General features: G+C 44.1%; 1 protein-coding gene, 1 long non-coding RNA gene and 1 pseudogene across 26 annotated transcripts; 1 reads left to right on the top strand and 2 right to left on the bottom strand.

The window, feature by feature from the left end:
* Nucleotides 1-25895: 25895 nt before the first annotated feature.
* Nucleotides 25896-54822, bottom strand: TPM1 (tropomyosin 1). Of its 25 annotated transcripts, none has more exons than XM_061157303.1 (10): nt 54602-54805; nt 53726-53851; nt 53400-53525; nt 40232-40365; nt 37892-38009; nt 36650-36720; nt 35792-35867; nt 35260-35322; nt 34915-34984; nt 25896-26754 (listed from the first exon to the last, which is right to left on the bottom strand). In XM_061157303.1, the coding sequence occupies exons 1-10, from the start codon at nt 54713-54715 to the stop codon at nt 26672-26674; spliced, it is 981 nt and encodes a 326-aa protein (XP_061013286.1). In that variant the 5' UTR covers nt 54716-54805; the 3' UTR covers nt 25896-26671. The 25 variants fall into 25 exon arrangements, with proteins under 25 accessions (XP_061013286.1, XP_061013278.1, XP_061013277.1 ...); XM_061157298.1 differs by lacking the exon at nt 53400-53525 and adding an exon at nt 33393-33471 and having other exon boundaries at nt 26675-31874; nt 54602-54809; XM_061157304.1 differs by lacking the exons at nt 25896-26754; nt 35792-35867 and adding exons at nt 31674-33471; nt 36316-36391 and having other exon boundaries at nt 54602-54821.
* Nucleotides 40372-47450, bottom strand: LOC133066331 (cytochrome b-c1 complex subunit 7-like; annotated as a pseudogene).
* Nucleotides 53863-107801, top strand: LOC133066333 (uncharacterized). The gene is made up of 3 exons (XR_009695121.1): nt 53863-54407; nt 94261-94360; nt 107015-107801. It is a non-coding gene; the product is annotated as an uncharacterized LOC133066333 (long non-coding RNA).
* The last annotated feature ends 36378 nt before the right edge of the window (nt 107802-144179 follow it).

Below are 144179 nucleotides of genomic sequence, written 5' to 3'. Positions count from 1 at the left end.
CTGAACTGAATTGTAGGCCACTCGGCCGGTGCCAATCAGCTTGTGGTAGTGAAGAATCCACTCATCTGGTGTCAGAAGTGTTGTGAGTGTGGTAACTGCTTGGATTTTATGATTATGGGCAAAGGCAAAATTTCTTTACCCAAAGAAAAGATTGGGAATTCTTTGTTTAAAGGTGTGTGCATGCTCAGTCACTCAGTTGTGTCCAACCCTTTGTGACCCCATGGACTGTAGCCTGCCAGGCTCCTCCGTCCATGGGATGTCCCAGGCAAGAATACTGCAGTGGGTTGCCATTTCCTTCTCCACGGGATCTTCCTGACCCAGGGATTGAACCTGCATCTCCTGCATCTCCAGCATTGCAGGCAGATTCTTCACCCTCTGAGCCATCGGGGAAGCATGACACTACAAAAATGGGAGATGGAAAAATTCAATGGAAAAGGCAGAGTGAAAGGCTTGGAGCCTTCTATTAACTTTCCTCAATTCAAACCCTGAAGTTGCTCACCAACAATCCAGAGCCTGGCTAGAAGGCTCCCGTGCTGCTAGTGGCCTGCGAATTCTCATAGGGCACTGAGATGAGAAGGGAAAATGGAGCTTTAAGACTCACACTGCTGAGAGCAACACAATCCCCAACGCAAATCCAGGAACAGGTAGGATTCCCGAGAGCCTGGGGAGATCACGGCTTTCAGGCTGGGATCAGGCTTCATCACCTTTCCCGATTGGGAGGTGATGTCACACTTGAAAATCCCATTGCTACCAACTCAGCCCAAGTTCACATTCCTTCAGGCGACCAGCTGCAAAACTGTAAGTTTGTGGAGAGAGTCCGTGTGAGGATGTGGGGCCAGTACGACCACCTCATACTGATTGCTAACCTGGAGGGTGGGGTGGGGGGTAGGGGACAAGGGACACCAATTCTGGAATTCCTATCCTTGCCTGTTCCTGCCCACCCTGCTCTTTGCAGTTATGGAAACCATTTCATTGCAGACAGGTGATTTCTCAGGCATGTTGTTGGCAGTAAATGGAATAAATCACTTCCTCCTCCACCCTGAGAAAAATTGTCCCTCTCCTGTAGGATCATAATTCAAGCAGTCTGCCTCCAGGGAGCTGAGAGGTGGGCAACCAGTGCCGATGGCCTGAGCTCCAAGAATTATGAGCAGAGAAAAGACACGATGAAGAGGAAGTGCCTCAGCGGTAAGGCAGTGCCTGCATCAGACCAACCTAACACTGAAACTCGGACACAGAACATTTTCTTCTCTCTACACCTAAATAACCATTTAAAGTAGAAGTATAAAACACACTTAAACCAGGCTTCCTTGGTGGTTCAGGGGTAAAGAATCTACCTGCCAATGCAGGAGACAAGGGCATCCCTAACCCCGGAAGATCGCACATGTGGTGGAGCAACTAAGCCCATGTACCACAACTATTGAGTCTGTGCTCTGAGCTCACGAGCTGCAACTACTGATCCCACGTGCCGCAACTGCTGAAGCCCACGCTCCCTGGAGCCTGTGCTCTGCAACAAGAGAAGCCACAACAATGGGAAGCCACAATTAGAGAGTAGCCCTTGCTCATCACAACCAGAGAAAAGTCCACGCAGCCAAAAGGACTCAGCACAGCCAAAAACAAATAAATAAAAAGTATTATTATTAAATTTTTTTTTAAATTAAAAAAAATTTAAACCATGAGTCTATTTATAAGATTTCTACTTACACATAACTTTTTGGTAATCTGTGTAGCTTCTAAAATGAGTGTTGGTTCCTCACTAAAATTAGATTATATCTAATGATATCGATTTATTTGTATATTTATATATTTTGTAAAAAAAATACTGGAACAAGCTGATAGGATTAAGTGTAGGAGTAGAAACAGCCTCCTTTGAGAGTACGGAGTCAACAAACTTCTTCTACATAGTAAATAGTTTAGACTTTGTGGACCGGTAAGTCTCTGTCACAGCCATTCCGCTCCATCACTGTAGCACAAAACAGTCACAAGATGTCACAGAACTTAATGAACGTGGTTGTGTCCCAGGAAACCTTTACTTAAAACTGCTGACATTTGAATTTTACATAATTTTCATATGTCATGAACTTTTATTCTTCTTTCAAGCTTTTTTCAAGCATTTAAAAATTTAAAAGGCATTCTTAGCTCTCAGGCTGTATAAAAACAGGCTGTGATTTGAAGAGTGCCCACAGGAGATAGTCTGCCTGATTTATAAAAATTCCCAAAGCAAAAATGTAATGAAGGCAAAGTTTTGTTTTTGGCTGATTTAATCCTTTCCCTTCCCTATGACCCTACTATTTTAAAGTAAGATGGGAAAAAAAAAAAAAAAAAAAACTAAGACAATGGCGGGGGTGGGGGTGGGGTGGAGTTTAGGAGTTTGGGATTAGCATATACAAACTACCATATATAAAATAAGCTAAACAACAAGGCCCTACTGTATAACTCAAGGAACTACATTCAGTAGCCTGTAATAAACCACAATGGAAAAGAATATGAAAAAAAAAAATATATATATGCATGTATAACTGAATCACTTTGCTGTACAGTAGAAACGAACACAACATTGTAAATAAGCTATACCTCAATTTTTAAAAATTCCATTCAGGGAAAACAGAACCACTCAGGGCTGCCTCTGGTGGTGAAGGTACCCCTGTAGCCCCACCCTTCATGCATGCATGCGCGCTCAGCTGTGTCCTACTCTTTGCAGCCCCCTGGACTATATAGCTCACCAGACTTCTCTGTACATGGAATTTTCCAGGCAAGAATACTGGAGTGCGTTGCCATTTCCTACTCCAGGGGATCTTCCCGACCCAGGGATCAAAACTATGTCTCTTTTGTCTCTTGCATTGGCAGGTGGATTCTTTACCACTGTGTCACTTGGAAAGCCCATCCCCACCCTAAACAAAACCAAATCTTCCTGAGACTTCCTTGATGGTCCAATGGCTAAGACTCTGCTCCCAGTGCATGGGGCTTGGGTTCAGTCCCTGGTGGGGGAACTAAAGACACGGCAACTAAGACCCGGCACAGCCAAAAAAATAAAAATAAATAAATATTAAAACAAAACAAAAAAAACCCCAAACCTTCCTGCCTCCTCAACAGCTGAAATGCCTTTAACAGAGGATAAGTTCTGGAATTTGACATATTAAATTAATAGCCACAATAAGGATAAAAATAAAAATAAAGTAAGATAGGTGGATAAGGAAAAGGTAAGTCAAAGGAACACATCATCAACACCGGAATTTGAAAAAGAGCAAGGGAAATATTTTGAAGAAGGTCCCTCTTTTGCCACCTTGTAAACAATTACTGACTTTACCTTCAAGGGGAATGAATTTCGCTTTTAGCAAAATCAACAGACTTCTATTGACCTCCATTATATTCTAGGAACACACAGAGTGCAAAAATGAGGAAAACAGCCTCTGCTTTCTAATAGAAAAGAACTGCAATTAGATATATAAAAGGTCCTTTCCACTGAGTGATAAGAGTCAGATTCATTGAACAAAACATTTACTGAGCACAAAAAGGCAAAATGGTTGTCTGAGGAGGCCTTACAAATATCTGAGGAAAGAAGAGAAGCTAAAGGCAAAGGAGAAAAGGAAAGATATATCCACCTGAATGCAGAGTTTCAAAAAAAAAAAGCAAGGAGAGATAAGAAAGCCTTCCTAAGGGGAGGAGTTAAGATGGCGGAGGAATACGACGGGGAGACCACTGTCTCCCCTACAAATTCATCAAAAGAACATTTGAACGCTGAGCAAACTTCACAAAACAACTTCTGACCGCTAGCAGAAGACATCAGGCGCCCAGAAAAGCAGCCCATCGTCTTCAAAAGGCTGTAGGACAAAATATATAAGATAAAAAGAGAGACAAAAGAGCTAGGGACGGAGACCCGTTCCGGGAAGGGACTTGTAATAGAGGAAGTTTCCAAATACCAGGAAACCCTCTCACTGGGGGGTCTTGGGGAAGTTTTCGAATCTCGGAGGGCAACCTAACTGGGAGGAAAAATAAATGAAACCCACAGATTACATGCCTAAAAGCAACTCCCAGCAGAAAAGTACCCCCAGACGCCCACATCCGCCACCAGCAAGTGGGGGTGGAATGGAGAGGAGCGGCAGCATTGCTTAGGGTAAGGACCGGGCCTGAATGCCCTGAGGGCAATCGGAGGGAGATAACGTGAGATAGCAACTTAAACTGTGGGATAGCAAGAGAGAGAGAGAGAGAGAAAATTAACCGGCCTGAACACACTGCGGCCGTTGGCAGAACAAAGGGACTGAGCAATTCCAGAGAAGAGCTAGCCTGCGGACCGGCCCATCCCCACTGGAGGCAGGAGGCAGGGGGGAGGAGGGGAAAGGGGCAAACTCGGCCCCAGAGACAGCACCCCTGCCAAACTGTAAACAGGCCTCCAGTTTCTAACCAAAGACTTCCTGAGATTCTGGATGGTTGACATCCTCCGGGAGGGTCGCAGCTAGAGGCCAGCTCCCGAGAACAGACACAAGTCGCACTCATGCGACTGGTGCACGCAGAAACTGAGGCAGGGACCACGGAGGGGAGAAGGCGCACCGCACCCGGGGAGAGTGCGCCTGGCAAGCTCCCTGCTGCCTCAGCTGCTCGCGCAGGGAAGGCACAAAACGCAGGCCCAACCCAGTCCGCGCTTTTGTGGAGAACCCGAAAACTGGAACTGCACGCAATGCAGGGCCCGCTCCGTATAGAGCAGCCTGGAGCCTGAGCAGTGTAGATGGGGAGAGCACACACCCATGAGCAGGGGCAAACCCAGTGTGGCCGGAACACTGCGAGTGCTCCCCACACACGCCAGTGACATTTGTCTGCAGCGCCCCTCCCTCTCTGCAGCACGGCTGAACAAGCGAACCTGAACAAGAGACCACCTCTGCCCGCCTGTGTCAAGGCGGAAATTAGACACTGAAGAGACCGGCAAACAGAAACCAAATAAACAAGGGGAACCGCTTCAGAAGTGACCGGTGCAACAGATTAAAATCCCTGTAGGTAAAACCGACTACACCGGAAGGGGCCTATAGATATCAAGAAGTGTAAGCTGGAATGAGGAGCTATTTGAAACTGAACCGAACCCACACTGACCGCAACAGCTCCAGAGAAATTCCTAGATATATTTTTACTTTTTTTTTTTTAATTAAAAAATTTTTTTCTTTTTCTTTTTTCTCTTTTATTTTCTTTTATTTATTTATTTTTTCCATTTATTTTTATTAGTTGGAGGCTAATTACTTTACAATATTGTAGTGGTTTTTACCATACCTATTTTCTTTTAAAATTCCCTTTTACTCCTCCATTACTCCTTAACTTTCATTTTCACATATTTTTACTATTTTTTTATTAGAAAAAAAATTTTTTTTTAAATTTTTTTTCTCTTATTTTCTTTCAAAGTCCTCTTTACTTCTTAATTTTCGTTTTCACTTCACTATAACCTTGCAAAAAAAAAAAGAAGAGGCCCCATTTTTAAACAGAACTTCATATATATTTCTAAAATTTTGTGTGTTTTTGTTTTTAATATTGTATTTTTAACAGTCTAACCTCTACTCTAGATTTTTAATCTTTGTTTTTCAGTATTTGATATCAATTTTGGACATTTAACAATCCAATATTCAGTACCCATTTTTACTCAGGAGTGTGTTGATTACTCTCTCCCACTTTTGACTCTCTGTTTTCTCCCTCAGATCACCTCTATTTCCTCCTTTCCCCTTCTCTTCCCAATCCAATTCTGTGAATCTCTGTGGGTGTCTGGGCTACGGAGAACACTCTGGGAACACACAACTGTGTAGATCTGTCTCTCTCCACTTGAGTCCCCCTTTTTCTGCTCCTGCTCATCTCTATCTCCCTCCTCCCTCTCCTCTTCTTCATGTAACTCTGAACCTCTCTGGGTGTCCCTCACGGTGGAGAATCTTTTCACCATTAACCTAGAAGTTTTATTATCAGTGCTGTATAGTTGGAGAAGTCTTGAGACTACTGGAAGAATAAGACTGAAATCCAGAGGCAGGAGACTTAAGCCCAAAACCTGAGAACATCGGAAAACTCCTGACTACAGGGAACATTAAGTAATAAGAGAACATCCAAAAGCCTCCATACCTACACTGAAACCAACCACCACCCAAGAGCCAATAAGTTCCAGAGCAAGACATACCATGCAAATTCTCCAGCCACGCAGGAACATAGCCCTGAGCGTCAACATACAGGCTGCCCAAAGTCACACCTAACACATAGACCCATCTCAAAACTCACTACTGGACACTCCATTGCACTCCAGAGGGAAGAAATCCAGTTCCATGCACCAGAACACCAACGCAAGCTTCCCTAACCAGGAAACCCTGACAAGGCAATCATCCAACCCCACCCACTGGGTGAAACCTCCACAATAAAAAGGAACCACAGACCACCAGAATACAGAAGGCCCACTCCAGACACAGCAATCTAAACAAGATGAAAAGGCACAGAAATAACCAACAGGTAAAGGAACATGAAAAATGCCCACCAAGTCAAACAAAAGAGGAGGAGATAGGGAATCTACCTGAAAAAGAATTTAGAATAATGATAATAAAAATGATCCAAAATCTTGAAAACAAAATTGAGTTACAGATAAATAGCCTGGAGACAAAGGTTGAGAAGATGCAAGAAATGTTTAATAAGGACCTAGAAGAAATAAAAAAGAGTCAATTAAGAACGAATACTGCAATAAATGAGATCAAAAACACTCTGGAGGGAACCAACAGTAGAATAACAGAGACAGAAGATAGGATAAGTGAGGTAGAAGATAAAATGGTGGAAATAAATGAAGCAGAGAGGAAAAAGAAAAAAGAATCAAAAGAAATGAGGACAACCTCAGGGACCTCTGGGACAATGTGAAACACCCCAACATTCAAATCATAGGAGTCCCAGAAGAAGAAGACAAAAAGTAAGGCCATGAGAAAATACTCGAGGAAATAATAGCTGAAAACTTCCCTAAAATGGGGAAGGAAATAGTTACACAGGTCCAAGAAACCCAGAGAGTCCCAAACAGGATAAACCCAAGGTGAAACACCCCAAGACACATATTAATCAAATTAACAAAGATCAAACACAAAGAACAAATATTAAAAGCAGTAAGGGAGAAACAACAAATAACACACAAAGGGATTCCCATAAGGATAACAGCTGATCTATCAATAGAAACCCTCCAGGCCAGAAGGGAATGGCAGGACATACTTCAAGTAATGAAAGAGAATAACCTACAACCTAGATTACTGTACCCAGCAAGGATCTCATTCAGATATGAAGGAGAATTCAAAAGCTTTACAGACAAGCAAAAGCTGAGAGAATTCAGCACCACCAAACCAGCTCTTCAACAAATGCTAAAGGATCTTCTCTAGACAGGAAACACAGAAAGGTTGTATAAACGTGAACCCAAAACAACAAAGTAAATGGCAATGGGACCATACCTATCAATAATTATCTTAAATGTAAATGGGTTGAATGCCCCAACCAAAAAACAAAGACTGGCTAAATGGATACAAAAACAAGACCCCTAAATATGCTGTCTACAAGAGACCCACCTCAAAACAAGGGACACATACAGATTAAAAGTGAAGGGCTGGAAAAAAATATTTCATGCAAATGGAGACCAAAAGAAAGCAGGAGTCGCAATACTCATATCAGATAAAATAGACTTTAAAATAAAGGCTATGAAAAGAGACAAAGAAGGACACTACATAATGATCAAAGGATCAATCCAAGAAGAAGATAGAACAATTATAGATATATACGCACCCAACATAGGAGCACTGCAATATGTAAGGCAAATGCTAACGAGTATGAAAGAGGAAATTAATAGTAACACAATAATAGTGGGAGACTTTAATACCCCACTCACAACTATGGATAGATCAACTAAACAGAAAATTAACAAGGAAACACAAACTTTAAATGACACAATGGACCAGCTAGACCTAATTGATATCTATAGGACATTTCACCCCAAAACAACCAATGTCACCTTTTTCTCAAGTGCACACGGAACCTTCTCCAGAATAGATCACATCCTGGGCCATAAATCTAGCCTTGGGAAATTCAAAAAAATTGAAATCATTCCAGTCATCTTTTCTGACCACAGTGCAGTAATATTAGATCTCAATTACAGGAAAAAATTATTAAAAATTCAAACATATGGAGGCTAAATAAGACACTTCTGAATAACCAACAAATCATAGAAGAAATCAAAAAAGAAATCAAAATATGCATAGAAACGAATGAAAATGAAAACACAACAACCCAAAACCTATGGGACACTGTAAAAGCAGTGCTAAGGGGAAGGTGCATAGCATTATGGGCTCACCTCAAGAAACAAGAAAAAAGTCAAATAAATAACCTAACTCTACACCTAAAGCAACTAGAGAAGGAAGAAATGAAGAAACTCAGGGTTAGTAGAAGGAAAGAAATCTTAAAAATTAGGGCAGAAATAAATGCAAAAAACCTAAAGAGACCATAGCAAAAACCAACTAAGCTAAAAGCTGTTTTTTTGAAAAAATAAACAAAATTGACAAACCGTTACCAAGACTCATTAAGAAACAAAGGGAGAAGAACCAAATTAACAAAATTAGAAATGAAAATGGAGAGATCACAACAGACAACACTGAAATACAAAGGATCATGAGAGACTACTACCAGCAGCTCTGTGCCAATGAAATGGACAACTTGGAAGAAATGGACAAATTCTTAGAAAAGTATAACTTTCCAAAACTGAACCAGAAAGAAATAGAAGATCTTAACAGACCCATCACAAGCAAGGAAATTGAAACTATAATCAGAAATCTTCCAGCAAACAAAAGCCCAGGACCAGATGGCTTCACAGCTGAATTCTACCAAAAATTTAGAGAAGAGCTAACACCTATCTTACTCAAACTCTTCCAGAAAATTGCAGAAGAAGGTAAACTTCCAAACTCATTCTATGAGGCCATCATCACCCTAATTCCAAAACCAGACAAAGATGCCACAAAAAAAGAAAACTACAGGCCAATATCACTGACGAACATAGATGCAAAAATCCTTAACAAAATTCTAGCAAACAGAATCCAACAACATATTAAAAAAATCATACATCATGACCAAGTGGGCTTTATCCCAGGAATGCAAGGATTCTTTAATATCCACAAATTAATCAATGTAATACACCACATTAACAAATTGAAAAATAAAAACCATATGATTATCTCAATAGATGCAGAAAAAGCCTTTGACAAAATTCAACTTCCATTTATGATTAAAACTCTCCAGAAAGCAGGAATAGAAGGAACATACCTCAACATAATAAAAGCTAAATATGACAAACCCATAGCAAGCATTACCCTCAATGGTGAAAAATTGAAAGCATTTCCCCTAAAATCAGGAACAAGACAAGGGTGCCCACTCTCGCCACCATTATTCAACATAGTTTTGGAAGTTATGGCCACAGCAATCAGAGCAGAAAAAGAAGTAAAAGGAATCCAGATGGAAAAAGAAGAAGTGAAACTCTCACTGTTTGCAGATGACATGATCCTCTACATAGAAAACCCTAAAGACTCTACCAGAAAATTACTAGAGCTAATCAACGAATATAGTAAAGTTGCAGGATATAAAATTAACACACAGAAATCCCTTGCATTCCTATACACTAACAATGAGAAAACAGAAAGAGAAATTAAGGAAACAATACCATTCACCATTGCAACAAAAAGAATAAAATACTTAGCAGTATATCTAACTAAAGAAACAAAAGACCTATACATAGAAAACTATAAAACACTGGTGAAAGAAATCAAAGAGGACACAAACAAATGGAGAAATATACTGTGTTCATCGATTGGAAGAATCAATATTGTCGAAATGACTATACTACCCAAAGCAATCTATAGATTCAATGCAATCCCTATCAAGCTACCAACGGTATTTTTCACACAACTAGAACAAATAATTTCACAATTTGTATGGAAATACAAAAAACCTCAAATAGCCAAAGTAATCTTGCAAAAGAAGAATGGAACTGGAGGAATCAACCTGCCTGACTTCAGACTCTATTACAAAGCCACAGTCATCAAGACAGTATGGTACTGGCACAAAGACAGAAATATAGATCAATGGAACAGAATAGAAAGCCCAGAGATAAATCCATGAACCTATGGACACCTTATCTTTGACAAAGGAGGCAAGAATATACAATGGAAAAAAGACAATCTCTTTAACAAGTGGTGCTGGGAAAACTGGTCAACCACTTGTAGAAGAATGAAACTAGAACACTTTCTAACACCATACACAAAAATAAACTCAAAATGGATTAAAGATCTAAATGTAAGACCAGAAACTATAAAACTCCTAGAGGAAAACATAGGCAAAACACTCTCTGACATGAATCTCAGCAGGATCCTCTATGACCCACCTCCCAGAATATTGGAAATAAAAGCCAAAATAAACAAATGGGACCTAATGAAACTTAAAAGCTTTTGCACAACAAAGGAAACTATAAGCAAGGTGAAAAGGCAGCCCTCAGATTGGGAGAAAATAATAGCAAACGAAGCAACAGACAAAGGATTAATCTCAAAAATATACAAGCGACTCCTGCAGCTCAACTCCAGAAAAATAAATGACCCAATCAAAAAATGGGCCAAAGAACTAAACAGACATTTCTCCAAAGAAGACATACAGATGGCTAACAAACACATGAAAAGATGCTCCACATCACTCATTATCAGAGAAATGCAAATCAAAACCACAATGAGGTACCATTACACGCCAGTCAGGATGGCTGCTATCCAAAAGTCTACAAGCAATAAATGCTGGAGAGGGTGTGGAGAAAAGGGAACCCTCTTACACTGTTGGTGGGAATGCAAAGTAATACAGCCACTATGGAAAACAGTGTGGAGATTTCTTAAAAAACTGGAAATAGAACTGCCATATGACCCAGCAATCCCACTTCTGGGCATACACACCGAGGAAACCAGATCTGAAAGAGACACGTGCACCCCAATGTTCATCGCAGCACTGTTTATAATAGCCAGGACATGGAAGCAACCTAGATGTCCATCAGCAGACGAATGGATAAGGAAGCTGTGGTACATATACACCATGGAATATTACTCAGCCATTAAAAATAATTCATTTGAATCAGTTCTAATGAGATGGATGAAACTGGAGCCCATTATACAGAGTGAAGTAATCCAGAAAGATAAAGACCAATACAGTATACTAACACATATATATGGAATTTAGAAAGATGGTAACGATAACCCTATATGCAAAACAGAAAAAGAGACACAGACGTACAGAACAGACTGTACTGTACTGTGGACTCTGTGGGAGAAGGCAAGGGGGGCATGTTTCAAGAGAACAGCATCGAAACACGTATATTATCAATAGTGAAACAGATCACCAGCCCAGGTTGGATGCATGAGACAAGTGCTCAGGGCTGGTGCACTGGGAAGACTCAGAGGGATCAGGTGGAGAGGGAGGTGGGAGGGGGGATCGGGATGGGGAATACGTGTAACTCCATGGCTGATTCATGTCAATGTATGGCAAAAACCACTACAATATTGTAAAGTAATTCGCCTCCAACTAATAAAAAATAGAATAAGTTAAAAAAAACAAACTTAAAAAAAAAAAAAGAAAGTCTTCCTAAGTAATCAATGCAAAGAAAGAGAGGTTAACAATAGAAGGGGGAAGACTAGAGATCTCTTCAAGAAAATCAGAGATACCAAGGGAACATTTCATTCAAAGATGAGCACAATATAGGACAGAAACGGTATGGACCTAACAGAAGCAGAAGATATTAACAGGTGGCAAGAATACACAGAAGAACCATACGAAAAAGACCTTAATTACCCAGACAATCACGATGGTGTGATCACTCGCCTAGAGCCAGACATTCTGGCCGTGAAGTCAAGTGGGCCTTAGGAAGCCTCACTACGAACAAAGCTAGTGGAGGCGGAATTCCAGCTGAGCTATTTCAAACCCTAAAATATAATGCTATGAAAGTGCTGCACTCAATATGCCAGCAAATTTGGAAAACTCAGCTGTGGCCACAGGCCTGGAAAAGGTTAGTTCCAATCCCAAAGAAAGGCAATGCCAAAAATGTTCAAACTACTGCACAATTACACTCATTTCACATGCTAGCAAAGTAATGCTCAAAATCCTCCACAAACTAGGCTTCAACAGTACGTGAACTGAGAAATTTCACATGTTCAAGCTGGATTTAGAAAAGGCAGAGGAACCAGAGATCAAAATGCCAACATCCATTGGATCATGGAAAAAGCAAGAGAATTCCATAAAAACACCTACTTTTCCTTCATTGACTATGCTAAAGCCTTTGACTGTGTGGATCACAACAAACTGGAAAATTCTGAAAGAGATGGGAATACCAGACCACCTGACCTGCTTCCTAAGAAATCTGTATGCAGGTCAAGAAGCAACAGTTAGAACTGGACATGGAACAACAGAGTGGTTCCAAATTGGGAAAGGAGTACATCAAGGCTGTATGTTGTCACCCTGCTTATTTAATTTGTATGTAGAGTACATTATTCGAAATGCCAGGCTAGATGAAGACAAGCTGGAATCAAGATTGTAGGGAGAAATATCAATAATCTCAGATATGCAGATGACACCACCCTTATGGCAGAAAGTGAAGAGGAACTAACGAGCCTCTTGATGGAGGTGAAGGAAGAGAGTGAAAAAGTTGGCTTAAAACTCAATATTAAAAAAACTAAGATCATGGCATCTGGTCCCATCACTTCATGGTAAATAGACGGGGAAACAATGGAAACAGTGACAGACTTTTTTTGGGGGGGCTCCAAAATCTGCTGCAGATGGTGCCTTCAGCCAAGAAATTAAAAGATGCTTGCTCCTTGAAGAAAAGCTATGACAAACCTGGACAGCATATTAAAAAGCAGAGACATTACTTTGCCAACAAAGGTCCATCTAGCCAAAGCTATGGCTTTTCCAGTAGTCATGTATGGATGCGAGAGTTGGACCATAAAGAAAGTTGAGCACCAAAGAATTGATGCTTTTGAACTATGGTGTTGAAGAAGACTCTTGAGAGTCCCTTGGACAGCAAGAAGGTCCAACCCATCAATCCTAAAGGAAGTCAGTCCTGAATATTCATTGGAAGGACTGATGCTGAAGCTGAAGCTCTGATACTTTGGCCACCTGATGCGAAGAACTGACTCATTAGAAAAGAGCCTGATACAGGGGAAAGATTGAAGGCAGGAGGAGAAGGGTACAACAGAGGATGAGATGGTTGAATGGCATCACTGACTTCATGAACATGAGTTTGAGCAAGCTCCAGGAATTGGTGATGGACAGGGAAGCCTGCAGTGCTGCAGTTCCTGGGGTCACAAAGAGTTAGACACTCTGTTTCAGCGAGTGAACTGAAGAAGAATTACTACATTCCAGGTCCTGGGTTGGTCTTACTTGTTTTCATTTGGTTATCTGCTTTTCTTAGTGCACAAAAGTGTCAAGCTGGCAGTCCCAGATAGAACATCAAAGAGGGAAACCACAGAGTGACTGGTCTCTGCCTTAGCAGGGCTGGACTAGGGAGAGGTAAGCGAGAACTCCAGGATGCAAATGCCAAGGAAGTCTTCATGTGTATGTGCTTGCATTACCTGGAGAGTGGGCACCTCCTTGAATTTTGTACCCTAGCGCCCCACCTGGATGTACTGGCAGAGCCTGCTGTGAGCCTGGGAGGGCTGGAGTTGGCATTTTGGGGTTTGGGTTACCTAAGACACCCCAAGTCCCTGGTGAGGAATTATGTCTTTCTCACTGTACCCAGCCCTGTGAAACTCTCCCGAGGCCTTAATTCCCCAGAGACTAGGCTGGTGTGGGCATCATATGCTCCCTTCTGGGCTGTGACTCCTGGGCGTAATGAGGTGGTTTCTGTTTCTTCCTACCATCTACAGCCTCCCTAAGTCACACCTCACAGCCTGCTACTCCAAGTGTGGTCCGTGGACTTGCATCGCCTGGTGCTGATGAGAAATGCAGACCCTCAGGCCTGTCCCAGACCACTGTCAGAATCTGCATTTTGACATGGTCCCCCACTCCTCCCACCATGGCATGGCCCTTGCTGCTGCCCTTGAGGTTCACAACAGAGGGCCTGGCAAAGGGGCTTTGCTGAAAATGCACCACTTGTTCCACTGCAGGGGCATGGGTTTGATCCCTGGTCAGGGAACTAAGATCCCACATGCTGTAGGGTCAAAAAAAGAAAAGAAGAAATGGAGGCCAGGGGGCCACGGGGCTCTTAATGTTGTTCAGGGATACTTGCCTCTTACAGATCCAGTCTCAATGTTTTTCTGACATCCTGGTGATAGCAGGGCCTGCACAAAGCTGATATCAGAGTTAATACTGTGAGGAGACAAAATAATGAGAATAGTTTTACCAAAGACAATGAAACATTATATAATGCCTGCATTTCACCATTGACTTGAGTGCACGTAACAAAAACCCAGGACATTTTTGGAAATTGTATGCTCTAGCAACTCTTTGTGGAGTTTTATCAAAGCACTGTTTTATGAGTTATATAAAATGTTATAAATATAGAAAAAAAAATGCACCACTTGCTGAAACTCAAGGAGGCTCAGGGCTGGCCCTGCCCTTCCCAGTTGGGCCTCCCTCCCTGAGAAGTCCTCAGACACACTCACCTGCTGCTTTGTTAACGGCTGACTCTAAAATAAAAGAAAAAAAATAGGTATTAATTTCATAAAATGATGCCAGCACCACCTTTTGAACAAGCCTCTTTCCAGAGATGCCCCTTCTTTTTAAAGTGGAGGTGGGAGACTCAGGAGGCTACTTCAAAGTGTAAAGGTACCCTGCAAGGCCCCTCTCAATCTTGAGCTAATACTCAACAGTGTATTAGAGACAGTGGTGGTTCCCTTTTAGAGACAGACCTCTGGTCTTTCTTCCTTTTAGAATAGGCCAGGAGAATAGAGAAGAGGTATCAACTCTAACACTTACTGATAGCCTACCACACACCAGACCCTGCATATATATTTTTTATTCTTTAATGCTGTCATAAAGGACAGGCTTAGACAGAGGATGAAACAAATTCAGAGAGGCCAAAAGAACTTGCCTCAAATCATCCAGTGTCTACATGGGAAGAACCAGACACTGAACCCAGGTTCTATGTGTTGCTGACTCACAAGAACATATGAAACCTAACACACAACTGCGGCCAGCCTTTGTCCCATGTGAGGGTAGTGGTGGGGGGGATGATGGCTCTGGGTGTGCATGTCTGTGAACATGTGTTTGGGGATGGTGGGTTGGGGTGCTCAGGAGAGTCAAAGGCAAGTGTACAGTGAGAGGCTTGCAGACGGGCCCAACTCCTCGTGGGGGCAGGCCCTGGCATCAAGTGAGATATGCAGTCAGCTTAAGATTTCACACATTTGTAATTTAAAATGAGTGAACTAACAAAGACCTACTGTATAGCACAGGGAACTATATTCAATATTTTTTTAAAATTAAGCATTTTTGGGGGGTCCATGTGGCATGTAGGATCTTAGTTCCCCAATCAGGTATTTAACCGAGGCCCCCTGTGTTGGAAGTGCAAAGTCTTAACCACTAAACTGCCAGGAAAGTCCTATACTCAGTATAATAACCTATAAAGGAAAAGAATCTGAAGAAAAAAATATGTATGTATAACTGAATCACTTTGCTGTTACACCTGAAACTATTACAGCATTGTAAATCAACTATACTTCAAGTGAAAATAAAAAATATAAGTGGAAATAAGGATATTTAGATTTTTTTTCAATGGTGATTTCATCAACGCTTTTTTGGGGAAATGTGAAAACCTAAATTCTATCATGTTTTCTAGTTCTTTTGGGTCCCCTGCTTTTGCTGATACACTCAGTACACAGCCCTGTAAGACCCACCTTAATACCAGTTCTGAGGTCGAGGGGACCTGACCCAGCTATGTGGAAGGGGTGGTGATAGCTTCTACCTGCGAGACCAGCAGTGCAAGGTGTGGTTGGGGAGGCGAGGAGGCAGAAAACTTTAGAATGAGTTACTGCTCTAAGAATTTCTGGAGTGCCTGTTTTCCCCATTCCTGGGCTCTGAGTCAAGAATGTAATTGAAGCCAGGGGACAATAGAGTGTGAAAGGAAAGCTGTCCCCTGGTGTCAGATACCCTGGCCAACCAGACCCAGACACACACAGCAGGTGCCTGGCTTTTGCTCCTGGTGCTGGCTGGGTCCCTGCACCCTGCCCCACACTCTGTGATCAAAGTCACAGCTCCCGCCTCCTCTGTACCTCCAGGACGAGCTCTGACTGAGAAGAGCCTGCTTCCTCCTCCTGACCCCTCGTTTCCAGGCTAGAGATACAGAGGCAGGAGCCATATCTCAACAGAGGAAACCATGAAGCAGGACCTCAGATGCTAAGGACTTCACCAGAGGAGGAGGAAGATTTTGTTATTGTCTGAAGAAAAAGTCACCCCAGGTAACATTCTGGTGTGTGGGAGGAGGGTCAATAGCCAGGTGAGCTGGGTTTGCACAGCGTCACTGAGGAGCCCCATCGTGCCCTGGTGGAGACACAGGACCTACATGCTGTCTTCTGGATGGCATGGGGGAGGTGGCTCCCGGAGGGCTGGTGATGGTTGGCCTTTCTGTCTTGCGGGGTCTACTTAAGCCTTGCCTCTCCCACTGGAGAGGGGCTGTTCTTACTGTTCATCAGTTTTGGATTTTAGAGGTTTTTTTGGCCACAATGTGTAGTTTGCAGGATCTTAGTTCTCCAACCAGGGATTGAACTGCCATTGTTGGTAGTGAAAGCGCAGTGTTAACCACTGGACCGCTGGGGAATTCCCTGGATTTTAGTTCTGCAGGGCAATGAAATCTCATCTCCTTGTGATTTCAGGGGGAAAATCCAAGTGGGCTATCTGGCTCTGAACCATCCTGATGACAACCAGAGGCAGTCTTGAAGGTGCAGGGGCAGCACCATATGGCAGCCTCCCAGGTGAGTATGGAAGAGACAAGAGGCAGCTTTTTCCTTGAAGCCAGGGAGGGTGGCTGCAATGGCTGATGGCAGACACAAGACTCAGGTGTGTTTAAATAACACATAAAAGTGAAGCTATTCCTCTCTGAGAGCTTGTTGTGTCAGACACTGTACTAAAAACTTTACTCGTAGCATCTTAATCATGCCCTGGATGCAGGTACTATTATTATCACCCCATCATGCAGACAGAGACATTAAATAGCTTTCTCAAAGTCATACAACCAGTAAGTGGCAGAGTGACTTCAAAAATCTGGTCTTACTTCAAAGTCTGGCTTTTTTATTTTTGTTTTTATAGTTGTATGCTTTTATTTTTGTCATACAAAGAGGGAGAGAGGAGGCAAAGGGGCAGAGCCCAGCAACATCCCTGGAACAGACTCTGAGGCATATGTTCTGAGGCATATATTCATCCAGGTTTGTTCTGAAATGGCAATTTCAGTCCATGTTTCAGGAAACTCTCCAGCCTGTCAATCTCAGAGCAAAAAACTTACAATAAAAACCTCCCATCTGTTCACCACACAGGGACACAACACAAAATGCAAAACAAACCTGTTTGGAAAATGTCCTTAAACACGAACGGGCAAAGCCTGGGATTTTGACCTCTATTCTAGACCACGTCCATCATAGTGCAGTTTAAGTTTCTTCTATTGCTGCTTCATCCCTCTATCACCATTCACTACCAGTAGTAAAGGATCTTACTAAAACGGAGGCAAGAGTGACCATGAGCACTGCCTTGGAGACCACACCCCAGTTCAGTTCAGTTGCTCAGTCATGTCTGACTCTTTGTGACCCCATGGACTGCAGCATGCCAGGCTTCCCTGTCCATCACCAACTCCTGGAGCTTGCTCAAACTCATGTCCATTGAGTCGGTGATGCCATCCAACCATCTCATCCTCTATCGTTCCCTTCTCCTCCTCCTGCCTTCAATCTGTCCCAGCATCAAGGTCTTTTTCAGTGAGTCAGTTCTTCACATCAGGTGGCTGAAGTATTGGAGTTTCAGCTTCAGCATCAGTCCTTCCAATGAGTATTCAGGACTGATTTCCTTTAGGATGGACTGGCTGGATCTCCTTACAGTCCAAATGACTCTCAAGAGTCTTCTCCAACACCACAGTTCAAAAGCATCAATTCTTCGGCACTCAGCTTTCTTTATGGTCCAATTCTCACATCTATACATGACTACTGGAAAACCCGTAACTTTGACTAGATGGACATCCTTGTTGGCAAACACCCATTATTCACTTTTATCAACTTTGGGTCTAAACATGGGTTATAGGAAAGAGTGGCTGCCATGAAAGCATCTGTTATAGTTCAAGTCTGTGTGTTTATGTTGGTGGGAGGAGGTGGGGGAGAAACAGAGATAACATGGAACTGGATTTCTTAAAGCCCTCTATTTCAACCAGCTTGGGGAAACTGTGGTGTTTTGTTTTTTTTTTTTTTTTAAGAACCCAAAGGCTGGAAATCAAACAGATTGTCCAGTCCAGGCTGGAGCAGGAATCACTGCATATTGATAGTTAAACAGTTTAACACTATATTTAGGGAATGCCTGCACTTAAATAGTTTTTTTCCCCCAAAGTGTATGTTTTCATTTCCTATGAGTCAGAAAATATACAAATTACAAAGAATTTCATATCAGTTCTAGTTATAAGAACAAAAAAATCAGAAAGACTCCAAATGTTCAAAAACAGGAGAATAACAAACTATGGCATATTAACCATTTCATATAATGATACCTTGAAGACTAGGTTAGCAACATAGGAAGGTGCTCATGCAAAGTTTTTAAATAAAAAAATAAAGTTTTAAATAGAAAGTCCTCTGCATACACATAGGCAAAACACATGGAAAATAATTTTTTTAAGTGATGGTGAGACTTCTAGTGACCTTTTTCTGTATAGATTTTCTCTTATTTTTATAATCTTTTGTGACAAATAAACTGAGAAATGTTTACAATTATATGGTGCCTTGTACTTTAGATGTACATTTGGCTTATTTACCTTGCAGTCCTATGTCCATATATGGCAAATAGGTTTTCATTTGAATTTCTAAATCTCTACATGAAATTTACATATTCCTTTAAATATGTAACACCTATTTATTGCTGTTATACAAGCTGGAATTAATTCTCCTGGTTAGTCTTTTTCATCCAAATTTCATTATTCCATGTTAATCAGTAATACTTTATCTTTCTTGGGTCGGAATCCAAACTAGTAAAGTGAAAGGGAGCTGCCACCACCAAGCAATTCCTATGGATACAGCAGTGAGGGACTTCCCTGGTGGCCTAGGGGTTAAGAGTCTGTGCTTCTCATGGATGGGATAAGGATGTGATCTGGTCAAGAAATACGATACCACATGCTGTGCCAAAAAAGTAAAAATTAAAAACAAACAAACAAAAAAAAAAACCCACCGTAGTGAAAGCCCATGTACATTACCTTGCTTGCTGTCTTTCATGGAAGGCTGGAAGAAAGATTACCTAGAGACCCGCAGGGCTCCTATCCCATTAAGAAAGTTGAAGTCTGGCAACTTAGGAGGTCAGGTGACTCTTCTCTAAGGGCCTCAGGAAAAGCACGGGAGAGTCTTCCCACAGAATAAATGAGTTCATGGTGATGCTCATCCATCTGCTTTCCTGGGAAGCAAAGGCTGGCTCCCTGCAGACCTCCCTCGTGGAATAGAAAGCTGATTTTGTAATCTCAAAGAGCCTACGTAATTATTTAGGTATATACTACTCTTTGCTCTGAAGATTGGGAGATGCTCTAAGAGAAAAGCAAAAGTATAGTAAGATCCCAATGTCTTTGTTTTTTGGAAAGTCAACGGCATAAAACAAGAAACGAGGGGAGGGTAAGAGGGGAAAAGTTGTAAATTAAGTTCAATGAAAGAAACCTACAATAATGAGCAAAAAACTTGGTGGTGAGAGTAAATAGTGAGATCAAAGCAGATCTAAACTAACAGAGCTCTTGTTTCTAAGGTTTGAGAGGTAAGGGTGAGTCGTGCATGACTGTGGCTGGAATACTCGAGAAAATTATACAGCATGCCCAGAAAAGCCTTTCCCATTGGTTTTAGGTGCTTAAAAATCTTCCAGGAAGGGGGAACAATGCCTGTTTTCCATGCACTTCTGTATAATTTACTCTCATTTTGCCAGACAATCATATCCTATTATTATTATTTCTTAACATGTCTGCATTGCCTCCTGTAGATTACAGACTCTTTGCGGCCAAAAATTCTATACTTTTCCCTCCAACCTCCAACCTATAGTCCCTAAAATAATAGGAGTGCTTCTTAAGTGGAAATGGAAATTCTTAGTCCTGTAAGCCAAATTACTGATGTATTTTTTTGTAAGTTTCTTTTTGATTTGGACCATTTAAAAAAAGTTTTTAATGAATTCGTTACAACATTGCTTCTGTTTTATGTTTTGGTTTTTTGGCCATGAGGCATGTGAGATCTTGGCTCCTTGACTAGGGATCCAACCCACACACCCTGCACGGGTAGGCCAAGTCCTAACTATTGGACTACCAGGAAAATTCCTACTTACAATTTTAATCTCCACATACTCTCTAGCCACTAGAAGATGACAGAGAAACCCTTTCTATGTTTGAGAGTGAGCAGAATAAGAGATTATAATGAAATACTACAGCTGGAGGGGAAAGAGAGAACATAAGCCAGAAACAGGAGAAGATCCAGATAGGAGTTTTCAAGCAGAGGATCAGGGATGAAGAGATGTCAACAATTCTGCCAGGATTTGAGATCAGAGACACTTCACTGAGTCACATTTTCTTTACATTGATTACATCTCTATTTCTAGGCCAATTACCCGCCACATTCCTTTTTAATTTCTTGGGAAGGTGCTAAGGCAGACAGTCCTGGAGTATCCTGGATAAAAAGAGTATTTATGAGAAAAGAACAGGAAGACACATGATGGAAATGGTGGTCATTAGGCTCAAGGAAGCCGCTGATGAATCACTTTCCAGCTGTGTTCTGAGACGCAGATAAGCCAGTCATCTCCATGAAGCTAGCACTTACCTTAAGAAGGAAAATGAAAAACCCTATTGCCTGGGTGCTGGGTCACACTTCTGATATGCTGATTGCTGGACTTTCAGCAACAATGCCAAACCCTTTTGGGATAGCAGTGGTGCTCACTTGGGATAATGGTGTCTGTGACCACAGCATGACTCAAGGACTTACCTGTGAAACATGCTTTTCAGAGGAAGTGGGCTTGGGACAGGGTGGGTGAGTGGAGGTCCTAAAGCAGGTTGTGGCCAGCACATCAAAACCTGGTTCATTAGAAGGCCATAGGGTTATAGGATCCCATTGCATCTACTGGGGAATTTAATTTTCCATTTATGAGTCCAAGCAATGAGTTCCACTGGAAAGGCAGCATTTCAAACCCTGAGTTGACAGCAGGTCAGGACTCACTATCATCAATTGTACTCCCCTCTTACTTCCATCCCTAGACAGCATCTATCCAGGGGAGCCCACTCCTTTGTGCTTCTGGCCGAGGCATGTCCAGTTGGCCCCTTGGGAACAGAACAGTATTCTGTGTGTTCCTGGGCCACATACAGAAGGGCTTTTCACCTTTCTCTCATCACGAGCTTTCCTCTGGAGATAGGGATCTACTGCAGTTCCTCAAGAACGAACGAGGACTGATCTGTCTTCACTTACATTTGCTGCAAGGCCAACCATCAGGATCCGATGTTCTGTTCCCTTTCACTCAGCAACACGTCCAAATGCAATTCAAGAAATGGAGCAAAAGAAATTTTCAAGAGCCAGTATTTTGCTTAAAAATGAGATATGACTCTTGCTACTCTGAAACATTCTTCACCTTCTATGCACAGGTGATTACGCTGAAATTGTTATCTGAGCATTTGTGTCTGGGTCAATCAACAACTATATTGTGAATGCCTTTTATGTGGGAGTACCACTGCAAAGCCATGAACAGTCTACTGGAGATTGGTGCTCAGGATTTTCATTTCAAAAGGAAAAAGTTATTTCAGTTTCCCCAAGGACCCAGTGCAAGAGGAAGAAAAGGCTTGGGGTCAAGGACCAGAACTGGAGGCAGAGGCAGGGTGGGGGTGGGGAGTCCACACACATCACCTCGTTTAGTTCTTGGCCTTATGAGGAAGTGCACAGGCAAAGCATCTTTAAGGTTGGAGAAATTGCTGCACAAATGGTTAAGATTAACCAGGGGTCGATCAGTAAGTGGTGGAGGACTTGAAGCAGGTCTCCCTGGTTTCCAAGCCCCACCCTCTGCTGCCTAGCCTGGAGGGGAACTGGGGTTGAACTCAAGCGGTGGTGACCTTGAGCAAGCCACCGAGCTCTCCAGCCTTGAGGATGATAAGCCTCCTTCCGGCTTCACATCAGCATTTCAGTTATGGCACTAGCCTTGGCAGGCCCTGATAAGGCCTTGACTCCCCTCTTTGTTCCCCATGGCCTTGGTAACAGCCGGAAAGCAAGGACACAGGCAGCAGGAACCAGTCTTATCTTCTAGGTCGATGCCTATTCGTCAAGAAATTGGCAAAAGTTGCAATCACATTAGTAAGCCCTCAACATATCTTCATTCATCGTTTGACACAAAATTTTATGACATCTGTCAGAGGAATGTAGCCCTGAAAACCCTCAATGTCAAAAAGTGTATATAATGGAAGGAACACTTCTTGCATTGCCTGCCATTCCTAGCAATTTCTTTCCAAATCCGTCTCCAATTTTCGACATGATGGCTCCCTGAACACCTCAGCATTTTGTTTTGATTGAAGAATTCAGAGGGCTTTTTTGGTATGTACATCTGAGGGCATTTTTTTTTTTTTTAAATCACATTTACGAATAGTGTTGAAAAGGTAAAAAAATGGTTAACATAGATTCAAGCAGTTTTTTGAAGTGAAAAAGACTTTTCTTGGAGAAAAAAAAAATCAGGCCCAAGGTTTTAAACTCTGGAGGATACATAACAGTATATACAAAAGTTAGATTTTGTTTCTGCTAATGATATCTCTAAAAGCAGTAAGTACTGTTCTTGTCAATGCCAGCCTCAAAAGTTTCAGAATGTACTCACAAAGTGCTTTTCTTTTTTCCTTAATAAGACATCATAGAATTCCCAGCACAAAATTAAGTATTTTTGGAAGATGCTTATATGCTTACCTTGTAACCTTTCTCTGTGGGGTTCCACACTGTTTTACACTGAACAAAGTAACATCTCTGGCTGTGCATTCTGAAATCTGGGCCTGCTAAGTCTTGACAATGGAATTCAGAGTATGAATCTTGAATTCTTTGTCTGCGCTACATGGTTTTCTAAATGGTGACTGTATCAGCGTCCAGCCTTGGTGTTGGCACTCTGAAGACCTGTCACTGCTCTCCCCTGACCTCACAGAACAGCACGTTCAGAGATAATCACGCTGGGTCTGACCTAAGACGTGTGCCTCGTGGGGACAGGGCGTTCTTCCTTTTCTACATATCGGAACCATCAGCTAATAACAATTCTATGAACTGGCATGAGGCCACAGTAATCCACTGATTTCATCTGGTCCCTGGAACCCAGGGAGGAAGTCAGGCCCTAAACCACCCACGGGGGTCAGGGCAGCTGCAGGCTGACTCAGCCTCTGACCTCATCCTCCCACAACTGTACCTGCCTCCTCATCTGGTTCTATCCATGTCCAGGAGCTGCTTTTCTTCTGCTGCAAAACATCTGAAACAAGCGGAAGAAGAGCCCAAACAGGGCTTTGGAGTCGCACAGGCCTGAATTTGACGTCTGACCACACTGCTTGCGAGCTCTGGACCCGAGAGCAGGTTCGCTCAGCCTCCCTGAGCCTGTTGTGTTAGTGAAATGGGGCCGAGGTGAAGCTGAAAGGACAGCTGTAAGGCGCTCACGACAGGTTGTGGCCCAAGGTATCTAAGAGTGTCCTCATAGCTACCATGGCCACGTCGGGCAGTTAGTGTCCCAGCATCTGCCAGTCCTCTGTGGTGGTCTCTGGGCACAAGGGGCAGCAGCAGGAGTGGTCATTGAGTCCGCCTGAGGTACTGTGATGCATTCCCATCACCTGACTCACACATTCCAGTCCCACGATAGTAACCTGTGCGCTAGGTACCCATCACATAGATGAAGAATCTGATTTAGGGACCTGACAGGCTAGGCAGCTAGGAAATGTGAAGTCAGATCTGGCTCCCCAGGTGAAAAGATGCTGGCATAGGAAAGCTTTTGAGTGGAGGCAGGGGTATCTGTGTCTAGCTGGGAGTGGGCAGGGGAGTGCTCAGGGCTGGTTAAGATGCAAGAAGGCTGAGACACAGAGAGTTCATATTTGCTTTTAGCAAGAGGACAGCTTTTTATTTAAATACCAAAAACATTTTGTATCGGGGTATAGATGATTAACAATGTTGTGACAGTTTCAGGTGAACAGTGAAGGGACTCAGCCATCCATACACATGCATCCATTCTCCCCAAACCCCCCTCCCATCCAGGCTGGCACAGAACATTTGAGCAGAGTTCCATGTGCTATACAATAGGTTTTTGTTGGTTATCATTTTAAATATAGCAGTGTGTACATGACCTTCCCAAAGTCCTAACTATCCCTTTCCCTGGCAATCACAAGTTCAGTTTTCTAAGCCTGTGAGTCTTTGTTTTATAAGTTCATTTGCATTTCTTTTTAGAGTCCACATATAAGGGATGTCATATGATATTTCTCCTTCTCTGACTTCACTCAGTATGACACTCTCTAGGTCCGTCCATGTTGCTGCAAATGGCCTTATTTCGTTCTTTTTAATGGATGAGTAATTTTCCATTGTATATATCCACTGCATCTTTTTTATCCATTAAAAGGACAACTTTTTAGAGGTGGGAACTGTAACTCAGATGCCAGCCTTCTCTTTCGGCCTCTGCAGAGAATACCTGAGCAGAGTGTGGAAGAACGGCTAGAGATACTGGATCCTTTTCGATGAAAACATCTGTGCATCCAAATGAATTTGTTTCCATTTTACTGTGTTTGCTTTATATGAGAATGTCCTCTTTGTCCCCCTGTAGTACAAGTTTGGCCAATTAACAGTGTAATCTGTTTTTCTTTCTTTAATGTCTTCAAGACTGGCCAGTGATGTTTTCAGTTTCTAAGTCCAATAAAAAGAGGTACTGGAATTCAGAACTCAAACACGAGTTAGAAAGCAGAAAATCACCGAGATCCTTTACTTCTACTTTAAAAAAAAAAAAGATTTATTTGGCTGTGCCAAGTCTTAGTTATGGCATGTGAGATCTTAGTTCTCCAACCAGGGGTCAAACACAGGGCCCCTGCATTGGAAGCCCACAGTCTTAGCCACTGAACCTCCAGGGAAGTTTTTTTAAACACTTCTACTTTTAAATACAATTACACTGCTGGGGAACAACACATTTGATGCATTAACTTGCAATTTTTTGTTGTGTATGATCGCCACTGCTAAAGACTTAGCTAAGAGTTGAGGAAAACTCCCCAACTGGTAGAACCACAGCAAAAGGCCTATATGTATGTATGTGCAGATATAACCCATAATCTGGAGAAAGGCTGGGACTGGGAAGGGTCTTCTGTTACTTGTTTTTGCTTAGTCGTTCAGTTGTGTCTGACTCTTTGTGACCCTATGGACTGTAGCCTGCCAGGCTCCTCTGTCAGTGGAATTTCCCAGGCTGTCATTTCCTCCTCCAGGGAATCTTTCTGACCTCGGGATCAAAACCATGCCTCCTGCATTGGCAGGTGGATTCTTTACTACTGAGCTACTGGGGAAGCCCCTTTGCTGCTTGCTGTAACAGACCAAAGGGATCCTGCTTTGAGTGCTTCTGGGAAGATGACACAAGAAACCCACTCCCTCCCAGACACTGGGGTATTAATAAGCTTTAAGGAACATGCGTGAGGGAAGGTAGGTCAATTACACGATCTGAAGTTCACAAAGTAAAAACATACAAACGACAGGACCACCCTGTTTAGAAAATGTCCTACAATGTGCATTTATTCCATATCATTGTACAAGGTTTCCATACAGTTATAACTCTTAAGACAATGTGTTTTCTTCACCATTGTATGTGGTGCCCACATCTTTCACTTGAACATGCTGGAAATCCATATCACATGCTATCCCACAAGTTGTAACGAGCTGCAAATGTGCCAATTTAGAAGAGCACGGTGGCTTACAAAGCTTCGGCTTTAGTGAATTCTGGCAGACAGGATCCACAGTCTCACCTCATTGTAAAACTCACGACAAAATAAATTAGTGTTGGACAGACTTCTAAATCGTACAATATTTAAGGAGAGACCACAGTGGGACCTTTTGTTTAAAGTAGCACCAATCCACACCCGATTGTGTTTCCAACCTGGTCCCTCCCTTCCCCAGGTTACCCTTCCTGGTCATACATCATTGGCACTTTGAGTGGAAATCTTTCTGCTTCCTCAAGGATTCCTGGACTGACTAAGCATACTGTGTCACTAAACTCTCTATGGCGTGGCAATGTCAACTTGGGAAATGGCACATTTAAATCATTGTCACCTTGAACACGGGCTTGCCTGTGTGTGTGTGTGTGTGTGTGTGTGTGTCTTCCCCACCCCCAATCTAGCTGGTATCTTGTGGATGTTTCTGTGACAGTGGTCAAAGTAAATAAAAAATGCATTAAGGGGTTTCATGGTAAGCATGGTGTTTAAAAACAAAACGAAACGAAAAAACAAAAACAACATGAAAGAATGTGGTCGCAGCTAAGGAGGTTTTCACATGTTGTTTAACTCCAGTAAAGTCTGATCCAGCATCTGGTGCATACTAAGGTTTTCTTCTTTGGCATGAGCCACTTTCTCTGTGGTGGGATTAGAAAATTAAGTCATGAATAGCTGAGCTTTGGACACAGCAGTGGTTTGTACACTTAGGCAGGCAAACATCAATCACAAACACAGGATGAGATGATTAGGACCAGGCATGCTCGTAAGACATGACTCATTTCCAGACAGGGACCTACAAAGGGGAAGCTGTCTTGGACCTGAAGAAACCACAGGCACAGCAGGCTCTCACAGAGTGGCCAGGTGAATCTCCACCAGCAAACCACGGGGAGCAAAATACAGGTGGGGCTGGTGGATGTTCACTGGTCATGCGCTGTGGGAACTGGGAGAGGTGCTCGCAGCACTCAAGTTATAACAGCAGCAGACATTTCTGAGTTACAGGCAGTTAAGGTCTGAGAGTTGCATTGTAACACAATCTCAGAGAAAACAAAGATGACATTACTAGGCCTTCTGACAACGTTTCAAGGATTTATTTCTGTTGCTCGTTAAAAAAAAAAATAACCAACATGTTTCATGCACACTCCAGTAGGACATTCTCTTATTATTCTCACAGTGTTCTATTTATTATTAGCATGACATTCTCACCAGATTCCAACAACACTGTTAAGACTAAATAAAAGCATACCTTTCAGACAATCGGGGACTTCTGACATGAACTCCTGTTTTCAAAAGCTATTTTGCCCAAGCATAGGTACATTTAATCATATTTCAAACACTATACCAGATACTTAGAAGTTAGAAATATGAATATGCAATAGGAATATATATTATATATATCACATCCTATATATAATATATATATATATATATATATGCTGATACACACTCCTCTGCTTTGACTCTCTAATTTTAAGCAAGACTCAGTTCTCTGTAGGAAATAGAAAACATTTTTTTGGTTCTCATTATGCATCAGTCCAAATAAGAGGACCTGCTATTGCAAAGATGAATGCTGAACTGATTATAAACATTGACCCATATACACAGATGTAATTTTACCATAAAAGCGGTTTGGGGATTAAAGAGAACTTAATTATTCCAGATATAAGAGGAAAATGCAGGCAAGGCCAACCTTTCAACTGATTCATGTTCAATTCTGCAGAATTCTGCAGAAAGCAATCATTTTCAATCCTACTATCTGAAGGTATGGCAGTCTTATACTTCCTGACACGGGCTGCATTCCTAGAATTCAGCCCAGGTTCTTCCCCACTTAAGTTTAATCCTCATTCAGGGCCAGCTTTAGTTGGTTAGTTAGGCGGCGGTTTTGCTCAAGTTGCTGGTAGAGTTGATCTGTACAGGTCAGCAAGCAGGTTAGCAGAAGAGAAGAGGCAGAAGGAAGAGAGGTTAGCTGGAGTTGGTGAGAGGGAGTAAACAGAACACAGAGATACCTCAGGTGCTGGTCACTTGCTGAGCAGGTTCCCCTCACCCCATGAGAAGCTGTCCTGTGCCCAGGGAAGGCCTGGCTGACCAAGGAAGAGACAGGACTCCTCTCTTGGCAGGAGGAAAGGGAAACAAGAGGAGGAAAGGGATCCTCCTCCTCGGCAGGATCCGAGGAGGAGAGAGGGGGCATGTTCCTTATGTATCTCACTAAAACCACCATGTGAACCGGGCCCAATGAAGCTTCTGGCAACAGCCTCAGGAACTGGGGCAGGGCTGGAGGTGAGCCTAGTACGCCATCCACTCCTTGTAGGGCTCAGTGACTGAGAGCTTCCTGCAAAACCTTAACCTACCGTTTCTGCTCATCCCTTCCTGGAACCCTTTCATCTCCACTCCTAGGGCTGGCTTTCCTCTCAGGTGGCCCCTCGAGGGGCCACTGCCACTGTATTAACAGTTTTGGAAATGCAGAACTAAGCTCCATGTCTCTACCATAGTCACTGTGCTACACAGCGTAAACTCTCATCCAGCTTAGAGATAGGGTGTGTTACTCTACACACACAGCAAAAGAATAAGCACTTACTCCGCTCAAAACTGATTTAACTGCTGACTTTCTAAAAAGGATGGCATTCTCTGGTGCTAAATGGACATGTGCAAAATCCCAAATGTCCACATGGAGACTGGTGTGAAGTACGTTTGGCAAAGAAGGCAGCTGCTGGTCAGCTTTTATCTGATGGGGATACCAGAGGATGCCCAAACAAGGATAAGAAACTGGCCCTTATCACGGAAAGCTGGAGGTTACAGAACTGTCTTGCATGCCAGTGACAACCTAAACCCACAATCTCTATCTTAATGATCCTGAAGAGCTGACAATCCTACACCTGGGGAGAATAAAAATGTTCAGTTTCTAGTTCCCAGGTCTGTTGGGAAATCAATCAATTCTCATTTTAATATTCTCTCATGTATAAAGAATCTGCTTACAATGCAGAACTGGGTTTGATCCCTGGGTAAGGAAGATCCCCTGGAGTAGGAAATGGCAACCCACTCCAGTGTTCTTGCCTGGAGAATTCCATGGACGGAGGAGCTGGGAAGGCTACAGTCCGTGGTCACAAAGAGTCGGACACGACTAGACGGCTAACACTTTCACTTTCACATATGGTAGGAGATGAGGAATACCTTATATTCATTGTGTTTTTTTAGCTTGGAATATCTCCACCTTGTCTTCTTTGCTGATCCAAATGTTCTGAATATGCAAAACCCCAGTCAAATGTCATCTTCTCCAGGTAGCTCCCAGTCAGAATTACTGTCTCTATTCCTCATGGACTCTAAATGTACACCATCTGCTTCACAGGTCAGACCTGCTTCACTCATCTATCTTCCCACAAGATGGCCAGCTCACTGAGAACAAAGAACATTTCCAGTTCATCTCCTGACCACATCCTCCCTACCTTTCACAATGTCCTGCATGCTTGGGGGTTGCAAAATTTAACCCCACTAGCAGCACATTCACACTCTCACATGTGAGACATCACCATGGGCATGTAGATGTCTTAGCTTCCTGAACCAATGTACAGTCAAGCTGGGATGAAAGAACTCTGCAGAAACCCCAGAGAACCCAGAGGGTCGATGTGAATGCAGTTTAAATGACAGTATCCTTACAATGTCCTCGTTTGGACGTGCTCTACTTTGGCTGCCATAGAACTGGTATGCTTGGGGGGCCTGGGAGTATTATATGTTTGAAAATATTTTTCCCTCCTGTTCTACCTCCCCAATATCTGGGGTGTCAACTGCCAAGCAATGTTTTTGGGGTTTGGTCCAACCAAGGCTATTGCAGCCGCCGCCTCTATGATGGCATGATCCGCTGAGCTAGAAGCCTGGGCCCCAACGATTTCTTGATAAAATCAACTAGCTATTTATCCTCTTGTGTGCCCATACCTTCTTGGGCTGTTTCAGATTTTTTTTTTAAATTTGGCTAAACCCTGTGGCATGTGTGATATTAGCTTCCCGACCAGGGACTGAACCTGGGCTCCCTGCACTGGAAGACAGAGTCCTAATCACTGGAGTGCCAGGGAAGTCCTTGGGCTATTCCAGATTGCCTTTGCAGTCCATCAGTTTCCCATTTCTCCCTCTAGAATATACCTAGAGAAAGTGTGAGAGTCTCTGGAATGGTTCCCTCAAAACTGGTGTGCCTCCAGAATTAACTAAACATCTGCTCTGTACAACTTTCAGACCTGTCATTTTTTTCTATGGCAGGAAGCAGGGTTACTCAGAAAAGGGCCCACTTTTATTACTCTGAATTTTAAAAGAACAAAGTAGGAATCATAGTCAAAAGCAGGCCCAAGGAGCCTTAGGAAAAGAAAAGTAAGGAATTACAGGGAGAGAGACTGTCTAGATTATAAATTTTAAAAAGTCTATTATACCACTACTAAATTCACAGCCCTCTTAAAAAGAGTATTTTTACTCTGTTCTGAAGTCTTTGTAAAGTGACTGACATTTTCAGTTTGCTCAAATTTATTAGAACATAGGGATATATAAGTACTTAGGCTCAGAAAAACTATACACAGATAACAATCACTCACATTTAAAACACAGGAGAAATATAGCCAGATTGTTGAGGATGTGAAGTGTTGGGCATTGAGAGAGAAAACTCCACATCATTTTAAAGTTCTAATTTTGTGATGTGTTTTTAAAAAAATCACTTACATGCTATTCTTTAATTTATAAATATAACCAATAAAATAAACTATAACTGAACAATTTCTATTATTTTTAGGGGGTAAAAAAAAGAACCAACTTTAATAGCTATGCTTTAAAAATATTCACAAATAAAAAAAAGTTATCACAAAGATTATGTAAGTATAAATCCCTCCTAAGAATACATGATGTGCTTAAGAGCAAAAAAATAAATCTTGACTTGAACATACTCATATGTTCGTAAAACCTAAGAATGTCATCTCATGATCAAAATGAAGGTGGCTGAGGAATGAATATACTTTGTGCTGTAAAAGAATGATCAATAATGATCTCAACTTACATTGTTTTTGTATCCACATCCTGTTCATCTTTTAGGATATGTGTGGGCTGGCAGCCTTTCCTTAGTTAGCTCCCCACTCTCAAGCAGGAGAGTGCTTTTACATTTAGATGTAAATACCAACACAGCAGGCTCACCACATCCCAAACTCAATATTGCACACGAAGGCCCTGCTCAAGGCAGACCTTCTGGCTTCAACAAGCAAAATCCCCTGTGTGGAGGTTCTCAACCCATTTCACACACCAGTACCATTCCAATCCCTAAAAAGCACAGCTGCCTGGACCTAACTCTAACCTTTGCAAACCAAAACCCAGAGAATGACCCAGGCATGTGTATTTTGAAAAAGTTCCACAAGAAACTACAGCTTTAGAGACTGTTGATATTAATGAATGATGTTCAGAATAGGAAAAAAAAAAAAAAAAAAAGCAAAGCAGCAGCCAAAAATTAACCCTCCTGTGTGTGAAGCAGATTTGTGGTTTTATTCAGCGTTGAAACTAAAATATCAATAAATAAGAAGTAAAAAGAATAGCAAACAGAAACAGCTTACATAGTGTTTATTTTACACTGAAACGAGGAGCTTCTGTACAAGAGGAAGCACAGTGTGAACCTGGCCCTAAGGCAGGATGTGAAAAGAAAGAATCAGGGTCAGCTGGAGAACAGACAAACTGCAGAGCTCAGAGAGGTGGGACATCCAGCTCGATGAAGGGGTCTTGGGAGAAGTGAAGCAAAGATACTTATCTGCATGAAGAGAAAAGGTGGGAGAAACAGAAAAAAAAAAGTGGCACAATGGAAAACGGAAGCCAAACGAACAAATGAGAGCAGCTCTCGAAACAAAGGTGAGAAGCAGACATGCAAAACCTGCGGGAGGATGTAAATCCTTGCCCACCAGGGTCTGGGCCCCAGGCCAGCACCAGCCTCTTCTGCGGGAGGGATCACAGTAAGACGACCCATGAGCAGAACTCAGAAACAGATTTTAAGCTAAGCCCACCTTTCAGAGTACATAACCAAACATGATGCTGCAAGTTTTCCTCATAGAATCACCACATTTTAGCAATCAGAGACAGATGATCTGATTTACCCCCTCATTTATAAATGAGCGGAGAGAAGTTGGAATTTTCTCCAGTTTCCATGGTAACAGTCACGTCTCCAGGGGTAGCATGATGATTCTATAATGTGTAAGGCAGCAGACACATGCCAACACTCTTCAGGCTACCATTTTTCTGCATGGGTAAACGAATGACAGGTGGGCCTGGAAAGCGAAATTCCCAGCTTATGTGGAATTCAGTGCCATCTTGTGAGATTAAAAGGCAGCCTCTGTGAAACACTCCAAGTTAGAATTTAGTGGGGCAGAACCGGTTCAGTGTTCAGGCTTGGTTAGTAACATGAAAGTTAGTTGTGTATGCTCCAGGTTCTCGTGAGATTAAGACTATCTACTCCACCCTTACTGCCCAGCAGTAGTAAAAGCCGGGCCATTAACCCTAAACTCATATCACACAATCTGTGCTTTATGTCCCATTTCTTTGACACAGGTTGTGGTGTTTGTATATTACTTTTTATATAAACAGAAAATTAAATCCCTCCTAAAGAATACATGATGTGCTTAAGAGCACACAACCTATGCTTTATGTCCCATTTCTTTGACATAGGTTGTGGTATTTGTATGTTAATTCTTTTTATATAAACAGAAAATTAAAGGCTTGGATACTCAGCAGAAGGTTCATTTTTGTCTAAAATTCTTAAAAGAAAGATGTGATGTTTTACAGCAACATCCTTTATGCTGTTCTGGATCAATTTCCCTCCTCTCAGAGCCTCAGTCATTAAATTTGTATTTTTTTAATAAAAAAAAGTTCACGTTATATTTAATTGAATCACAGGAAACTGACTTTTGCTATTTCTTGGGCAATTCTTGCACAACTGCATGGCTTACTGATTTTACTTGAGCCTAGTTTACGTTCCTAAAAGTATAGTGCCCGAGTCACTTCTATGCGAGCTCACTGCATGGTGGGAACGATCTAGCTGAGACAATGTGAAATGAATGGATTCTGAGAGGAAGACAGTTTGTAAAGACAAGCTACTTGGCCTGTATACTAGTAGAATGTGAAAAAAAACAAACAATGACTATCCTAGATTGTGCAAAGAGAGTGAGTAGAAACGTGTAAAGGCGGAGATTCTGGAGATACAAGAGGGAGTGGTGGCGAATTGCTCATCCTAGCGTGTGGGCACAGATGTGAGCAGGCAGGGTGGATGAACATTTACATGGAAGTCATGTCGTTGAGAGCGTGGTCCAGCTCCTCGCTGATGGCTTTGTACTTCAGTTTCTGAGCGTACAGCTCGTCTATGACCAGGAAGTGGAAGGCAGAGGTGCAAGGACATGGAGAGTGATCAAGAGATGGAAGGTGAATGAGGGTGGCAGGGACACCATCCCGACACAGCAGCAAGAAAAGGGCAATGCATGAAGGAAGTGATGCCGCAGCAGGTGGCCAATGCAGGAGACGTGCGTTTTGTTTTGTTTTGTTTTGTTAATAAAATTGAAACAAAAACAGAAAGAACAAAACCCATTAGAAAATAAAAATAAGAAACTCAATATGAAAATTGTAACAAATATGGTAGTAAACCATGTTAAAACCCTAAACAAAACCACAGAAGGCTGTCTCCCGGTTGGGGGAGGAGCAACAGGACAGCTTTTCTTTTATAGAGCTATAATTTAACTACACTGGAGTAGTCAGCCACCTGCAACTATAAACAGTGGAAAAAACAGCCACAGGCATTGTTTTGGAGGAACAATTTGTGACTACAGTAATCCTTATCTGGCTGTAATCCTTATCTGGCTCCACCTTCAAACCACTGACTTCCTGACCAAGCTAGACCACTGGGAAATGGATTTCTTGGTGCTATCCAGGCTATTCCTTGTGGCCTTCCCACTCAAGCTTCCTTCACTGGTCCAGGAGGCTTGAAAACTGAGGAGAGCCACGCTCCTCACAGTGTCACTGTGCCAAGTTTGTACTTCGGCTTTTCTAAAGATGGTGTCATACCTTGCTGCACTTTGGAGCCTGTTTTGCCCCCAAGTGTCATTTTCTCTTTTCCACCAGCGTGGTTATCATCTGAACCAACACCCAATCCCTTCTCTAGCCCCACCTTCACCTTTGATGTATATATTTCACATATTTTTTTTTCTTTTTTCACAGCCTTGGGGCTCAACATTTGGAATTTCTGAGAGACAGAGAGGGTGTTACCAAAATAAAACCTAAATATGAGGGAAGAAATGCTTACGTATAATGTCCAAGTACAATAATGCCCTGTTACCCGCCATCCCCCCATTTCAGGGCACAGAGCATATGCCAAGATGATTAGTAACTTAGAAAAATAAATTCAAACCCTTACATCGAATTCACACTTGGGGAAAGATTAAGTTGTGCCTAAAAACCAAATCCTTACCATTCTGACAATAAGAAGGTATCACTGAAGACAGAAAACACACCAGTCATTCTCACCTACAACCGCCTCACTCACAGTGAAAGATAAACCAGCCACACTTCTAAGAGTGTGCAGTGGAGCCATTTGGCATCTGCTGTTACAAAAAGAAGACGGGCCCCGTCTGGTGGCTAGCAGTCATCTGGTGAGCAGAGAGCTTAAGAGCCACAGAACTCCAAAGGGCAGACCAGAAAAATGTGCAAGCGCAAAGGAGTATGTCAAGGAGGATGCCATGACTGGAAAGTCACTTTGCCATGTCAGTATTCAGCCATAAGGGCTAAGTTAGAAACAAGACTTCAGATCTTACCTTCCAAGTCATCAATGCTTTTCTCCAATTTAGTTACTGACCTCTCCGCAAACTCAGCCCGAGTCTCAGCCTGCAATAATTCAATTTATTTCAATCAAAATTGGGAAGTTTTAGGTGGCCGCTAGCTACAAAGATAGGGAAACTGAAAGTCAAGCCTGGCACCCACAAAGTGGTCTGAAACCACCCACCAGCGAATCACCACAGTGAGAGGCGGCTGGCTACCACTGCTGGCTCTCCAAGCCCACCCCGGAATACCCCTGGATCATTGTAACATTAAAATGAAAAATGGCTCCACAGAGACAAACTCAATCCAGTTGGCTTTGTTTGAAACACCCCTAATATTACCTCCTTCAGCTTGTCAGAAAGGACCTTGATCTCTTCCTCGTATTTGTCTTCCTTCTGCGAGTACTGTAATCAGAGAGAATGTTCCAGATGTCAAGCCACAGCTCACCCTATACTTGTGTCTTCTAATACAAAGAAAGTGCCAGCCCAGCCAACAGATGTTGAGCATCTCTCGGGAGGTAATGGAGCCTCTGGGATCAAATGGCACACCATAATGCGGTCTCTGCTTTCCTGCCTATTGTTTTACATGGGATGAGAACAAGATCACTTATACATTTGGCACTTGGTTTAAATTAAATTGTTATGGATGACTCACATACTCAACACAAAATGGATTTTCCATTGAAAAAAAAAAAAAAAAACAAAACGAATCTGGTATCAATAACCATCAGGAAATTGCCTCAAAATGAGGCCTCTGGCTAAAGTGTCTAATGGACTATCCCTCTGACTGGCAGGGCCTCAGAAGGGAAAAAGGGGGTGTCTCTTGAGTAGCTCTTAAATGATGCCTCTCCCCCACACGGTGCTCCTGGCCTACCTTCTCAGCCTGAGCCTCCAGTGATTTCAAGTTGTTCGTCACAGTTTTCAACTCTTCTTCAAGCTCGGCACATTTGCTAATGTTTTCGATCAGAGGTAGAAAGGGTGGGAGACAGGCCAGAGGAAGGAGGAGAGAAAAAGGAGAGGGATGGGAAAAAAATGAAAACCAAGTCCTAGAGAACAAAGGGCTGCCTTAAAGAAGCCAAACCATCAGGGGCTGAGATGTCCAATTTCACCATGGACACTGCCCCGGACCTTCCTTCCAACAGCAGAGAGGTGGAGAGACAAAATTCAACAGCTTCAAAGTGTGATGATTTGGCTTCTTTTTTGGCTGCACCAAAGAGCATTTATGAAGGAAAAACAAAAGAGTATAAAGGACCCAAAGAAAGCACTTAAAGCAAGATATAAGATAGCAGAGGGTGTAGTGAAGGTGCAGTCGTTATAAAAACGGACCAGTAGGCATTGGAAGCTGAAAGATGCCTGGGTTGCAGTTAAACCTAAAACCCATACGTGAGCCATCAGTACCTTATCCTCTGCAGCCATTAATGCTTTCAAGGTCTGATCCATTATTCTTAATTGTTCTTCCAGCTGTCGAACTTGGCTGTTAGTGGACACAGGAAATGCACAAGGCCATTCTCAAAATCAGTGTGCAGGTAAGGCATGCAGTGATACACGCATTCATACACAGACACCCCACACAAGTCCTCCATGTTCCAAACGCGTGGCTCATCCACGTCGAATGAGCACAGGAGGAGCCCGGAGCTGAAACAGGTAAATGTGCAGCTGCCAGAAGGTCATGCTGTTTAGTCACTGCTCCGCAGCGCCCCACACAGGGCCTCCTGGCGCCGGGCCCGCTTACCCTTCTGAGAGCTCAGCCCGCTCCTCTGCACGCTCCAGGTCACTCTCAATGATGACCAGCTTACGGGCCACCTGCAGCAGGACAAACACAAAACACATACACCATGGGGCTTCCAAGCTCTGAGTATAGTGTGTGTGGGGGGTGGGGGGGAGGGCAGGGGCTAGACTCAGCCCCTGGGAGTTCTTGCCTACAAATAAGATGATCCTCTCTCCCGTGGACTGGAGGGGAAGCAACTCTCCACCAGGAATGCCCATGGAGAGGAGACCATCTGCTCACAAAGATCCAGAGTGGTCAGTTATGAGTAGGCAGGCACATGTGAAGTCTGACCCAAGTAAAGCCTGTGTAATTACACAGCAGCCAGACCAACTGTGGAAAGAGGGGGAGAGATGAAATTCACCATCTCTGAAATAGCAGGATGATGAGACACGATGCCTTTTATGCTGAAAAGGTGGGAGCTGCAAGGCAAGACTGAAAAAAACCCTAAAAGAACTTCATCAATTTAGAGCTCTGTACCTCCACTTCCTTTTGGTGGAGGAGGTTAAAAATGCCAACAGAAATAGCAAGAAAATGCTAACATGAGAAGTTGGTAAGATGACTAATGAGGTCGAAGGAAGAAAGGACCAGGAAGAAGGGATCCTATAAAGCATTTCAAAATTAGTGAGCATAGCGTAACCTGGAGAGGATGATGGTGATGAAGAGTCAGTGGTGTTTCAGGAGAGCTAAAGGGAAAAACTAAAACCTTAAAGAGTCATGTGGGCTCTTAACACAGGAGGGTGCTTTCATGGGGACATGACCAGGAGGTGATTCACCTGTGAGTCGTGAGGAGAGAGGACAGACTGAGAGGTGCCTCCATGAATCCAGAGAGCAAATGTGTGGTCTGTGTCTCTACACCACCTAAACTGGGTTGCACCAGGTGGATCTCACGCGGGGTAACTGCCTGCATGGTGAGAGCATGAGATGCTCCTTTCACAAAACACAAGCGACCCAACCTTCCCTGCTGTCTGGCCAAAGACCTTGTGTCCTAGTCTTTGAGGGCGGGGGACAACAAAAGCCCTGGTCTTTCCCGGTGCGAATGACTCCCTAGTAGGATCAAAACTAAGAACCATCTTCTGGGGACAAAGGAACTCTCCTTCTCAAACACACTCATTTCTGCTAAGGAAACAGATGGTTTCATTGCTCCCCCAGTCCCCGCTTCTGGGCCATGGCTGGGGACCCATGAGGCCTTAAGCTCCAGGATCTGACCTCTTCATACTTGCGGTCGGCATCCTCAGCAATGTGTTTGGCCTCTTTCAGCTGGATCTCCTGAATCTCCATCTTCTCCTCATCCTTTTGGGCTCGGCTCTCAATGACTTTCATGCCTCTGAAAAGGAAAATTGGCAGGAAAAGCCAAGATTTAGAGGTGCCTTCCATGAACTCCCATTGCACAGCCATGGTTTGTGAGGTTCAGTGTGACTGACAGACTGAAACATAGCTACTTTCATCTTCCAAGCCATGAAGTGAGACTTTCCAGAGCTGAAAGCAGGAAAAGACATCCATTTCCCTATCCCTGTTTATTGTGAAGGAAAGCTTACACTTTTGGTACTGCTGACACTGTCCAGGCAGCTCATGTTAAATGAAAGGCACCAGGACACGGTCCTTTTTTTCGAATCTGGAAGAGGTGGAATCGGAAAAGCCAACATGCTTTACTTGCTGTGTAAATAATGGGATTTCTTCCCTTTTCCAGTGGGAAGCCTCAGCCTGAAAATGGACTAAGGTTAGAACAAAAACAAATTTACCTTTGTGTACTTTCTTTCCACAAAGAAAGTAGCTGTTCTTACCCCTTTAGCCACAAATGTAACTATTAGATTGAACCAAGCGAAACTGCTGATATTTGACCATATCCGACCCGTAAAAATGGCAATTTCGTGTGGACAACTTTGGAGAAGAAACTGAGTTTTGCCTATAATGACGCTTTTATATTAGAGGGGTTGAGAGCCAAGACCAACACCATCTTCTTTGTTGATGTGTATGTGTGGATCCTTCAGCGTGGCATAAGCTATGAAAACTGTTAACTGACCTATGATATATTGCAGATTTATGCAATAAAGTTATGTTAAAATGGGATTCATTTATCAAAATCTAAGTAAGATAAATCAATTAGAAACATAACGACTACAATGCCATTGCAACACAGAATGCTCAGAGAACCTGAATTTTTCAACTCTGAAGGTCTGAACTTTACTGCTGGGTTAGTCTGGTATTTCAAAGGAATATTGGGTGCTGCAAATAGGAACTGAAGGGGTAAACTTATTAAACCCATTAAATCTATTAAAAAAAAAGTAAAGACTACAATATATCTTAGGAGACTGGAATCCTGCCTTGGCCATATATTCGGTTCAGGCAGGCCACACCTGTCTCTGAACCCTAGTTTTCTCATTGGTAAAATCAGAGGACTGGAGTAAGTGATTTCTAAAATACTTTTTTACTATAAAGTTTAACGTTGCCAGATTGCCTTTCAGGTTCACTAACAAGTGTATTTCAGGAAGAAACCAGCCACAAAATCACTGGTTATGTGTATATCATAAGAGATGGTAAGTCATCTTTAAAAATTCCCAAACTCTTAGTTAGAAAAGAAACAAGACGCAATGGTGAATAACGAGCTGAAAAACTTCAGCTAACAAGCCTTTTTAATCCTAAGTCTGAAATCACTTTTCCCATGGTGGCAGGGAGCAGAAATGCACCTCAAAAATGGAGAAAGGGACAAAATCAGTGACTGCACGTATCTGCCAGGTCACAGCACAGATACGCACTGCCAGTGTCTGAGACACTACACTGCTTCCTCATCTCTCTAAGGACAGAACTCTCTCCAGTCTTAAGGAGTCTTTCTTGGAGTGCTTCCAAGCAACAGGAGTACATTAACTTGAGCAGCTGAGCATGAGAGAAAATGCCTGCTGGAATAACATGATGGCTGATATGGCCCTGGTCTTCCTTTACTACCACAAGGCTGGATCTTGCGGTCATAAGTCAGGGAGAGTCAGGTCACGGGGTGAGTGGGCTCAGAGGACTTGCAGATCTGACTGTATTTACTTGTGCACGCATGTCTTACCAGCTTTACTAAGTCCAACACAACTTACTTTTGTGGATTATATTTCTGTTTTATCTGTGCTTTCTCTTTCACTCATTTGTTGGGCTATTTGACAACTGACAGCCCATACTTTATTTACCTCGGCCTAAGCCTTCTGGGTGTATTTTAACATAAAGTTATCTTTTAAACAAAATGCAGAATTGCTCCATGGTCAGCAGGAATGAAAGAACCAAATTACATCCCTAGAACCCGCCGTTTAAACACCCATTTCCCTCGCTGGGTGGTGAGCTCTAGGAGGGCAGGAACAGAGTCTTTTTTTTCTTTGCCACCTTGAGATTTAAAACAAAAGTGTTTCACTGGTGTTAAACAAATAAAACCAGTAGTTACACCTGGATCAAGTGAGGAAATGATGGCACCAAGGTACTGTGAAATCCTTGGACGCCCAAGATCAGAGAGCCCTCTGGTTCCATCAGGAGGAAAGGCTGTGCTAACAGGTGGGCTGGACGACGAGGCCTCACCTCTCACTCTCATCTGCTGCCTTCTCGGCCTCCTCTAGCTTCTGTAGAGCTGTTGCCAGACGCTCCTGGGCACGATCCAACTCTTCCTCAACCAGCTGGATGCGTCTGTTCAGAGAAGCTACGTCGGCTTCAGCCTGGGCAGAGAGAATGAGAGGTGTTTTAGTGTTGGAGAGGACGTGAGGGTAGTGCATTCAAGAGGGGCTGGACTGAAACGCTCGTTCAACAAGGAAGCCTGGCTTTGTGGTGAGCTACCCTAAAGTGTGCTACAAGCCGTGGTCAACTCTGGGGTTGTTGGATATGTTCATCCATTGATTTATCCAGTGGGCGTCCACCTTGGGGTATATGCAAATCCACAAACATCATCCTCGTGGGACAGAGGGACCGTCAGCAACACTTTCTCATTTGGTTCCTTTCTAACACAGATTTCAACATGCTGGCTTTACCTGACTCTCAGAGGGGAGCGTCATCACTGCCACCTCACATGGTGGGGGCTGAGGTGTGGATAGAGGCGACAGGACTGACCCAGGCTCCCTCACACACGATGAGAGGAGCTCAGCGAGAACTTGGGACTCAGGAGTCTCAATTCTCCTTTCTTCTGATCACATTCTCAAAGGGGCGTTATTAAATATTTTAGGAACTAAAAGATTTTTAAGTTCAGTGGTTCTAAAATATAAAACCATACAGAGACACAACAAAACCCAGTAAGCCCCCGTGCCCTTTGGCACCTCTTAAGGATAACAGGTCACACTGGAATAGCGCCAAAACAAATTTCCCAAGCGTCTGTGACCTAAGCCTACAGGCATTTCTCACAAGTCAGGGTTGCTACAAGAAGAGTTTCAAACTCCTTAGAAGAAAAGCAGTACAGATACTGTTTTTACTTGGTATCTATCTCTGAAATATGCTCTTTTTTGGGGGATGTGATGTTTACCTATAGTTAAAAGCATTTGTTACTATGAGCCTCAGGACACTTGCAAGACTGGCTGGGTCCATTACATACACTTGCATTGGTGGCTGTTTAACTATTACGCATGGAAGTGAAAGATGGAATTTGCTAATTTGGCAGCGTTTCCTCATCTACTTTGAATGTGTGCTTATCCTGCAATGATGGGTTTTTCAGGACACTTGGGAGTTTTCTAAAAATTACAACCTGCACTTAGGGATGATGCTAGCTCTCTACCTACATTGCTGTCTTCCTTATTCACATTCCTTCTTATGTGCAAGGAATCATGATTCTCTATACGGAGTATGGGCTACTGAACAAAATAAGCAAAACCAACTTACACAAAAGCAACTTTCTGAGTTCTGGACCCATGGTACATGGGCTTGACATGTACAAGTAGCAAGAGTCTTCGATCACAGCCTTGAACTAAAGGAACACGAGAACACTCTGCTCTCTGCTCATCTAGATTTGTAAAATTTTAAAAGCCAAGTTCTCTCTGGGAAAGAGAGGTGATTAGGGCATCTCCAACCACGGTGAAGGACTCTATAAAAACATTCAAATACACTTTTATCTCGTCAAAAATTAACTATGTAGTAACAACTGGCTGACGGAGGCAGGGAGTAGGGGTGAATGTGAAATGAATCCAAGGTCAGTTTACAACTGTACCCACCCACAAAGTCAATCATTATAGATGCACAGCGAGTAATGGGCCCCACCAGGTCTCAATGGCCAGTGAACGTTGGTTTTTTTTGGGAGGTGGGGGAGGGATGAGGATGATATGGATAACACATTTCTTAAGTACAGGAACTTTTGAAAGTTTTTAGCCCTGTATTAAAAAACAAAAACAAAAAACTGGAAGAAGGTATACATTAAGGGCATATCTTTGGGTCAGGTCAGATTTCTGTATTTTCCAGTTCCAGGAAAATTCTATTCCTTCCCCCCCACCCCAACAATAATTATAATATTTATTTAAAGCAATACATTTACAGCCCAAATAGTTCTACATTGTACACTTCAGGTTTAACCAACTTCATAAAAATACTTGAGAACAGCTGTACCCACAGATTTAGACTACTAAATTATTTCTTTGCCCATTTCTCTCTCTCTTTTCTTTCCCGAATAACCTCTTCCAGATACGGTTCAAGGTAGAATTTATCCTCCTCATGTTTTGTCCACTGCTCTTTAGGCAGGATCTGCTGCCTCATGCTCAGGTCCAGCGCTCTCTTAATGCGAAACACTCTGTTATTATAAAGGTTCTCAGGAAGCCTTCTTATGGCTCTTTCACATCGTCATTCTCATATATTGTATCATCTGGCATTAAGCCCAGTTTATTGAATCCAGCAGCCTTATATACCATTTTTGAATACCCTCCAGCTCCACCTGCTTGATGCTGAAATGGCTGGCCTGCTCGCCATGTTGACCTGAGATAGAAGGAAAATTCTATTCCTTTTATGAACTGGGGTGGGAGGACAAGCAAGCAACTCTGAAAGATGAAAACTAAAATGAAGAGCAAAACAAACCCACCCCCTAAAATACCACCAAGAAAAAAACTCAGTAGAGTGTCTAGGTCATATACTCAAAAGTATTTTCTCCCTCTTTCTTAAATATGCTTGTTATAGGTGCTGTGGCCAGAGAAATGTCAACAAGATTTTCAAAACAATTTCTGTAGCCACCACACTAGAAGTTTCCAGCTCTGTTTTCAATCTGGGCCCTGACCTCAAGGACTTTGTACTCATAGAAAGGAGACTGTTTATGCTCCAGGGAAAGGACCTTTCAGGTAACAGGCCACTCTGGGTCCCCAGGCTCCCATGTACCTGTGGCGTCAGGGACAGCACTCCATGTTCATTCCTGCCTCTGCACAAAACATCTTCCTCCCAGAGAGGAACCCCCATTGATCCAAGTCTTTGCTCTTCCAGCCCCCACTCTGCTCTTTCTTTAGCTCTGGATGCTGTTTTATAAATGGAACTTCTTTCCCCATTGGAGCATTTTGTAGAATCTACATTAGGGGTTGTGTCCTGTAGGAATACCAGTCAACAGGCCCCATAAAGGGCACCCAAACAACGGCCAGGAATGGAGACCAGTTCCAGGAGCCAGGACTGGGTCAACCCAGAGAACAGACCTGTGAGTGGTCCACAAAAACGGGGTCTCAGATGTTTAGCTCAAAGGGTCCCTAGTTCCCACAACTGGCTGTCTGAGTTCACCTGAAGACACGTTAAAAGTACACGTTTCCAGGCCCCATCCCTAGAGATTTTGATCCAAGAGGTCAAGAGAGGAAGGTGGGAATCTGCACTATAAAAAAGCAACCACCCACCACCCCACCCAAAGACACTGGCAAAGCCTACAGGAACCACTCATGGAGCTCTTTGTTGAGAAAATAGGAAGAGGCAGGGACCTCTGACCCTGGGGGTTGAAGCATGCTTGGGTCACACAGCCATCAGTGGGAGGCAGGACGAGCATCCTAGTTCCCTGCTCCTCCAGTACAGGCTCACCTGTCTCACTTCTCAAGGCCTCCTGGAGCCTCAGGGAAGCCCTGGGATTGTTGGTTCTCACCTGTGGGGTCTTTCCACCTTCTGACATCAGCGCAGCAGGTTCTCTACAGTCGCCCCCAATTCAAACCCCGGACTGAAAGAAAAGCCTTCGGGACAAAACCTATCCAGGACTAGAACTGTACTCATTATCATCTGCTGAGCAAGTCCTCTCAATGCTTTTTGAAAAAAAGGCGTGGTAAAAAATTAAAAAACATCATCAAGTAACACCAGGGGGGGAACAGCTCACACAAGGACACGGAGCATTTGCTCTCAACCCCAGAAGCCAACACCTGCTGCCCCGGGAGGTTTCACAGCAAGATGGGCAAAGGTGCTTGTAGGTTATGACCTGGATTTGAAAGCAGTATCTGGGGAGTATGTATCCCTACAAAAGCTTCCCCAGGGAAAAACCTGGACTCTTACAGGCTTCTCGGGCCTTACAATACTGGTCTGATCACAATTTAATTTGGCTCCCTAGAACAGAAGATACATTCTGTTTCATCAATTAAGGGCACTCTTTTCACTTTTTTTTTTTTTTTTGGATTATGCTGTGTTCAAAAGGCCCACATCTCTCACCTTCACTAGCTTTTATTTCTGGTATGCATTCTCTGAGTTCTGAGGCTTCTTCAGGTATTTTCTAAGGTTGTTTTCATCACAATACCTGGGCATTCTACTTAAGACTTCATTGGCTGCTGCCTCAGTACAAACCTCACAGTCACCGGACCATTTGTTATTTAAAAAGCAGATATAAACAACAAGGTGTTTGGGAAGGGTCACGACCCCAGACACAAATTATTTCCAGGCATGAAAATCACCCTCAGTGTCCTAGGTTACCTTCTAACAACAGCCCATGTGTTGACACTGCTGGCAAAGTCTTTGTTTGGGATGTCAGTTTCTTTTATTTCAAAAATGCTATTGTGTCTCAACATGTTATGAGCTACTCAGAAAAGAGACTGCTACATTAGTAAAGGCTACCAACTGTCATCCTAGAGAATTGTTGTTAAGCAGCCACCAGGTGCCCTGCACGTGTGAGGTGCCTTGGAGCTGTATGTGCCTTGCCCCATCCCCTTCCTCAAGGTGTGTGCTGGCTGTTCAGTCACGTCCGATTCTTTGCGACCCCATGGGCTATAGCATGCCAGGCTCCTCTGTCCATGGCATTCTCCAAGCAAGAATACTGGAGTGGGTTGCCATTTCCTGCTCCAGGGAATCTTCTCGACCCAGAGATCAAACCCAACCCTCTTTTGTCTCCTGTGTTGGCAGTTCACCACTGAGCCACCTGGAAGCCCTCTTCCACAAGGTACCAGCTACCTATACACAAAATAAGGGCAGGTGCACACCATTCCTATGCACCTCTACAAGATGCTACAAAGCCATCAAAGGCATGGCCACACAATACAGCAAAAATATTTCTCCGAGTCAGATCTGAAAGAAAACTTTTACAGGGCCTAGATTTTCACAAAATCCAGATGTTACAGTCAATATATCTAGAGACAATTTAAAAATAGCAATGATTTTTACTTTAAAAACCAGTATTCCTGTTAAGACTGTTAAGAAGAAATAATGGTAGGAGAATAATATATTCTAAGAACAAATCCTCTGGAATGTATTTTCCAAGTCCTCCTGAACTGGAGTGCAGCATGGGATGATCACAGGTCAGGTCTTTTTATTTCATGCAAACTGTAGCTGTCCAGAGAAGGTTTCACCCTTTACTGTGTAACACCAAGCCACTAAAGCCAAGTTAAACTTCTGCCCTTATATGGTAAAGAAAGTGGAAAAAAAACATAGATGACATTAAGGGGCACTCCCATGGATAAGAGATAAAAACAACCTCTCTATCCGCACCAAAGCCTATAATTCGTGAGGCATATTTGTACAATGAGCAAGAAGCAATGTGAACAGGGCATTGTAGTACCTTAGCCTCGTCTATATATGAAAGCAGAAAGCCAGAGAGTACACTCCTGTTATTGACACCCTGGGGGGGGGGGGGGGGCGGTGCCAATGTGAGCACAAAATACACTTTTAGAATCCTGGTCTCAGAAATATTTACCAATTCTAAAGAGGGAAAAGGCTGGGATTTTTGTAAGTTGGTTTTTCCTATGATTTAATAAAGTTACCAATTAAGAACCTACAGGTTGCAACTCTAAGTCCCTTTGCTTGCTGGGTGCCATCCAGAAAGGAGAAAGGAGGACTGGCTTCTTCTTGCTCCCTCTTTTCCTTTGATAAGGACAAAAGACAAACAAAACCCCAGTGGGTCACAAGACCTAGAGTCAACCATTACATCCAGCAAAGTAGCTGCATTCCAACATTTTGAAGGGCCCATACACCTTGGGAAAAACAAACCAGTAGAAAAAGAGAGATGACTGCTTTTTCCAAGGTAAGTGCTGGTGCAACAGGGCCAATTAACTAACTACAGCCTGTCTGAACCTTTGAGACCCTGAATGTAGAGCCAAGTCTCCATATTTTTTTTTTGCAGTGGCTCACGACTTTGTCACTAAACTTTTATCTCTGCTGCCAAGAAAAACTGTGACTGCTAGCTTAACTCACAGCTATGTCTGACAACTACCAAGAAACCACCTTAAATTAGCGATCTTCAAGTTTCAGTTTTGTAAGTTAGGAACACCTCTCAATCTGAAATTCTCTCTTCAGTGGTCTGACCCAGTCTTTAAGTTGTTGTCATAAAAAAAGCTCTGTGTCCGTCTGTCCAATCTTCCAGATAGACTATTTTCAAAAATCACTTAAAAAATTGAAGCTATTTAAACCACTTTTTAACATAAAGCTTTGAAAAGAATGAAAGCACTACCTTTAGCCAACTGGCCCAGGAAGAGTACTGTTATAAAAACTAAGCCCAAAAGAGAAGGTGAGTATAATGGTAACAATGTGCCCTTCGTAAAATCTATCTTCTGTGTTTAACATCAATCACCAGGACAGGAGTGCGTAAGAGGCTCTCCTTCACAGGACCACATATACTCTTTCTTAGCAGGGGGAGGGGAGCTCTACCAACTTCCACCACTAACACCGCTTTGACCCACCAAACATTCCTTCCAGTCTGCCTGTGTCCTCTCTGTTCAAGCTGAAACAAGAATTATTGATTAGAAGCATTGAAATGGAGTGTTTTAAGATGCAGTGAAATGAGCATCCCATTTTCAAAGCCCTTTGATCGCTGGAGAACTGAAAGCAAGGGAATAATGAGCGATGCAGAGTGCAAAGCCATTCTTATACTGACACAAGGCACTAGTGTGCTAAGCACCATGGCAACTTCTTTACACATACTCTTTTCATCCTCACAACAGGCAGGTACTACCATTATACAAATTGTACAGTCCAGGAACTGAGGGGCTGAGAAGTTCAATGATCCGCAGCCTGAATCAAAAGTTCTTATCCATCATCCTCTTCTATTGGTTCTAACGGCTCAAGGACAACAGCGAGTCAGAGAAGGAGTTGGAATTCGTTCATTGCCTGGCCAAATGCAGGAACAGCCATGGGACCTTTGCTGTCTTGTCCTCTACAGAAAATGACCTCTTGACTATTGATTTCCTAGTTCCTGCCCGTTTTATCTGAAACTGCATCTAGTTAGGCTTTCCTCTTAAGAGGATCCATTTGCTTCTAGGTATTTCATGCAACACAGGTCCCATAGCTTCTACAGCCAACCATAACACCACTACATACACTTCTCATCTCAGTAAAGGCCTCTATTAAGTACTGCAGGCTACAGTCCATGGGGTCGCAAAGAGTTGGACACGACAGAGCGCGCACATGCCACACGCACGCGCAAGCCCACCCTCCCACCCGAACAAGCAGAAGCACGACCGTGTATGAGCGCTTGTCCTAAAATTCCCAAGGTGTCTAGGTATCCTGATATAAAACACACACACTCAAAAACCAAACAGCAAACGCCTGAACTACCTCTGAAATCTTGTTCCTGTTTGCTGGATACGTTTGCCTTAGGAAAAAGGAAGGAAGCCAGGTAATTACACTCAAAATGGGGGAGGGGGCAGCGGGCGGGAGAAAACACTCAATAATCGTAGCCATTTAGCCAACTTTTTCAAGACTCAGTAACAAAGGAACATCTATCTGTACAGGAGAACTTGGGAGGAGGGGTGGTTAAGAAAGGGATGGGCAAAGGGCTGCATACTAAGTCAGAACACGCGCTGTCAGTGTCTCACCTACCCTAGAGAAACAGGCTTTCAAGAAACGGAGGCTGGACAGAGATGGGCGAGTTGAGCATCCCCGGGCCTCAAAGCCTGGCAATGCCTCAGGCGTGATCTGTTAGCGTCCTTCCCAAAAGAACAGATTTCCAAAAGGAGGGACCGCTTTTGTCCCCACCTTCCGAGTAAATAATGCCAGGAGGGCAAAGGGCACATCCCCGGGGACCCGAGACGCCGGGTCGAACGCAAACACCCCAGAGAGAGCCCCTTCTGGGAAAGTGCTGCTTCCAGAACCTTCTCAACACCACTCCTGCTTTCCCCCTCGGTTCTCTGCCTGCAGAGCAGCGAGATGAAAAGGCCGAGGTGAAGGGGCAGGGCCCCTCCCCAGACGACACCTGCGGGCCCAGGTGCGCCAGGTGCCCCCGAGGCGGGGGGAGGGGTAGAGAAGGTGGGCTCCTGGAGGCCCTGCGGGGCGCCGGGGGGGCCGACCGGGGAGAAAGCGCCTCTGGTGGTGGGTGATGGGTGGGTCCCTTACGGTCTCCCTCAGCTTCCTCTCGTAGTCCAGTTCGCGCTGCAGGCTGCCCGCGCGCTCCTCCGCGGCGTCCGCCTGCTCCTGCAGGCTCCGAATCTTCCTCCGCACCGCCTCCAGCGAGCTGCTCCCCGCCATCGCGCCGGGCGGCGGCGGGCCGGCAAGCGGGCGGGCTGCGGTGGGAGAGGCGGGCTGCCGCGCTCCTGCCGCTGCTGCTGCCGCACTCCGAACGCCCGCCCCGCCCAGGCCGCAGCGCGCGACGGCGGCGCCCCCTGCGGCCCAGGCTCAGCCCGGAAGTCTCGGCCTCCCGGGCAGCTCAGGCGAACCGCAAGCGGGTGCGCGAGCGCCGGGGGCGGACCCAGCGGGCGGGGCGGGTCGCGCGCCGCGGACCCCGGGAATTCGCCAACCGCGGGAGGCACCGCGCATGCTCGCGGCTGCGGGGCCGAAGGGCGCGGCGCGCGCTGCGGGGGCACCAGGTGGGTAGGAGAGAGGGCTCCTCGGCGCCTAGGATGTTACTTCGGCTCCCAGCGCCCCGCCCTGGCACCGCGGAGAACCCGGAGTAACGGATTTGGCTGCAAGGGGCGACGGTGCCGCCTACTGGCGGCTGGAGCGCTCCGCTCCGGCCTGCCAGATTGCCCCTGCCCAAGAGGGAGAGAAGCGGAGCGAAGCCCCACATTTGGAGCTTGAATGTGTCCCCAAAGGGACTGTAAAGAACCCCAGAACAGCAGATCCTAACCCAACAACTGTCCTCCCCTCCAAACTCAGGACGTGAAAACCACTAACATACTGCACAGAGGTTAAACCTCCTAAATGCTGTCTTGCTAGGTTACAATCTGGGTTTTGGTTCTCTCCTGGCTGTGTGACTTGGAAAACAACGTGACTTCATCTGTAAAAGCGCGGTTATTAGTTGTACTTGAGGATTATGAAATAATAGAAAGCGCTGAGCACAATACGAGGTAAGTACGTAACTCAGTGATAGCTTTAGTTAATAACAGGCATTGCCTTAGAGGAGAAATACTGTATGAAACTCTTTAAATGAACTTACAAAACAGAAAGAGACTCACAGACTTAGAGAATCAACTTATGGTTGAGGGGAAGGGATAGTTATGGAGATTAGGATGGACATGTACACTCCGCTATATTTAAAATGGATAACCAACATGGACAGGAAGCTCCGCTCAATCTCATGTGGCAGCCTGGAGGGGAGGGGAGTTTGGGGGAGAATGGATACATATATATTTGGCTGAGTCCCTTCCCTGTTCACCTCAAACTATCACACAATACTGTCAATAAGCTATATTCCAATATAAAAAATTTTTTTAAAACACACAAAGACTGTCTTAAGAGTCAAGCTATGGCCCATAACCAGCTATGGGACCTCAGACCTGCCTGCCTCTCTGGAACTTATTTTCTTTTCCATAAAAAATTGTCTCAAGGGTCCCTTCTAGTTACAAACTTCTCTGATTGTAGGAAGGTTGTAATCTGTAATCTGACCAAGTCAGGGCTGGACTGAGATGCTTCTTAAAAGCACACCAAGGTAAAGAATGTGACTGCCAATGCAGGTGGGTTCGACCCCTGGATCAGGAAGATCCTCTGGAGAAGGAAATGGCAACCTCTTCCAGTATTTTTGCCTGAGAAATCCCATGGACAGAGGAGCCTGGCAGGCTACAGTCCATGAGGCTGCCAAGAGTCAGACACTAACTTAGTGACTACACAACAGCAGTAAACGCAGACAAGATACTGAACATTTCCTTTACCCCAAGGATCCCTCAAATTGCCTTTTTGAAGTCATGTTCACTTATCTCCTGCCTTATCCCTTATATAAGCCCTGGCATCTACTATTTTTCTTCTCTATAATTTTATAATTGTTAGAATGTTATATAAATGCAACTATACAGTATGTAACCTTTGAGAAGTTAAAAAAAAAAAAAAAGCACACCAAGGAAGCCAACAGAACCCTATGAGAGCGTCCGGCTGCGGCTGGATGAAAACCAAAGTGGACACAATCTCTGGGAACCAGTCTCTGTCCATACTTCCCTTGGGCTATGTTTTTAAATGTCTTCTAAGTCTCACGGCTTTCTTTCCTCACCTTTCTCACAGAAGGCCCTTCAAGTCAGTTCCAATGTGTTTAAGTGTGGGAATAATGAAGAGAAAGAAAACACAGTTGACAACCCCCTCCTCCTCCAAAGCCATAACAACTGAACGTGCTTTTCTGACTCATTTGCTAAGGACATTATCACAGCCTCTGCTGAGACTCACAAGTCCCAGCATGGGCTCTCGCATCCTGTAGGTGGAGCCTCTTGCTTTGTTTCCACACAGCTTGTCTCCTCAGGAGGGTGGTCACAACCGCTTCCCTAAGAGTATAGACAGTAGGTCTCCAACTTTGAGGGTGGGAGAGAGGGCATCTGGGAAACTTCAGGAGCCCTGGAAAATTCTGGACACGTGCACATGCTCCAAGCAGCCAACTAGTGACTTAATGTCTTGCTTTTCAAACACCTGGGAAAGTCAGTTTCAGGTGAGTTCACTTTCATGCTGATGTCATTATACAAAAGAGTTTAGGACAGTTATTCTCAGCCTTGGCTGCACATTGGAATCACCTGAATATTTAACAAATACTAACACCTGGGTTCCACTCCCAGCGATTCTAATTGGCCTAGGGTGCAGCCTGGATTTTAAGTTTTTAAACCATCTTAGGTAAGTTTTTAAACCATCCATGTTTAGTTAAGGTTGAGAATCACTGATTTAGGAAGAAAAGACCTACAGGGAATAAAGGCTCACATATTGCAGATGTCATAGACATCACAGTTATTGAGGAAGGGAGTTGAGGCCAGAAAAAATGGAGCCTTTGATCCCCTCCAGCCTCACTTAGGTGGACTGACCACAAGAAACTCAAAACAAAGCCATCAGAGATTTGACCATGCGAATTACAACCTTTCAAGCTAGGAAGAGGCCATTTCTGGAATAGGATTTGTAAATTGTTTGGTAGGAAAATGTTTTTAGCAGTAGAAAAATGTGAAAATAGTTTACACTGGTGAGTAATGACAATGCAATGCCCTAGTCCCAAATGTAATATGATTCGACCTCAGGAAGCTGACCTCTCTCCTACCTCCTCCTTCCCCTTGTGACATCTGTCTCTTCCTCCTCAGGTCTTGACTATTTTTACTAGTTAGGAATCACTCTAAATAAAGCATTTCTTCACAATGTCTTCTACATCCCTACAGGTTGCAAACAACCTAAAAGGGGAAGATAATATAGTAGCCCCCCCCCCCAAAAGTGTACCATATTAGGGACAGTTTTTCAGTGGGAGAGGGAAAACAGTTTCAGAAACCTCCCCCTCCTCGTGGCTCCACCCACTCCCCCCCTCCAACTAGCTTTAAATATCCTCTCTGCTACTTCTACCTCATCTCATTCCAAAGCTCCCTTAAACAAGATTTTTCAATAAAGACATGATAGCACCACATAGTTACACAATAATTATGATTTTTTTCCCCCTTAAGAATTGTAGTAGCTTTTTTCTCCTCTTGCTTTCAGTCTTACTGGGCTATTTTCAAATTCTCTGCATTCTTTTCCTTATAAGGAATATCTCTCCTTGATCTATCAGCGGCTCTTTTGAAAAAGCTAAATAAACGTCCTGCTGGAGAATCTGGGGGAGACAGGCATCCTCCATTTAACCATATACGGAGCAGACATCTGATCTACATTATACAAAACTGGTGCAGAGTTATATGTGTTTTCTGGCTCTTTTTCTAAAGCCAGGTAGTTTGTAACTTAAATATTTTAGCTAAATCAGTGCTTCCTTGAACCCCCTCTCCAGGGACCTTGCTCTTCACTGAAACTTTTTCTTTTTGTCAGATTCTAAATGTCCTGTGTCTGGATCTCTCATTTACAAAGCACGCTTGGAGATTACATTTCACACCTTTCACATCACAGAAAGCCTTTACTGATTTCAAAACCCAGACCGTCCATCAATGTACACTTTACTCCCATACAAAAAATTCTGCCGTTGCCCTTGGTGTTCAACTTTCTGGGCATAGCTTTCCCTGGTACTCATACATTCTTGAAATTGTTGCTCCCTTCCCCAGGAATTCTTGCCTAATTGGGCCTCTAGGCTTAATTAGCTTCCAGAATGGTGTGAAAAAGAAGTCATTCCTTTGGAAATCGAATGCCTGTCTTGACTTATGCAGCAGAAGAGGCAAGCTCTTCAGCTAAGAGATTTCAGAGGGCAGTGGACAAAATACTGGCAGACTTTTTGTGGTGTGTGCATCACCCTTGAAACTATGTGGTGGTTGTCGGAGGCTGACAGGTCGGGGTGGGGCGAGCAGGGGAATCAGGGGGCAGCTAGCACACTATACCATATAAAGCACTGAGCTATATATAACTCCCAGCTTACTTTCTGGATCTAGTGCCCTCAGAGTGCAGACCCAAGCAAGTATCATCTTCCCAGGCAGATCTGAAGGGCTGGATTAAGACTTCCCTGGTAAGGAGGCCTCAAGGGTTTCTGAGGTCCACCATCAAGCCTAACCCTCTCAGAATAAGTAGCATGCACTATGTCATTCTTTCAATATAGAGGCCAGGTCCTCTGAATCCTGACTAGATTGGTCACTGAAAACCAGGCCTTCCCACCCACCAGAGATGGCAAAAAGAAAGAAAGTGGAGAAAACTAGGCATTCTGCTTGCACAAACCTTGGTGATGACACCTCAGAGGTTTTCTGCCACCACGGGGAAGTTTCACCTCCAGAGTCCAATTTCAGTTGCTGTGTTCTCCCAGATTCTCACCACCCTCACCCGCCTCCAACCCCAGGGGTGAAGGAAAGAAGGCGAAAAAAGAGAGAGGAATGGATGAAATAAAAATGAACGTGTGCAGTAGCAGTTGAGGGCAGCATCCAGTGCTCTGGGCCATGGCAGGCTGTGCGCACGTGTCCAGCTAAGAGGAGGTGACCCTCCTCCGTGGTTCTGCGGCCCCTGTGATGACCCCCAGAGCCCGGCACAAGGGCAGGAGGTGAGGGGGGCAGTGTGTGCGTGCACTTACGTCGGTGGCCTTTTTCTCCGCCAGCTCCAGCTTCTCCTGGGCATCTTTGAGAGCCTCGGAGTATTTGTCCAGTTCATCTTCGGTGGCCTTGAGTTTCTTTTGCAGCGACACCAGCTCATCTTCCAGCTGGGAGTTGGCCGTGGGGGACGGGGACGGGACGGGGTGGGGGGGTGCGGCAGGCAGCGTGATCCCGCAAGGGAGGGTTGTGGGTGCGCAGAGCCAGAAGGACAGGGACAGCGGGAGAGAGAAAGGGAAAGACAGGGAGGGAGAGAGAGAGAGAGACAGAGTTAGCCATTCGTGCGCTGCGCCGCGCGCGCCCGGGGTACCTTGGCGGCGGCCTCGTCGGCGGCCAGGAGGCTGTCCTCTGCCTTGTGCAACTCCTCCAGCACCCGGTCCCGCTCGTCCTCCGACACCCGCAGCAGCTTCTCCTTGGCCGCTATGTCCTCCTCGAGCTGGGGGGCGGCGGCGGGCGGGCGCGGGCGGCCGGCACGGACCGGGTGTTAGACACACACACACAACACGGGCACCGGGTTGGCTGGGGCCCTTCAGTTTTGGGGCGCCACCGAGTTGGGGCTCAAGGGTCCCTAGGTAACCCCCTCTTGTCCCGAGGCTACTTCATACCCCTCCACCGCTCCCGGGGACGAGACTCCTACCGAGGTCTCGGTGGGCTCAAGCCCACAACTTGGCGTTGCAGAATAAATGGATGGCCATGATTCCGAGCCCGCCATACCCTCTCTTCTGTCCCATCTTTGTTTTAACCAAAAAACTCCGTGACTGTCGCTCCCTCCTCCCTGACTTCCCCCCTCCCCCAGTTGAATGTTTTATATTCCCCGGTCAAAAGTCCAGAAGAACTTCTAACACTTTCTGGATTTGATTCCCTTCAACCCTCCTCCTCTCCCCCACCCCCAGATCCAAAATTGCGTTCTGATCCTCAGAACCAAGTGCCTCTAGCACTTGATGGGACTTCACGGGCTCCCGCAACCCGAGAAGGGAAACAAGCGTCCCCAGGTAAGAGAAAAAGTTAGAGTAAGCCAGTCTTGCTCTGTCCCTCCCGCTTCTCAGACGCCCTGGAGTGGGGGGTGGCTCCCGGAGTCCTCGGGTGAGGGGCCAGGAAGGGGTGCCAGGCCGGGTCCCGGGGCTCCGGGCCCCAGGGCGGGCGGAGCGCGGGCGATCCGCGGGCGCACAGTTGGGGAGGCGCAGACCTGCTTGCTCCTGTCCTCCGCTGCCTTCTTATCGGCCTCCGCCTGCTCCGCTCGATCCAAGGCGTTCTCCTTGTCGAGCTTGAGCATCTGCATCTTCTTCTTGATGGCGTCCATGGTGGCGGCGGCGAGGGGCCCTGGGGCTGCGGCGGGAGCAGGGAGGAGAGCGCGCGGTGAAGCTGCGGAGCCGGAGTGCGAGCGCAGAGCCGCCTGCTGCTCCCAGATATGTACTTTCCCAAGGGGGCGACCGCATTCCTCAAGACAGCCAATACTTTTTTGGAAGAGCTTTTTTCTCCTGCCCCCTTTCCCCCTTCTCCTCCCTCCGCCCCCCGCGCCCTCCCCGCTGCTCCCGCGGGGGCTGCTCGCCCATTCGCTGCCGCCTGCCGGCCTCCCAGTTGACGGTGGATATGACTATATATGGGGACCCGAGCAGCCAGCCGAGGCAGCCGCCGGGCGAGGCCTCCCGTTTTCCAAACCTGCACGCCAGGGAGAGGGCAGAGGGGCCTCTGCGGGACCGGGGGCCTCGGTGCTACCCTCCGCCCTCTGCGCCCCCTCCTCCCGGGGTTCACGCTCCGGCCCTAGGGTCCCTGGCCGAGCCGTCCTTAATCACAGGAGGCCTGAGGAGCGAGCCGGGCAGGTAGAGGATGCGCGTGGCTTCCTGGGCCGCCAGACCCAGCGGCGCGCTAAGCATCGGGGACCTGGGGTCCCCGCAGCCACCGCAACGACGCCCAGGCCCATGCGCTCCCGGCGCCCGCCCTGCCTACAGGGTGTCAGCCCGGGCTGGCTCCCATGTTCTGGAAACTCAATTGGAGCAGAGAAACAAGTTGGGAGGGAGGCCTGGGGTGCTGTATATGTCTGCTGGTGCGGGCCAGAACATCTGCGAATCTGTCTTAATGCGGCTCCCTGTCCTCCAGGGGAGAGGCAGTTGTACACCTTAGGGGCATAGGACCCGGTTCTGTGTGTGCCTGTATGTGGTACTTCCCCCAAAGGGTGGGGTGTGTTTGTTGGTGTGTAGGTGGGAGCTTGCGAGTTTAACGGGAAAGGCTATTGAGTCGAGAGTCAGGCAACTTAGTTTTTTGGTCTCTATCACCAGCAGCTCTGTAACCTTGACAAGCAAGTTGGCCTCTGTGCTACATCTTTAAACCTGGGGATGAGGGGTAGATGATCCCTATGGTGCCGCCAGATCTAACTTTTAATCATTTTCCTTGCACTGAGTTTAGGGAGTTGGCCTCTTTCCATGTTAGGCATTCAGGTACTAGGTTACCAAAACACAGGGATAAATGTTATCCCAGCCAAGTCATTGTATCCACAGCTATAACTCTGAGGAGGGAACAGGCCCTGCTCTGTACAGTAAGCTCTGCTCAGAGGCAGGAGGATTTCCCCCTATACCTCTTACTCCTCCCAGTCCCCATGGGGAAAAGCCTGCTCTTTTCAGACTTTTGATGGGAAGGGAAGAAAGGGGGCTGTCCCCAAACCCCCCTTGAGACTGGCTGAGGCAGAGCTGGTGAGGGTCTTGTTAGGTCTTGTTCACAGTCCCTGCGGAATAATTCACAATCTGTCCTACATGGATACTGAATATTCCCTGGACTGTATCTGAGCAGATCAGGCAGGTCAAACAACTTGTAAGTCCTTCAGAGAATGATCAAGTTCCTCCCAGGATTTTATCAGGTTTCTTCCACTAACCCAACTGCCCAGGAAGGAAAAACAAAAACAAAAACCCCTGATCTAATGGTCAGAACACTAGATTTGTGTGCACAGGCACTGCATGGTACAGAAATTCACCAGGACCCTTTGGTCACCACATGTGAACCCAGCCACTGGAACACTGACAGAGTTCAAGGCCTCTGGGTGACATACAGATGTGTGTGTGGGCCCCAGGGAGCTGGCTTCCTAACTTGGAGCTCAGCATAAGGGGTATGAGTAGGGACCCCAGAGTTAGACCCTGGAATCCAAACGTGGCCTGGCTACCTCCTTGCAAGATGGCCTTAACCATGTTATAATCTCTTTAAGCTGCAGTTTTCTCTTCTGTAAGGTAGGTATACAACTTCTTCCCTCTTAGGGTTGTTACAAGGATGAAAATGAGATAACGAATGAAAAGCATTTTGTCTAGCACATAGCAAAGTGCTCAGTAGATTGTGGCTGCTCGGGTGGCAGAGGGCAAGTCATCTCTTGTCTCTGGGCCTCAGTTTTCTCATCTATAAACTGAGGCAACTGAACTAGAGAAACTCCTGGAGGGACCATGTATTAGTGAATTTTCTCCACTGTGCCAAACATTGAGAAACACGCTAAAGTCTCCTTAAATAAACCAGTGTTATAGACCATCTATTCAAACACACCACCGGTGAGCACCTGTTGTATACCAGGCAGGCACTAGGCTCCAGGGTCCCCAATTAAGAAAGACATATCCATGTCCTCCAGGTATTCAGCATGAGCAGGGGAGAAAGAAGAAGAAATGACCAGGTCAGAGCATACAGATAAAAACTATTCTGAAAAGTGGTGGTTTTTAAACTGATTTTAGAGGAAGGATAGCAATTAGATAGAGAGGGGGGTATTATAAGAGCCAAGGGTAGGAAAGAGAATATTTGATGGTGGTTGGACAGTAGGTTCACTTGGGGGTGAACAGGGACATGAGACTGGAAAGGTAGATAGGAGGGGAATATGGTGAAGGGGCTTGAATTTAGGGATTCAGACATTCAGGTCTTATTGTCTAAGTTTAAACCATCCATTTTTTTCTTCCCCTCCCTGCCCCTCTGACCCCCCTAGAAGTCAAAGACTATGGTGTCCAGTATGGAAATGGAGCTGCACAAAGCCAATTTAAAAAATTCCTTGGTACCATATCACTAATCCCTAGACTGATAGGTTAACATAACCGGTCCCTGGACTCAGTCATTTCCATTTCACCACTGGTGAGATTCTGCCCCATGAATAGCCTGACAATCAACCAGGTTCAACCCAACTTCATGGACTTCACTATCCACTACCCTTCTGTAATCAAGGGTTAGGACCAGGCAAAATATCTTCACTTAAACAAGAATTTCTCCTATATTGGTTAGATCTCCTGGTCCTTGGATAGCATAAAGGGTGTGCGCTGGGGACTTCCCTGGTGGTCCAGTGGTTAAGACTCCATGCTCTCAATGTAGGGGGGATGGGTTTGATCCCCAGCCAAAAAAAAAAAAGAAAAAGAGGGGCAGGCTAGACAGCCATGGGATATACAGTATATTCCTGTTCCCTACCTGAGTGGCTGTGACTTAAGCACAGATCCATAGGCTAGCCAAGGACCTAGTGTTGTGGCCTGTTAGGCAGAGATGAACTGTGCCTCTGGGCTTCTCTTTGACTGTAGTTTGAACTAAGAAGCGTGGAAAATATGAATCCATAGCTGAAGCAGCTGAAATAAAAAGGGGTTATAATCCTGCGCTGGAGATGCCTTGTATGAGGGTGATTAAGGCTGGTTAGAGATATTTGGGCTTTCTTCCAAATCAGGTCTTGGTAGCACATCCCCACCCAATTAAGTGTGGTCATTTCACATGCCTTGGCCAAGGAAATGTGAACAGAGGTAACTTATGGTAGATACTAGGAGTTAGTATGGCTCACTGTGTTCTTTTTCAAAGTTGTCGCTGTTTTGTAGTCTGGATTTCCAAGTGGCTGTGGTAAGTAGAGTTCCCCTTTCTCCAGAACTAACCCTTGGTGGACATGTAGCACAAGCAAGATATAAACCTTTGCTGTTTTAGGCCATTGAGAACTGGGGGCTGTTTGTTACTGAAGCATTACTAGCTTCTCCTGACTAATATATCATGACAGGCCATGTATCATTTAAGGTATGAGGAAGCAGAGAAGTTGGTTGTAGAAAAAAAGAATGGGGTAGACATATCATGGTAAACAGAAACACCATTAGGAAAAAAAGACTGGGAAACAATGACCAAATCTCAGGTCCGGGGGTCCTTATAATTACACCCTTTCTTTCCTGAGGTCACATGAGACAGTCAATGTTCCTTGAAAGTTAAACAAAAAACTGACCAGATCATGGTGGTGTGGGACCCCGCACAGTATCCTTGGTCTGGATGTTCTTTGTGAACACCAAGAACGTCCTTGGAATTTCCAGAAGATTTCTCCAGTGCTTGGTATTCAGTCATCTCTCCATACATGTTTGTTGAATGACTGTTTTCTTGGCTGTTAAGCATACAAGTAGGAGAAACAGTTCCTGGGAAGGAACCACAGGAAAACTAGACTCAAAAGACTTAATTCCATTCAAAATAGAGATTCTATGTTATACTGTCTCAAGAATGGATATAAGTGTTATGATAGGATAGGACAAATGTCCCACAAATATTTACAGAGCCCCTTTTGTGTGCATGGCACTTAACTAGAGTTTATAGGATCAAGGGAGAAGGGTAAGAGATGGATCTTTTCCTCCAGGAAAAGCATCTATGTATGTTACAGGGTAAAACTCTCTTTTGGTGGGGGGTAGGGTGGGGGATGCAAAAGTAGGAAGTCAAGAAACACCTGGAGTAACAGGCAAATTTGGCCTTGGAGTACGGAATGAAGCAGGGCAAAGGCTAATAGAGTTTTGCCAAGAGAACGCACTGGTCATAGCAAACACCCTCTTCCAACAACACAAGAGAAGACTCTACACATGGACATCACCAGATGGTCAACACTGAAATCAGATTGATTATATTCTTTGCAGCCAAAGATGGACAAGCTCTATACAGTCAGCAAAAACAAGACCGGGAGCTGACTGTGGCTCAGATCATGAACTCCTTATTGCAAAATTCAGACTTATATTGAAGAAAGTAGGGAAAACCACTACACCATTCAGGTATGACCTAAATTATATCCCTTATGACTATACAGTGGAAGTGAGAAATAGATTTAAGGGACTAGATCTGATAGACAGAGTGCCTGATGAACTATGGATCGAGGTTTGTGACATTGTACAGGAGACAGGGATCAAGACCATCCCCAAGAAAAAGAAATGCAAAGAGGCAAAATGGTTGTCTGAGGAGGCCTTACAAATAGCTGTGAAAAGAAGAGAAGTGAAAAGCAAAGGAGAAAAGGAAAGATATTCCCATTTGAATGCAGAGTTCCAAAGAATAGCAAGGAGAGATAAGAAAGCCTTCCTCAGTGATCAATGCAAAGAAATAGAAGAAAACAACAGAATGGGAAAGACTAGAGATCTCTTCAAGAAAATTAGGGATACCAAGGGAACATTTCATGCAAAGATGGGCTCAATAAAGGACAGAAATGGTATGGACCTAACAGAAGCAGAAGATATTAAGAAGAGGTGGCAAGAATACACAGAAGAACTGTACAAGAAAGATCTTCATGACCCAGATAATCATGATGGTGTGATCACTCACCTAGAGCCAGACATCCTGGAATGTGAAGTCAAGTGGGCCTTAGGAAGCATCACTACGACAAAGCTAGTGGAGGTGATGGAATTCCCGTTGAGCTACTTCAAATCTTGAAAGATGATGCTGTGAAAGTGCTGCACTCAATATGCCAGCAAATTTGGAAAACTCAGCAGTGGCCACAGGACTGGAAAAGGTCAGTTTTCATTCCAATCCCAAAGAAAGGCAATGCCAAAGAATGCTCAAACTATCACACAACTGCACTCATCTCACATGCTAGTAAAGTAATGGTCAAAATTCTCCAAGCCAGGCTTCAGCAATACGTGAACCATTAACTTCCAGATGTTCAAGCTGGTTTTAGAAAAGGCAGAGGAACCAGAGATCAAATTGCCAACATACACTGGATCATCGAAAAAGCAAGAGAGTTCTAGAAAAACATCTATTTCTGCTTTATTGACTACGCCAAAGCCTTTGACTGTGTGGATCACAATAAACTGTGGAAAATTCTGAAAGAGATGGGAATACCAGACCACCTGACCTGCCTCTTGAGAAACCTGTATGCAGGTCAGGAAGCAACAGTTAGAACTGGGCATGGAACAACAGACTGGTTCCAAATAGAAAAAGGAGTACGTCAAGGCTGTATGTTGTCACCCTGCTTATTTAACTTATATGCAGAGTACATCATGAGAAACGCTGGGCTGGATGAAGCTCAAGCTGGAATCAAGATTACTGGGAGAAATATCAATAACCTCAGATATGCAGATGACACCACCCTTGTGGCAGAGAGTGAAGAGGAACTAAAAAGCCTCTTGATGAAAATGAAAGAGGAGAGTGAAAAAGCTGGCTTAAAGCTCAGACTATGTTTCCCAATATTTGATTAGAAAAGTGAGTCAACATGAGCGTAGCTTACTAATGTGACATCTTTAAAAGGAACACTCACTCGAATAGGTACATCAAGGTCTGTTTGTTTACAAAAACAAAACAAAACAAAAACCTTATTACCTAATAGTCCCATCCTATTTAACAACAATGCCTCTCTACGTGTGTTACTGTGACTCCCCCAGAGTCCACAGTGCTGACTCAAGCAATTAAGGGAAAGTGAAGAATCTGTAATTAAGCTGATAGACAATGGTTTCTTGCACTGGGTTTTGGAATGCAGCATGTCATGTCCCACGGAACAAGATACAGCGTGTTCTTCTCATACACAAGAACATTTTCTTTCTTGAGGATTTGTGATACTACCCTCAAGAACCCAAGGAAAACATGCCCTGTTTCCAGGGAGGGTTTGGAGCTCTGAGAAAGGTCTTTAGGATATCGTGGACACCTTCCTTAATTGTTTAGTGACGCACTGCTGGTCCTGATTCTGTGGCAAGCTCCCTGAATACTCTTGCTATCTGGAGGGTTTGTATGGGTAAAGTGGTTCTCCCAGTACAAAAAAAAAAAAAAAAACCACAAGTTTTTCTGTCTTATATCTTAATTCTCTTTCAATAGCAGCAACTATGTATAGATTTAATCATGCTGACTCGTGAAATTGAGCTGTCTCAAGAATGTCAATATTGGAACATCCCTGGCTGTCAAGTGGTTAAGAATTTGCTTTCCAATGCAGGGGATGTAGGTTCGATCCCTGGATGGGGAACTCAGATCCGACATGCCTTGGGGAAACTGAGCCCAACTAGAGAAGCTCATGTACTGCCACTGCTGAGCCTATGCTGAGCAGCAAGAGAAGCCTGAGCATGAAAAGCGCTTGTGCTGCAACTTAGAGAAGCCCCTGCACACTTCAGTAAAGACCCAGTCAAAAGAAAAAAATAAAAAACAGCAACATTCTCTATGGATGTAAAATTTAGAAGGCACCTAAAAAGCTTATTGTCTCTTCCTCACAACATCTTATGTCAGCATCAGGATGAGTGCTATTCCCCTCTCTATAGATTAGAAAACCAAAGGTGGTGATGACTCAACATCACCCACCTGGGAGGTAGTTGTGCAGGAATAAGGATGTGAATGCCCCAGTTCCCAGCAATGGAGCTTTTTTCATTAACCATTCCCAACTGTTTTTATATTAATACTTGATTTTGTATTTAAAAGCAACACATTATAAGGTGAAGAGGAGAGGAAAAGGGGCCACCAGAGGTCTTGCCTACATATCATGGTGGTGCTCAGAACTCACTCAGTCATGACCGACTCTCTTGTGACCCCACGGACTATAGCCTGCCAGGCTCCTCTGTCCATGGGATTTTCCAGGCAAGAATACTGGAGTGGGTTACCATTTCCTCCTCCAGGTGATCTTCCTGACCCAGGGATCAAACCCGTGTCTCTTACATCTCCTCTATTGGTAGGCAGATTCTTTACAACTAGTGCCACCATATGAACATGGTTAAAAGGTTAATAGTAACAAGGCTGGGACTGAAGGCTCACCCTGCATGGCCCAGCTCAGGACTGCAGCCTAGGCTCCTAAAGGTACCCTCATTCTCCAGTGATAGGAGAACTTGGTGAGAAAGTGTGGTTGGGCCAAGGCAACCAACCTTCTTGCCTACTCTTGTGTTTATGGCCCAAGATGGGACAAGAAGAACATTTTTATGAAGACAGAGGGACAAGTACAATCATTTTGTTCTCAGTAGCTTCAAAGGAGAGTTTGAGGTAACTTAGAAACCTACACCTCCTTCTTTTAAACCTTTGGGTCAGCAAAAGAATGAGCTACCAGTCCATCCAGGCAGTGTGTTTGAGGAAAAATGAAGACAAAATATGTGGTCAGGACAGCACTGAGTGCTTCCCCAAGCCAGAACCAGGGCAGAAATGAAAGCATCTACAGGCTTCACCATCTAGAGACCTGAGCCAGCTTCGGGGGCCACATCGAGGCTTTGGCATGGTTTTAATCATTGCTTCCCAGCAATTCCTACATTCCTTCATATTGGATGCCACCTATTCATTTTTATATTTTTATACTTGGTTCTCAAGTTTCTACTGATGTCCTTAACAGGAACATATGTGAAAGTGACCTTTGCAGCCTCCCAAGTGGTGAGCAGAGCTCCACACTTACTCTGCAGACTCTGAAACCTGATGCAAAACTGCCGTGGATGTGGACAACCCTGGTGCCTCCTGCTCGAGCTGAGGTCTGGCTCCCAACCGTCTGGGCTCTAGGAGAGCCACTACATTAGGTTAGATCGAAATTGGGGTTTCTCAAATTTTATTTCTGGGCCTATGCCCACTCACTGCCAACAGCTTCAACTTCGGTTGAGATGATCTGGTTTGGTGGCCTAGGGTTCTGAAAATAAGCAATAGACTTCCTTGTTTTTGTAACTACCCTTTCTTGCCTGACTAGCAAAATCCTTCTCTCCAAGTGCTTTCTACCAGGACCCTGGCTTCTCCTTAAGAGAGACTGTTGTCATGATTTAGTAGAAATTGCTATTTCTCTGTAGAAGTGCTTCTTTCAGTATGTTTTCTCCAGAGGACCATTTCCACCTCAGTAACTTCAGTGGAGGCAGGAGCCAGACCTTTCTTACTGCTTGAGGCGAAGGAAACTCTCTGTTCTTTTTCTGAAGTCCTGGAACTGGAGGATGGAGCTCTGGCTGCTGGCTGAGTTCCAGAAGAAGCTGGGTATTTTTAGCGTGGCCTTCTTTACTTCCCAGCACCTGCCATGATCTGTAACCCAAGGGGCTACTTAAATGCCAGCGAGATGACTGAGGACAAGGCAGCCTGAGCTAATGTCCTAAAATACCACCCAAGGGAGGCTTTTCTTGTGGGAGATATTGCATTACCCGCTCTGTTCCTCTTCTTGTTCCTCCCCAAACTGTGGAGCTTCTAAGGATCCTGGCTGGGATGTGTGACATCTGCTTTGAGAAGAGGTTGGAGAAAACCACTAGATCTGTGTACCTCAATGCCAGCCAATGTCGTTTTGATGATTTTATTCTTGGCTCCCAACTTCATTCTTTCTCTCTACTGCTCATGCCTGATGGAAGCAATAGGAGAATGTCTGCACACATTTCCCTGAAGCAAAATCCTCTTTTGATATCTATGAAAATACATGGAGATGAGAGACAAACCCTAGCTAATGTTCTAGATCAGATGATGATAACAGGGATATCATTTTTTTTTTCTCATAGAAGGTATAACTCACTGGATTCATTATCTCCTAAAGATGAGGCAAACTGGAAATAGAAATAGGTTCTTAAGATGCCTGGTACATATATGGAGGATAGTACAGCATGGGTCATAAAAGATAATGGGAATGGTTTGGGTGTCTCTAATCCTGGAGTTTGATCTCAGCCCATGCTACGCACCGCATACCTATGTGCCACTGTCAGACTTAGAGTAATGAGTTGGCCAATTTTAGGGCAGCAAGGAAATTGAAACAGCCAATCCTAAAGGAAATGAACCCTGAACATTCATTGGAAGGACTGATGCTGAAGCTCCAATACTTTGGCCACCAGATGTGAAGAGCCAACTCATTGGAAAAGACCCTGATGGTGGGAAAGATTGAGGGTAGGAGGAGAAGGGGATGGCAGAGGATGAACTGGTTGGATGGCATCACCGACTCAATGGACATGGATCTGAGCAAACTCAGGAAGATAGTGAAGGACAGGGAGGCCTAGAGTGCTGCAGTCCTTGGGGTCTCAAAGAGTCGGACACGACCAAGCGACTGAACAACAATGCTAGGGTTAGCCCAGAGTGGAAGTTCTTCAGTGCCTCTGCTGATTTCTCTGGCTATTCTTAATTCTCCCAAATGTCTGGTCATAAAGTTAAGAACTTATTTCAAAAAGAAGTGAGCTGGAACTTAAATATTTAAATGAGTTTGCCCCTTTAAAGTGGTCACTTTTCATTTAGTTGACTGAAAAATGCAAGCAGTGAATCACACATACTATGTACAATTTAGTAAAAAATATGTTTGCTATAAACAGTATATATGTATGATACAGGGGCTTCCCTGGTGGCTCAGAGGTTAAAGCGTATGCCTGCAATGCGGGAGACCTGGGTTCAATCCCTGGGTCAGGAAGATCCCGTGGAGAAGGAAATGGCAACCCACTCCAGTATTCTTGCCTGGAGAATCCCATGGATGGAGGAGCCTGGTAGGCTACAGTCCACGGGGTCGCAAAGAGTCAGACACTGAGAGACTTCAAGACAAGATGTATAATACATATGTATACCTACAAACATAAGCAATTTTGGAAATTTGCACATCTATCTCATAATTGAATTCACTTCCTCTGGGGAGGGAGTCGAGGATTGGATATGGTGGTCAAAAAGGAGTGTAGCCATATTTTTAAGATTTAATTTGCATAAATGAATATTTTTATGAATTATACAATTAAAGTATTAACAATTTCTCATTTTTCTTACTGTTGCTTTAAAATATATTCCTGAATGTATCACAAAAAATTCTAGAAGTCTTATCATAGCCCAAGTCTCTTAGAGGGCGGAAAATCCACTTTGGCATGTATACAGGCTAAAGCCACACACCAATTAAAAATCAATTAAGGGACTTCTCTGGTGGCTCAATGGTAAAGACTCTACCTGCCAATGCAGTAGACACAGGTTTGATCCCTGGTCCGGGAAGAACTTACAGGATGCAGAACAACTAAGCCTGTGTACCACAACTACCGAGTCCACCTCTAGGGCCAGGAAACTGTAACCGCTGAAGCCTGCTGCACCCTAGAGCCCATGCTCCACAACAGCAGAAGCCACTGCGATGAGAAGCCAGAGCACTGCAACTAGAGAGTATCCCACACGCTACAACTACAGAAAAAAGCCCATGCAGCAACGAAAACCAAGAACAGCCAACAAATACAAATTTTTAAAAATCAATTTCAAACAATGGAGAATTACCTGGAGGTCCAGTGGTTAGGACTCTGAGCTTCCACTGCTCAGAGGACATGGTTCTGATCCCTGGTCAGGGAACTAAGATCCTGCAGGCTGTACAGCATGGCCAAAAAAAAAAAAAATCAATTAAAAAATAAAGTGGTCTAGCCCAGCATTCTGGGCTTCCATGAGATCCTTTATTGCTAAGCCACTGCTGTGGCAAACTCAAATTTCAAGCTACTGACTGAAACGGTCGTTAGTGCTATTTTACAAGCCACTTCATAAAATTAGTTTCATAACTTTACCATCTGTGTTTGGACTGAAAGCAGCATGGCTTCAGCTCAATCACTAACCAAATTTCTGGTTCCTGGCAACTTAAGGCTGTTCCAGAATGCCAACCTACCTTCAAAGGATAAAGATTTGCCTCATGAGGTAAATTCCGAAGAATGTGCTATCAAGTCTAAGGGAATAGAGGCTCCTAGTGTGGAGCTCAAAAATATTTCTGGAAAAATTACAAATAAAAGGGTATATGGCAAGATATGTTTGCTGTATATTTCTTAGATGGTGGAATTATGAGACATTTCTGAAATACTTTCTGTACTTTTCAAAGTTTCAAAAATGAACATATTTTAATTTTATAATAATAATTAAAAATCAATAAATGTTCAAAGACTCCTTTAACCACAGGCAGCAATGCTTTATATGTAAATATGAGACCTCCCAAAGGGACAATTTTGTAAGGGACAGGGCTTATAACTCTGGATAATCTGTTAGGTTCCTTGCCATGTTCTCCATGTTTCTTATTTCACAATCACAGGCTATTTGTGTACTTGTCTTAATGCCTTTCCCAGCAGGAACACTCCTTGAATACTACTCTCCTTCCCCAGGACCCAGCTTAGGACTTGCACTGTGTCTTAGGTAATAATAGCAGCAGATTCTCACTAGACTAGGTTGACTAAGGCTAGGACTTGAACCCACTTCTGACAGACACCAGAGTTCACCTTCTTAACCACTAGACTGTATCACCTCTCCCTATACTTAAGGACAGTAGACCCACAACACACATTTATTGAGTGAACAAATGTTGCATGGATGTATTAAAAAAGGTGCAGTTGCTGGGCTTCACTGGTGGTCCATGGCTGGAAATCCACCTGCTAATGCAGGGGACATGGGTTTGCTCTCTGGTGGGGGAAAAGTCCACATGCCACGGGGTAGCTAAGCCCATGTGCCACAACTACTGAGCCCACGTGCCTTAGAGCCCATGCTTCACAACAAGAGAGGACGCTGCAATGCGAAGTCCTTGAACTGCAACTAGAGAGTAACCCCCACTCACCACAACCAGAGAAAACCCACATGCAGCAGTGGGACCAAAGACCCTGTGAACCAAAATAAATAATAAAAAATAAATGAAATTAAAGAAAAAGTACAGTTACAATAACTTGTACTTATAGATTATTAACAGCAATAGGAAAGTCAGCTAGCATCTTCCCAGCTAAGAGAAAAAGAGAAGACAAAGAACACTCTAGCTTGTTTTTATCTCTGCTCACTCTCCATCCACTTCACTGTCTAAGCAGGCATCTGGCTGCAAAGGATGTGCTTCCCCCAGGTGTATGTTCAGTGGGGGAGCCATTACTCACGTCCTTCTGTCCTCTGGGGAGGCCAACTTCTCAGACATCAGTTAGTTCCTCCAAGGCACAAATGCTGGTGCTTGCTCTTTGGGCTCCTCCAACACAGGGAGCCCACTGTGGGTTCAATGTGACTCTTTTTTGGTACTTGATGAGTTGGTAGGCCTGGGAACCCTGGAATTGTTGGAGATAAACAGAAGCCCTAAGTGTCACAACCCACCCCCTGAGCACACCTGATCCAGGGCAAAGCCAGGCCACATATGAGCCTTCTTGTTCAACCCAGTAGCTGAATGGGTCCCATCTTAGAAGTCAATGCCAGGAGACAGACTGCCTTGTTTGGGGATAAAAATGCCTTTCTGGTCTTTGGCATCAACCAGGGTAACAATCTGAGTAGGGATGAAAGCCCTTTAATCTCTCTTAGCCTCAGTTTCTCCTTCTGCAAACTATAGAATACCCACCTCATAAAAGTTTTAGGAGGCTTAAGTGTCATAACAGAACCATCATGTCTGTTGTTCCCCCTTCAACAGTTACACATGGGAAAATGATCAGGGAATCTTATTTATTCCCCAAAACAAACAAGCTTACTTGTCTTGCTACCAGGTATGTCATTAGTATAAACCATTGATGAATGAAAGAGGACATGTCTTGTCTTATATTTCACACATCAGAATCAAGGGCACACACTTCTACTTGCATTTTTTTAGGGAGTTGGAAAGTACTATTTGAAAAACATAGACTTTGGAATTAACCCAACCTGATTTTGCCACTTATTAGCTGTGTGACATTAGGCAAGTCACTGAACCTCTCTGTGCCTCAGTTTCTTCACCTGAAAAATGAGAGTAAATAATAGTACCCACTTCATCAGGTTGTTGTGACAATTGAGCTAATTGATAAACGTAAACCAGTGCTCCCCAAACTGCCATTTGAGGGGCATTTCTGACTCTAGCACAGCATCCAGCTACAGTGCTTTCATCTGGTTCTGAGAATCAACTCTGGTTTTATAGACACGTGCTCGGCAGTCTCTCCCCCTGAGGAGGGTGTCTTATCACAGCACAGACAGGGCCTCCAAAACTAATTTCCTGGAGGCAGGGACCACCAACTGTTTATGATGATAGTTATTATTGCAGATCCTTGGAATTCCTGCCCAGATTTCAGAAGTCACCCACATGCAGGAGTGTTCACAGCAGCACCCTGAGTCCTGCATAATTCATGGTCAGAGTAAAGAGCATAAAGCTGGACGTATGGTCCTAACTCTGCTCATAGCACGTGTGTGGGGCAGAGCCAGAGGCAGGGAACTGTGCTGTGTCCTTTAGATACATGAATTCATTTAATCCTTGCTGCAAATCCAAGAGGGAGATGCCATCACTCCTCCTTTTTTGGATGTGCAAACTGAGGCAGAGAGTGTTAAGTGTAACACAACTAAAGACCATTATCATTTGTGAGTGCTTTCCTCCTTGTTATCTCACTTCATCCTCAAGAAGCCTCATTTTGTAGATGAGCTGCTTATGGCTCAGTTTCCCAATTTTGCACAAGTCATAAGTGGTGGAGGCTGAACACAGACTCAGAACACTCCTATCCCCCAAGGTAAATTCTCAAATAACTGTAATAAGAAGCATATGGAGAAGAATGCCTTTCGATGATCCAGGTGAAATTCTGTGGCATTACAGAAACTGGTGAGCTCATATACAGATGGAAGAAATTGAGGAAGGATTGAAAGAGAAGGCGATTTTTAGACCTAGTGCTTAAGAGTAGGCGGGCAGTGCTGGACAAGCATAATTGGAGGAAGAACATTCCAGGAGGACTCTACATGAGCCAAAGCCTGGAGAAGAGGAGTGTTCAGGAAACAGTGGGAAGTCTTTTGATGGATCCCTGACTCAATGGCTATGAGTTTGAGCAAACTCTGGGAGATGGTGAAGGACAGGGAAGCCTGGCGTGCTGCAGTTCATGGGGTTGCAATGAATTGGACTGAACAATAGCGACTGGACAACAACGATCAACTTTTGATGTACTGGGGAGACTGGTGGGCAGAGTGGGAAATGAGATCAGAAAGCCAGGGTGCCTCTCACCTGGGCCATGCATGGTACCTGTCACCTTGGCAAGTTGGGACAGACGGGGTGGTGGGTTGAGAACCCAGAGGTAGAGCTTGTGTCCTCAGAATCCCCTGACTGAGCTTCCTTGGCTTCCCTGGGGACCTATGGTTAGGCACAGGGTAAGGGCAGCAGTTGGGGCGCCATGTTATTTACAAAGTGCTGGGGAGATTCGGCAACTTTCTAAAAGCAGAAACAATAAAACTTTTATAGACTGTTACAGAGTCAGTTGCCCTTTAAGACTTAGTAAGATTGTGGGTGTGGGTTGGGAAATTTGCAGGTCAGGGAGGGTAGGGACCAAGCTGGGGAGGGGTTACAGCTGAGCATGGTCTCCTCTGGTCCCATGTAGGTTTCCACTTCCAGACACATAGCTTATGGGAGGACACCAACTCTTCTCTGAGCCTCAGTTTCCTCATCTACAAAATGGGAGATCAGAATACCCATCACTCAGGATTGCTGCAGGAATCCAGTGAGATGTACCAATGTGTCTTAGGCTATTACTTTCACTGTTATTTTATACTATTATTAACCTTTTCTCATGGGTGAATACCTTTTCACCTAGAGAAGGAAAGTCTGCAGGAGTCAGAGCCACATCATCTATTTCTTTTTATCAATTTAAATTTATTTTAATTAGAGGATAATTGCTTTACAATATTGTGTTGGTTTCTACCTTATATCAACATGAATCAGCCATAGGTATATGTGTGTCCCCTCCCCCATGGACCTCCCTCCCACCTTCCACCCCTCTAGGTTGTCACAGAGGACTGGGTTTGAGCTCCCTGTGTCACACAGCAAATATCCAACGGCTATCTAATTTTACATATGGTAATATATATATTTCAATGCTATATGTTTTGATGCTTTCAAACTGTGGTGCTGGAGAAGACTCTTGAGAGTCCCCTGGACAGCAAGGAGATCAAACCAGTCAATCCTAAGGAAAATTAAGCCTGAATACTCATTGGAAGGACTGATGCTGAAGTTGAAGCTCCAATACTTTGGCCATTGGATGCGAAGAGCTAACTCATTGGAAAAGACCCTGATGCTGGGAGACTGAGGGCATGAGGAAAATGGGATGACAGAGGATGAGATGGCTGAATGGCATCACCGACTCAGTGGACATGAGTTTGCACAAACATCGGGAGATGGTGAAGGACAGGGAAGCCTGGCGTGCTGCAGTCCATGGGGTTGCAAAGAATCAGACTCAACTGAACAACAATAACAATGTTTCAGTGCTACTCTCTCAATTCTTCACACCCTCTCCTTCCCCCATCCCCTGTCCATCTTTGACAGTGCCAAACAAGCATGCAACAAATTGTTTCAACAAACCAAACAGACAAATGTTTAGTATAGTTTTGGAAGTCTTAGCTTATTCCCTCAAACTGTACTGTGCCCAAACTGCAAGAAGCAAGGCAAGTTTCACATCATTCTTCAATACTCGCCAACCAAGCTTCATTGAACCCTTGACTTCTGAGTTCTATTCCGTGGACCTTCTGCTCTAAAGGTGTAGATTATTTTAGAATCAAGAACATGGAAAGGTGATTATAAATGAATGATCAAGTTATGATAAATGAGAGTTGTCTTTGTGATGCTGTGGGCTCATCAGCAGAAGAGAGAGTTAGTTCTCTCTTGAGCTTCACTGGATAGGGCAGCCAGTGAGCTGCCTTTTTTGAGTCCTGCACATCTTCCCCTGGAGGATGAGAATGGGGTGGAGGGTTGATAACAAACTGCTTCAGTGTGTGTGTGTGTGTGTGTGTGTGTGTGATTCCAGGAGCCAACATTTTAGAAGATCTGGTTAAGAGGAAGTCTTGGTTGTCCTAGGGGAGAAGGGGTCAGGAGCTTGGGGTTTGGATTGGAGAGATGATGGGAGACCTTCATTCCTGAGGGTGGCAGGACCCAGGGTGGGATGGCTGCTTGGACGCTAAAGGACCTAGGTGCAAACACCACACTTAAACAACTTTGGTTTCTGTCCCATGCCTGAGCGTGGCACGGTGGTCATGGATATGTCTGTGGAGCAGCTCACCTTTAAAGGGACTCCACAAGCTTGGACCATGGACCTCCATTGTGACCATGAGGCACCACAACTAAAGGACTTGCTTATGGGTCATGAAAGCCCAAGGAGAAGGCAGTTCAGTTCAGTCGCTCAGTCGTGTCCGACTCTTTGCGACCCCATGAATTGCAGCATGCCAGGCCTCCCTGTCCATCACCAACTCCCGGAGTTTACTCAAACTCATGCTCACCGAGTTGGTGATGCCATCCAGCCATCTTATCCTCTGTCGTCCCCTCCTCCTCCTGCCCCCAATCCCTCCCAGCATCAGGATCTTTTCCAATGAGTCAGCTCTTCACATGAGGTGGCCAAAGTACTGGAGTTTCAGCTTCAGCATCAGTCCTTCCAATGAACACCCAGGACTGATCTCCTTTAGGATGGACTGGTTGGATCTCCTTGCAGTCCAAGGGACTCTCAAGAGTCTTCTCCAACACCAGAGGGACTACCAAAAAATGACCAAAATCGGACTATAAACTGAGTTTGGATTGTGAGGAACCAGAACCCAATTTGATTTAGTTCAGAAACACTTCCAGTAATAACAATTCTTGCAGCTTAAGGAGGCACAATGGACTTGTGCTAGTTCAGTTCACACTGGTGAATATTGTTAGAGAAACTGCTGTAGAAAAACTCCCACGAAGAGCAGAAAGGGCAGAGGTTTACATGAAGAACTCAGGACAAGTCTACATAGCATCTGGGTGATTTGGGTGGGGGGGAGGAATTTAGTTTTGGAAAGAATACCCGGAAAATTTTATAAATTTGAAAAAGTAAGAGATGCTACAAAACCACAAGCAGTCTCTAGAGTGGGAAGAAGGAATTTGGATGGGAGTGTGTCATTTCACATTGTATTATCCTTTTTGTGGTTAGAGGATCAAGCTATAGAAGGCAAAGATATTTTGGGAAATGAGGACTTTATTTTGGTTACTCTGTATTTTGTTTCCATTTGATTATCCCCAGAGCTCTTGGGCTAAGTCCTCTTGCCAGTGAAGTTTCTTGACTTGACTCCTTATTGGACTCTCACAGTCTGGTGTCATCACTAGAGTTTCATTGTTATCTGTTTGAGAGACATTGTCCATTGTCCACAGGCCACAAGAGGTGGGGAAAAAAAAACTGTGATGGTATGGTTAAGCAGAGACAGCTTCCTTTGAGATTTTGGCATGGAAGGATGTGTAAAAGGCCCCCCTCATGGCAAATCTAGGTGAGTATAGTGAACACTCTAACTGTGGGACCGGTGCTCAGCTAAGAAGGTCCAACTGCTGGGTGAGCAGGGAAGGGTGTTACTTATGGCAGCAGCTCAAGGATGCTTTGCTAGATTGAGGATGAAGAATCATAGTTGGGGGAAAGATTAAAAAACAAAACAAAACAAAGGGCAGTGGGATGAACTGGGAGATTGGGATTAATGTACATGCACAGCCACGTGTAAAATAGATAGTTAGTGGGAACCTACAGCATAGCATGGGGAGCTCAGCTCAGTGCTCTGTGAGGACCTAGATGGATGGGATGTGGGGAGGGAGGTCCAAGAGGGAGGGAATATATGTATACATATAGCTGGGCTTCCCTGGTGGCTCAGACGGTAAAGCCTCTGTCTGCAATGCTGGAGACCCGGGTTCGATCCCTGGGTCAGGAAGATCCCCTGGAGAAGGAAATGGCAACCCAGTCCAGTACTCTTACCTGGAAAATCTCATGAACAGAGGAGCCCGGTAGGCTACAGTCTGTGGGGTCGCAAAGAGTCGGACACGACTGAGTGACTTTACAGTAGAAACTAACACAACATTGTAAAGCAACTATACCCCCGCTGCAAAAAAAAAAAAACCCAAGGGGGCCATAATGGGTGCCAAATCCAAAAGGTAGCTGAGGTGGCAGAGGAGAGAGAGCAGAGAGGTGAGGGTGCGTTTGGGAGGAGAGATTGGGCTGAAGAGTCAGGACGTTCTGTGAAGGCAGTCATGTGCTCGAGCACCCTTGGCACCTGCTGGCTGGTTCATTCTGCAGAGGAGAGTGTTTATCTTAAACACTCACCCCAGAGTCCCTTGAGAGTCTGTGGACGTCATCTGCATGCTTGTCTGCTTTCCTTAACCATCCTGTTGCCTAGGCTCTATTCTCTAGGCTGCTGGAATCTATTTAGTTAACCCTCAACCCCCAAGTGGCCAGGGAGAAGGAGGCACAGAGAAACCACAAGAGTCCACGTGGCCACCAACCAGCAACAGTAATGAAACAACAATTCCAATGGAGGCTCAGAAGTTGAAATAAGCAAACATTTCAGCTCAGGGTTTGGTTTATGTCTCTCTACTTTGAGGAAAGAGATTTAACAGTTTACACCAGCTGGATCCCTCTCCCAACTCACAGATGGATCTGATTTCTGCCCAATCCTCTCTCTACTTCACTAGACAGGGAGCCTCTTTAACTATCTCTGCTGCATGCTGTACTGTTTTGGGCTCCTGGATCAAGCAAGATCTCAGATGGGGGAATGGCAGGACCTAGAGCTGCAGTCCTGTAGACGTGTGCTAAGTCAGTCTGGCAGCTGGTCTATAGCTTTGCTCAAGCTGGCTGGAGCTTCAGGTGTGAGCTTCTGACTCATTCACCATTTCTACCTTGATTCCGTAAGCTTCTGACACTGGGTTTCTTTATCTTGCCCCTCATGCTTCACGTTACAGCCATCTCTTAGTCTGAAGTCTTGCCTTTGAGTCCCAGTCCCTATCTTCTCTCCAAACTATACCTAAATACTTCCCTCCCTCCAATATAGACCTTCTAGTCTGGATCTGCCTGACTAGCCACGAGGATGTCCACTGGCTATCTCCAAACCTCCCATAGGCCAGTCCATCCCTCTGGACTTCTAGATCACCTATTGCTGAGACCATTCTTCACCACCTGACTTGCTTTGGTGGGTCTCTTGTGTCTTGGCCAACCTTGTGTGACCTATTCCCTTCCCTCTAAGCCACTGTTGTGCTCAGTGGTTTAAAAATCATTAACCCAACAGCCAGGAAGCACTTATTTATGAAGCACCATCTACATGGTTGGTGCTATGGGTGCAATGTTGCCCAGGCAAATGACAAATGAGAGGCAATAAACATCAGTCTGTAGTGATATGAAGCCAAATGTGGCCTTGTTTATTTACCCTTATGGGAGAATTATTTGATCAAGACTCTTGGTTATCTGTTGCTATATAACAAATTACCTCAACATCTAGGGGCTTAAAATAAGAGAAAAATAATCTCTCTCACAGGTTCTGTGGTCAAGTATTAAGAAGTGGTTTTGTTGGGCAACTATGACTCAGGACTTCTCATGAGGTTGTAGCTAAGGTGTCAGATGGATTGCAATTATCTAAAGGTTCATCTGGTGCTGAACGGTTTACTTCCAATGTAATGCATACAATTTGGTGCTGAGTGCTGAGAACACCATATTTCTCCCCATAGGCCTCTATGTAGCTTTGTAAGTGTTCCCATGTCATGGTGGCTGGCTTTCTCCAGAGCAAGTAATCCAAGAGACCAAGGATGGAGCAGCAATGTCTTTTATGACTTAACCTTGGAAGCTGAAGATGTCACTTCTACCATATTTTATTGGTCACATAGGTCAGATTCAGTGCAGTGGGGGCAACATAAGGGCACAGATAAAAGAGTTGAGGGTCACTGGGGACCATCTTGGAGACTGACCACCATGCCAAAGAACACTTCAGCTTAGAGGTCAGGAAGAAAATCAGTTTTATCTATTATGAAGATAATATTTGTTTAATGCTTTATCTCTAATATTGGAACAATGCCTAGCACATAGTAGGTACTCAATAAACATTGAAGGAATGCATGATTGAGTGAACTATATATATGTATATATTACTTTCATGAAGTACTTTGTAGTTTATAAAGTACTTTTCTAGATCGTTTACAATCTGATTATCACCTCTGTGCAGTGGATCAGGCTAGCATTATTAACCATGTTGTAGAGTGTGTAGAAGTATCGATATTAATATGCAGCATTACTAATACCATTTTATTTCTGATATGTAAAACATCACCCAAAGTCACAGAGTTTGAATCTGATGCTCTTTCTCCCCTGGTCTAGTCATACCCCAGGATCATGCTGTAACCCCAGTTCACCAGGCTGCTTCCATCTCACTGCCTCTAAGGTAGGTTTTTTGAAGTATAGGTGAGATGACCCTTGGGACTCTGAGCCAACTGCCTTTTGTAGTTTACAGGGCAGATTCACTGTGAAGCTAGTGATACGTAAGGCTCTTCACATGCACTGGCCTTTCCAGGGCAATTCCAAACACTTTGGCAAGTAAGAACCATTTGTCTGTGGCTTCATGTAACAAACTGAAACCATTCCAGAAGGTGGTAACCTGCTGTTAGGCAACATTTACAGTCACTCCTGACAATGCAGCTGTAAGCATTTGTGAAAACATCAGTGGGTTCTCAGAATAGATGTGATGGCCAGCTGATTTCCTTACTCTCACAGGAGAAATCTCTCTTCCCTGACACCTGAAGTTGCTGACAGTTTCAGTGTTTCCAACAGTTACATTTTTTTTTTTTTCCAGATTTGTCTCCTGGGTAGAATATTTTAAACACAGATACTAACTTAGATTTTTTCCTTAAAGAAACTCACTTTTCTTTAGCTAAATAATTGAGAATATTCAGATAAAAATGAATCAACTATGGACTTCCCTGATGGTACAGTGGATATGAATCTGCCTGCCAGTGCCGGAGTCACATGTTCAATCCCTGGTCGGGGAAGATTCCACATGCCACAGGGCAACAAAGCCCATGTGCTACAACTGGTATGGACAACTACAGTACTTCACAACTACTGAAGTCTGTGCGCCTAGAGCCTGTGCTCTGCAGCAAGACAAGCCCCTGCTGGCTGTAACTAGAAAAAGCCCACATGTAGTAACAAAGACCCAGTGCAACCAAAAAAAAAAAAAAAGAATCCACTCTGAAATCAATGAAATGCACATAAATTAGTCTGATATCAAGAAATGAATTGTAACAAGAGAAATTTCAGTGCCCAAAGCATTAATTCATTAGGAAGAAGTACATTTTTGAAGATAAGTAATAAAAATAGGGCCTCAGACTTTTGATAATTCCATCTCTAGGGAGGGGCTCATCTGGGTGGATAGATGTTCCCCCATGAAGAAATATTCCATTCTCTGTCCAGGGTCTGTGGGCTGCAGTTCCTAACAACCATAGCCAGACAGGGGACCCCAGTGACCTTGGCCTTCTGCAGGCTCATGACTGCCCAGCTCCTCCTATGACCCATGCTACCCAGCTTCTCTCTAACAAGCCAGTTAGGAGTTCTTAGACATCACCAGATAAAAAGAAACCCAGAAGAAACATTCAGTATTTATATAAAGTAAATATTTGCGTCCCCTGGCTACTCTATTCTCCTCCAGTTTCAGAAGAACCTTTGTCTCTGGACTAGTCCAGCTGAAGTTATTTTTCTCACCATCTGTAAGGGGGATTTTCCAATTTTTTTCCAACAAGAAAATAACCCTTGGGCCAAAGGAACTGTGAAAATGTTTAGTCTCCAGAAAGGCATGCAGACTCTCAGGGCGGCAGAAGCTCTGCAACTCAATTTTGAAGAGTGCCATTTTGTCATTGATGAAATAGTCTCTCTTGCTTTGCCTTAGCACACTCACTGTCAAATTTCTGGCCCACAGTTCACAATAGCTGTTCTTTAGGTTGTCATGGAGAGATGACAGGGTGGGGTGCTGCAGGAATGCACAATTATTTAACTAGGTGGTGTAGAGCAAGAGAAGGGATGCTGGGCTGAGCATCTGAAGAGTTGGCTCTAGTTCCAGTGTTCTTGTTGTGTGATCACAAGCAAGTCATTTCCTCCCCATGTGCCTTAGTTTCCCTAATTGTAAAAAGTGTGATGAACTGGTCAATCTCCTTTCTAGTCTTAATGATTTATAAGTTACTCTGAGAGGGGGCCTAGCGAGGCCAGTGTCAGGGTGGCCTGTACAAATGGTTTATATATGAAATGAGTGATGAAGGAGACCTTTCTCTATATATTCTGACAAGAGCAGTTTTACAGCATATACTGAGTTGGCCAAAAAGTTCGTTTAGCTTTTTGCATAACATCTTACTTTTTGGCTAACCCAATATTTGTACTAGTGAACTGTATCACACCAGGCCAATGGATGTGAGGGATACTTGTTGGGAAGGAGGGGGTGATGGTGATGATCAAAGCCAAGTTGACAAAGACTTGGTTCAGGAGGACAGTGCTCACACTGACGATCAAGGCAATCTGCCAGCTGGGTGAATAGTTAGGTACCAAGGGACCGTCAGAAGGCCAAGGTTAAAGCAAGACAAAGTGAGGAAATGAAGAGCATACATAGTGGGAGCTGAAGAGCTTGTAAGAGAGGCCCCTCCCGCCCCATTGAGAAAGCCTTTTATGTGCTTCCTGCCGAATCAGGTGCTGATGGTAAGGGCTCCACACTTGGACAACCCAGTTTTCCAGCTCAAGTTGTGGGGAGAAAAGTGAGTGTGACTGGAGTGGGATGTGAACCCATCCAATGTTTTTATGTGACTGAATACTTATGCAAATAAATATGCAAAATAGTCTGTTGAAATGAAATATAAAATATAAACGATAATCAATTCATATCAACTTTGAAACCCAACATTAAGGTAAAATTTTACCTTAACACTAAGGTGGAGTTGCTACTTAATCTCTTGAAAATGCAATTGAATGTTTAAAAATGTTTTTATGAATATAAAAATAAAACTATGATACCTGAAATAAAATGTGCAGGTGGAAACACAAGTAGATAACATGAGTCTAGCTTTCAGTGTCTGTCTGTGGTAAACATAAAGAATTAGTCTGATGCCTCTGGTATGTTATGGCTGGGCCTGCCAATAAACAAAAGTATTATGATTTGTTTACTATCACAAACTAGCCCCTGTGTAACTGTTGTGAATACAGCATTGATTTTTAAAACTGAGGTACAATTGACATATTACATTATAATAGTTTCAAGTGTATAACATAGTGATTCAAAATTTGTGTATGTGTTAATTCTTGAGTGCCTCCGGGACCACCCACTGGAACATGGAGAGAAACAAGAAACAGACATTCAGCAAGACAAGGAGAGGCAACTTCACTCTGTATGAATCTGTTACATTCATATCTAAGAGCAAGAATATAACGTCTTAGCCTTGACTCTCAGAGAAGGCAATGGCAACCCACTCCAGTACTCTTGCCTGGAAAATCCCATGGATGGAGGAGCCTGGTAGGTTGCAGTCCATGGGGTTGCTAGGAGTCAGACACAACTGAGCGACTTCACTTTCACTTTTCACTTTCATGCATTGGAAAAGGAAATGGCAACCCACTCCAGTACTCTTGCCTGGAGAATCCCAGGGACGGGGGAGCCTGGTGGGCTACCGTCTATGGGGTCGCACAGAGTTGGACACGACTGAAGCGACTTAGCAGCAGCAGCAGCCTTGACTCTTACCTAAGTGTATCCGCTGCTCGCATCCTGTCTATGCTCTGAAGGGAGTTCATCTCCAAGATTGGTGGCAGCACAGCCACAAAGCTTCCTGACTTGTGGACACAGTTTCTTTTTGATTGACAAACACAGGGCAAGAGATGTGAAGTGTTTTCCTGGGCCTGAGTGGTGTTACTCATGAGAATGGATGTTTAGGGTTATCGGCTGTGTGGTGCCAATGCTGAACTCTGGATCCCTAGTGACAGAAGCAAGCTCATGATATTTAATACATCCATTTACTTTGCATATGAGACCTGGTAAAGCAAGGACTCAGAGAGGGAGCCCCTTTGGCCTGGGTCTTGCCAAGTTGATGGATGTCTTAGCCAAGAGATGCCAATGGGGATGGATGATGACTAAAGATTACCCATTCAAGATAGAAAAGAAAGTGAACCATAGGGAAAGAAAGTTCTATTTTTTTAGGTTCCTTTGTGCAGTTTTCCCGAAACTCTCTTCTTCCCTTAAATATAAAATGAATCACCATTGTTTGATGACTCTATATGTATTTATAATGACTACAAATAACATCCTATATAATTTTATTGAAATATTTTAAAAGATTCTTTTTTGATATGAACCATTTTAAAGTATTTATTGAATTTGTTACAATATTTGCTTCCATTTTATGTTTTGGTTTTTTGACTGCAAGGCATGTGGGATCTGAGCTCCCCAACGAGGGATCGAACCTGTACCCTCTTCATTGGAAGGCAGTCTTAACCATTGGATCACCAGGGAACTCCCTATAATTTTAAAAACATGTTAATCTTTGCTTTCCTGGCTGGGTTGAAAACTTGGGAGTCAAGTAAGTGTCTTAAGTGTCCCTGCCTGCAGCAGCATGACAGCTATAGCACAGGCATCCAGGCCGGAGAGGCCCATGAGTAGTAAGAGCTTGTGCTTTGGAGCCAGGTGCTCCTGAATTTGAATCCTGGGGGCACCACTTCCCAGCTGGGTGACTCTGGAAGTGTCTCAACATCCCTAAGCCTCCGTTTATTCATCTGAAAATGAGGATAGTGACATTCCCACCTTCTATGGTTGTCCTGAGGCTTACTTATGGTGGTATGTATGAAATATATAGCACAGTGTTCAGTGTTGTGGTTATTCTATTATTTACCTACATGGAACCATCTCCTTGTCTTGCCTCAGCGTTGCCATGTAGACACACCAGGCTGTGTACACCAGGGCACTTGCAAGGCTATTGCCAAGAGGTGGAATTGTTAGATCACTTTCTAAACTTAAACAGGACAGTGTGTGGAAGGCCTGCAGGTCTCTGAGCTGACTGGGAGAGAGGAAGGATTAAGGAACCCATCAAAGCTAAAAGAGTCCTGGGACACATGAAACGTAGATCTTCAGTTGTCATTCTCCTGGAGGGTGACGCTCTCTGGCAAATATTTCCTGCACTAATAGGGTGGTGGTGATGGCCCTGTCCTGAAGCAGCTCCCATCAAAGGCTGGGGAGCTGGGGAGGGAGGTGTAACTTGAGACCTCACTCCAGAAGGCCTGGAATCTCAGGGGAAACAGCCCCAGCCTGCAGACCAACAGATTGCCAGGCTTGCCTCTGTCTCTGGGGTGGCCTCCAGGACAGGTTCTGCTTATAGCCTGGAGAAACACATGGGGCTGTAGTGTTCCAACCAGTCAGCTGACTCTCAATTGCCTGCATGGGCCCTGAGAGGTACCCTGCTTTCCACTGCCCCACTGACCACAATATTTGCTATTTTAGGTCTTGGGAGACAGGGCCTGCAGCCTGTGTGCTATGCCATCAGTGGAGCAGTCACTCGACAAACATCTGTACCCTCTGATTCATCTCCGGGCGCGGGGCCGGGTGTGCAGAGGACAGGAAGAGGGTCAGGAGGCTCTTCATTCCACAGCTTACACTCTGGTTGGGAAAAGATATGGCTGTTCTCCAGCTGTTAATGTAATAAATGTATGTCCTAAGTGTCACATTACTGTTTTGGAGGGCAAGGGAGAGGCCCGGACAGTTGACTGGGGTGATCGAGGAGGGAGTCTCAGAGTATGGGGGCAGGCTTTCTAGGTAGGATGACTCCCTGGACTTGCAGTTGCCCATCTCTCTGCAGGCCTTGCACAGCCAGCTTAGGTGCCCAGCTGCCAGGATTTGGGGGACGAGGTGGTGGAGGGGCGTCAGCCTTTTGCCCAGACTCGTATGAGAGTGTAATTCTTCCAGCAACCTGAGATGAGGTTTGCAGATCACTTCTCATGAATACCCCAGGCTCTGGGGCAGCTTTTAGAAAAGGCAAAACACCATGAACAACTTACCCGGCTTAAAGAAGAGAGGGGAGGAAAGAGAGTTCCTGCTAGGGTGGGAGAGAAGCCACCTGTCAACTCCCAACAATGACCTGGCAGCCAGGTGATGGAGCCACCTTGGTATCAGATCTTCCAGCCCTCATCAAGCCTTCAGGTGACCACAGCCCCAGCCAACATCTTTTTTTTTTTTTTTCCATTTCTCATTTAAAAATTTATTATTGAATGAAGAATACAAAGAGATAAGGTAAAATATGTTTTGACATGAGAAAATGTCTGTGATACATTACTAAGTGTGACTACAAAACTGAATATAAAGTGTGATCATATAGATCAGGGGTTCCCAACCTCAGCCATGTTAACATTTTGGGCCAGGTAATTCTTTGTTGTAGGGGGCTGTCCTGTGCATTGTAGGATGTTTAACACCATCTCTGGCCCCAATACATCAAAGGTCATTTGTATTCCCAATGGTACTTCTCTTCCGACCCAGCAGTGACAACCAACAAGTCTACAGACAATGCCAGATGTCCCCTGGAGGTCACAGTGACCCTGGATTGAGAACCACTAATACAGATGTGGGGTTTCCCAGGTGGCACAGTGGTAAAGAATTCACCTGCCCCATCAACATCTTGACGTCATCAAAGACCCAAACCTGAACCACCAACCTAAGCAAGTCCTTAGATTCCCAAACCACAGAAACTGTGAGAGATAAGAACTATTCATTGTTTTAAGGCACCAAGTTTTGGGGTAATCTGCTACACAGGAAGAGATAGTGAATGCAGGAGGGTAGATATCTCTTGGGCTCATGTGTTAGGACTGGTGGGATTCCACTTGACATTTCTACTGTCCATCCTATTAGAAAGTCCTTCATCATGAGAGAGAGAAAGAGAGAGAAAGAGAGAGAGAAGAGCCATGGTACCCCTTTGTCCTCTGCAGAGCTGGGAACAGAGAACAGACAACTCATGCTGCCTCTTTGGCTCTCAGCTATGCTAGCCAGCAATGCTTTGACCATTTTACCAGGAGTTAACAAACTCTCCCTTAGAAGGCCTGGTAGTATTTTAGGCCTTGCAGGGCATACACAATATCTCTGTTGTTGTTTAGTCATTCAGTAGTGTCTGATTTTTTACAACTCCATGGACTATAGCCCACCAGACTCCTCTGTCCATAAGATTTCCCAGGCAAGAATACTGGAGTGACTTGCCATTTTCTTCTCCAGGGGCTCTTCCCAACCCAGGAAACAAAACCCGTGTCTCCCATGTCTCCTGCATTGGTGGACAGATTCTTTATCACTGAGCCACCACGGAAGCCCTGATATCTCTGTTACAACTACTCAGCACTGCTCTTGTAGCAAATAAAAAGCATTAGACAATACACAAATGAATGAGCATGGCTGAGTTCTAATACAACTTTACTCACAAAAACAGGGGAGTGATTCATGGGCTGTAGTGTTCTAATCCCAGATTTTTACAAAGGAAAAACACATTACAGGAAGGTCTGTGGCCAGACATGCTCAGAGAGCCAGCAGAACACTTCCCATAAAGGGGAAGGAGCTCCTAGCTGCAGGAGGCCAAGATATTTAGCCTTCCTTGCAAACAAAACCACATGTGAAGAATATGTAAGGGACCTCCAGGTTTACTGACAGTTTGAGCATCTGTTAGGTATGTTACTGAGGAAATGGCCACACCTGCTGGAAAGTCCCTTTCAGCCCCTGGAAGAACTGTGTGCCAGGCACTGCACCAGTGGTTACTGCTTTCACACCTATTACCTCCCCTTTTCCTTATCTCCAGTTATTGTTGTATAACAAATTAGCCCCAGACTCAATGGCTTACTCACATGGCTGGAAAGTTGGTTTTCCTCCATATCATTGTCTCCAGGAGGCTGCTTGAGCGTCCTCACAATATGGCAACTGGCTTTCTGCACAGCTACCTATCAAGAAGACCAAGGAGCTGTAATGCTTCTATGACCCACTCTGGAAAGTCACACACCAGCATACCCATTGCATTCTATTGTTAACCTAGGTCAGCCCTGATTCAGTGTGAAAGGGACCATACAAAGAGCAAGAATACCAGGAGATAAGGATCACGGGGGCAATCTTGAAGGCTAGGTAGAATGAGTGAGTACTAAGATTAGTGTCACACTAACAGTGTGTGTATGTGTAGGCGTGCTCAGTTGCGTCCGACTCTTTGTGACCCTTTTGGACTATAGCTTACCAGGCTCCTCTGTCCATGGGATTTTTCAGGCAAGAATACTGGATGGGTTGCCATTTCCTCCTCCAGGGGATCTTTCTAACCTGGGGATTCAACCTGGGTCTCCTGCATTGCAGACAAATTCTTTACTGCTGAGCCATCGGGAAACTACAAAATCTTGCCCACTTAAGTTTGGTGGTTGTGTGAGGAGGAGTAAATGGAATGGACTCTTATCACCTGTTTGCTCAAGTCTATATAGGTGACTTGTTTTTCCAGGCCCTTAATATTGAGGGCAATAAGGCTAGGTACCAATGGCTGTGGTTTTTAGCTACATTTGACCAGAAGTTTTCATTACTGGGATTCTATCCTTGAGGCTCTGCCATTCCTGAGAGTCTGCAGTAAATGTTTGTCTTTCTGTTTTGGATTCCCAGCATCTGAATACCTTCCTAGATGAATTTCCCATTGTGTGAGTCTTGGTAGGGGTGGGTTCCTGCCTGCTTCTTCAGTTTGTCAGTCTTTGATTTACCCTATGTCTCTCCCAAACCCCTTCGATATTTAAGTTGGCTATTCAGTTTCTGGTTTACAACCAGGAATCCTGACTGTCCCTGAAACTCCAGGAGCTGCATTCAGAGGAAGCTCATTTGGTGCCAAAGCTACTGCATCTCTAATGCTATTACAGTAACAGTTGACAGAGCAGAACACAGACCTCAGTTCAGTTCAGTTCAGTCACTCAGTCATGTTCGACTCTTTGCGACCCCATGAATTGCAGCATGCCAGGCCTCCCTGTCCATCACCAACTCCCGGAGTTTACTCAAACTCATGCTCACCGAGTTGGTGATGCCATCCAGCCATCTTATCCTCTGTCATCCCCTTCTCCTCCTGCCCCCAATCCCTCCCAGCATCAGGGTCTTTTCCAATAAGTCAACTCTTCGCATGAGGTGGCCAAAGTACTGGAGTTTCAGCTTCAGCATCAGTCCTTCCAACGAACACCCAGGATTTATCTCCTTTAGAATGGACTGGTTGGATCTCCTTGTAGTCCAAGGGACTCTCAAGAGTCTTCTCCAATACCACAATTCAAAAGCATTAATTCTTTGGCGCTCAGCTTTCTTTTTAGTACAACTCTCATATCCATACATGACTACTGGAAAAACCATAGCCTTGACTAGATGGACCTTTGTTGGCAAAGTAATGTCTCTGCTTTTTAATATGCTGTCTAGGTTGGTCATAACTTTCCTTCCAAGGAGTAAGCTCTTTTAATTTCATGGCTGCAATCACCATCTGCAGTGATTTTGGAGCCCCAAAAAATAAAGTCAGCCACGTTTCCACTGTTTCTCCATCTATTTTCCATGAAGTGATGGGACCAGATGCCATGATCTAGTTTTCTGAATGTTGAGCTTTAAGCCAACTTTTTCACTCTCCTCTTTCACTTTCATCAAGAGGCTTTTTAGTTCCTCTTCACTCTCTGCCACAAGGGTGGTGTCATCTGCATATCTGAGGTTATTGATATTTCTCCCGGCAATCTTGATTCCAGCTTGTGCTTCTTCCAGCCCAGCGTTTCTCATGATGTACTCTGCATATAAGTTAAATAAGCAGGGTGACAATATACAGCCTTGACATACTCCTTTTCCTATTGGGAACCAGTCTGTTGTTCCATGTCCAGTTCTAACTGTTGCTTCCTGACCTGCATACAGGTTTCTCAAGAGGCAGGTCAGGTGGTCTGGTATTCCCATCTCCTTCAGACCTCAGAGTTAGACAAATCTAGATCTGAATCCTAACTGTGCCACTTTAATGCAACAAGTTAACTTTCAACAAGTTTTTTAACTGCTCTGAACTTGCATTCCTTTACCCATAAAATTAAGAAAGCAACATTTAGCTTGCAAGATTGACCTGAGGATTAGCATATAGCATTGTGCCTGACACTTAGTAGATGCTTAATAACTGCCCTTGTATAGTGAATGATAATGGTTCCCAGGAGGTGCAATGGTAAAGAATCTGCCTGGTGATGCAAGAGATGTGGGTTTGATACCTGGGTTGGGAAGATCCCCTGGAGCAGGAAATGGCAATCCACTCCAGTATTCTTGCCTGGAAAATCTGATGGACAGAGGAGTCTGGCAGACTACAGTTCATGGGGTCACAAAGAGTCGGACATGACTGACACACACACTATGACCACCACCATGCAGACGTGACAGTAGTTACATAGCAGGCAGCAAGAAAAGCATTTCTCTCACTCTGGCCTCAGGGTACTTCCCAGCCTCCTCACTGTGTGGACACATCTAGAACACACCACAGGCCATCAAGACTCATCTCCAGCTTTCATGCTCTATATGGACTATACTGGAACAAAAGAAACTGCTCTTATATAATAATGGTGGCAACGATGGACATGTGCTGTGCTTCCTCCTTATGTAACCCCTTTCATGGTTTCTTGAGGATGCAAATTTAGTCCTATCTGATGACAGGTCTTTGGAACTTGAACTTCCCAATCTCTTAATAATAACTGCTCTTTAGAGTTCTCAAAGCTGATTCTACCTGCGGAGTTGAATAGACTCTTCTGATAAAGAACTTGCTACAAGTCCTCTAGGAACAGTTCACAGCATGACTGAAAGATGCCCCCAGTTTCATCAGCAGTGCTTTGCAAATGGAACTCTTTGTGGGCTGCCCTGAGAGCCTAGAGCATCCAAGGTGGGCCTGTTACTTCAGGCCCTGTTGTGGTCCTTGCACTGTGGTCTCAGATCATTCAGGACTTTGGCCTGAGTCCCCAGCCTGATATAGCCTCGAGGCTACTAGAGACTGACTCGATGGAAAGGCACATTCTGAGATGCTCAGCCACAGTAGGAACTCTGATTTCCCTAGTCCCCTCTATGAGTGGGAAAGCTGGTCTGTGGTGTTTCCCCTTTTCAATCATGGCTGCTGAGTCAGAACTGGTTGTTCATAGATGGTTTCAGTCCCACCCTATGTGGGTCTCTCCGAAGTTTGCTTGAGTTGCTACATCGTGGCACTGACTTTCCCAAGAGAAAGCTCACCATCTTTCTGTAACATCCTCTTAGCTACCTATCCTCTTGTGTAGGCAAGGAGGGACTACATACTGGGTGAATACCTAGAGGCAAGAGTCATGTGGGCCCTTTTGGAGGCTGGATACCACAGATCTCACTTCACATAAGAGTGCTCATGGGTGGTAGAAAGTGTCCTGTATATAAAGAAAGAGACGGAGGCTCTTACTGGTCTCCATATGGTGGGCTGGAGAGGACTAGGGGTTGGCAGTTAGGACCTGGACATCAATATTGGCTCTGCCCTGGCCTCCTGTGTGTCCTTGAATGAGTCACCTCCCCTGGTGGAGCTCTAGTTTTCTTAACCATGGACAAGAAAGGCTTTTGAACTTGGGTCAGTGTGGCATAGGGGCCCAATCCCTGCCACTTAGCCAGTTCCTTCATTTCTGTGGACTTCCATTTCCTCATCTGTAAATGTGAGGATAAGAATACCATCTCCCTCCTAAGACTGATGTGGGGAATAAAAGCTGTGCCATGTACTAATCCCACCACATAGAAGGTGCTCCGTAAATGTCTGCTGCCATAATTAGCAGCAGAGATAGCAATATCACCTCTGGCTTTAAGATCTTTGATTCCACAATCTGCTCTGAGCCCTGAGAAAAAGGGGCTTCTGTATCCTCCTCCCCCCACATTGGTTCAGACTCCTGATTCCCTCTGGACTGGCTTTGGGCAGTTGCACTCAGGTCTCTGGGATAGACTGGGGGTGTGTGTCTGTTTCCTTTCCCAGCATCTGGTTCTAGGCACTTGCTAACCGGTGATAGCTGAAACCAGGAACTAAGCACCCAGAACAGCCTCACGCTGAGAGTTGGGGCCAGTCCTTGGGACAACTGTGAAATATATGATCACAGGGTGCAGAGATGGAGTGGGCCTCAGACGTCATCTGGTCTCTGATCTAACTACCCCTCCAACCTATGGGACCACCCTTCCTCCTCCCCAGCTCTGTGTGAACAGCTCTCTGAAGACCCACCATCTACAGCTTGAGGTCCATGGAAGCAGCCCTCAGGAGACTGCTGGCTTGAGCCCTGCCTTCCCACACCCAATCTGTGGCCAAGCCATTGTACAAAGGCTTCAGCTGCAAGCTTCACCCCTCTACTAGAGACCATGGGGAAGACATCCATCCTAGCAAACCCATTCTCATCATGCTCAGCCAGGAACCACAGTCTCTTCAGGTACCCTTGGGCTCCCAGACTCCATCCCCACACTGCTCTGTTCATTTGCTTAGTTGGCCTGCCCTGCTTCCCCTATCCCCTTTATCTCCACCTCTCCATGACAGTAAGCTCCTCTGTAACTTTGGCCTTTTCTTTGACACTCCTTTCTCTCTGCCCGCCTTCTTCTTGGGTGGGGGCTGCTCTTCTCACATACCATTCTCAGGGTCAGAGGATTAGTCTGCAGTCCTCCTGGCTCCCTTAAGCCACACTTACACTCCCTTTCATCTGATAAAAGCCTTTGCTCCTTCACACTCACACCATTCACTCCACTTCCCATCCCTGATGCTTCCCTGGGCTTCTGGTCAACCATTTGCTCACTGACCATCTTGGCTCCTGTAGTTCTTTCCACCTCAACTTCTTCCTGATTCCTAGGCCGTTCATCCTTCATGAGGGTAATTTTTCCAAGATCTCAATCTCAACCTCATTGACATGAACATTTTCTTACCTCAGCTACCCATTCCTTTCTCATAACCAAAAGGGCATCACCCCCCAAATTCCAAATTCCAGTATCTCACTCTCTGGTCGTCATTGTTTGTCCTTCCAGCTTACTTCCTTAAGGTCCTCTGCAACAATTCTTTGACCTCATCATGCACTCAGGCCTACAGGGACCAGTTCTTCCCCACTACCCATCAGTGGCTTCACTTCCCTTTCTGTCCCAGGTTCCATGTTCCTTCACTGGACTCACTCCCTTGAACACACCTCCAACTCCCTTGCTTCTGTTGGCTTCCTTTGCCCTATACCCTTCTTGCAATAACATTTGGCCTCAGTGCATGGCTCTTGTGCTTGTAGAGCTTCTGAAAACATATAATTTCCTTTGGACATCTGGGTGGTCACTACACTGCAGGGCAGGTAGGAGGGCAGGAATTTCTATTCTGTCTTATGTATGAGGTACTAAGGCTGAAAGAGGTGAAGTGCCTCTTCCAGATTTGTCTAAAGCTGAGCCTCAAACCCAAGTTTCCTGGCCCCAAGGCCACCTCACCTCTCAATGGCAGCCCTTCTGGAATAGGTTGGAATTTGGATACTTGGTGACAAGTGTGTGAGTGGGGGAAGGGCACCCCAACAGAGGGGAGAATGTTCTCTAGTGACGGTGGGGGCAGGAAAGGTGGAGGTCCAGAGAGAGTGGGCCCATGGTGTTCCTTACAGGCCCCACAGTGGCTGAGACATTCTCTCAGAGGCTGTCTTGCAGAGGTGCGCCAGCCATGAAGTGCAAAACCTGATGCCATTGGTAAGGCACACTGTCTGAAATAGAATTCTTCCAGCTTCCTGGCCTTCTGCAAATCCCATTTCTTTCCTTGTCAGGGCTCTGGGGCCGAAGGCCCTGCCCGGCTCTGCACATCAAAGACAACACCCATTTTCCCCACACATCTCTCAGAGGCTTTTAACCAGCCTCTGACAATAAAATCGCTTTTAAATAAAAACCAAGACTCAATATTCGGCAGGAAAGGGATTAACAGGATCAGTCAGGGGATGACATCATGCTATTTTTGTTGGCACTTATCCAGCTCAACTGTGAGGAGTCTGGGTGTGGAGGGAGAAGATACAAAAATACATATATATATTTTTCTTTCTTTCTTTTTCTTTTCAACTGACTTGGCTGCTCTGAGTCTAGGTCTGGAAAATCTGGGGAGCTAGAGGGAGCTGGCAGGACTTGGGATGACTCTCTGTCGGGTCAGGGCATCTGCCAGTTGGAGGGAGGTAAGCACAGCAGGCCTGCAGGGACAGAGCAGAGACTGGGGTGGGCTTTCTGCTGTGTCATTTTCCTGGGGCTTCAGGCAATGGGCAAGGAAAGGCCCCATTTGGTGATCAGGCCCTCAACTTAGAGAAAGGTGCCCTCCAAAGTGGGCAAGTGTACAACCAGTGGTGGAGACAGATTGATCTAGAAAACTAGGGCTTGGCCCCATCACCCATAGCCCTCTGGGTGATGCCACTAGGCCATGCCAGAATATCAGAGCCCTGAGGGCTTTGGAAGACACCTGCTCCACTGGTTCCCAAACTTAATTTTTTTTGTTTGTTTGTTAAGGAACTTCAGCTTTAGGTGGCCTACTGCATGCTGTAAAGATGAGAGAAGATGAGCTACAAGGCTTGGAGCCTCCCCCCCCATCCTGGGACTCCCTTGGAATCTAACACCAAACATACAAACCCAACATTTCTGATCATTCATTTGCGAACACTTAGTGCTTGCTCCGTGCCTGACACCTACCCCATGAGGCTTACATTTTGGTGTTGATTCATGCACGTTACATAAATAATGACAGAAATAAATGTTAACTATCTCTACCCTGACATGCATGAAGAAATTCAGTTGTTTCTTTTGTGCCAGATTGTTAGGACTCCAGGCTCTGGACCACCAAGCCTTTCCAACTTAGTCCCATACTCCCCTCCCACCTAACCCCCAGCACCATCCAGTCCTCGATGCGTTTTTTCAGGCTTAACTTGTGTTTCCCCACCTCCAGAGCTGCCCCCTCTCCTCTTTCCTCCTTTCCCCCCCACCAAGCATCTCCAGTGTGCCGGAAAACCCCAGACAGCCCCACACGTCTGAAGTCTCCTCCACTGGAAGTGACCTTCCAGCCCTCCTCATCACCACTGCCTGGCCCTGGGAGAAGGGGAGCCACCAGCATTGGCTGAGGAGCAAGAAACCTGGACAGGATCCCCATCCTGCTGCCAAGATCTCAGATGAGTCACCCAAGCTCACAGTGAACTCACCCGTGAACTCACCTCAAGTCCAGACTTGTCTGATCATCTCAGGTGTGCCCAGCTCCTCACCTGGGGAAACTCCTTGAAGGCCAGGGTCTATTCTCTCTTTCATCTTCTCCCAGTGCTGTGAGTTCATTTGATGCCATACATGACACTTGTCCATTGGCTATGCATCTTATTGGGTGCTCCTGGGCCAGCGTCTCTCACTTGTTCATTTGCTGCTCAGAGCTTTCTTCTCCTGGGCAGACTGAAGAAGCTCCTGTTGGGGTCTCATTCAGACCCCCAAACATCTGTTGAGCACCTTTTGCTCTCCATATCCTGTGCTCTGACGGCATCTTCTCTTCCTTTCAAAGAGTATAGGATCTAGGCAAGGAAGCAGGCAAGTAAAACCACCATGCTGTTGTTGTGGACTAGGGGGAGTCAGGGATTCCAGCCAGCTATGGGCCCCCTCCCTCCTCCTTTCAGAAGGTGGCATTGTCGAAACTGCAGGGGTGATCAGAAGGTTGGGTTATCCCCCTGTCCTCTCAGGGCCTCCCCTAGTATTGGCATGTCTGCCTCCTGGAACCCTGAGTTACTGGGTATTTGAGAGACTATGGGTCCCTCTCCTCTGAGGCCAGCAAGTAGATGAGCACTCTTTTGTCACCCCATTATATTTGGCTTCCTAAAATAGCCATGTCAGACTGAACAAGGCATAAGCTGAGTTCTCTACTGAAGAAAAGACCCTGATGCTAGGAAAGATTGAAGGCAGGGGGAGAAGGGGACGACAGGGGATGAGATGGTTGGATGGCATCACCGACTCAATGAACATGAGTTTGAGTAGGCTCCTGTAGCTGGTGATGGACAGGGAAGTCTGGTGTGCTGCAGTCCATGGGGTCGCAAAGAGTCGGACACAACTGAGTAACTGAACTGAACTATTAAAGAAGTTGTGGCCACTTTAGAATTATAACATAGGAGAAGAAAAGTCCTATTTCCTATTTGTAAATTTATTTTACAATGTTGTACAGTACATTACACATCCATACATACATAACTGAAACAAAAGTTTCATAAAATCAGACTTGACTCTTTCCCCTGGCTATTCTTGTATATGCGATGGACTCTGTACTTTCTTTTTAAATTCCATTGAAGTGTAGGTGATTTACTATGTGTGTTAATTTCTTCTGTGCAGCAAGGTGACTCAGTTATACATTGTTGTTGTTCAGTCGCCAAGTCGTGTCTGACTCTTTGCAACCGCTGGACTGAGGCACACCAGGCTTCCCTATCCTTCACTATCTCCTGGAGTTGGCTCAGGTTCATGTCCACTGAGTCGGTGATGCCATCCAACCATTTTATCCTCTGTTGCGCCCTTCTACTCCTGCCCTTAATCTTTTTTTTTTTTTTTTAATAATAACATGATTTTTATTCTGTTCTTCAAGTCCCTCCAATTTTTAAACGTTTCGTTATTCAGCATGTATTACTTGTACTTTTTTTGAAAATAGATTTTAAGGATAAAGAAAAAGAGTGCTTATTTGATTTGGACATTTTATGTTTAATGGATTTGTTACCATTAACAGGCAGATGAGAGTGAGTGAGCCTCAGGAGAGGCGAAATGATTTCAGGGCCCTTGTTATAAATGAAGATATTTGACAATGGAATTCTGAGAAGGTGGAGGGAAATATGTGTATGTGTGTGTGTGTGTGTTTTAGACTCCATTGATAAAGGACTTGTCCAAAAGTATAACAATGGCAACAGGATTGGCTTGATCTTTCTCAATTCAAAGTCACAAATAAACCATAATGGAAAAGAATATAAAGAAGACTGTATGCATATGCATAATGGAGTCACTTCGCTGTACAGCTGAAATGAACATTGTAAATCAACTATGCATCAATAAAAGTAAAAGCTAAAGTCACCACGGTGCTTGTGGGAAGTGTCCTGAAGGACTTCAAGGTCTTGATTTGGAATATCCTATTGGGAGGATGTTTAAAGTACCCTCACCTGGAGAAGCATCTGCCGTGTTGGAGACTGTACTGCCATACTGTACACAACGATGAAGGCTCATCAGTTTTGAAGATAAGTTCAGTGACTTTCATCTTCTTGACCACTCAGGTTCTGAAGATTTAGGTCTATTTCTTATTCATTTGGATTTGCTCCTGAGTTTTAAAGGAAAGGCACTTAAAGCCAAGTCCATCACAAGCAGAGGTCCCAGTGACCTTCTCTTACACTCAACCTGGTTCACCGAACCCTGAGTTTATCACACACTTGAGCAAGGGTCCAGGTCGTCCCATCTCCACCCGGCTCATTTGGAAACCTCTTCCCCATGCCACTAGAAGTTTCTAACTCTCTGGCTCCATCCTTTCCAGCCCCTCCTGATACTCTGGCCTTGGGACATTCATTCTAAAGGATTACCCATTCAACTATTTGCTCAGCTTTCTCTATCCTTTCCTCTCCAGGCTCTCTTGTGGGTCCCTCAAGTCCTGGGGCCCAGCAGGGACCAAGGAGGGAGAAGTTCCACATACTGTAGTCCACAGTCTCCAGAGGACATGGATTCTTCTCTTTGGATTTCTTCTTAACATTTCCATCAGTGTGAGCTGCATGCATGTGGGTACTATGATCTAATAGCACCATGAAATCATGAATATACTTTTCTCCCCTAAACAGTAATTAATTTTGGAGAGATAGTACTGTGTAAGCCACAGAAGAGAAATTTAGCTGTTCAGTGGGTGCTGGAGACAGCCATACCAGTTTGCAAAAGGTGACTGATAAGTTTCCTGGAATTTGCAAGTCAGTAGTTAAATATTGCCATGATTAAAGAGGAAATTATATAAACATAATTAAACACATTTTATTGAAAACAAAATTTAATAAATACTAAAAATTTGTTACTTCCTTATTGTTTTATGACACTTTATCATCTGTGTTCTTGAAATTACTCACATCTATTGCATTTATCTGGTGTTAACTTCATGGCAAATTATGTCCTAATGCATGAGAACAGAACTCTTGTAGTCTGTGGAATCAGAGAGATTTGGGTTCAAATCCTGGCTCAATAGTGACCAGAAGTGGTTTCTTTTTTTCACTTTATTTTCCAGTTTTTGAAACAGGCTAGTGAGCAACAGCACGTCCCTCATAGGGTTATTGTGAAAATTAACTGCTATGATTACAAGCCAGCTGAGCCCGAGAGGACAGGTGTGCTTGCCTTTACCCACCCCCGCTCCTCCCTGCCCGCCCCCCCGCCCCCCCCCCATCCCCGGGATTCTGTATAGGACATGGAGGCTGGACCATCCGCAGGCAGGGCCCTCAACCCTGTATCACAGCTCCTGTCCTCACAGCTGCCCCTCCCACCTCTTAGCCCTTCAGTCTCCACATCACCCATCCTGGGGTGCTGCATTCTCCACCATACCCTGCCCACACTTTAAAAAAATATTGTTTTGGTTATACACCCTGGCATGCAGGACCTTAGTTCCCCTACCAGGGATTGAACCTGCGCCCCCTGCATTGGGAAGGCAAAGTTTTAACCAGCAGACCACCAGGGAAGTCCCTTGGTTCGTAAATAGTCCTTCTGCTTTGTAAATAGCCCCTTTCTTCAACTCTCCTCAAATTAACCTGACATGAGTGCCCAGCCTATTTCCTGCGGGGCCTGATGGAAAAACTGAGCAGGGCACCTGGCTCCTAGTAGGTGCCTCACGAAAGGAACAGAAGACTCTCTTCCTTGTTAAAGGGATACCTGGGCATATTAATCCCAAAACACTCCCCGATGTAACATGTACTTATCTGCATTGACAGAGAGGAGTCACTGGACCTCCAGGGAAGTTCTGGTACTTATCACATATTATTTTATTATTATTATTTTTTTTATGAAGCACCTGTTGTGTGGCAGTCCCCTGAGGTCTCTGGGGATTAACCTCTTGCCTATTGGTTTCAGCAGCGGAGGGGCTTGCTGGTGTTTCGTCTCTCATGACACCTACAGGCAAGCTCATCAGTCTCAAGATGATGTACCAGTCAGAGGTCTCACCCAGGACTGAGCAGTAAGTCATTATTGGGAAGAGTGGGTTCCACTCACTGTGTTTTCTCTGGGGAGGGCACACACACAGGGCTAGGTGGCTTTGTCAAAATGGGCCTTTTTCTGGCCCAAACCTAGATGTGAAACTGTATGCCAAAGACTTAGAGAATTCCCTAAGGGAGAGCCCTGGATGGGGGTGGAGGGCTGGGTTCCAGCCCTGTTTAGCTGCTGCCTTTCTGCGGGGAGACAGTGATGGTCTTGGTTTCTTCCTCTGTAAACAGATGCTTGGTGGATTCGTTTTCTGAGGCTGCAGCAACAAAAGACCACAAACTGAGTGGCTTAAAACAACAGCAATTTATTCTTTCTCAGTTTGAGAGGCCAGAAGTCCCAAGTCAAATTGTCAGCAGGACATCTGAGCTGGTTCCTTATCAGTCAGATTTTCCATGCCTTGTAGGTGTGTGTGTTTGAGTATAATATGTTGTTAAAACTAGACTCTTACCCATCAGTTTTGGATAGTTAATCAGTTATACTTCTGAACTCCTGCTGACACATCTAAAATCAATTGTGAAATACTTAAAGATCTAAATAAAACAAGATAGACTTTCAGTTAATTGGCATGCTGATTAAAAAGTTGTCAGCAGGGTCATGATCCCTCTTAAGTTTCCATGGAGCATCCTTCCTTGCTCTTCTGACTCCTGGTGACCCCTGGTGTTCCTTGGCTCATGGTAGCATCACTCCAATCTCTGCATCTGTCTGTGCTTAGCCTTCTTGGCTCCGTGTGTCCTCTCTCCTTCTTCGAAGGACACCAGCCATTGGATTTGGGGTCCATCCAAATCCAGTATGATCTCATCTTGAGCTTTAACCACTTACATTGCAAAGACCTCATTTCCAAATAAGGTGACATTCTGAGGTTCATGGTGGGCATGCGTTTTGGGGGGATACTATTTAACCAGCTCGAGTTGTATTATGGGTTCTCAGTAGTTCTTACCAGTTTCAGCTCTTTGGAAGTTGGTGGGTACGTGGGATTCCCTAGTCAGGCACCTCTTCTTGGCTGAGATTCCCCTGCAAAAGACTGGGCAAGGCAGGATGTCCTCTGATTTCTGTGGAGAAGAACCAAGAATTATTGGTGGGATGAATTACCAACAAGCAGCATGACTCCTACTCAACCCCAGATCACATTCCCCTCTTCTCTACTGTCATGATTTGGCCCTCCTATGCACCCCCCCTCCCCATTTTTCCTACTGGCCCCTATTGGAGTCTGTCTTTGTGCAAGGCACTGAGCTAGGGCACATCCATCATTTCTCTTCCTCCTAGTGGTGCAATGAAACTTGCAGCACTACCAACCCCACATAAGTTATAAACCTGAGCACGTGTACAGCTATGAAGTGGCAGACCCAGAATCTGCCCACAAGTCTGACTGATCTGAATCTCATGCTCTTGCCACATACCTGGATGCTTTAGCAGCAGGGAAACAGGACTCAGCTCTGGCTTTACTTGGATGACACTTGTGTTCAAGGTGACATTATGAAACTGGCAAATTAGTTTATAGAACTTCCCTCTGAGTTGCCGTTCTCATCTTTTCTTTTCTCCCTGTGCCCCCAACCCCCATGGTGGTATCTAGGACCCCAGGGTCTGCTCTGGCCCCTTCATTTTCTTAGGTCCCTCCCTCCCACCCAGGTAGCAATGTCTGATGGCAGCATACAGTGCTGCCCACACCTCACCCCCAACCCTCCAAGGGTCTCTGCATTTTCATCAGCGTGTGGGCCTATGTGTGTGGAAAGCCATTTTCTTTGTTCACTCTTCCTACCTTGTCCCTAATTCCTTCTAAGGGCATAGCGGGCTCTGCCTATTTGACCAGGATAGACATTCCTGCTGCACTTTTATAGCTTTTATCATAATAGTGTGTGGTCTAAACTTTTATCACATAGTAGTTCTTTTTTGGGGTTTCCCTGGTGGCTCAGTGGTAAAGACTCCACCTGCCACTGCAGGAGATGCAGGTTCCATCCCTGGGTTGGGAAGATCCCCTGGGGGAGGAAATGGCAACCCAAGTTCTGGAGACTCCCATGGACAGAGGGGGAGGAAAGGTGGGCTATGGTCCATGGGGTTGCAGAGTTGGACACGTCTGAGCACAGCGCAGTTCTTTGAGCCAACACCTTTTTATAAAACTTAAATACATACTATAGTCAACTCCTAAACAATAATACTTATGGAAGCAGGGATTTTGTGTGTTTCATAGTTCTTCTAATACTTTAAACAGTTTGCTTTTTTTTTTTTACCCTAATGTCTTCCTCTGTATTCAGTGGTGTGGGGGTCACCGTTTGGTGAGTGATGATGAACTTGGTGGTGGTACCAAGTCCTGCTGCCCAAATGAGGCATCCTCCAAGGATGCTGGGTTTTTTCTTGGAGGGTCACATCAGTAAAGGTCAAGAGCAAAAGTTCGGGGGTTCGTACACTGATGTAACTCTTTTGGAAATCAGTCTGGAGATATGTATTAAGAGCCTCATAACATTTAACTTTATATTTCTAAAAAATAATTCCTGAGATAGAACAACTCCCAAAGAAGGAAAAATTTGATTTCATAACTCCATTTATAATAGCAACCGTTTAGACATCGATCTAAGGTTCCAATGACTGGGACAAATAATTTGTGGTGTATCCTTCTTAATGGAACACTATGTAACTATTTAAATGATGCTTACTCTATAAATTAAGTGAAAGAAGCAAGACATACACAATTAGATATTAAATACATAGGATAATCATTACTATATAAAATAAAATATGCATAAAAGACTTGCAAGAGATAGTGCTGAATGTTAGCAAAGTTGTTTGGAGAGTGGGACTACAGATATTTTCCCCCTGACTTTCTTTTTTTTTAAAATAATTTCCAAGTTTTAAAAAGTAAGCTTAAGAAGGGGAGATTAAACCGCTGATAAAATATTTATGTATCTTCTATTTCCACTTTGTGAACAGAGATATTGCCGTTCAGTCCAAACTGAAGTCTCCAAACAGAAAATGAGGCATAACACAGTATGTAAGTGTGTGAATGTGTGTGTGTGAGTGTGGACGTGTATGAATGTATGTGTGAGTGTGCGTGTGTGAGGGTGCAGGGGTAGGTCGTATGAATACCTCTCACTACAGATCAACAGGGGGTCCCCAGGGAAGGGAGACCCCCAAACCCAATCCCCAAATGTCCCATCACAACCTGCACACCATGGGCCTGGCAGTACTTGTAAACACATTGTCCTCTAAGAGCAGTGCCCAGCTGACATCTCAAGTTACTTCCCAGGGCCAGGGGAGAGAGTGGAGAGATTCCCCAGGGGTGGGGTGCCTCCTCCTGGATGTCTTCAGACAGTCCCTTTGGCCATCTAGTTTCTGAAAGGTCAACAAGTACCAGGGGGGCCCCGAGGTAGGCACTGAGTTAGGCATGTGGGAGCAGAAAACAGGTGTTGAGATGTGAACTAATGAGAACAGAATAACCATAACCACCAAGGAGCTACTGTTTCCTGAGTGTCTATAATGCATACAGTAAATGTGATACCAATTTTATCTCTTAACCTTCATAACTACCCTAAGGGAAATGATTATAGCCCCTATTTTGTGATGAGAAGACAGATTCATCACAGAGAGGTTAAGTAACCTGCGCAAGGTCACACAGTTTGAACTCATATGCAGGTCTGACTGACTCCAACTTTTTCAAAGCTGCTGCCCTGGCTCCATGGAAGGGATCTAAAGCTATTCACCCTCCCCTGCTTTACAGGTCTGTTGAAGTGTTGGGTAATTGGGGGTGGTAATGAGTCAAGTAGTGGCTCTTGGGGGATATAAACTGCAATTGCTGCTTTCACTTGCTTAATTAAGTCAAGTTCATCTTAGCTTTCTACAGGCTGCCAGAATGCTCAGACATGGAGACAGCCAGCATCCAAGGCAGGTGCTGAGATGCCGATGTGTATACACGTGATCTCTTATGGCCTCAAAGACCAGCTTACATGTACTTTATTAAGAAAGTAGTCATGTTGACTACCTTCATATTAAGAAGAACTATGGTTAGGAGCCCTCCTTTCTCCCTGGCTCCCTCTCATGCATCAGGTTTCAGCCTGTAGCACATAGTTGTGGTTAAATATTTAACCCCTAAAACAGAATAGAAATGATGATGATGACAACTCTAACCCCCCTCACACACACACACACATACTCTCTGTCTCTCCTTCATGCCATAACAATTTGCTGAAATGCTGACTTAATCATATCAACCTAATTGCTAGGTTGAAATAATGATAATGATGATGATGATAATAATAATAACAGAATTGCTTTCAAATTGCTTTGAGCAATGTTGCAATATCAAGCTGCCATCCTCATGCCCCAGGAAAGAATTTGCATTTTAGGATTCAGTTCACATCAGGCAAATGACTCCAGGAAGGTAAATGCAGTCTTTAATGAGGTTTTCCTTGCCTAGAGTGAAATCTTATTTCTTTCCGTAAAAGCAGGTAAATGCCAATTTTCTAGGCAGGATTTGGGCCCAAAGTCCAAATTTGCAACTACCAGAGGGTAGATTGTGCAGTGAAATCCTGGGCTCTGATTTAAAGTGGCCTCCTTGTATTGTAGCTGTGGTTTCAGCGGGGGCCATGACCTGGTGGGTATGTGGCTCCTGACTCTCTCTGGCACGGAAATGATTTGAGTCTCTGTGGCACACCTCTGGAAACCAGAGTTGGGGAGCTTCCTTCCAGCCATGGCAGGTAAGCCACAGTCTGAAATGTTCTAGATAATTAAAGACATAAGGGTGGGGGTGAAAACCCCAATGATCTTTCAACAAAAACTTTCTGAGTGCTGACCGTGTGTGGCTCTAGGTAGTGAAGAAGACTAGGATGTAGCCTCTACTCTGTAGAGTTTATAGCTGTTGTAAAGGAGAAACATGTACACAAACAACTACTTGTGATCAAAAAGTGCTCTAGAAAAGAGATGCTGAAGGAGCCAAGGGTAAGCTGAATCAATGACAATTGAACTGGTACTTAATGTATGAAAAGAAGTTAACCGGATGAAGGTCAGGCTGGGGAGGCAGATGTAGGGTATGCAGGGGAAGAAGGCATTTCAGACAGAGACAACAGAGTTAAATAAAAGTAGGAAGAAATCAAAGGTATGTAAGATTAACATGTATACACAGCTGTATATAAAATAGATAATCAGGAGAGGGTGGGAGGTATGGAGAGAGTGACATGGAAACATACATTCAGTTCAGTTCAGTTCAGTTCAGTTGCTCAGCCGTGTACAACTTTTTGCGACCCCATGAACCGCAGCACGACAGGCCTCCCTGTCCATCAGCAACTCCCGGAGTTCAACCAAACCCATGTCCATTGAGTCCATGATGCAATCCAACCATTTCACCCTCTGTTGTCCCCTTCTCCTCCTGCCCTCATTCTTTCCCAGCATCAGGGTCTTTTCAAATGAGTCAGCTCTTCGCATGAGGTGGCCAAAGTACTGGAGTTTCAGCTTCAACATCAGTCCTTTCAATGAACACTCAGGACTGATCTCCTTTAGGATGGACTGGTTGGATCTCTTTGCAGTCCAAGGGACTCTCAAGAGTCTTCTCCAACACCACAATTCAAAAGCATTAATTCTTCGGTGCTCAGCTTTCTTTTTAGTACAACTCTCACATCCATACATGACCACTGGAAAAACCATAGCCTTGACTAGATGGACCTTTGTTGGCAAAGTAATGTCTCTGATTTTTAATATGCTGTCTAGGTTGGTCATAACTTTCCTTCCAAGGAGTAAGCATCTTTTAATTTCATGGCTGCAATCACCATCTGCAGTGATTTTGGAGCCCCCAAAAATAAAGTCAGCCACTGTTTCCACTGTTTCTCCATCTATTTTCCATGAAGTGATGGGACCAGATGCCATGATCTTAATTTTCTGAATGTTGAGCTTTAAGCCAACTTTTTCACTCTCCTCTTTCACTTTCATCAAGAGGCTCTTTAATTCTTCTTCAGTTTCTACCATAAGGGTAGTGTTATCTAAGTATCTGAGGTTATTGATATTTCTCCCAGGAATCTTGATTCCAGCTTGTGCTTCCTCCAGCCCAGCATTTCTCACGATGTACTCTGCATATACGTTAGATAAGCAGGGTGACAATATACAGCCTCAACGTACTCTTTTTCCTATATGGAACCAGTCTGTTGTTCCATATCCAGTTCTAACTGTTGCTTCCTGACCTGCATACAGGTTTCTCAAGAGACAGGTCAGGTGGTCTGGTAGTCCCATCTCCTTCAGAATTTTCCACAGTTTATTGTGATCCACACAGTCAAAGGCTTTGGCATAGTCAATAAAGCAGAAATGGATGTTTTTCTGGAACTCTCTTGCTTTTTCGATGATCCAGCGTATGTTGGCAATTTGATCTCTGGTTCCTCTGCCTTTTCTAAAACCATCTTGAACTTCTGGAATTTCACGGTTCATGTATCGCTGAAGCCTGGCTTGGAGAATTTTGAGCATGACTTTGCTAGTGTGTGAGATGAGTGCAACTGTGTGGTAGTCTGAGCATTCTTTGGGATTGAAATGAAAACTGACCTTTTCCAATACATTACCATTTGTAAAATAGGTAGCCAATGAGAATTTGCTGTGTGACTCAGGGAATCAACCTGGGGCTTGGAGACAACCTAGAGGGGTTGGATGGGGAGAGGAGTGGGAAGGATGTTCAGATGAGAGGGGACGTGGGTAAACCTATGGCTGATTCAGGTTAAGGTTTGGTAGAAACCAATACAATACTGTAAAGCAATTATTGTTCAATCAAAAATAAATAAATACATAAAAAGAAAAAATAGATAACCAACAGGTACCCACTGTACAGCACAGAGAACTATACAGTATTTTGTAACAACCTATGAGGGAAAAGAACGTGAAAGAGAAGGGAGATACATATGTATGTTTAACTGAATCCCTGCGCTATACACCTGAAACTAACATGATATTGTAAATCAATTACAGTTCAATTTTTTAAAAAAAGGTATTTGAGGAATAATCTCATCCAGCACTACTGTAACTTTAACTGGGCTAGCTTTTAAGGCTTCCGACTGCGTCAGAGCCCCATTCTATTGGCATATCCCTGTGCTACAGAGATGTTCCTGGGGTGGTGATTGTATTTATGTGGCTCTTTGCTATATAATACCTTTTTGTCATTCAGTTACAAAATATTTAAAAATTTCCATGATTATTCTTTATTTGACTCATTAATTATTAAGAAATCTGTTTAGAAATTTTCTTACACCTGGGTTTTGTGTAGAAATGTTTTGATTTCTGACACTGTACAGAGTGTGTGACCTATATATTATCAATTCTTCAGTGCCTTTTGATATTTCTTTTATGGCCTAGGGTACATGATTAATTTCCATAAGTTTTACTTAAAAAGCTATTCATTCTTTACTTATGAGATGCAAGGGTGATAAATTTGACCCACAGTTCAAATCTTCTCCAGCCTCTCTAATATTTTTGTTTGGACCCTTTCTGAGATAAGTGATTAAAATTCATCACTATGGATTTTAAAATCCACTATGATGTGGATTGTCAATATTTCCTTATAATGTCAGTTTTTGCTTTATGTATTTTGAGTCTATGCTGCGAGATGAGTATAGGTTCAGGATAGTTATATTTTTTGGGTGAACTGTTCCCTTCAAGACCTTGTTTATTGCCAAGTTTCTGTCTTGAAGTCTATTTTGTTTCAAATTAATACTGCTAAATCAACTTTCTTTTAGTTAATATATACTTGGTATATTTTTCCTAATCTTTTGTTTTCAACTTCCTTCACATGTATATTTTGTGAATAGCTTTTAGCTAGATTCCAGTGCCTAAAACATGGTAATTATTTCTCGAACGAGTGAATGAAAAAAATGTAAATCCAAACTGAAAATTTGTCCTTTAGCAGATAAGTTTAATCGGTTTGTATTTGTTGTGATTACTGATATATTTAATTATCCTCTATCACTTTTTGTTTTCTAGTTACTTGTGTCTTTTTCCTTTTTTGCTTTGTTGCCATCTACCGGATAGATTAAATATCTTTTCCTTTTTTTCCAGCTTCAAAGTGATTCTTTTATTCCTTAACTGAACAATGGCACAATCACTTTTCATCTTTGTGTTACCAAGAAGAAAATAGAGAACAACAACTATATATCAACTGTCTTCTGATGGGTACCATGTTAGACATTTACTATGTACTTTGATCAGCACAGAACTCCTCTAAGCTCTATATGAGTATCCCCATTTTGCAGACAAGAAAATGGAGACTCAGAAAATTAAGTCACTTGTCCAAGGCCCCACAACCAGAGACCAGCAGATCTGGGACTGGAAGCCATTCTGGCTGACCCTTAAGGCTATGCACGTCCTCCTGCAGGCAACGTTGCTGACAAAGGCTAACCTCAGATTGCTGAAGGACAATTATCATGGTCTTTCTTAGTCCTCACAGTTGTATTCTGATCAGCAGACCTCGTTATCGGTGTCCCAGTGATAATTCAGAAATGGAAATAAATAAACTACAGGCCCGAGTACAAGTTCTAAGCAAGAGAAAGTCAAAAGCTGAGATGTGAGCAGAGCTCTTAAAACCCTCCAAAATGAAATCTTCCAAAAGCTGGATTACTCCTGTCAATACTTTTTTTAAAACAGTATCTCAGAATTGACCACTTCCTCGGTTTGGGAATGTTTTCTCTTTTCCAGGGCTTCCCTGGTGGCTCAGATGATAAAGAATCTCCCTGCAATGTGGGAGACCTGGGTTCAATACCTGGGGTGGGAAGATCACCTGGAGAAGGGAATGGCAACTCACTTCAGTATTCTTGCCTGGTGAATCCTATGGACAGAGGAGCCCAGTAGGCTGTAGTCCATAGGGTTGCAAAGAGTCAGACATGACTGAGTGACTAACACTTTTCCTTTTCCTAGTGGATAGCTGTCCACAGTCAGAGCCCCTTAATAAATAGACACAAAGAACTGTCCTTCTTCCCACTATCTCTAAACACTGGTCTTTGAGTATTTGTTCTTTCTTCAGGTATTTGATTTCCTCCTGCTAGTAAGAAGGGCCATGAAGTCAGTGTTGTAGGAAAGTTGGGACAGAAGCTTCTGAGGCAGTACTGCATGCAGTAAGCTTTCGATGAGGTCACCCATGGAGGAGGTAGGCACCATGAATCAGATTACCCACAATCCCCCTGGCTCCCAGCCTTCCCATTGCAGTAAACAATGCCCAGTGGAATGATAATCTTGGTGTTGAATGTCCCACTGATTTTGCAGGGGTACAGGTGCATCTTTGTCTGAAGGACTGGCAGTTCCTTTTCAAGATGAGAGTGTGAAAGAATGTGACCAAATTCCTGAAATACCAGTGAGGGACAACAGGCATGCCCGGCAACAGCACTGGAGCGGGTGGTTCCCAAGAGCGCAGCCTAGGGCTGGCCACAGGGCCTTACTGGGCTCTGCCTGGGATTTCATCTCCAGTGGAGGCATATGACAAAGATTGGCTTTTGAGAGGTATTTTTCAAAGTGCAAACCACCTGAATTAGTATTGCCTAGGTGGGGGAAGGAGAGCAAGTGTGCTTTTTAAAATGATAATTTGGGGTCCCAGCCTAGACTTACTGGATCAGAATCCAATAAGGGACCCCAGGAATCTGCATTTTCAATAAATGGTCCAGGTGATTTTGGCACTGAGTCTAGATTGCTCTTCAAGGGCTCTCTGCAGGTGTCCAAAGCTTCTGGTGGGGTTGCCAGGTTGGTGGGAGCAGGCTCATGGGAAGTGGGCAGGAGTCCTGAGCCCCACTTTGCTTTTGGTTTGCTGTGTGTCCTTGACCAACTCACTTCATCACCCTGGGCTTCAATTCCTCGCCTGTTAAATAAGAGCCTACAGAGCTTTTAAATTGAGGGGCCAGGTGAGAACTAAGGACTCGGGTCTCGGTTTTGACATATGAATTTGAAGCGAGGGCAGGACTTCTGTCGTTTACTTGCTGAGTCGTGTCTAACTCTTTCTGAACCCATGGACTGTAGCCTGCCAGGCTCCTCTGTCCATAGGGCTCTCCAGGCAACAATTGCCAGTCCCTTCTCCAGGGGATCTTCCTCACCCAGGGATCAATCTCAAGTTTCCTGCACTGGCAGGCAGATTCCTTACCACTGAGCCACCTGGGAAGACCTGAGAGCAGGACTTCTGAAAGAAGATAATACTTGTGGCTAATTTTTATTGTGGGCTTACTGTGTTCCAGGCACTGTTGAAGAGATTGATGTATATGAGCTCATTTTCTTTTCCCCACAGCCCAAAGAGGTAGGTATGTTCCTATTTCCACTTTACGGATAAAGGAATTGAGGCAAAGAAACATTAAAGACATGGAGGAGGCAGAACTGAGTCCCAAACTCAGACAGTCAGACTCCAGAACCCTTGTCCTTAACAACAGAGTTATACCATTCTCAGCCACGAGTGTCCTGCTGGTAATCAGAAATACCGGCCACAGTTAAGAGGCCTGATCATCAGGCAAACGTGGCAGTTGTCTAAACAGAGGCGACAGGTGCAAAGCCAGAGAAGCGTGGAAAGAACATCAATAAACATCTGTGGCTGACCAATCAAAGGGGACACAGCCTTACCACTTCTACAGGATTGTAAATGTGACTCAGATGGTGGGAATTTATAGCATCATGACAGATAAGAGGGGGATCCGAAGAGGGAAGCAAGGCCCATTCTAGAGCCCCCTCTCCCCACCACCACCTGCCCAGAACACTGTGGGGTAACAGCTTCAACTACACCCTTTTCTTCATAGAGGTCTGAGGGCACAGATAGGTCCCAAAGACACATTGTCTTTGGGACATTGTCTCTTGTTCCAAAGACACATTCAGGAAGTTACAAAATGACCATGAAGCCATGCCCCCTTCACTGGAAGAGACTTGGCTAGCAGGTAACACCAGGGCCTGATGTAGCAGCAGGCAGAGACTGAGCCAGGATTTGATCATGGGTAAAGCAAGTCCTTGAGGAAGGTTTGGCTACAGGGAGCGCCGTTTCCTGCTGCTGAATGAGAAGAGGCTGCATTTTCCAAGGGAGTGAAGGGCCTCAGCGGGGACAGACACCATCCCGGGACTTTCTCGTCCTTGCAGCTCTCCCTGTGGAGGGAGGGATGCCTTGCATGGAACCCAGGGATATTTGGGAGTCAGACCAACCTACTTTCCCAACCCCACACTCAGCCTCTGCATTCCAGCCACCTTGGTATCTTTCCTCTGACTAATTAAAAAAAAAAAAAAATTAGAATACTTCTTCTTACTCTGGCAGTCTGAATGCACTTTATCCTTCAAAACCTGTCTCAACTTCTCTGAGAAGCCTCCCAAGACTGCAACACTCCCCCTCCCCAGATTTCCTCTCTCAGAGCTCCCATCACAGTGGTGGCAGACCACTAGCACACACTTGTCCCTTGGCACTGCTAAGAATTTTTCACGTGTCCTTCCCATGAACATCAAGCTTCTCCACTGAGAAAGGTCTGTATCACACTCAGAGAGAAGCGCTCGGTCAGAGACACGTAATTTTGTCATGCCAATGCCTGGTGAATGTTCAGGAGATGTGGTTCAATCAGTGAACACCTGATTCGAGAAGGGGGTCTGAATTTCTGTAAAAATGGGCCTGTAGTTTATGGGGACCTTTGGACTTTATTCTGGGAATAGGGAAGGACAGACACCTGAAGAGACTGGCCAGATGCCACGTGTGCAGTTCTCAAAGAAATACCAGATGTGGGTGCCTCTAGGCCGCCCATGGCCACTTCCTCTATTGGGTCCCCAGTCCTCAACTCACCATCTTCCTGTCTGCCTGTGAGCCCAGGTCTTTCCCTTTGTTCCAGTTCTGGAAATTATTCCACCTCTTCTAGGAAGGCTCTCTTGCTGAAATGGGATGGGGGAGACAATGTGAGCTTTCCCAAAGCTTTGAAGTCAAACAGCCTTCCCCTCCCTGGCATTTCAGATTAACTGGCAGAGTGAATTTGGGAAAGCCCAGTAGAGGCCAGGTTTTGCTTCTTAGCCCCATTATAGTGGCTGATGCCCTAAACTCTTCATTAGAATCTCCAGGGCCATTCTGGACCTACTGAATTGGAATCCTCAGGGCAGTGGCCTGGAACCTCTGTTTTTCTATTTTTCATAAGTACCTTGGGCATTTTTTTTTTCTTAAAATAACCATCAGACAAGTTAGAAAAACTGCTGTTAGAGTTTAGCTGCCAAACAGATAAATAAACTTCTGTGAGCTCATTATGTGAAAATGCTATGTATTAATCATCTACATAGTGAAAGTTTATTGAGCACTTAGGGGCTTGGCACACTTTTAAGCCATTTCCATGTATTAACTCATTTGTTCTCTTTAACAACCCTGTGAGGCAGGCACTGTTATTACCTTCACTTAACAGATGAGGCAACCGGGGCACAGAGAAGTGAAATAACTTACCAGAGTCACTCAGCGGGAAAGCAGAGAGCCAGGATTAAAATCTAAGCAGTCTGTGCCCGGAGTTTATTCTCTTAACCTATGACACACAGAAGATTGGCATTATTAGAGCAGGGGCATGCCGCTACATGCTGTAGACGGTGAGTAAACATTCATGGAAAAGAGAAATTGGAAGCAGACCTGATGGAATGTTTGATTTATTAGCCTTTTCACTCAGAGACTGCCAGGTCCCCAACATCAATAACTCGTTCACTTTTACAGCATCCGCAGGGAGAAGCTCTGGAGCCAGCAGTGCTCTTTTTGTTCTGCAGCTGAAGAAACCAAGCCAAGGATGACCAATAGGCAGACTTCAGCATGGAGACCGACCTCCATCCAACTGATGAATGGGAGTCTACCATCTGACGCTCTGCATCCACAGACCCAGCTATGGGTCCCTTTCCTATTACACCATTGACTTAAGGCCACAGGGATCTGGTGCAATAAGTCATTTATGAAAATATGTAAATCAGATAACGAATAGAATATCAGGCTAAAGCTGGCTTCTGTTGCCATGACACCTCACTCTCATGGGCTTGATCAGTGGCATCAGGGTAACTGGACTTCACTGCTCTGGGACCTTAGGACAATATTCCCGCCCACCTCCTCTCATGCCCCCTGGTGAATCCAGATGAATTCTAGAATGTGTTCCAGCCGCTGCTAGCTGGAGGGAATCACCTCCGACTTAGGAAAGTATTGAGAGCTAGGGACAGGGCAACCTCAGCTCCACAAAAGCCCACAATTCCATTGTCTGGGCAGAGACTGCAGGCCCTCCGTTTCTCCTCTGGGTTGTTGAGAGAATGCCTGAGAGGAGGTGAGAGATGGAGAGGATGTGGAGGGGGAATGAGCTCCCCAGCAGGGTTGGCTCCCTCTGTTGGGCCATGTACCTGGGGCTACTCTGGTCATGGGCAAGAAGCAGGATGTAAGTCTCTCCTAACTCCCCTGAGATCTCTGGGGCAGGGGTGGGGAGAGGGAAGGTGGTCTCACCAGTGAGAGCTGGCCTACCGTTGTACACCAGGCCCCATCCTACAATTCAATGCAGCAGACAGCTGCCTCTGGGATGTGACTAAACAGAATAAATTGAATAGACTTCTCATGTCACCTAACTGTCTCTGTGCCTTATTTGTCACCACTGACCATTCAGTCCTCCCTGAGGAGACCCCTTCAAAAGGTATCTTTAGATCTGAGAGTGAAGCCCTTGGTGGTGATGAAGCCAGGAGTACACCTCAGCCCGTGTTAGGCAGCTGGGATGGAGCAGATGTGGGCGCTCAGAAGGGGACCTGGAGAAGAGAGCTGCAGGGCTACAGGAAGGAAGCAGGGGAAGAAGAAGTGAAGAAGCAGTTAGAACTTCACAGCTGTGTCCCTATACTGCCCCAATCTTTCCAGCAGAACACTGGTTTACAACTCTGGCTCCACATCAGAATGAAGTGGGACATGTACCCAAGACAGCCTCTTCTCACCAAAACCCAGATTCTGACTTCGGTGGTCTGGGACAGACCTAGCATCAGTATTCCTTATGGCTCCCCAGGGGGTTCAGATGTAAGCCAGGGTTGGCCCTGCCCTCACCACCACCCTGAGGGTGTTTGCAGGCCTCATACTCAGGCTGCTGCATCATTTACTTCTCGGCTAAATGTGGGCCCAGCTTAGGTCTCTGGGAAAAAGCAGTTTGTTTTTTAAAAATCCCTCCACATGGGGAGAATTCGCATCCTTAAAGTTTCTGTGAATCTAGCCTCTGAGCTCTGTGAGGTAGGGACCACACCTGCCTTGTTTTCTTGGGACCTCAGCATTTCTTATGAATAGCTTTTTAAGGGGTTTCCCTGGTGGTCCGGTGGTTAAGAATCCAACCTCCAATGCAGAGGACTCAGGTTTGATCCCTGGTTGGGGAACTAAGATCCTGCATACTGTGAGGCAGCTAAGCCCAAGTGCCACAACTGCTGAGTCCTCACGCTCCAGAGCCCACACGCCACAACTAGAGAAGCCCGGGCAATGTGAGGAAAGATCCCACACATCACAACAAAGATCATGCATGCTGTGTCAACAGCTGACACAGCCAAATAAATGTTGGAAACAAACAAACAAAACAACGAACGGCTGTTTGGTATCAGAGTTTGCCTCAAACTCTGTTTTCCTGAAATCTTTTGAGTTGGGAAGCTCATTGCTGCAAATGATCCTTAACTTCCTCAATAGAAAAATGGGTTTAGCAACAATGAAGTTAACCTCACTGTGTTGTGAATATCGAGTGGGGTTGGTATAGGAAAGAGCTTGGGAAAGCCTGATTCAAATGCAAATTGTTTCACTGCCCCCTTGCTCTGACAAATGAGCTATTCATCCTTTACAAACCTTGTCAAATATCACTGTTCTGTGAATTCTTCAGAATATTAACCACACATAGAGTTCTGTACACAGAACTCTATAAGGCATGTATCACTCTGTATTCAGCATTGATGTTAGTCAGTGGCTCTTGAGCTCTTCCTCTGCCAGGCTCTGGGCAAAAGGGTCACCGCAATGATATATTTTTCATTCCAGGCAAGAGAATTGGAGCCCCTGAAGGGCAGAGGTCATATGGTGAATCAATGAATCCCACACAATTCCTAGAAGGGTTTTGCTTCTGGGAAATTTTTAGCAACTAAAATTATGTGTTTCTCAGTCTTGAGTAACTCTTGGGGATTTATTGAAAAAGTGGGATTTTGGAGTTGGGAGAAGAGAGAGCAAAGTGGATGGTGAGTCGGGGCAGATGGCTTTAGGATGCAGGCAAGGGATGCATAACGTCTCTTGAATTGAGGAGTCTGGCTGCTTTGGAAGGAAGACACCATTGGTGGAGGGCCAAGACCATGAAGCCCTAAGAACTTATGAGAAGATTGAAGAAGAGTCAGTCAAGCATGGTGGAAAAGCTAATAAAAGACACCCTGAATTGGATCTATCTGAAGGTTCACAGCTTTCTGCATCCTTGAGATCCCAAAAGGACCCAGTGGAATGAGACAATATCTCAGAATCATGAAACTGAAAGACATCAGCTTTAACTGGAAGAAACAATAAGTATCTTATTGTGTAGGGTAGCAGCAACAGAGTTTAATTGATTATAAGCCTTTGATGAGAACTTTTGATGAAATAGGCTTTCCTGCAAAACCAGTGTCAACACTGACAAAGATAGTTCCAAAGTGCATGCCTCAGACATGAGCTCTATAAGATGTTAATGGGAATTATGGGGACTTCCCTGGTGGTCCAGTGTCTAAGACTCTATGCTCCCCATGCAGAGGACCCAGGTTCAGTTCCTGGTCAGGGAACTAGATCCCACATGCTGCAACTAAGACTTTGCATGCCACAACTGAAGATACTGCATGCCACAACTAAGACCCAGGACAGCCAAATAAATAAATAAAAATAAATAAATATTTTTTAAAAAATAGGAATTATGTCAAATAGGGACTCTTATGGTCAGTCAGTTTGGGAAATGCTGGGTTATACATGTTGAAATCCAAGTTTCCCTCTTTTTTTAATTCCAGCTTGTCTCAGAATCTCTAGAATGGGACTATACCTTGTGACTCTCCAAGAGGCATATGTAATATTTTCCAAATTAGTTCTAGCACAGAACTTCTTGTCTTTCCCCTTTCATGTAGCACAATTCATAGGAATAGTGTTCCACAGAACAGATTTTGGGACACGCTGCTCTAAGCTAAGCTCACTTGTACAAAAGTCAGCTGTAAAAAATTCTAGACAGAACATCAATGAATTAAGTTCAATTCAAAAATTTCTCCAGGAAAAAGCAGTGCTATGATTCTAGATATATAAAGATATTTAATATTAGGAAATTAAAAGCAATTCTTAATATTAAGAGGTAAAATTTTAAAATATGATAATCTCAACGGATAATGAACATATATCTGACAAGATTCTATATCCTGATTTAAAAGACTAAAGACCCAGATTAGAAAAATAGTCCCTTAATGGGATAGAAATAATCCATAGCAAATTAAGAAAGATTATTGATTTTCCTGATATTATTTAACATGGTTCTTTAAGCTATACAATGATTCATAAAACAAAATTATACATATGCAGGAGAAGATAAAATTATCATTATTTGCAGATGGTATAGTTGTCTTCCTAGGAAAAAGAGGGAATCAATTGATAAAGCATTAGAATCATTCAGAGAGTAAGAGATGCAGGATAAATTCAAACTAGGAGCATGTAGAGAAAAAAGATTCCAATTTCCAACAAAAAACTTAAAATATTAAAAAAAAATAAACCTCAAAAAGAATATGTAGGACCCATCTGAAGGAAAACTTTTCACTTTATTGAATGATACTAAAAAAGATCTGACTAAATAGATAGCCATACAATATTTATGGATAGAAAATCTGAATATTGTAAAAAAGCCAATTTTACCCAATTTATAAGTGCAATAAACTTGCAATCCAAGAAACTATGGCTTATTTATCACAATGAATCTAAAACTTATCAAGAAAAAGGGTTGAGAATAATTTTTAAAATCTATTTAAAAAAACATCTTTTGGCCACACTGCATGGCATGTGGATTAATTTCCTGTCCAAGGATTGAACTTGCACCCTTTGCGTTGAACTGCCAGGGAAGTCCTGAGAATAATTTTTTAAAGTTTGAAATAAAAGTGATGATGGAGAATTCAAGCCATCAAGGATTAAAGTCTCTTACAAAATAATAATAATTTAGTGAGTGAAAGTTGCTTAGTCATGTCTGACTCTTTGCAACTCCATGGAATAATCCAAGGAATTTTCCAGGCCAGAATTCTGGAGTGGATAGCCTTTCCCTTCTCCAGGAGATCTTTCTAATCCAGGTCTCCTGCACTGCAGGTGGATTCTTTACCAGCTGAGCTACCAGAGAAGCCCAAGAACACTGGAGTGGGTAGCCTATCCCTTCTCCAGCAGATCTTCCTGACCCAGAAACTGAACTGGGGTCTCCTGCATTGCAGGTGGATTCTTCACCAACTGAACTATCAGGGAAGAACCTTATAATAATGTTATATGTGGTATTAGGGAAGAATTGGCAGGCACAGCAATGAAACAGGATAACCTTGAACCAGACCCTAGAATGTATATGTATGTATGTATACACATGTATGATACATCCATGCATGCATATACACATACATATTAAGATAAAGAACTGGAAGGAAATACATCAAAGAGTTAGTGGAGGTTTGTCTGGGTGGTTGGAGTATGGGTTTTGACTTTCTTCTTCATATTTTTTATACCTTTCAAATTTTCTGTGATGGACATTGTTCATGATCTAATCATAAAACAATAAACCCGAGTGTGTGTGTGTGTATGTGTGTGTGTGCACGTGTGAACATAGGTGTATGCTGAAAGAATACACACTTCTCAGTATGGAAATCCCCTGGGAAAAAGTTCCCTTTTTCTTGCCAGGCCAGTGTCTGCCTCTCTGGTGTGAGCTGCTTTGAGTGAGGAGGGGGTGGGAAGGAGGGACAGGGTGAGGATGACCAGGGCCTCTGGAGAGAGGGAAGGGTGCAGAGCAGAGCAGGGGTGGTTGGGATGAAATCTGCTAGCTTCACAGTTTTTCCCTAAACTAGGAATGACAAAGTCAAGAAAACAACAGAAAGGAGAGAGCTGTTTTCCTTGGCAGAGGAGTTTGCTCTGAGGTTATAACACTGCCCTTAGAGTTGTAATAACTGATGGTGAGTGGAGAAAGAGATTCTGACTTGATCGGCAAAAATTGCACCTTGGGATTTCAATAAAGGTTCCAACTGGCAAGATTTAGTGGGATGTTTGCAGAAAAGTTGTCCTTAAACCTGGGGTGGGTGCTCTGGAGTTGCTGTAAGTACCCATGGGCATCTGGGCTCTCTGACTGAAGAATTGCTCCAAAAGCCATGCATAGGGATGGAGAGATATTATAGAGACCTTTGTAACTATGGCAACTGCTCAGAGGACCACCCTCCATCTGCCTAGGGAGTGGTATGTGGTGCTGAAGTAGGGCTGTGGAAGCAGATGGGTCTGCATTCAAGTCCTGCCTTATCCACTTGTTGGGTGATCACGTTCCTTAACCTCTGCTGGCTGTGATGTCTCCCTCTGTGGCACAGAGATAGGAACCCTTATTTCTCCTTATCCCCGCCCCCTACCCCTAACTGGAGCTTTCTGAAACACTAGTTAGGAATTCAGATTTGGCTTAGAGGGAAAGGAAGAAGGAAATTGAAAAGCATAGGTAGCATTTGAGCAATAATTCCCTCTGTGACCCCAAACAAACTTTGTTAAAGGCTGTAATTTCTGAAATAGCCACCCTGGAGGTGATGGCTGGGCAGTCATTTGAGGGTGGAGGTAGGTAAGAAGGGAACACTCAGGTCACTGCTTCAGGGTCATGGGACGCTGGTCATGGGACTGTCCTTTGGTTAGAGAATCACAGTTTTCACAGCTGCAGGAGGGGGGACTCAGTCTAACAGGGAGAGATGAGGAGCTCAATAATTAGCACTGAGTTAACATAGATTCTAAAATGAGGTCCCAGCACAGGGTTCTTTCCAGTGTGACTTTGGCCTGGGAAGTCAGATAAAGGCGTTATCATCACTTATGTGGCTTTGCCTTTCTTTCTCACTGTTGTTTGGGGCTAGTAAATGGCAGAGGAAACATTCATGATTTGAATCTTCCTTGGTTTTAATTTTCTTTTGACATACAATTTCAGGGAAATGTCTAAGTCAAGATGGCTTTGTAGGACAACCCTTTCAGAATATTGTTTTCAAATGCTGAGGAAAGAAAGCCTAGATATAAGGGAAAACCCCAAACTTCACAGGAACAGTTAACATCCCATTGTTCAATGAACAGCACAGGACACACATATATGCACTACTATGTATAAAATAGGTAAACAACAAGGACCTACTGTATAGCCACAGGGAACTACATTCCATATAATAATGGAATAATCTATAAGAATCTGAAAAAGAATATGTGGGGCTTCCCTGGTGGCCCCAGTGGTAAAGAATCTGCCTACAGTGCAGGAGTCCAGAGTTCCAACTCTGGGTCGGGAAGATCCCCTGGAGAAGGGAATGGCAACCCACTCCAGTATTCCTGCCTGGAGAATTCCATGGACTGAGGAGCCTGGTGGGCTACAGTTCAGGGGATCACAAACAGTCAGACATGACTGAGTGACTAACACTTTATATATAACTGAATCACTTTGTGGTACACTTAAAACCAACCCAACATTGTAAATCAACTATGTTTCAGTAAGAGAAAAAAAAAAAGCACAGGACACAAATCTGCGAGTCGGGGTAAATGAGCTGGGGCACGGAGCTCTGGGGCTGGGAGCAGGAGGGGGGAAAGAGGCCATTCCCTCTTCTTTTGATAGAATGGGGGGTAAAAGTACCCTACATCAGGTAGGGACCAAGCCAGGCTCCCTGTGTGTGACCAGGGAGGGCCCCCATACCTGTGGAAGGAGGCTGAAGGGAAGTAGCACCAATGTGCGGGTGGTTGCCTCCCTGAAGCTGCGGTCCAAGGGAGGCAGAGGAAGGCAACCTGGCTGGGTAACCAGGACCTGGGCAATGCCAGCACCTCACCAGAGTCAGCCCCAGAGAGAACCCAGAAACACCAATATTAGACTTGGTTGTGAACTGGGACCCCTGGTCAGGGCGGAGGCAACATGACAGCGAGAGGGTGAGGGGGTGACCAGAGAGCGAGGAGAAATGCACAGTGAGACACAGCAAACTCCAGCTCCAGAGCCATTTGAAAACCTCAATTCCAAACTAGGAGACAAAGGGATGTTAGAAAAGAGGGTCACCAAGCAGAAGTGTTTCAAAAGGGATACAAAGGGGAAAGAAACTTGAAAACCCAGGACATTTGTAAAATAAAAAGCAGGCAGATAGGAGGCAAGAGAAAGATGAGTATAAAGAAAAACCAGCTACAAATTCTATTATTGAAAATATAGCTATTGATAAACTCAATAATCAGTGTCAAGTTTAGTTGGGTATAGATCCACTTTGCTGTACGGCAGAAAAAAACAAACACTGTAAAGGAACTATCCATAAAAAAATGTTTTTAAAAGAAATTAAATAAAAAGAAAAAGAAAAGAGAGCACTGAGGACCTCCCCCAGAGGGAGAGAGAATGTTTGAGACATGTAGGCTTAACTAAGAGACACTAATATATATCCAATTGGATAGGAATTCCAGAAGATGAGAACAGAGGGAATGGAGAAGAATTATTTGAGGAGGTGATGCAGGGAACCCCAAGTCGGTGCTGTGTGACAACCTGGAGGGATGGGTAGGGGAGGGAAGTGAGAGGAAGGTACGGGGGGGAGGGGACGTGTGTATATCTATGACCAATTCATGTTGGTGTATGGCAAAAACAATCACAATAATGTAAAGTAATTAAAGGCAGAGGAACCAGAAAGCAAATTGCCAACATCTGTTGGATCATCGCAAGAACAAGAGAGTTCCAGAAAAACATCTACTTCTGATTTACTATGCCAAAGCCTTTGACTGTGTGGATCACAACAAACTGGGAAATTAAAGAGATGGGAATACCAGACCACCTCACCTGCCTCCTGAGAAATCTGTATGCAGGTCAAGAAATGACAGTTAGAACTAGACATGGAACAACAGACTGGTTTCAAATTGAGAAAGGAGTATGTCAAGGCTGTATATTGTCACCCTGCTTATTTAACTTATATGCAGAGCACATCATGTGAAATGCCAGGCTGGATGAAGCACATGCTGGAATCAAGATTGCTGGGGGAAATATCAATAACCTCAGGTACGCAGATGACACCACCCTTATGGCAGAAAGCAAAGAAAAACTAAAGAGCCACTTGATGAAAGTGAAAGAGGAGAGTGAAAAAGCTGGCTTAAGACTCAACATTCAAAAGACTAAGATCATGGCATCTGGACCCGTCACTTCATGGCAAATAGATGGGGAAACAATGGAAACAATGACAGACTTTATTTTCTTGGGCTCCAAAGTCACTGCAGATGGTGACTGTGGCCATGAAATTAAAAGATGCTTGCTCCTTGGAAGAAAAGCTATGACCAACCTAGACAGCATTTAAGAAACAGAGACATTACTTTGCCAACAAAGGTCCACCTAGTCAAAGTTATGATTTTTCCAGTAGTCAGATATGTATGAGAGGGTTGGAATATAAAGAAAACTGAGCACCAAAAAATTGATGCTTTTGAATTTTGGTGTTGGAGAAGACTCTTGAGAGTCCCTTGGACTGCAAGAAGATTCAACCAGTTGATCCTAAAGGAAATCAGTTCTGAATATTCATTGGAAGGACTGATGCTGAAGCTGAAACTCCAGTACTTTGGCCAAGTGATGCGAAGAACCGACTTGTTAGAAAAGACCCTGATGCTGGGAAAGATTGAATGCAGGAGGAGTAGGGGATGACAGAGGATGAGATGGTTGGATGGCATCACTGACACGATGGACATGAGTTTGAGCAAGCTCCGGGAGTTGGTGATGGACAGGGAAGCCTGGCGTGCTGCAGTCCATGGTGTTGCAGAGTTGGACTCAATTGAATGACTGAATTGAACTGAAAAATAAGATATATTTTTAAAAAATGAAAAGAAAACAAACACAAAGCAGGACTCCACCAGGTAGGCCTGTGGGGAAGCTCACCTTTTCCTTCAGCGGATGTTGTTACAGGCACTATCTCATATAGTGCTCACAGCCACTTTCTGGGACAGATGTGAGATTTCCTGTTTTTAGATGAGGAAACTGGGAGACTGGCAGGTGGGCAGGCTTCCTTAGTATCATACAGTCACAAGCGGTGGAACTGAACTTCAATCTCAGGCAGAAATCTCTAAGTGGAGACAGGGTGACCAACTTGTCTCGATGTGCTCAGGATCATCCTGGTTTTAGCATAGAACATGCATTATGTTCCATATGTTATGGAGACTTTCAGTCTCGGGCAAATAAACTGGGATAGTTGGTCGCCCAAGGCCAAACGCATGGACTTTAGAACTTGACAGACCTCGTTTTGAATTCCACTTCTACACTGCCTGACTGTATGTTCCTGGGCCAATTATTTAACCATTCTAAATCTCAATTTATCATCTGTAAAACAGTAAGAACACAGCCAATGTGCAATTAAATGGTGATTCATTTAAACCTCTTAGTCTGATACCTGGCACCTGGCAGGCAACCAATAAGTGATAGCTGCTGTTAGGCAAAAACGTTGCTTGCCTTTCCAGTAAACAAGGAAGATTGTCTACCATCAACCACTGCAACCATCCCTGAGGGGAATTCAGGACAAAGAAAAACAAGATACTGGTCGAGATTGTTAAAATGTGTATCAAAGGAATAATTTCAGGGAGTCCAGACTCCTGCATCTTCCCATACCTAGAAAAGCACTAAAATCATTAACCTGAGATATCTGTTTTTGTCATAAGCAATCTTTTGATTCTCAACTATGTTTTTTTCTTTTCAGCAAAAACTCCTGTATATCTTGACTCCTCTCTATCTCTTTGGAACAGTTCTTCAGCACTATTCAAGAGGCTGATTCCCAGGCTATAGTCCCCTGAATAAAATAAAACTCTCAGCTTTTAGGTTGTGTTTTTTTTTTAATTGACAATTACTACACAAGTTGTGTGTTTCTCACTGTGATGCTCCACTTGTATAGAGTCGAGCCAGCTCCCAGAGGCCTTGGATGCCAGGATTAAGGGTACAGATGACATCACTTAGGCCAGCAGTCCTAAAACCTAATGGTACATTGGAATCAGCTGGGAGCTTTCTTTAAAACCTAGCTACCCAGGACACAGCCTCAAAAATTCCACATCAGATTGAAAAAAAAAAAAAAATTCTGATTCAGCATGTCTTGAAGCGGGGCCTGCTGGTTCACAGTAAGAAATCTCTGAAAACTGTTTATATATCCCTGAAACTTTATAAGACACTGTAGTCAGTGTCTTGGCCAGTTTTGCTGTCTATGAATGTTTTGAATTGTGGCAGGCCTTAGCTGTGGTCAGACTGGCAAAGTTAACCTAAGGTTAGGTCCTCTGTCAGCCAGGACAGGAGAAAAGGCCATTGTTTTTTGTTTGTTTGTTTTTATTTTTTATTTTTTTTCTTCCTGAGGCTTGAGCTTGCAGGAGGGTGAAACTAAGAAGCATCTTGTTGAGGACCCCAAAGATCTCTGATGTGCATGATTCCTGTCCCCGGGCTGTGCTTCCCAGTCCACACTCCTGGCGGTTGTTCCAGGCTCCCACCTCTGCTTTGGAAGGCATGCCCTCCCCATGACCTCATCAGAGTCCATCCCTTCCTTAGGCCAGGGCTTTCTACCACCCATTCTTCATCAACACAGGCCCCTCTGGCAAACAGAGTGGGCACCATACAGTCAGTGTTCTCCAACTCTGAATCATGATGGGGACCTGCTCTGGGGCATGAATCACCTTAGAAATGGTCTGGTTTAGAGCAGGTTTCTGAACTGTTTGGAGACTGCAAAACAGCAAACAATATCCTTTAATTGAGAATATCTCTGAACCTTTTCTCAAAGCAAGTCAGCCGACTGAAAAACCAAATAATTCCTATTGCCACCTCTTGCCCTTCAAACTGACATAAATGAAAACGAAACCATTATATCAGACTTCACTGCAGTGAAGAGGTAGTGCTTCATCTGGTTTTACTAAGAAGATTCATATAACTTTCAATAATTTCTTCTCTCATGGGACACCTGGGCATTGTTCAGGGAACAAGCATTCTGTTAAATGATAGTTTAGAAATGCTGCGTAAGTGAGAAAACTCCAAACTGAGAGGTAGAGAGATCTCTGGGTTTGTCACCAATGGATCCAAAAACTTTTTCAAAGACATCACTTTCTGGGCCCATGTTCTCCTCCATGAGAGGGGGCAGGATGTGGTGGGAGGTGACTGGGGTAGGTTTAAGTGGCTTTATTTCAGAGCTGTGTTGTCCAGTGCACTAGCCACTTTAAATGTAAGTTAATTTAAAATGAAATAGAATTAAAATTTCACAATTTCAGTTACACTAGCCACATTTCATGTGTTCAAAAGCCACGAGAGGCTAGTGGCCACCATATTGGACAGTGCAGATAGAACATTTCCATCATTGCAAAAAGTTGTATTCACATCACTGGTCTAGATTAGAAAGCATACAATTCCATCCTACCACTTTTTTCATAGTGTGCCCCTGACAGACATTCCTAATCGATCACAATATTCTTTACCCCTGAATCTTGATATGTCTTCACTATCTATCTCAGAGATCCCTGAATATGGTGTGAGATAGATTTTGTGCTTCCAGGGACTAGATCTGAGTTCTTAATCTCTTCCGTGTGGTGTGGATTCCCCTCTCAGAAGTATGTTTTTAAATGCATAAGACAAAATACCAAGAATTACAAAAGAAAGCAGTTATATTGATATAGCTTTCAATATAATTGAAAAAAGAATAAATACTTGATATAATAATAGATATGCTTCTTTACTAATGTGTCAAATAAGATATGGTGGCAGGTAAGTTTTACTTATAATGTTATGATTATACTGTAATTTTGAAGCAATGTTGAAAGAAAGTGATTATTGTGAGATTTTTGCAATATTTATATTGAAATATAAAAAATGAGTACAATTAACAATTAATAAGTGAAAAATTAACAGATGGCAGCACTATTGTGGGGTGTTATCTTTATTCATAATTTAAGAAAATGTTAAATTTCAGTGAATAATGAAAATAAAGATTGAAACTTTCCATCCAAATGCATGGACTCACTGAATTCTATCCACAGATCCCTTAGAATTTCCATGGACCCTGGTGAGAAGTCTCTGAAGGAGGTGATCTGTGATGTCTTTCAGATTTGCCATTTCGTGGCCACAAAATGCCTTTCTCCAATTTTTTCATGCATTTATGGAAGGTCAGTGTTCTAAGACTACAGTCCTTAATGGTGATCTCCCTTCTTCAAGAACATTTTGTATAGTTGGGATGACATGGAGTAGGGTGATGGTGAGGTCTGTTAGAAATGGAAAGGAGCAGTGAATGGGGAAAGAAAAAAAGGGGATCAGGGGAGAACTGGAGAGGTCCTTGTTACCTCTGTCACTCCCTTGGTGAAGATAGGAAGACAGGGATTAATTGCCACTGATGACTGCAGCTGACCACATTCCCTCCGCAAAGAACACAAAATGAATACCATGCACTCAATGTATGAAGCTAGAAAACCAAACGGTTGGCATCTGGAGATGACGCCCCATCCTCTTAGTGTCCCCCTCCCCAAAGGCCTCTTACATCTTGACCTTCAGTACTTTTTGGACAGTTTTATGTCGTTTTCAAAACAAATGGAATGACCATTAGTGAAAAAGTAGTTTCTACAAACACCAGTGACAGTGAGGGGATAAATATTTATAGCCTGGACTCTGAAACCAACATATTCTCATTTCTTACAGTGCCCGGAGCCAGATCTATGCCAGGGAAAATTAATTTACACAAGAATTTCTTTTCAGTTTATAAGAAACATGTGCCTACTACTTTCTTCTGGTAATTCTGACAGATCACAAATTCAGTCAAACTTACAAGAATTGGCTGGCTGCAGCAAAAATCAAACTTGATTTCCCATTAATCAACATTTCATGATCTTGGATCCAAGCAGGAAATCTATCTACAGTTTCCCCTCTGGCAGAACGAGTTCCCATGGAAGCCAAGAAAAGTCCTCTCTTTCTCTAACAGGGCCACTCTAGTGTGTTTAGAATGCATTGTTTCATTCCTTCAGCCTTTAGTCATTCATTTACTCATTCATTAATTTGTTTTAAAAATAAGTACTTTGAGTTACTGTGTTTTCAGCCCAGGATTAGACATTAAAAGGATGAGAACTACCATTTACTGGGCACTTTCTATGTACCAGGCACAATATGATACCCTTTTCCATCTGTTATCACATTTAATTCTCACAACTGCCCTATAATGTTGGAATTATTATCTAGTCCTAGATATGAGGACCTCAAGGCCCAGAGCAGTAAAATAATTAACTAGTTGATTAACCATCTATTAATAAGTAATTCCCTAGAATGGAAAAACATAAATGTATATTATCCTGAATCTCCAGGGGTTTAAGTCCAGAGGGGGAAACAGTATTGATAGAGCTACAGTTAGAACTATAGGCATGAGAAATTAGAAAATAGAATATAAGATAGGCTGATTACAGTTTGAAATAGAAGAGATAAGAAAGATACAGGGGGACTTCCTTGGTAGTCCAGTGGTTAAGAATCTGCTTGTCAATGCGGGGGACAAGGGTTTGATCCCTGGTCCAGGAAGATTCCACATGCCAGGGAGCAACTAAGCCTGTGAAATGCAACTACTGCACCTCCTTGCTGCAACTACTGAAGCTCACGAACCTAGAGCCCATGCTTTGCCACTAGAGAAGTCCAGGCACCACAACTGGAGAGTAGGGTCCACTCACCACAATTAGAGAAAGGCTGTATGGCAACGAAGACCCAGCACAGCCAGATAAATAAATACTTTAAAATGTTTAAAAATGGAAAGATGTAGGGATCATTGTGGACTAGGATGGTCAGTAAAGGTAGGCTTACATCAAAGGATGGAAAGACTCGGCAGTTGGGAAAGGGATGAAGGATGACATTTCAGGCAGTGGGGTGATGGTGAGCAAAGGTCCAGAATCAAGAAATCAGATGCAGTTTGGAGATGGGGTAGAGCACACCTTGAGGGTATAGACCTGTTACAGTGAAGATATTAATTAGAGTGCCTTATGTGTGTGTCCTGCCTGCTAAGTCATTTCAGTTGTGTCTGGTTCTTTGCGACCCTATGGACTGTAGCCCACCAGGCTCCTCATCCATGGGATTCTCCAAGCAGATTACTGGAGTGGGTTGCCATGCCCTTCTCCATGGGATCTTCCTGACCCAGGGATCGAATCTGAGTCTTCTATGGCTCCTGCTCTGCAGGCAGATTCTTTACTACGGAGCCACTGGGGAAGCCCAAATACTTGAGGGAGGAACAATCAGAAGCATGAGAGAATGAAAGAAGGTGTGACTGGGGACACGGCTGGCTGGATGCAGTCAGCCTGAGTTACAGAGGGCTTTGTCAGGAGGAATGGTGTGTTCACTCATGGGAACACATTGAAATCCATTCCCCTGGAATCTAGACCACACAGGACTTTGGAGGTAGATTTTGGTCTGGGTAGAAAGGGATCAGATACTTATTCCTGATTCTTTATTTGTAAAGCATACATTAGAGTCAAGTATATAACATCATGAAATCAAAACCCAATCTATAATAAAGAGCTCTGGTAACCAAAAAAAAAAAAAAAATTTTTTTTTAAAGTATAATCATATACAAGAAACCTAAACATTCCATGATAGAAGAGTGGTAAAGTCAATGATGGGGCAAGATTGGAGATAGGGAGACTAGTTAAGAGCTGCTGAGAGCTTGACAGTAAGGACTGGAGAAAATAAAATGGATTTCAGAGATATACTGGAGGTAGAATTCCCAGGACATTGTGACTGATGAATTTGAGAGACAGGGTGGTGTTAGGGATAAGTAATGCCTGCATTTCTGGCTTGGGTAACTGAGTGGATAAAGGTGCTATTTACTGATGGGAGGACACTGGAGGAGCTGGTGGAAATGATAAATCCAGTTTCTTCCAGTTGAGCTTGAGACCTCACCAAAGATATTCATCACACAGTTGGATATATGGGTCTGAAGCTGAGGAGACACATCTGAGCCAGAGACATAGATTGAAAAAGCACTGGCTATGCCTGGTAAATGAAGGTGTGGAAGTGGATGGGGTTGCCCTGGCAACATGTGTAGAGTGAGAAGTGGGTCTAAGAGGCTTGAGGAACCCCAACATTTAATAGATGGATAGAAGAATAGGAGGCCAGAATGAAGACTGATAAGCAGCTGCCAGAGAAGTAAAAGTAAAACCCAGGAAGGGAGATTTTTGGTTAACAGCATCACGTGGTGCTAAGAGGTCAGAAAAGAATGGGGCTTACCAGTGTCCACTGGATTTAGCAAAGAGATGGTCATGGGTGACTGTGGCAGGGACAATTCCCATGGAATAGTGGTCAAGTACTGTGAGAAACAATCAGGAGGTGAGACATTTAGCCAAGCTGTTTAAGAAGCTGGGCTGTGAAGGTGATAAAAGAAATAAGGTAACAGTTGAAGGGGAACAGAGGATAAGAAAAGGTTTTGTTAAGATGGGACAGACATAAGCAACTTTAAATACTCCAGTGGAGTTAGTAGTAAAGAACCCACTTGCCAATGCAGGAGATGTAAGAGATGTGGGTTTGATCCCTTGTTCAGTAAGATCCTCTGGAGGAGGACATGGCAACCCACTCCACTATTCTTGCCTGGAGAATCCCATGGACAGAGGAACCTGGTGGGCTACAGTCCACAGGCTCGCAAAGAGTTTGACACGACTGAAGCGACTTAGCATGCATGCACACAGGAGAAGAAGCAGTGGAAGGGACATGGAAAAGATCTGGAAGGGCAAATGCTGAAATGGTAACAGTGATTATCTGTAGATAGTGGCATCGAGAGACTCTGACTGTCCAAAAACAGATGGAGTTTTGGTAGTGTCTATCTTGTTAATACAGAATTCTCTAAGACGTGTCAATTTACACATAACTTCACTCAAATATGCAGAGATTTGATGGAAATATCCCAGCCCTGACTGTGTCAGAGAGCAGAGGAAGCATTTGTGGTAATGAGCACGGGTGGTAGCCAGCTTCCGTCATGGCCGCCAATGATCTACACCTCCTGATATTCAAGCCTTTGTATGAGCCCTCCCTGCACTGAGTCAGGGGTGCCTGTGTGACTAATATATATTGTAAAATGACAATCAGGGCCAAGAACAGGTCCTAAAAAGCGCTGGCACTTCAGCCCTGGTCTCTTCTCTTGCTTGCTCTGGATGAAGCCAGCTGCTGTTTCTCAAGGACACTAGGGATATCCCACAGAAAGGCCCACGTGGAGGGAAAAAGGCCACTGGGCAAGCATCAACTCACCAGTCACAGGAGTGAGCCACTTTGGATGAGGGTTCTCTAGCCTCAGTCAACCTTTGGGTGCAGCCCCGAAGTCCAGCTGACACTTGACTGCAACTTCAGGAAAGACTCTGAACTCGAGCTTCCAGCTGAGCAGTTCCCAAATTCCTGACCCACAGAAACTGAGAGAAATGTGGAATGATTATTGCTGTTTTAAGCTGCTGCATTTTGGGGGTGATTTGTCTTGTAACAATAAATGACTAAAACAGGCACCTTGCACATTTTATGGGGCCCACTGGAGGTTTCATCCACCAGACAACAGCGTGGAGGCAACAGCAGTTCACAACGGATGTTCTGATTGTGTTAGATTTGAATAATGGGCCAGATGCTTAGACATTCTTTTGTGTGTGGAGCACCACCTCTTTTATGCTGCTGCACCACAAAAATGGGCAACATGGACTGTTTTGCAGATAATATTTAATGCTTAAGTGTTGTACATGACTCAGATATGACTCAAAGGTGTGTGGAGGCTTTTCTGATGCCATAGTTTCAGGATGTAATTTTGGTGGAAGTGGACTTGCACAGTTTCAAATTGTATAATTAATGGCATTCCATTTCCATGACAACTACTAATTAATCCTGTCTGTTAGTGTGAACTTTCAGCCCGTGGGAGTTTAGGTCCTCCTAACTGACATGGGAGAGCAAATTACATTAGACTTTCATTTTTTAATAAAATGACTGGTGGTGGAAGGAAGGAAGGGGTGGGGGTGCTGCTCCTGGAAATCAGCAGACCAAGAATTCAGCACCTGAGCTTATCAAATCTCCTAAAGTCAGAGGATAGCTCTCTCCTACCTGTTTTCCCACTGCTGACACAGTACCTGGCACATAATACTGGCTCATGAAATATTTGCTGAACAACCAGAAGTTGAATAAATCATAGCTCCATTCCTCCTCCCCATCTCACTGTACCCTTAGAATTTAATAGACACTCTACAGAAGGTTTCAACCTGTCCTACTTCTGCAAAGGATCACTGAGGGAAAGCATTTCACATGGGAGCTGAAGCATTCTTCTGGGGCCACTGTAACAGCAGGCCATCTCCCTTTCCTCCCTCCCACCTCCTCATGACCCAGGAAGTGAGACTGGAGGGTTTAAAACTGGGTTGCTCCCATAGACCCTTCTCCTCTCTGGGATCACAGCACCTGGCTCACCATGGGTCAGGGGCACGTCACCGCCTGATTGAGTAAATGGAACACTGTGGCAGTGTAACCACGCAGGACCCTGTGTAACCTTCCCAGAACAGCCTCCCCACCCAAGTCCTCTGCCTGCCTCTTGTCTGTAGAAAAACCATAGCCTCCTAGGCTTCCCCAGGTTCCTAAGAGTGCATTTAATTGGAGAAGTTGAAAAATGCAGAAAGAAAGGAAAACAGTCAAGCAAGACAGAAATAAAAATAGTTTAGCTATTAAACAATGTCAAGGACCTTTAGTTCCTCTTCAAAGACTAGAGATAACATTCTGAGCTGTGTCCCTTGAGCTGTTTTGTAGAGACTGAAACCCCCTACCCAGTAGAAGAAATTAACTAGAGGCTGACCACAAGCACGTAGACCCCAGACGGGTTGGAACCAGAAGACTGATGATGCTGACACCTGATTACCTCACCACCAACCAATCAGAAGAATGTCCATGAGCTGATCACACACTCCACAACCCCTTTCTCGCACCCTGTCTTTATAAAGCTTTCCCTGAAAGCTTTCAGGGAGCTCCAGCCCTTTAAGCACTAGCCATTCTGGATTCCCTGCTTGGTGCCTGCAATAAACACTGTATTTTCCTTCACCACAAACTGCTCAGTAGGCAAGTGAACCCAAGTTTGGTTTGGTAACAGTAGAAGCTGGGAGATGTCTGAAAACCTAGTGAAGAAATTCAAGTGAGATGCATTCTTATCCAATAGACCCTCCTGGTTTCATTCTGTGGCCCAGAGGTAGAATGTGGCAGCTGGGAGACACTTTGGCTTTCCAAATTAGCTTGACCAAATCTCCTACTGTCCTTTGAAGGGAGTGAAATCTCCCTCAGGGCAGTTAAAGGATTTGTGCCTGGCCCTGGTCACTGTGGTCATTTCCAGAATGAAACAAAAATAATTTTCTAACCCCACATCCTGGCCAGTGTAGGGCAGGGAAATCACTTGCCAAGCCAGACAAAGACATTCCTGGCTTGCTCTGGGGCATTCTTTGAGCTCATCACCTGGGTCTGATGACAAGAGGAAGAATTGCTGCTGTGGGACGCGGGGAGTCAAGGAGCTTTCACGGGTGACAGGGAGGATCTAGTTCATACCATTCAGGCCACCAGCAGCTCTTTAACTTCCATGATGATTTGTGGGTCTGCCAGAGAGATGGATGGCTGGAGATTGGCAGGAACACTTGTCCTGGATTTGGGTAGACTGGGGACACTAGGCAGCCTGTTGCTGTAATATCTGTACAGGAACACTTGTTTCCGAAATGAGATACTTCATTATAACCAGCTCTTCTTGCCTCTCCATTTAGAAATGATGGAGGCAGCTGGTCCTGAGGACAACATAACACAGGAATTAGAACAACTGTGTGTCCAGACCAGCCCAAAGGCTATGAAGGAGTCTGGCAAAGTGTGTTTCCAGTGGTCTCAGTTTCCCCTCTGTGGAGCATATTTCAACCCCACAGAGGCTCCTGCCTTCACTCCCTCCTTCTGCTCTATCAAAATCTTCTCTCCATAAAGGCTCTGATATCAGTCATGGACACTGTAGAGAGAATTAAAGCCACACAAGGTTTTTCTCTGAATATGCCTCTGAAAAGTTAGTCTTATCTGTGAGAGGTGGTCTACTTTGGTTTACCAAAGGCCACAGTGCAAATCAGGCTTAATTCAAATAAATTCTGGTGTTGATGCTTTATCTGTTTTATCTTGGCTGTGCTGGGCTGTCGTTGTGGTGTGTGGACTTTCTCTAGTTGCAGCTCAAGGGCTCTAGAGTACACAGACTCAGTAGTTACAGCACACGGGCTTAGTTGCTCCTCTGCATGTGGGATCTTAGTTCCCCAACGAGGGATCAAACCCATGTCCCCTGCATTGGAAGGCAGATTCTCAATCACTGTACCACCATGGAAGTCCCTGGTTTTGATACTTCAGAAAAAAGAAGCTAAATAGTTTTTACTTTTTTGAGAAATTTCAAACTATGCAAACTTCATTTTTTACCTTCTTATAAATTCAGGAAGTAAGCTGGAAAATTATTTTTTCTTCATGGTAGCAGAGAAGAAACTGAGGCAGAGAACTTAAATGATGTGCACAAACTCCAGGATATATTCATGGGTTGGGATCAGGATGAAAGGACTCCTAACTGAGGATAAAGGTATTTCCAGGGACCATATATGCATATGTAGCCAAAGACAGCTCCACATACTGGTTCTCTCTTCCATGTGCTAAATGCTTTATGACCAACTACCACTTAATTCACACAACAGTCCTAGGAGGCAGGCAAGAAGGCAAGAAGAGCTGGTTCCCCCTTTCACAGATGTAGGCATCAGTGCTCAGAGAATTTAAGCAATTTCTTACTGCCAGAATTTTTTCACTCTAAGTCTCTAACTCCTAACTGTTCCTTCCACTCTTAGAAGGCCATTTAGAAGCTCCCCCGCCCCTCTTAGTACCTAAGTAGAGCGGGATGGGAATTACATAGGGGGCTGGAGCTCTGAGGCCTCCAGCTTTGATGGGGGGAGGATTCCTGGGGACCTTTTCAAGTCTCCGGGGAACAGCAAGTTCCTATGGATGTGAAGATCTGCCGCATGTGTGCTCAGTGGCTCAGCCATGTCCAACTCTCTGCAACCCCGTGAACTGTAACCCACCAGGCTCCTCTGCCCATGGGATTCTCCAGGCAAGAATAGTGGAGTGGGTTGCCATGTCCTCCTCCAGGAGATCTTCTCGACCCAGGTATGAAAACTGTGTCTCATGTCTCCTGCATTAGCAGGTAGGTTCTTTACCATCTGAGCCACCAGGGAAGCCCGAAGATCTGAGTTGGATGGGAAAAAAATGCAACTTTAGCTTTTTGAAGCCACATACCATTTTAGTGATTTATTATCCTATAAAGGCTAAGAGGGCAAAAACAAAATAGAGGAACAAGTGGCTTCCTATGGAGAAAAGGGACTGGTCCCTGGCGTGTTGTTTGTTTACACAGGACAGGACAGCAGATGGAATTCCTCTCCTAAATGCCTCAGGCGAGGGTCTCAGAGCCTCTGAATTCCAACCCTGTGCTGTCACAAGACAGGGAGTCTTGTAAAATCAAGAAAGGACTTCAGTGTCTTCTGCTTCACAACCCTCTTCCCACCTCCAAAAGCCTGTTGACTAGGAAAGAAAGGTCACAGACCTTCTAGCAAAACTGCCCAGCAAATCACTGAAATAGAATTTCTCCCAGCCCATCTGCTTTCAACCCTATAACACTCAGTATCCATTTATACAAGGTGCTCTTTATATATTTCACACAAACATATACATATAGTATACAAATCATCATAACTAGCTAATATTTGCTGACACTTACTCTGTCCCCAAGCACTGTTCCAAGAAACTTACATGTAAGAACTCATCTCATCCTCATACTACCTCTATGAGATAGGTAATTTATGATGCTCTATTTATAGATTTCCCAGGTGGAGCTCATGGTAAAGAATCCACCTGCCAATTCAGGAGACACAAGAGACGTGTCTTCGATCCCTGGGTTGGGAAGGTCCCCTGGAGAAGGGAATGGCAACCCACTCTAGTATTCTTGCCTGGAAAATCCCATGGACAGAGGAGCCTGGTGGGCTACAATCCATGGGGCTGTAAAGAGTCAGACATGACTGAGCGCACACACGCACACACACATTTACAGATATGGAGAATGAGGCATAGCGAGGTAAAACATCTTGGCCAGAAATACACAGAGGTTTGAACCCAGCCAACCCAAATGCAATGAATTGCTTTTACCTATTGTTAGAAACCATATCCAAGAAGATAGGAAAGCCTGCCTAATAGACATGTGGACAGTGTCTAGGGAGCACAGAGCAGGGGCGGGTCCATCTGCTTGAGAGGCCAGTGGTGAGAGTAGTTTTCATTGAGGAAGTGGCCTGTGAACTGAAGGCTCATCTCAGCCTTGAAGATAAATGATTTTCTGCCCATATAATCGATAGCTGCTCCTTAGTCTCTTCATGGGAATGGAGTAACAAGAGATTAGTACTACCAGTAGTAGGAAGGCAAGAAGCAAGAAGGCAAGAAGAGCAAACAATAATGATGCAATGCTTAATTTACCCAGCCTTTTGGCAGGGGGTCCAAGCTTTGGATCCATAAATCTCCTTGATAACTGAAACCTACCCTGTTAAGGGCAACACGAGTGCTGGCTGCGGTTTGTTATGTTATTGAAGGCCCTCAACAATTCTGTGAGGATGCTCTGAGTACTCCCATTGTGCCTATACGGAAACTGAGGCTCAGAGGTGTTACTTGTATACTTCAGTAGTCTGGTTAGGAATGAGCTGGGGATTTTGTTCCTCTTTATATAGTTACATTAAAAAGTTATCTATTATTTATTCATTTATTTTATGGCCACACTGGGTCTTTGCTGCTGTGCACGGACTTTCTCTAGTTGCGGCAAGTTGAGGGCTCACACTTCTCACTGTAGTGGCCTTTCTTACTGCAGAGCATGGGCTCTAGGGTGTGTGGGCTTCTGTAATTGCAGCAAATGGGCTCAGTAACTGTGGTACATGGGCTTAGTTGTCCTGTGGCATGTGGAATCTTCCCGTACCAGGGATCGAACCCGTGTCCTCTGCATTGGCAGGAGGATTCTTAACCACTGGGCCAGCAGGGAAGTTCTGGAGCTCAGTTTGAATTCATGTCCATGTGACTTTCCCCTTGTTCATATTTTAATGAAAATCTCTCTAAAATATGCTTCAATGGCACCTTACTTAGTAAACATGGGGCAACACCATCCAGCCTATTTTTATTGCTGTGAGGCCAGCCCTGTGAACACAAGCCATTGTCTGCTGTGTGCTTGAGCACTAAGGAGGGGCCTAGTCACTGACTTGAGCCATCACTACTTGGCCAGAACTGCTCTGTTGTATTCCACCTCCCCATAGATACTTTTAGGGGATTATTAAGTTTTATGGGGTGATGAAGCTTTATAGCCCTATAAATAGCTCAGTGTATTCTGTTCTCAGAGTTGTTGTTTTTTCAGATTCCCACCTTGTGACCTTCTTTGTTCTCTGTCATCACTTCTCGAAGCCAGTTGCCTGGATATCCATTTCTACAAACTCCACATATTTCCCTACTCTGTCTGGAACTGAGGGTAGAACCGAATCAAGACTGCCCAAGGAAACTAAAGGACTATGTTTAAAATGAAGTAAAATATGAATTGTGCCCATAGCAGAAACAGCCCTTCGGGCTTCTCAGAGAACTTCCTAGTTCATACCTCAACAACACTGTGTTATTGGCAGAGACAGAGACATTTCCACCATTTGACAGGTCTGAAAACAGAAACTCAAGGAATATTAAGTGGTTTGCTTGGATTCACATTAACTCATGAACTGGAATTTGAAACAAAGTCATTTGAATGCTAGTGGAGATGATGGAATTCCAGCTGAGCTATCTCAAATCCTAAAAGATGATGCTGTTAAAGTGCTGCACTCAACATGCCAGCAAATTTGGAAAACTCAGCAGTGGCCACAGGACTGGAAAAGGTCAGTTTTCATTCCAATCCCAAAGAAGGGCAATGCCAAAGAATGTTCAAACCACTGGATAATTGCACTCATTTGGCATGCTAGTAAGAGGTTATACTCAAAATCCTTCAAGCCAGGCTTCAACAGTATGTGAACTGAAAATTTCCCGATGTACAAGCTGGATTTAGAAAAGGCAGAGGAACCAGAGAGCAAACTGCCAATATCTGTTGGATCATAGAAAAAGATAGAGAATTCCAGAAAAACATCTACTGTCTCATTGACTACACTAAAACATTTGACTGTGGATCACAATGAACTGTGGAAAATTCTTAAAGAGATGGGAATACCAGACCACCTTACCTGCCTCCAGTGAAACCTGTACGTAGGTCAAGAAGCAACAATTAGAACCAGACATGGAACAACGGACTAGTTCCAAACTGGGAAAGGAGTACGTCAAGGCTGTATATTGTCACCCTGCTATTTAACTTATATGCAGAGTAGACCATGCAAAACGCCAGGCTGGATGAAGCACAAGCTGGAATCAAGATTGCCAGGAGAAATGTAAATAACCTCAGATATGCAGATGACACCACTCTAATGGCAGAAAGTGAAGAAGTACTAAAGAGCCTCTTGATGGAGGTGAAAGAGGAGAGTGAAAAAGCTGGCTTAAAACTCAACATTCAAAAAAAGACTATCGTGACATCTGGTCCCATCACTTCATGGCAAATAGATGGGGAAACAATGGAAACAGTAACAGACTGTATTTTCTTGGGCTCCAAAATCACTACAGATGGTGACTGCAGCCATGAAATTAAAAGACGCTTGTTCCTTGGAAGAAAAACAATGACAAACCTAGATAGCGTATTAAGAAACAGAGACATTACTTTGCCAACAAAGGTCTGTAGAGTCAAAGCTGTGATTTTTCCACAAGTCATGTACGGATGTGAAAGCTGGACAATAAAAAAGCTGAGTGCTGAAGAATTAATGCTTTTGAACTGTGGTGTTGGAGAAGACTCTTGAGAGTCCCTTGGACTGTAAGGAGATCAAACCAGTCAATCCTAAAGGAAATCAACTTTGAATATTCATTAGAAGGACTGATGCTGAAGCTACAATACTTTGGTCATCTGTTGTGAAGAGCCGACTTATTGGAAAAGACCCTGATGCTGGGAAAGATTGAAGGCAGGAGGAGAAGGGGACGACAGAGGATGAGGTAGATGGATGGCATCACTGACTCAATGGACATGAGTCTGAGCAAACTCCGGGGGTTGGTGAAGGATAGGGAAGCCTGGTGTGCTGCAGTCCATGGAGTGGCAAGGAGTCGGACACAACTGAGTGACTCAACAACAACATTTTAATGCCTAGCTTCCTTCTGTGCCCAATGGGTCAGCTGGCAGCATATAACAATGGTCAGATACTTCTAGCCACTCACCTTTGATTTCACTGGGACAGCGACTTAGCTGGCAAGATAGGGTTAAAAGGGTCCTTGGAATCATTCATAAACTTAAAGAATTCCCAAATAGTTGTCTCAGCTCAAAAGCATCTCTCACATGGACCCTGAAAGCCACTCCATAAGACAATGATGGCCATTAGAAATGATTTTTTTTTTTTTTTTCAGGTAGGGGGAAGAGGCACATGCACTAAGCCACTATATATAGCCCATTAACATTTTAGCCATAATTAATTTTCATTCATTCATTCATATGCCAGGTATCAAGTATCCTGGCTTTTAAGATTCAAATGAAATAACCTTAACTTCAATCCATGTGTGATGGGACCCTCCCTCTCCTGCCTAAGTTTTCTGTGGACTCTGGTAGGGAAGGGGGCTTGAGCTTTTCACCATTACCTTGGGCTCTGAGTGCCAGCTTCTGCTGAATTGGTTCTGTGGGTTCCTCACATCTATCCTCTCTGCCTTCCCAGGTGGTGCTAGTGGTAAAGAACCTGCCTGCCAATGCAGGAGACACAAGAGATGCGAGTTCGATCCCTGGGTCAGGAGAAGTTAATGGCAACCCACTCCAGTATTCTTGCCTGAAGAATCCCATGAACAGAGGAGCCTGGCAGGCTACACTCCATGGAGTCGCAAAGAGTCAGACACGACCAAAGTGACTTATCTCACTCACACACACACATCCTGTCTGCCTTCACTCCAGATGTGCAACACGGCTCCACGTCTTCAATTTCCCATAGACTCTATACAAGGTTTCTATCTGTGCAGCATATGTCACTGAAGATTGAGGATATGGTGAGAGATGGCTCTACCATACCCTATAAACCCCAGATTCAAATATCAAGTTCTTCTGCTCTTAAAAAGTCCTCTGGCCATTTCTATTTATTTGGGCTTCTGCCACGTACATAGACTTTCCTCCCTTCCTCTTTTCTCTCCTCTGTCCCTCCAAATTCTAATTCATTACTTATACTAAGCAAGTAAGCCTGTTTTCTCTAACCTCTCTCTCATCATATAACATTTTCTCCTTGCATAACACATTCATCCATTTATTTATTCAACAAATATTAAGCAGTATTCACCATAAGGCATCATGCCAGGCACAGCTGAAGCTGCGAAGATGAATTTGACATGGATCCTGAGACCAATGAACTGATAATATAGTAGAGGAAATAAGATACACACTGGATAATCCAGAACATAGGGTAGAAAGGGCTAAAAAGTTCAAGAATGTGAGGAGAGAGGCCTCACATGCCGTAGGTGACCAATGACCAATGACCAGGGTGCAGGTGGACTTAGATCCTTCCTGAAAGGGGGAAGAAGAGGTCTACAGCCTAAGGCATGGCATCCTGGGTGAAGTGCAATAGTTGGGGACCAGGGGGAGCTGAGGGTGTGGCTGGAAGGACTTGGGAACCTGACAGTTCAGTCGCTCAGTCGTGTCCAACTCTTTGTGACCCCGTGAACTACAGCACGCCAGGCCGCCCTGTCCATCACCAACTCCCAGAGTCCACCCAAACCCAGGTCCATTGAGTCGATGATGCTATCCAATCTCATCCTCTGTTGGCCCCTTCTCCTCCTGCCCTCAATCTTTCCCAGCATCAGGGTCTTTTCCAAGGGAACCTGACATGCTGCACCCAAAGAAGGGAATAGGGCACCCTTGGAACAATATTTCTCCCTCCTACCTCCATCTCCCAATCCTGACTCTCCTTTAGGCTGGGCTAAAACAGGGTGTAAAGGGGAGAGGGTCCCTCCTCTGGATAGCATGGGTTGGACCACTTAGACTCTTCAATAATAGCAATGGCCAAGGTTATCACTCATACTTCCGTGTGTGTAATTATTAGAGGAAAAACCTGGCACACAGTAGGTGCCCAATAACTGTTTGCTAAATGAATGAATGGAGGATGAATAGGACTGAAAATGGCTGTTTGGATTTGATATAAGATACAAATTATCCTGGTGAAAAGATAGAAAGGTATAAGACTTGGAATCAGAGGTCATGAGATCTGGATTTTAGTTCTGAATTTAGTTATCTTTTATTTCCTAGCTTGGGCAGGAGTTTACTTACCCATTCATTCATTCATTCAATGAGCACTGAAAGTACCCACTCCATGTCTAACTCTAGGTAACGAAAACTGAATGCAGAGCTGAAGTGTTATTGTACAGACAGAAACATACCAAATGTTGAAATAACTGTATACATTTAGAAAAGAGAATTTTATAAATATTAGGATAGAGAGGAACTCTGAAATCTCTCCCAGACTGTTGCAGGATTAAATAGGATGGGATGACTCTCTCAACCTCCCTTTGTCCAGCCTGTCTGGGCAGTCTACCTTAAAACAATATCTTCCGAGTGCATTTAAATTATTTATATCCTGTGATTTGCACATAGTGAATGCTGCTTCATTCTGACAAGTATCACTGCCCTAAAGAGTAAGATGTAGAACACATGGGGCACATGAGTGAAAAAACATAGACTGGGTTTCTTTTGATCCTGTCCACTAATAGACACCAGGTGAGTTTAGGAGGAGCTCACACCTTGAAGTGGGAGGCGGGCTCCCCTCTGACTGCCAAGGAGAAGCATGTGTGCTGTGCATGGACTGAGGGGGCAAAGAAGAGAGCCAAGTCTGCTTCCATGTGCTGGGGTGAAATAAGAGCATTCACTCCTTATTCCAGAAACATCCTGGGAGCCAGCTTCCATTTTTACTACATATGTGTATGGGTCTACATAATGTTACAGATTTGCATAGAGGAAAAGACTGGACATATAAATAATGTTATTAATAGTATCTGTCCCTTGAGTTCTTGCTATGTACCAAGTGCTTTATAAATATTATTTCAGTTGATCCTATAACAAACCTATGTGGTGAAGTGTTCTGTTTTAGATGAGGAAAACAAGGATCAAGATGTGGACCTGCTTGCCTGAGATCCCACCAGAATGGGTAATGGAGCTCCTCTACTGATTCTGAGCCTAGCTACCATGAACCACTTCCTCTGGGTTGGGGGATACTGGGTGGTTTTTGGTTTGTTTTTAATTTTTTTTGGCTATGCCATGAGGCATGTGGGATCTTAATTCCCTGACCAGGGATTGAACCCACACCCCCTGTGTTGGAAGCATGGAATCTTAACTACTGGACTGCCAGGGAAATCCCTGTTGGATGGATTTAAATGTTCTTCTTGATTTCCATATTTCCTAATTCTTTTCAGTGAGTAAATATTGCCTTTGTAATAAGGAAAGAGCAAGAGTGTGATTGAAACATCTCTTCTCCCATTCTTCAGAACCATTCTAGGGACTCATTCAACTTTTCCTGCATCCTTCTTCTCAGCATTCCTGAAGAGCCAGCAGCGCCCAGGCCTCTGCCAGGAATCGGGAACCAGAGTTCTCATCTAGGAAGAGCTCACAGTTTCATGAGGCCTCTTCTGTCAGTTTGGGTGTCACTTCTTCAAGTGAAAGAGTCAGGACCCCCAAGGAATTGTGTTAATCAAAGCGGGTCAAGACGGGACAGTGGCCACATTACTACAGTTAGTAAAAACACATATGCAGGATTTTAAATGACCATATTTTAGTGTTAAACATTACTTCTATTTTCAAAAAGCCCAGTGAAAACAGAAAAAAAAATGTGACCAAAGGGGAAAGAAAATTAGAGTAGAATTACAGAAGACCAGCCTAGAGGAAGGGAAGTGTGAACATACGTGTAGAAGGAATCAGAACAACCGTAGGCAAATGCAGCTGTAACTACAGCAACAGATTTGAAAAACTAGAAGAAATGATAGAGTATAAATAGATGTGATGAGATGAAAAAACTTGAATAGGTCAATACTGTCAACTTAAATGTGAAAATGTACGAAACCAAAATCTAAGTAATCTAATTTGTGAATAGAGATACCAATATACCCTTACATATTGGGGATAAATCCTTGGGTCAAAATGTATTATTCTTTTGATTTAATGCTAATGTTTTATTTAGATGTCTATATTCATCAACAAATTAAGGGAAGAAAATGTGATCAGACCAATGGAGTTTGACAAGGCATTCAGTAATATTCAGCAGCCTTTCTCAATAGAAATCCTAAGAAAAATAGAAGGTACTGTTAATATATTAACTATAGTTAATATAATTAAATATGAAAAGACAACAAATACTATAAATAGTGATTTGTTAAGACACTTCCATTTAAAACAGGAACATTGTCCCGATTAATGTTAAATATTGTTTTGGAAGTTTTAATAGGTACAGAAAGACAGGAAAGTGAAATGATTTGTAGAAAATTTTGGGGGGAAAAGAGATAAAATTGCCCATTTTATTGATGGTATAGTTACACCTAGAAAACCTCAGTATTCTAGAGTTAGTAAAAACAAACAAACAAACCCCAAACTAACTCCTCCCGCCTCAGAACTAGTAAGGAAATTTGGCACTTGGTACTGAGATAAATATGTTAAAGTATAGGGTTTCTATTTCTAAACTAATAGTAGACTAGCCATAGGAAGAAATGGAAAATAACTCATTCATAACAGCATCATAGTTATAATAAACTTAGGAATCAATTTGAGAAAACAGGTACAGGAATTATAGGAAGAAAATTTAAAGTCTTAAAGAGCTGAACAAATGGAAGCACATCCACATTCTTGGATAGAAAATATAATAAGAAGGTAGTACAATTTTAATTGGCTTCTCAATGGCTTGCATGTGTCCTGGAAAATAAGGCCAGAGGGCTTTATAAGATATTAAAACATACCACAAAGCCTCTGCAATCAGAGTCAGAATAGTCCTGGCACAACAGTAGATGGCTAGAACACTGAAACAGAAGAGGAAGCACCAGAATAGTCACAATGCATGTGACTGTAATATTGGGTTGGCCAAAAAGTGTGTTTGGATTTTCTGCAGGATATTATGAGAAAGCCCAAATGAACTTTTTGGCCAACCCAATATGTGACAAGGGTGAGATTTTATTTCAGTTGCAAGTGAATATTTTTTTTTTTTAAAGAAAATTATTTATTTGTTTATTTATTTTTATGGATGCACTGGGTTTTCATTGCAGCTTCAGGTTTCTCTAGTTGACTGCAGCCAGCAGGGGCTATTCTTTGTTGAGGTGCATGGATTTCTCATTGTGGTGACTTCTCTTTTTGCAGAGCACAGGTGCTAGCCACATGGGCTTCAGTAGTTGTGACACAGGCGCTAGAGCACAGGCTCAGTAGTTTTGGCACATGGGCTTAGTTGCTCCATGGCATGTGGTATCTTCCTGGACCAGGGACTGAACCCATGTCCCCTACATTGGCAGGCGGATTCTTAACCACTGGATCCCCAAGGAAGTCCCTGAATATTTCTTTAATAAATGATGATAGCATCACTGGCCATCCATATGAAAGAAAATAAAGTTGGAGTCTATTCTTCTCTTACACTGTATTTACAAATAAATTCTAGATCAATTAAAAGCTTAAATGTAAAAAATAAAACAAAAATATTGAAATCTAGGAAAATATATGCATAGTCTATGGAATAGCAATACCTTTTAATCTAAGGCAATAAATCTGAAAGCTATAAAGGAAAAACTAGATGAATTACTACATGAAATTACAATATTAAATTTGAAATAAATGTATGATACCACAAACAAGATGAAAAAACAAATGTTAAAGTTGGGGTGAGGGAACAGATGCATAGCTCGTATGACAGATAAAGGATGAAAATTTATAACAGAAAATTCTTATTAAATAAAAAGGATGAGTAGCTAAATAGAAAAATTACAGGGCAAATTCAAATTGATTGATAAACATATGAAAAGATGCTCAGCCTCACTGCCTCATTACCAATGTAGAAAATGCAAGATAAAGTAACAATGAGAAGGACTACCCTAGTGGTCCAGTGGTTAAGAATCCCCATTCCAATGCAGGGGACATGGGTTCCACCCCTGGTGGGGGAACTAAGATCCCGCATACCATGGGACTCCTGAGCTCATGCTGTCTAGAGTCTGTGCACCAAAATGAAGACCCCACACAGCAACCACCCCCCAACCAGAGAAAAGTAACAATCAGATATTGCTGATGACTGAAATTAGGAGATAGTGGGAACTTCTGCTCATATACTGCCAATGCAAATAGAAATGTAAGTTATCAACTTTTTTTTGGAGGAGAGAGAAGCAATATGGCAGGACCTATTACAAGTAAAAACACACAGATCTTCTGACCCGGCAATCTCACTTCTGGGTGTGCTTTCCACAGGAACAAAAGTATCAGAATGGAAGACTAGTCACAGGATGCTAATAACTGCAGCCTGCATTGCAGGGTGGCACAGTTACGTGAATATAGTCCTTGGAGGTGGGTGTAACACGATAACATCGACAGAAACACGTGTAGTGGCCAAAAATGGGAGATCGGGCCACAGTCTCTTGGTGGACAGACAACTGAGTGCCCAGAGTCCACACATACCGTGAAATGTTGGGCTGTCGTTAAAGGGAATGAGCTGGATCTCTACTAACTGACTCAGAGGGATTTCCAGGATATATCAAGGAAAAGAGGGGCAAGGAATGGAGAGATGTATACAGCAAAGACTCAGTTTTTGTGAAGTAAACTATGCTTCCAACACCTTCCCATTTGAATGAACATGAAGATAGACACTTGAGGATACATGTCAAGAAGGGAGACTGAGGAGGTAAGTTCAACCAAACCAAACCACATCAAACCAGATGAGACCAGATCAGATGCGATCAGAAGAGAGAACAGACCAAATCAAATCGAATCCAACTAAAATTGATCAAACAGAACACACCAAACCAAACCAAACCAAATCCAACTAAACCAAATCCAACTAAACCAAATCAAACCAGTGAAACCAGAGCAAGCCACACCATACCAAACTACACAAACCAGACTAAACCCAACTAAATCCAACCAGAACAGACTAAACTGTACCAGTCAGAACAGACCCAACTAAACTAAACCTAAACAAAAACACATTGTCAAAATGTCTGTGATTAAGCATCATGTGTGACATCCCTTTCATGTTAAGGTATATGTGTGTCTGTATATGATGATGAATGAAATGATGGTTACTAAATTATCAGTGATGACAGCTCAGTGTGGTGAGAATTCAGGTGATTTTTATTTTCCTTGTACTTTTTTGTGGTATCCAATTTAAAAAATTATAGTATAGAATATATGTTATTTACCTAATTAGGAAAAAATTAGAAATCTTTTCCACTGTGGAAAAGGTTTCCTTTGAAAAAAGGAAAAGAGTTGCGGGGAGAAAAGAAACCTCTTGATTCTGCAAATTAGCAGAAAGCTTGCCTTGGGGCCCTTCTGGCTTATATGTTAGGAGGGCACTCCATCCAAGAGCTTCTGAAACACAAGCAGGACCACTGACTGCTAAGCCCCCATGGAGCCTTGTGCCCACAACAGTGAGTTTCTGGGCTCCAACCACATTGCAGTGCCTCTTCTGCATTAATTTGGCTTCTGCTCTGGGCCTCTTCCCAGGAATTTCGAAGGAGAGAGAGCAGGAGCAGAGCAAGCTGGGGGACGGTCCCTCCCCAGGACAGGAAACCCAGCCCTGCTGCGGAGTTCATGGAAACAAAAAGGGAAGTTCACATAGCACAGGGCTAAGTCATGCTGGTGGATGAGAAGGACCTCTCCTTACACTGGTGTGATTATTCAGACTTCTCTCTCTCCAGACCCCAGACTGCTCTGAAACATGAGGCCTTCCAGGGAGGCCCATGGGATTGAGAAGAGAGTGGGCTCATGACCCTACTTTCAGTTGTCTAATATCTAAAACACAGTTCAGACTCTCATCTGAGCCCCTGTTGGCTGGGCCTCTGGTGGAGCTTTCTATAGTCCCCAGCAGCTCTAACTCGGGTGGGGGACATCCCTTACCCTCCTCCTCTGCACAGTGATTGATGTTGGAAGGGAAAGAGTCCCAAGGCCACAGCGCAGCACTGCCTGTCTTGTTCCATACACAGCTTGGGTTTCTGTGGGCTCTCTTAGTTCTTGCCTTTGCAATCCTTTTTCTTGTATGCTCCTGACTCTGTCCCTGATGATGGGAAAGAGTTCTGTCTCATGGTTAAATGTGAAAACATGAACAAATTGCAAGGACAGACAGACAGACAGACAGAACTAAGTTTAGGAAATGCCTTTTCCAGTACTTTCTGAAGTAACCCTCTTGGCTTTGGGAGATATTGACAAAGTTCACCATGGTGCCTTGCATTAAATAGTTGCTCAATGAACACGAATTAGAGTAAGGACTGTGTCTTCCTATACTGTGTGTGAGAGGCCATGTGTGGAACCACCCACCTCACTCACATGTCAGCATGGGCTCATTTAGTGGATTAACACATACACTAAGACCAAGCACCTGTTAGAGAAGATCCCCTTTGACTCCTAGGGATTCCCCAGGCACTGATGGAATGAGGCAAGGGAGGGTACATTTTTAAAGTCTGGGACAGTGGGGAAGCCAGATGGGAGAGGTAGATGGACAGAGAGGAGAGAAAGGAGAGAAGAGGAGAGAAAGATGGACAGGAATGGAGTCAAGAAAAGGGGAAGAAAGCCATTCAAGAAAGGTTGGAAGACTGTTGAAGATAGACAACAGTAATGACAGTAATAATAATGGGATGGTGGCCATTGGTGAGGTGCTTCCCAAGGACTTGGGAGCTAAAACACTTCTGACTTGTCCTGCAGGGGGTTCCTTTTTACTTTACTTCTCAGTCCCCAGGCTCGGGAAGGGGTCACTGGGCCAGGGCCACATGTCCTCAACCCAGGTTCTCAGCAGCCATGCTGGAAAGGTATATTCTTCAGCAGGAGATTAGGGTGATAGGGAGAGATGGAGGAAGCCTCTGGTGAGGGCTGGATAAGCAGGGGAATGAATCAGCTATTGCAAAACCAGACAAAGGGGCTGAGCCTGAATCCCAAGCCCTGGGCCAGGTCCTCTCCCCACAGCTCCGAGTTGGCCTGGGGAAATGAGCTCACTACTGGCTCCCGCCCAGGTCTGGTCAGCCTAAAATCAGGGCGGGTTCAGGATGCTGCGTGGTTTCCTGCTCTGGGCATTCCTGCCAGCTCCCAATCCCCAAACTGACCCCAGAAGGGCCCACTGGCCTGCAAAGGGTCAGGTTTATCTTCTCCAAGAAACCTTCCAGGCTCCCTAGAGACAAGGCTTCCCCAATCTCTGGGTTTCTGTACATCTTGTTTTCTGACCCTGGAGATGGTTGGATGGCATCATCAACACAATGGACATGAGTCTAAGCAAACTCCAGGAAATGGTGAAGGACAAGGAAGTCTGGCATGCTGTAGTCCACGGGGTTGCAAAGAGTCAGACATGACTTAGCAACTAAACAACAACAGCAAGCTGTTTCTGGGCAGTCCCTTTCCTGGTCTCCACAGCACTTGACAAGTTGTCTTGTACACAGGAGGGTCCTTAGGGAACATTTGAGAACCAGCTTTGAAGTTAGAGAGATTTGGGTGCAAATCCTGCCTCTGCCTCTCCTTAGCTGTATGACATGGGCCAGAGGCATTTTCTGAGCCTCAGTTTCCTGATCTGTAAACTGTTGACAAATATTTTTTAGGACAGTGTGAGTATTAAATAATTTGGCATTTAAGGTAGGGAAAACCACTAGACCATCCAGGTATGACCTAAATCAAATCCCTTATGATTACACAGTGGAAGTGACAAATCAACTCAAGGGATTAAATCTGATAGAGTGCCTGAAGAACTATGGATGGAGGTACATGACATTATACAGGAGGCAGTGATCAAGACTATCCCCAAGAAAAAGAAATGCAAAAAGGCAAAACGGTTGTTTGAGGAGGCCTTACAAACAGCAAAGGAGAAAAGGAAAGACATACCCATTTGAAAGCAGAGTTCCAAAGAATAGCAAGGAGAGATGAGAAAGCCTTCCTCAGTGATCAATGCAAAGAAAGAGAGGAAAACAACAGAATGGGAAAGACTAGAGATCTCATCAAGAAAATTAGAAAACATTTCATGCAAAGATGGGCACAATAAAGGACAAAAATGGTATGGACCTAACGGAAGCAGAAGATATTAAGAAGAGGTGGCAAGAATACACAGAACTATACAAAAAAGATCCCAGATAATCACAATGGTGTGATCACTCACTTAGAGCCAGACATTCTGGAATGTGAAGTCAAGTGGGCCTTAGGAAGCATCACTACGGACAAAGCTAGTGGAGGTGATAGAATTCCAGTAAAGCTATTTCAAATCTTAAAAGATGATACTGTAAAAGTGCTGCACTCAATATGTCAGCAAATTTGGAAAACTCAGCAGTGGCCACAGGACTGGAAAAGGTCAGTTTTCATTCCAATCCCAAAGAAAGCAAGGCCAAAAATGTTCAAACTACTGCACGATTGCACTCATCTCACATGCTAGCAAAGTAATACTCAAAATTCTCCAAGCCAGGACTCAACAGTACATGAACCATGAATGGCCAGATGTTCAAGCTGGATTTAGAAAAGGCAGAGGAAGCAGAGATCAAATTGCCAACATCTGTTGGATCACTGAAAAAGCAAGAGAGTTCCAGAAAAACATCTACCTCTGCTTTATTGACTATGCCAAAGTCTTTGACTGTGTGGATCACAACAAACTGTGGAAAATTTTTCAAGAGATGGGAATACCAGACCACCTAACCTGCCTCCTGAGAAATCTCTATGTAGGTCAAGAAGCAACAGTTAGAACTGGACATGGAACAGACTGGTTCCAAATTGGGAAAGGAGTAGGTCAAGGCTGTATATTGTCAGCCTGCTTATTTAACTTATATGCAGAGTACATCATGAGAAATGCTGGACTGGATGAAGCCCAAGCTAGAATCAAGATTGCTGGGAGAAATATCAATAACCTCAGATATTTAGATAACACCACCCTTATGGTAGAAACTGAAGAAGAACTAAAGAGTCTCTTGATGAAAGTCAAAGAGGAGAGTGAAAAAGTTGGCTTAAAGCTCAACCTTCAGAAAACTAAGATCATGGCATCTGGTCCCATCACTTCATGGCAAATAGATGGGGAAACAATGAAAACAGTGACAGACTTTATTTTGGGGGGCTCCAAAATCACTATAGATGGTGACTGCAGCCATGAAATTAAAAGACACTTGCTCCTTGGAGAACAGTTATGAACAACCTAGACAGCTTATTAAAAGCAGAGACATTACTTTGCCAACAAAGGTCCATCTAGTCAAAGCTATGGGTTTTTCCAGTAGTCATGTATGGATGTGAGTGTTGGACTATAAAGAAAGCTGAGCACTGAAGAACTGATGCTTTTGAACTGTGGTGTTGGAGAAGACTCTTGAGAGTCACTTAGATAGCAGGGAGATCCAACCAGTCCATCCTAAAGGAAATCAGTCCTGAATATTCATTGGAAGGACTGATGTTGAAGCTGAAACTCTAGTACTTTGGCCACCTGATGTGAAGAACTGACCCATTGGAAAAGACCCCGATGCTAGGAAAGATTGAAAGCAGGAGGAGAAGGGGACAACAGAGCATGAGATGGTTGGATGGCATCACTGACTCGATGGACATGAGTTAAGTAAGCTCCAGGAGTTGGTGATGGACAGGGAGGCCTGGCGTACTGCAGTCCACGGGGTTACAAAGAGTCGGACATGACTGAGTGACTGAACTGAACTGAACTGATACACATGGCTCCATTCCAACAAAAGTCTGATTCATGGAAAAGGTAGCATATGATGTTCTTTCCTCAAAAAGAGTGGGGCATATAGCTACGAGCTCTGAGAACACACTTTACAAATTTTTATTTATTATTTTCCTTGCTATTGAACAAATTCAGAGAGGAAATTAAAATGCAGAGATGAAAATAAATGCATTTGCTACTTTCTAGAATGAATTAATTTGCAATTAAAAAATACAATAAAATACAAAAATACAATAAAAAGACCATTCTCACACATGCTGTCAAGCACAGCATGAAAGAAAGGGGTGATTTTTGGGTTGTTTTTCCAGGAATGGGACCGGCCTCAGTAGAGAGTGATGGGCTCAGCCTGCATCTGGTCAAGAAAACTCCAGAGTGTGTTAAGTAATGTTTGCAATTTCTTAGCACAGAATAAGGAATCAAGAAGGGTTGATAGGGGTTTCCCTGGTGGCTCAGTGGTAAAGAATCCACCTGCCAATTCAGGTGACACTGGTTCTGTCCCTGATCCAGGAAGATCCCACATGCTTTGGAGCAACTAAACTCATGTGTCACGACTACTGAGCCCAAGCAACGCAACTACTGAAGCCTGCGTGCCCTACAGCCTGTGTGCCCTGCAATAAGAGAAGCCACTGCAATGAGAAGCACCAACACTGCAGCAGAGAGTAGCCCCCACTCTCCACAACTAGAGAAAGCCCCCGTGCAGCAATGAACACCCACC

Source organism: Dama dama, chromosome 12 (genome assembly GCF_033118175.1).
Source record: "Dama dama isolate Ldn47 chromosome 12, ASM3311817v1, whole genome shotgun sequence".
NCBI classification, from domain to species: Eukaryota; Metazoa; Chordata; class Mammalia; order Artiodactyla; family Cervidae; genus Dama; species Dama dama.
Note: the sequence above shows the minus strand (reverse complement) of the source record. Positions and strands in the feature narration are given on the sequence as shown.

Excerpts from the sequence above, each read along its gene's own strand:
- TPM1 (XM_061157304.1), bottom strand. The coding sequence starts at position 54,715 with ATGGACGCCATCAAGAAGAAGATGCAGATGCTCAAGCTCGACAAGGAG. Across the intron at positions 38,010-40,231 it reads GCAGCAGATGAGAGTGAGAG|AGGCATGAAAGTCATTGAGA; the intron begins GTGAGGCCTCGT and ends TTTCCTTTTCAG. Across the intron at positions 34,985-35,259 it reads TTTCTGACAAGCTGAAGGAG|GCTGAGACTCGGGCTGAGTT; the intron begins GTAATATTAGGG and ends GAATTATTGCAG.